This window comes from Hetaerina americana, unplaced genomic scaffold (genome assembly GCF_022747635.1).
Source record: "Hetaerina americana unplaced genomic scaffold, ioHetAmer1.1.p SCAF_86, whole genome shotgun sequence".
NCBI classification, from domain to species: domain Eukaryota; kingdom Metazoa; phylum Arthropoda; class Insecta; order Odonata; family Calopterygidae; genus Hetaerina; species Hetaerina americana.
Genome location: NW_027287494.1, coordinates 975,168 through 1,119,346, shown reverse-complemented (window position 1 = coordinate 1,119,346; position 144,179 = coordinate 975,168). Strand labels below are relative to the sequence as shown.

Here is a 144,179-nt window from a genome sequence, read left to right as displayed (position 1 = left end):
GGCGTGCATTGTCAAAAATGAAGATTTTCATAATTTGTAATTACAATATGTATGTAAACTATGAATTCAATGAATGCAGATCATGACAACTGCACCGCAATAACTAGGTTTTTTAGTACCGCCACCTCCAGGGTGTGTGCCAGGGGACTAAGTTTGTTATATTTCTCTATGTATAAGACAGGAGCAGTTATTAACAATAAAGACTATAACTAAGATAGATGAGACAATGATATGCTACTTTTAATGAAAAAAGAACAACACTATTTGTTTAACTTCATCTAGTACCGTCCAAGCCACCGCTAGGGTGTGTGGCAGCGGGTGATTACACTCCATAATACCCTTGACCCAAAACACAATTCCCTCATAGCGTGGTCGGACAAATGTTATTTTATTTTGATCCCTTACCATTTGTAAGAAAAATTAAATCTTAAATCTACCTGTTCTGCACTTGATCCCTCGAATTTTATTGCATTGATGTCTCCTACCATAGTGCCATGGGGCTAATAATACATTTTCAACATCATTGGTAAGCAGACATCCTTCCAATTTATGCAAGAGAATCCCTGGTAGGGGAATATTAATGAACAAAGTCATATTTACATTACGGTTAGGGTATTTGCTGAGTGCATTGGAAAATTCCAAGCGTCAACAGTCGAACGGCAATTAGGCATTTCATTAACTTTCTGTTAGCTCCGTGGAGAGTATCGACCATAGTAGCACTATATGTCATTTCCAATAAATGTAAAAATAATACGGTCCATAGTAGTTTTTTGCTACTCTGTAATCTCATATCAATGTGTCTGCCTACTCTCCTATACCTCGGGGTTATTCCCTAATGATGGCGCCTGATGCTATTTGCTTAGGATGCCATTATGGCATCAGCTTTGTAACATGGCATGAAAAGCTAATCCATAAAAGGCACTGATGCCATTTCTTACTCCAAACCAAACTCTTGACAATGGCGCAAGAGCTCGGGGAGATGAAGTGGCTCGTTTTAATCTATCTGCAACATGCCATTCAGCAATGTGCATTGGTAATCCAAAGGAGAGGACTAAGGGATCAATCTAATCCTTTCCAGCAGCGTGACAAAGATTTTGTCTACTTTTTCAGAATCAGTAAGGACATTGTCCAATATGCGTCAGGCATTAAAGGCGGACCTTAAATTTCAGAGGTCTGAACCCAGAAATAAGCGTTACTTTATGAAAATGTTTTAATAGCAGATGAAGTGTGGTAATCCCAAACAATTATTTCACAAATGAATGGAAATAATTGGCAATTATTATTAGATGAAATGCAACACCCATAACATTTATCAGTTCATTATTATCTTGCGGAATGACATTTGCATTCTATTATTTTATGTGATATGTGATAAACAAATGGTGACCAAAATTGAGAAAGATGTTGCTCGCCCTGAGATTTGTGGCTGAAGGAACTTACCACTGAGGTGTTGGGCAAGATTTTCTAGTTCTTGAGATCCAACGATCAGCTTCGAAGAGGAATTAGAAAGTGGCCTTGTATATTTGTGAACGCTTGCTACCATCTTGGGTGAAGTTCCCTGGAAGTCACCATGAAATGGAAGAAGGTATATTAAAAAAGTTCTTGAAATTGTTAAGATACGAAAATATTTTTAATTAAAAAGTTCTTTAGGTTGCCATCATATTCTATAGGTTTTGGCTATATGTTGGGTCTCCTGTTGTGATTGCACCCATGTTGCAATCGTAAGACCTTGGCAAGAAGGGGCAAATTTTTTCAACTATCAATGATTCCCTGAAAGTGCGAATGGCAATTTTTCAATTTGTTTTTGGAAATTGTGATAGGTGAACTGTAATCAAAGTAACGTTAGATATTATTGTTTCTCTTAGATTTGTGATGACAAAATGAAAACAATGAACGTCTGTACATATGCTGGCTCAGTCCATGACCAATTCTCATGGAATTGGTCTGATGCCAGAAGGGCATTGATGCTGGCACATGAAGAAGGCAGCAAATTTTATTTACCAGGTAAATTCAAAGCATAGTTCTTGAGGAATTTTTTGGATAATACTTATACCTACTTAACTACCAACCTAGCTTTACAAAACCTTTCTCATTGCCTCTTAAGATACCCAGGCTATGGGCTAGAGCAAAGGCTTTAAACCCCTCTGCCCCATGCACCAGAGGGAACCCATGAACATCCGTACACTCTTGCCCATTGCCGCACTAGAAGTGTAGTGGAAAGAACATTTGGGTCACTGAAGGCACAGTAAAGTTGTCTAATAAGGGACAGAGCGTTGCCTTAATCAACAAACATTTCAGGGTCTTTCTTTGTGCTTGCGCTGTCCGGCACAACATCATGTTGGATAGAGGGAAGTTGACATGAATTTTTTTTTAAGCACAAGTATTTCTTATTTGAAAATCGCATAATTAAAAATCCATTTTCTTTTATATTTCAGAATGAAACTTCCAGAAGCTGTACTTACAGACCAGCTGCATGAGCACAAACAAACTAGAGAACATCAGTTGGCATTGGCAAGGAGATATCAAAGAGAAATAATCAATATATAATTCACTTAAATCAAAATGTTTAAGTTGTGCATAGTACATACATAAATCAATATCAATTCACTTATATCGGTCATATCAATTATGCATTAATCATTTGTATAAAGTACATATCCATTATCCTTAATTATGAATTCACCTCATGAAAAAATGAAGAGAAGTTATAACTTGCTTGAAAAATTGGAATTGTCAATTCCATTTTTGATTTAAAACAAAAACTTCAATGATTACTTCTAATTTTTTTGCCAGAATAAATCAAGACTATTTCTCCACTAAGATAGAGGCAATTTGTTACTGGCAAATAGATGTTTCTGCCATCGATTTTTCCAACTTTTCACACCTGGCCGAGACTGCTTTATTGTGTGCTTCCATTCACTCTTAACATTTTTTTTCTATGAAGACCAATTCTTTTTGAGCATTGGCCGTTACTATGATGCTGTTATGAATGTCCGGCCAATGATTGGTATCTTGAAAGGTTATAAAAATTGCAACTTTATGAATAGATTCAGTCCTTTCCAAGGAGAGTATATTTTGACTACAGTAATCAGCAACATGCCTGCATTGTGGTGATGTCTCTCTCCTGTACCACTAGGGGTGAATTAATTTCATCCACTCTTTCTAGGATTCCTTCCATTTGTTTAGGACTGACTGAAAGGGAAGTTTCTTCATGAAATTGTGTGTTATTATGAATATGATATGAAATAATAATAATACAGAATACATAATAATAAGGCATGTTTGTGACGAGAATGGAGCACATCACATTGTCTGCTCATATTCTTTGTAGACGTCATACCATGGATATTACAGAGTCAGCATATACCTCAAAATAAAAATATAAGTAGTGTACAGAGTAAATCCCAAAACAGGAGTCAGGAGCAGTAACTAGAGTATTTTTGTAGAGTTATTTATGAAGAAAACCATGTACCTCGAAAGGGATATGAATTTATCCAATGTACAGCATTGATGATCACTAAGGAATTCATATACTAATAGTTTTCAGAGTGAGCATGGCTTTATTTTGCAGCACAAAGATTATGGTATGGAATATATACAAACACCGAAGAGTTAAATGTTGAATCTTTTAAAGTTTATGTTTAATCTTTAAAGGCCTACTACTGCTTGCCCTTGGAATGTTTCCTAGGATTCTTAATGCCCACTTCTGTGGTCTGAAGAGGCACATGAAATGAAATGGGTGCCCCCTCATGGCAATGCCATATTTCAGTGGTAGACTATGAATGCCTAATGACCTGAGAAAGCAGTATCAACCAGGACCACCATTTTTCTCTCTCTCCTGTGGCAACTTTAGGGCATAGTTGATCAACATGAACTTCCCACGATAGAAACTAGTGAATGTGTATCCCTAAACATTTTTTTACAATAAAACCCTAAATAGATGACCAATTTATCCTCAAAAGAGGGAGGGTGTATATTTTCTTTGGCGAGGATTAAATTGAATAAATGCTGTATTCTCATTGTGAATAAAAACTAAATTGTGTTCGAACCATGACTCAATGTTTCTCTGCACTATGGCATGGTTTAGGTTTTTGGAGGAGGTTAGCTGAGTTATATCATCTGCATTCATATACATTGACCCAAGGCAAATCCTTTTCATGTATTAGTCAACCCAATGAATAAGGATGGCAAATACATGAAAAATGATGAGGATAAGAGTACATTTATGACATTGTGATGTGCTTCAATGAGGATATAAATATAAGGATCACCCTTCATTTTGCACACCACAAAACATCAACCGTGAATAATTTAGGTAAGCAGGATACATTTCACTGTTTTCCCTTCTAGTTTTTTTATGCATACCTGCTCTACCCCACTCACTTTACATTAGTTCTTCCACTTGGTGAAAGAAAAATGTCAAAGGGATCCTGACACATATCTTGGTGATCAGTATTCCTTTTACATGGCAACTGAGAAGAATACAGAGCAAAAATACCGTATTAGAGCCAAATTAGAAATCAGGGAGTGCCAGGAATAAATACAAAATTTTACATTGCAGCGCAATGCATTTGATGCATACATGAGTTTTCTGATGTGAAATGTTGGTGCGGGCCAGTTGCCAAGCAACACAAATTGTACATGCCAATCCCACGTCAGATAATTTCCCATTTATCACAACCCATCCAGACATTTCCTGAATCACCAACTTGTACTGAAACATCAGTACTTTCTTCTAACTGCCTCACATTTCTTGCAAGCCCTGGGAAGTAAAACATTTTCCCATTCCAATACAAAAATCTTTAATTCCTAAATGTAAAGGGAAATACATTTTACTATTGCAAACCAATCACATATACCGCTTATTTGAATTGTCATTAGCCATGTCTCACTCACCTTAGTATGGTTACCTTTGAAATTTGTTTAAAAGAACTTTTACTTAGAGTATGAGGGTGATCTGAAAATTTCTTGGCCAATGATGAAATTGGTAATTTATGATTTCAAAAAAGTTTTATTTTTCAACATAATCGCCATTGATATTAACACATTTCATCCAGCAGTGTCCCAGAAGTGCTGCAGTTTTGATTCGACAAAACACGTTGACCCGCAAGGAAACTTTTGAGTTTTCAGAAGAGGTGGTAATCCAAGAGAGCCAAATCCAGGGAATAGGCATAATTTCCCAGCACTTCTTAGAGCAAAACCCTCAAGTCTCCCATTGCCTTTTGTGGGCATTGTCCTGATGAAAAAGTTTTTTTTTCTCTGCTCTGGAATCTGCTCTCACAAATTTTATGTCCAGCTCTTTTAGAAGGTTAGAATAGAAGTCCCCAGGTATTGTTTTACCAAGATCGCCTATCAACAGAATTCCTTTTGCATCCCAAAAAAACTAATGTCATGACCTCTTTGCCTTCTTTGGGGCTGAGGAACCGGCCTCTGCATGGATTGCGGTTTTGATTCTGGTGTTTGACAGTGAATCAATTGTCACATATCGATGCAGAAAATCACTCTTTGTTTTCCATAAAGTGCACCAAGCACTATTCAGAAAGTTTTCTCTAAATGCATTCTTGATCCATAATAAGCACGGTGGCACCCATCTTGTGTAAAGATTCGTCCTGTGCGATTCCTTGAGCAAAATGTAATAGGTGCACTCTTTTGATATCCCTACAGAGTATTAGCAATTTCACGCACCTTCGTACACTTGCCTTCCCAATTCACATCGCCCACACTTTTGATGATTTCCAGCACGATTGCACTTTTCGGACGTCCTTCACATGGATGATGATCTTGGAGGCTTTTATTGCCAAGTAAAAACTCGGCCGTCCATTTCTTCACTGTGCAAATTTAAGGAGAAGAGCACCCATACATATTAAGAATCCTCAAATGAATTTTGTCGGCATTAAACCTTCTGCAAAGAATTTTATCACTGCACGATACATGATTCTTTCAATTTCTAACAGCACACACACCGCACCTTATTCAAACAACTGCCCACGGTGAGCTGTTGGATGTACTGGCTTGCGGATGCCATCTATAGGCAAGGCTGACAACTTTTTCAGACCTCCCTCATAAGTACTTATCAGTGCCGGGAGTGCGGCCTGAATACTTTTAGAGAACACATTCCATGGAATCAAAATGCACAGTAAAAGTGTTTATGGCATATAATGAAATCTCATCAGAATATCTCCTTTCCGCCCAATTCCTACCGAGAGATAAATGCTTGTAAGGTACAAAAATGAATCATATTTCTACTATTTCAGGATGCATAAATATTTTTGCCTCTAATAGATACTATGACTCTATAATAGGTTGCTTATACAGACTGATCATCCTTCAGACCAAATTGAGTAACACATTGAACAGAAGTTCCCAGGAAATTCAAAAGCCTAACAAAAAATTATGGTTGTCCAAAATCCTGTCCACTTCTACACAACACTCTGCCGACTTCTTGGTCCATTATTAGCCAAAATGACTAAGCATCATGTACATACAAGTATGCAGACTTGTACGTCCGCCTTAAAATGGGTTATACATTAGTGCCATCAGTTTGAAATCCAGAGGTGACAAAAGACAGCAAGTGAAGCTGTCTTTTGCCTGAAGCTCATTAAACATTATCATGCCATTACTGCCTCACCACAGTTACTTCCGAGATATCATTTTCTCCCTGTTTATATAGGCGGAAACTTAAATCAGAGGGTTGACAAAATAAAACCTAACGTAGTATCTAAAATTTATATAAGCACCAAAAATCTGGGGTAGGGAGCCATGGCTGGCACACATTTTGGCAGATAGCTACACAAATGCCATACAATTTTGTGGAATAGGCATTGTATCCTTTCATTCAGACAAATATGCATTGCCTTGTGCATCAGTGGTTACAATGTAATATAACAACATACACACAGCTTAACTTTGATGAAATTTTTTTATTAAATTTGCAGGACTAAATATCCATTCACAACAGTAAAAGAGGGTAGTGCACAATGGTCTCCAATTACCATCAAAAGCAAAATTATTACACACATAATTAAGGGCACATCAGGAATCAGCAGCCATCGGCATGTGTTCAACACTCGGTGAGGATGAAGCTAATCACTGAAAATTTTTTAATTCCTATGACTAAGAAGTAACTTCCTCTGTTGCACCGTCAAACTGAAGTTTAACATCCTCGTGGAGGCCTTCAACATCCACTTCTGATTCAGGGGCATTGAGCATGTTCAGCGTCACTTCCGCAGCAGACTTCCCCATCATCCCTTGCTGAGCCTGAGCAGCACTGGACTGCTTAGCTTGCACAGACACCTGAGCAAGGGCAGCATGAGCCTCCTGGGCTTGCACCGCCAGCTGTGCCAAAACGTTGCCGCCTGCATCTCGACCGGCTCCACCAGACCCACTTCCTCCCATCACTCCGCCACTCGATGTGGCCTGGGTTATGTTCTTAACTGGAAGCCCGGCATCTTCAAACGCCTTCTTCTTAAGAGTCGTCCTTATTTGGGTCCTGAAACATTTAATGTAACTCTAGTAGAACGTCATTAGGTGCATTTTGCACGCATTAATATTGACTCAATATGATTCTCAGGTTTTCATTGCATGCACATCGGAAGGGACGTTAAAATGTGGACCCCTTGGCTCCTATCATTAAGAGCAGGCAAATGGCAACGCCAGGTTTCTTTCCACCCTTTCTCCATTCCCTGAAAACTCCAAACAAATGACCCACCTATCCCTAATGGTACAAATGACCTTAATTACCGGTCACTTTAATGATACAGCTAATAATCCGCACAATGAAAACCAGAGCAGTGGTAGACGTACTCAACCAATGTGGTGAAAACCTGAGAAACACAGTGCCCATCAAATCCACACCACAGAAACATCTGAACGCACATACACTAGTATCCACACCCTTCAATTTAAAATTCAAACTTTTCACTTTCTTTGCCAAAAGGTTACCAAAGAAATGAAAGAGTTTAAAAAAAATGGCCAACTAATGATTATGAAATGCACATAAATAGGTATTCAAAGGAACTAACATGGAAAGGAAGGTGAGAAAGTGCAATTTGGAAGCTTTCAATGGAGAAAAAAGGTATTGGGGAAATTAATTGACAACATTCTAAGTTAGGGCGTTCAGAATAAAACAGTAGACAGAACAAAGAAACTTAAGAAATAATAATAGTGTAATGATGATCCGTGGCTTGCTCCTTCAAAGCATAAATGAATAGCACTTAATTTTTTTAAATAAACCATTTTCATCTTTCAACATAGTCCTTTTTTGTTCATCAATTTCATTTGCTGCTACTTCAGTTTGTAGATCCCTTTCAAATAATGAGAATCTCGACAAAATAGGCATTTTTTTCCACAATTACCACTTTCTCCTCCCCAGGCATTTCTTCGCCATGAAGAACAGGCAGTAGTCTGAGGGAGCCAAAACTGGAGAATATGGGGGAAGGGGAACGAGTTGGAATCAAAAATCCCTTCAATTTTGGGGCCAACAGCTGAGAAGTGAGCGAGTATGTTGCAGGGACAAAAAAGAACTGTTTTGTGAGGCAACCGTGAACATTTCTTGGAAGCTCAGTCATAAAATGGCCTAATAATGGTGCATAGTATACATATAATAGATTGGACCCTTTTCCAAACAGTCACTGAGGATTACTTGTCAATCCCAAAAACCAGTCACCACAATTTCCCTAGCAGAAGGAACAACCTTTGCCTTCTTTGGTGCCAACGCCTCGTTGGCTGCCCCCTGCTGCTCACACAGTTCCTCGGTTTTAGACATGAACTGATGTGTCCCTGTTTTGGGATGAAGAAACAATGCCTTAAGTCCTGCAGAGTTTGCTGAAACAGCTACTAGCAGCCTTGGAATGAGCCACTTGATTTCATTGATTGGCCAACTGTGAGCAATGGCAGTACCCATTTTGTGGATAACTTTCTCATGACCAAATGTTGGCGCAAAATATTATGAATCCATTCACTCGAGAGGCCTACAGCAGCACCTTCACTCCTGCATCATCCATCACCAATGCCACAGATTTTGTCAATGATTTCTGGAGTAGTGTCCACAACATGGCAACGAGAACATACAGTGAGACTTGTGCTCACATGGCCACCTTGAAGATTTTTAATCCACCTCACCCGAGTTGTGTGATTTTTCAGGCACCCTATCTCCATGGGAAACCAGAGGCAGTGGGTAGTAGAAGTAGAACTGACCCCCTTCCCCAGAGGTGTGTAAATTGCACATTCTATTGGGCTTAGAACTAGGTGAGCTCTACCCTCACCTATCAAACTGACTTTGAGGTTGAAAACCATGTTTTTATATAAATCATTAAAATTGAAGGTTAAAATAGAGAATGCTAATAGAGTTCCCAACAGTCTCCCAAGGATATTTGCCCTTCACAAAACAATGTTTGGCCACACAATACATTCTTTTTCGTCCATCTATTAGTAAAAACTCAACTTGCTCCACTCAAACAAGTGCTAACCACAGCTCTGACTTATCAAACTACTCTAGCAATTGCAGAGGAAATAATAAGTGTGAAAAATAAAAGACTGAAACAAGGAAAAAATAGGCAAACATGGATTGCAGCAGAGATAAGGAATATTAACGAGGGGGGAGGGGGCATACAGATTTTGTACATGGGAAGAGAGAAGGATGTACCAAGATGATATGAGGAAAGGAACAAACATACAGAAAAAGAAATAGAGGGATCATACATAAAAGACACAATACCCAAGTTATTAAGGGAGCAAAACAGCTCAGGTAACATGAATAGTTCACAAGAATTGATTAAATCAGGCAGCTGATCCAAATGTGGAATCCAGAGTATTGACGGATAACTTGAGTCCAAGATTACCATATTGAGATACTAACACAATGAACACGGTAGGAAATAAATGCAAACAAAGCCATTGGAAAAATAATATCATCCTAAAATAGAAACCGTTCTTTGTAAAAGAAACTTTGGACCATATCCCAGAGCTGGTGATAAACTAGTATGGCCAGAGAACTCGATTGTATCTCTTTTTAATTTCCAAACTGAAAAATAATTAAATTTGGGGAAATGAATTAGAACAGCGCGAAACACATACGTGGATTGGATGTGCGAAATACATGCGTGGATTATAAGTCTAAAAACCTCAAATAAATAATGCGAGCGAATCGGGTGGCACAATGGAATGGTAAGGGTTTCAGATAAAAAAATGACATGGCCAGATATCCTAAGCTGGAAGAAATGGCGAGAGAGATGAAGGATGAAAGAAGGTGAACTGAGATTCAGAACTGGAGATGACAAAGCAAATGGTCGTTCAAGGGACTGCGGTCATTGTTTAACATCTCTCAGTATTAATATTATGTTCAGAAAAAATCTTTAAAAATGAAAACAATACTTTCATTAACTGCTGTCTTAACTTAACATTGAGAGGTCACATGTTGGAGCAAACGTGCGAATTTTCTGCTCCTTTATGGTAATATTCACCGAATTTCCAGCCATTCTTACAACCTGTGTAATGTTGTTTCATAATCCCTGATGCAATCTAATTTGGGACTTCAATATAAAGTTTTGGCAGCGAAAAACACTACCAAAATGTTGGCTCACTTGAATATGTCATTACGTGAGTAGCGGGCCCGCTTGCACGCTTCATACAATAATAAAATTTTAAACAAAAATTACAGTCAAAACTGATGAAGAAATTGACTATGTGACTTACACCGTTCTGTCCTTGATGCGCTCACTAATTTTGTTCATATCCTCTCCAAACGTTTTTATTGCCATGAGAAACATCTCAATTTCTTCATCAGTCCATTTACTGCAGAGAAGATAGACAAATTGGAAATTACAAAATAAAGTCGGGATGGTACTTAGTTTGTATCATAGGAAGTAGCCAATAAGTTTTGGCAAAGCAATTTACCCAGCCGGTGAATCAGCAGATGGATGAAGCTGCATTGTCAGCTCACCAAGTTTGTTGAAAGCAGCCCCAGCGGCAGTAAATATCTCTCCAACCTTGAATAACAAATCGAGCTTGCCGTTAATATGACTCCATGAGATTTAACTCAAATTAAAACACATATATCACAATTAGCATTAAATAGGATTTGAGATTGCTATCGTTACCTTGGTGGCCGAATTCATGTTTTTGAATTCCTTCTTTGACATGTAAATAAATGCGCTGCGCCTCTTAACGCTGTTCGCGTCAGTTAAAATTGTTCGTTCCTTATGTTTTGGCGCTGCGACTTGGCGCTAACTCGATGTATGATTTCCTGGATTAATTACATTCGGCAGGCCGAGTGAAATTTGATGTGGAACTGCTTTCACAAAAAGAATTCTCATATTCCCTTGAATATGCGGCTGTACATAATTTTTCTAGTTTCCAACGTGAAAACTTCTACGTCGTCATGACAACGTAAGGACCCCAAAAGTGTTTAGCTTTAAGAAAATTATTTTAGTCACCTAAGTACGTCGAAAAGATAACGTAGTGCACTTAGTCTGCAAGTTATTTCACATTTATTTAAGTTATTATAGTCCTTCAAATATGTTAGCAGATTTGGTTTGGTCTTTACTAATTGTCGCTTCTTTGCTCCTTTTGTACTGGCCTCACCTTCATTGGATGTTTGGAACTAGGCCATTGGGTGGGATGATCTGGATTAAAAATTGTGACCTTCATAGTCATAATACGAGAAGCCAAAATGCATTCCATGTAAGTCAGCACAGAGTAAATAAAACGATTAAAGGGATAGATCATCAGGGAATACTTACGTACAATAAATTGCCTGCTTTTATTAAAAATATCAAAAGTTCCTTTAAATTCAAGTGTGCCGTGAAAAAACTACTTTCATGTAAATTATTCTATAGTGTAGATGATTTTCTAATACATACCATTTGAAATGCATAATTGGAATGTGTTAATCCCAAGAAAATTGTATGTATTTTTCATATTGTTTTGATATTTTGCATAACGTCTTTTATTGATATGAAGTGTAAAACATGTATTGACAAAGCCATGCATAATTCTATGCTTATGGTGAATGAATAAATTGAATTACATCAGATGCGGATCAAAACTAAACAATACATATGATGATGAGATAAGGGTATTCTGGGCAGTTTGTTTTGAGAAGTGTATTGCGATAGGTCGGAGAATTTTGTTGTAGAGTAGATTTTCAGGGTTACCCATTTATGTTATTTAGTTAATTGTGTAGGGGGTCCGCGTATACTGGTAGGGGTGTTATTGCAGAGACAGAGCTCACCGACTGACATGAGATATTTAATGTGTGATGGGTGGCAGCTGTTAAAATAGCAACAATAAACAGGCTGTGCATAGTTGAAGGGAGTAACAGTTGTTGGTTGAATCTCATACAATCAGAAGTGTTCTCCAAGCGTGTAGTCATACAGGAATAGGGCATCCAGCAATGCATCGAGATCCCCCATCGATGGCCAATCAATACAGCTCTACAAGGGTTATTTAAAATTACATTACAATTGCTTTGCGACTGAAAATTGTTAAATGTTGAAGTCTAAACTAATGTTGACTCCACATTAGCTCTCTATTCTATATCCAAAGACCAAAGGATTGCATGTCAGTGTAACAACATTTGGACAGAAAAGAACATTGATATAAAAATAGAGAACATGAACACACAGGGACTTGCACTGGATTCCAACAAACACCTACCTAGCAAATGGGACTTCCCAGGCCATACCCTGACTTACGCACATAGTGATCATGTTGGTGGCACATATAAGGGGTGAAAGCCTGCAACCAGGGACTCACTTTTGAAATTAGAAAACGGAAGCTGCTACAGGAACCCAGGTCCAGCAGCATGCAATGATTGCCCCCATGCAATACACTCAGTTTGGTGATGTGGGAATTCGAGGCTATGCTGTGTTTAGATGTTGCATGCTCTAGTGATAATTACTGGTCACCCCCCTCCACTCAGTGACAAAAAGGGAAGTTATGTCTTCATAGTAGCTATCATTCTCTCAATGCACAGATAGTAGCTTAAAAATCCCTCGTGTATCCAGGATTTCACCCATTCAGACTATACTCAGGAAGTGCACGTTTTCTGCAAATAGATATCTTGCAAGTGTACAACCAGATTCCAATCAAACCAGAGGGCATCCTGAAAACAGTCATCACAAATACCCTTTGTATGAGTTCCCATTCATGTCCGAGGTACAGAATGCCACCTAAAAGTTTTCATGCTTTATGGAAGAGAGACCGCGGGGAATTGGAATTCTGCTTCAAGTAAGGTGACAACATTTTGGTGCCACCATCTTCTGAAGAGGAGGATGAATCACACCTCAACTGGGTGCTTCTGTGCTGTGTTATGGTCTCAGGCAACACAGGATTGTGATCACCCCATTCAAGTGCATTTCCCTGCAGCCAGAGTTAGTTTTCCTGGGATATAATGAGTCACGATGAGGTTTTGCGACATTGCCTAACAAGGGGATTGCCATAACCAATTACCCCTTACCAAAGACATTTGAAGGACTCCAACGATTTCAGGTAATGATAAATTTCTATTGGAGTTCCCTCCCGATTACTGCTACAATTCCAGCACCTTTATGTGATGTGCTAACAGGAAAAGATCAAATTCCATGGATCCGGGCCTTCTGGCAAGCTTTTGAGGTGTCCTCACAAAGCTAAGAGCAGGCAAACCTTCCTCCACATCCTAATATCACCAAACTTGAAGTGATGGCGTGATGAAGTGATTCCCATTAGCCATTGCCCTCCCAAAAAAGTACCCCAGAATGCTGGCAACCCGGGGCTGCATTTTCTCAATAGATGACTGTGCCACTAAAGAATTACATCATATTTGATCTGGAGATGGTGGCAGTGTAAACAACAAAAATAGACATTAATATTGATCTGAATTAATCACAGGTAACAAAGCGGAAGGCAAAACGGTGACCCAGGATACATTACTCTCTATATAGCCTTAACAAAATTTATTGAACAATCATCCAAACAATCAATTCTATACCAAGCAATTTCCACTCAGAATGTTTAAGAATAGATTTTAAAAAAAATCAAAACAATAGCCTAGTGAGGTTAACTAATGCATACATCCAAGTAAATACAGTGAAGAAATTAATGATTGTTTACCTCAAATCCATACAGTGAATTGAGTTAATTCCATTAATATAAATCATGATTTGAAGGGTTCCTGAAGACAGCAGGATAATTTTCCAACTGCGAGCAACATGGCATTTCAGTTTCTACAGAAGAACTAGCTGAATATTCTTTTATCAACTGATACTAAGAAGGTAGGCTTTCATTCTTTTATTTAAACAGAAAGAATATATTTACAGTAAGGTCATTCACGTATCTTCACTTGGCAAGCTTTACCAACATTTTAAATAGGGTAGCGTGAATTGGGAGGTACCTTAAATAGGCAACATTATCTCATACGCAGATATAAAATAAAAACTGCTTGCATTAAAAGTTTTCCACCAGCAAGAACACAGTTTCCACTAAATATATAAAATCAGAAAGCATCCTTACTCTGGTGTGTTTGGAGAGAGAAACAATAATCCTTCACTACTAATCAATTGGAGGTCCCCATCATACCAGGTTCATTATTTTGATAAAATAATTTCAAATATTATGAACTAAATCACTCAAAGAAGGCTAACCTTAATTATGAGGACCTATATTGGTTTTAGACAAAATGAATGAATGACCAAGTGAATTGATACTGAGATAATTAACAACCAAACAAAAAATGCCTATCCCATTATTTCGCCAAAATAGGTATTACTAAATCTACAATAGTCTATCAATTAAATTTCATCAACCATGGTAATCAATTGACAAATGTTTATCCAATAATTTTGAACAAATAAGACATTTACGCAACCTCAAGGTTGCATCTGAATAATCGAAGATCCAACATTCTCAGATTGATTTTCAATCCAATGGATAGCACTACCTGCAAAGAAAATTAATCCTACAATCCCGGCGAAAACAGACAGTGACATCATTCTTAATTTACTTATTAATCAGAATGTTCAAATCTTCAGTTGTCGATCAGTCGGCAATTCCTATCAAACAAGGCTCATCACTTGAAACATATTTATCCCAAATTTTATTAAAATATGCACCTTTGAAATCTCTCTCAAAGAATTAATTGTAATTCATGCCAACAGCAGAAACACACATTTCAAGGCTGCCCGTTGCTTTTGATTTGTGGTTGATGCACCTCTTCAATGATCTATTCCTTCGTTACCAAGTGCACCATCTGCAAAGAAAATTAATCCTACAATCCCGGCGAAAACAGACAGTGACATCATTCTTAATTTACTTATTAATCAGAATGTTCAAATCTTCAGTTGTCGATCAGTCGGCAATTCCTATCAAACAAGGCTCATCACTTGAAACATATTTATCCCAAATTTTATTAAAATATGCACCTTTGAAATCTCTCTCAAAGAATTAATTGTAATTCATGCCAACAGCAGAAACACACATTTCAAGGCTGCCCGTTGCTTTTGATTTGTGGTTGATGCACCTCTTCAATGATCTATTCCTTCGTTACCAAGTGCACCATCTGCAAAGAAAATTAATCCTACAATCCCGGCGAAAACAGACAGTGACATCATTCTTAATTTACTTATTAATCAGAATGTTCAAATCTTCAGTTGTCGATCAGTCGGCAATTCCTATCAAACAAGGCTCATCACTTGAAACATATTTATCCCAAATTTTATTAAAATATGCACCTTTGAAATCTCTCTCAAAGAATTAATTGTAATTCATGCCAACAGCAGAAACACACATTTCAAGGCTGCCCGTTGCTTTTGATTTGTGGTTGATGCACCTCTTCAATGATCTATTCCTTCGTTACCAAGTGCACCATCTGCAAAGAAAATTAATCCTACAATCCCGGCGAAAACAGACAGTGACATCATTCTTAATTTACTTATTAATCAGAATGTTCAAATCTTCAGTTGTCGATCAGTCGGCAATTCCTATCAAACAAGGCTCATCACTTGAAACATATTTATCCCAAATTTTATTAAAATATGCACCTTTGAAATCTCTCTCAAAGAATTAATTGTAATTCATGCCAACAGCAGAAACACACATTTCAAGGCTGCCCGTTGCTTTTGATTTGTGGTTGATGCACCTCTTCAATGATCTATTCCTTCGTTACCAAGTGCACCATCTGCAAAGAAAATTAATCCTACAATCCCGGCGAAAACAGACAGTGACATCATTCTTAATTTACTTATTAATCAGAATGTTCAAATCTTCAGTTGTCGATCAGTCGGCAATTCCTATCAAACAAGGCTCATCACTTGAAACATATTTATCCCAAATTTTATTAAAATATGCACCTTTGAAATCTCTCTCAAAGAATTAATTGTAATTCATGCCAACAGCAGAAACACACATTTCAAGGCTGCCCGTTGCTTTTGATTTGTGGTTGATGCACCTCTTCAATGATCTATTCCTTCGTTACCAAGTGCACCATCTGCAAAGAAAATTAATCCTACAATCCCGGCGAAAACAGACAGTGACATCATTCTTAATTTACTTATTAATCAGAATGTTCAAATCTTCAGTTGTCGATCAGTCGGCAATTCCTATCAAACAAGGCTCATCACTTGAAACATATTTATCCCAAATTTTATTAAAATATGCACCTTTGAAATCTCTCTCAAAGAATTAATTGTAATTCATGCCAAAAGCAGAAACACACATTTCAAGGCTGCCCGTTGCTTTTGATTTGTGGTTGATGCACCTCTTCAATGATCTATTCCTTCGTTACCAAGTACACCATCTGCAAAGAAAATTAATCCTACAATCCCGGCGAAAACAGACAGTGACATCATTCTTAATTTACTTATTAATCAGAATGTTCAAATCTTCAGTTGTCGATCAGTCGGCAATTCCTATCAAACAAGGCTCATCACTTGAAACATATTTATCCCAAATTTTATTAAAATATGCACCTTTGAAATCTCTCTCAAAGAATTAATTGTAATTCATGCCAACAGCAGAAACACACATTTCAAGGCTGCCCGTTGCTTTTGATTTGTGGTTGATGCACCTCTTCAATGATCTATTCCTTCGTTACCAAGTGCACCATCTGCAAAGAAAATTAATCCTACAATCCCGGCGAAAACAGACAGTGACATCATTCTTAATTTACTTATTAATCAGAATGTTCAAATCTTCAGTTGTCGATCAGTCGGCAATTCCTATCAAACAAGGCTCATCACTTGAAACATATTTATCCCAAATTTTATTAAAATATGCACCTTTGAAATCTCTCTCAAAGAATTAATTGTAATTCATGCCAACAGCAGAAACACACATTTCAAGGCTGCCCGTTGCTTTTGATTTGTGGTTGATGCACCTCTTCAATGATCTATTCCTTCGTTACCAAGTGCACCATCTGCAAAGAAAATTAATCCTACAATCCCGGCGAAAACAGACAGTGACATCATTCTTAATTTACTTATTAATCAGAATGTTCAAATCTTCAGTTGTCGATCAGTCGGCAATTCCTATCAAACAAGGCTCATCACTTGAAACATATTTATCCCAAATTTTATTAAAATATGCACCTTTGAAATCTCTCTCAAAGAATTAATTGTAATTCATGCCAACAGCAGAAACACACATTTCAAGGCTGCCCGTTGCTTTTGATTTGTGGTTGATGCACCTCTTCAATGATCTATTCCTTCGTTACCAAGTGCACCATCTGCAAAGAAAATTAATCCTACAATCCCGGCGAAAACAGACAGTGACATCATTCTTAATTTACTTATTAATCAGAATGTTCAAATCTTCAGTTGTCGATCAGTCGGCAATTCCTATCAAACAAGGCTCATCACTTGAAACATATTTATCCCAAATTTTATTAAAATATGCACCTTTGAAATCTCTCTCAAAGAATTAATTGTAATTCATGCCAACAGCAGAAACACACATTTCAAGGCTGCCCGTTGCTTTTGATTTGTGGTTGATGCACCTCTTCAATGATCTATTCCTTCGTTACCAAGTGCACCATCTGCAAAGAAAATTAATCCTACAATCCCGGCGAAAACAGACAGTGACATCATTCTTAATTTACTTATTAATCAGAATGTTCAAATCTTCAGTTGTCGATCAGTCGGCAATTCCTATCAAACAAGGCTCATCACTTGAAACATATTTATCCCAAATTTTATTAAAATATGCACCTTTGAAATCTCTCTCAAAGAATTAATTGTAATTCATGCCAACAGCAGAAACACACATTTCAAGGCTGCCCGTTGCTTTTGATTTGTGGTTGATGCACCTCTTCAATGATCTATTCCTTCGTTACCAAGTACACCATCTGCAAAGAAAATTAATCCTACAATCCCGGCGAAAACAGACAGTGACATCATTCTTAATTTACTTATTAATCAGAATGTTCAAATCTTCAGTTGTCGATCAGTCGGCAATTCCTATCAAACAAGGCTCATCACTTGAAACATATTTATCCCAAATTTTATTAAAATATGCACCTTTGAAATCTCTCTCAAAGAATTAATTGTAATTCATGCCAACAGCAGAAACACACATTTCAAGGCTGCCCGTTGCTTTTGATTTGTGGTTGATGCACCTCTTCAATGATCTATTCCTTCGTTACCAAGTGCACCATCTGCAAAGAAAATTAATCCTACAATCCCGGCGAAAACAGACAGTGACATCATTCTTAATTTACTTATTAATCAGAATGTTCAAATCTTCAGTTGTCGATCAGTCGGCAATTCCTATCAAACAAGGCTCATCACTTGAAACATATTTATCCCAAATTTTATTAAAATATGCACCTTTGAAATCTCTCTCAAAGAATTAATTGTAATTCATGCCAACAGCAGAAACACACATTTCAAGGCTGCCCGTTGCTTTTGATTTGTGGTTGATGCACCTCTTCAATGATCTATTCCTTCGTTACCAAGTGCACCATCTGCAAAGAAAATTAATCCTACAATCCCGGCGAAAACAGACAGTGACATCATTCTTAATTTACTTATTAATCAGAATGTTCAAATCTTCAGTTGTCGATCAGTCGGCAATTCCTATCAAACAAGGCTCATCACTTGAAACATATTTATCCCAAATTTTATTAAAATATGCACCTTTGAAATCTCTCTCAAAGAATTAATTGTAATTCATGCCAACAGCAGAAACACACATTTCAAGGCTGCCCGTTGCTTTTGATTTGTGGTTGATGCACCTCTTCAATGATCTATTCCTTCGTTACCAAGTACACCATCTGCAAAGAAAATTAATCCTACAATCCCGGCGAAAACAGACAGTGACATCATTCTTAATTTACTTATTAAAAATATTAATACGAAATTTTATAAATATATGCACCTTTGAAATCTCTCTCAAATAGTTATTTGTAATTCATTGCAACAGCAGAAACTCATATCTCAGGGTACCTTAATGCTTTTTAATTGTGGTTGCTTCAGTTCTCTAGTAATGAGTTCATTTCTAACCAAACACACTATCTTTATAGAACATTCCTTATCGCATTGCTGATGATAACTGACAATAAAATCACCTTTTTTGATGATCATGGACCTACTTGAGCTTTTTGGGAAATTATTGTTTTGTAGTTATCAGAGGATGTAGCCTTTATTATTTTGGTACATTAACCGAGTCATGTGACAGATTGCCCGTCATATTGCTCTGCTATAAATGCCAGGAATTACTCCATTTATTCTCTTTCTACCATATTGTTCTTAACCTTTAACTAGTTTTACAGGAAGGCTGCCTACCACCATGGTCTTATTTGATTTCTTTCATGCTTTTTCCATCTTACTGTCAAGCAGGCCAGTACCACAGCCATCTTCATTTAAGTCATTCTCTTTCTATACCTAACCTTGCTGACCGAAGTTATTTACCATGGAATCTACCGATATGGTTGAGTAACGATACTTGTTCCATAAGCCTTATGAGCCATACTTTTTCCAACACAGGTGTTGCGACATAATTTCCTTTTTTGACAGAGTTTAGTATTTGAATAAAGGAAGTTTTGTTGCCCCACTCTGTATAACTGGAACAAATGTAATTGTAAAACAAGACTGTAAAAACTGGGGAGGGGAATAATAAAGTCAAAAGAAAACTCTGAGGGAATATGACATCAGTTCTAAAATGGCCAATATGATTAAGGAAATTTAAGACTAGTCCATACACCGAGTATTTGCTGGCTCTCAAATGCAAGAACGTAATACATTGCTTGCTTACTGGAAAAGGGAAGTTTGCAATACTTCTCAAGTTCAAGCAAATGCCATCATACCAAAATCCGACCTATGTATGGCATTAAACACATAAAATATGTCTAATTTTTCATATTCACCCCTATTTTACCTTAAGCTTGATGACACAAGGAATCAAAATTTCATTCAGTTAGCTGCCCCTTGAGTCTACCCACAGTTCATCGAATCCATGGAAAAACCTATTCTAATGCTACTATGATCTTAGAGAAAATGGCATTAGCCTTAGGTCGTGAAATATTGATAATCCTACACTAATTAATATAGTTGGATCATAGACTATGCAAGGTTTTCCTGTAAACTGGGAAAAAGGTGACATGTTCTACTGATGCAATAATAATCGATGGTTCATCCAAGAGTTTAAACTTGGCCTATTCTTTGGGGTCAAAGATTTAATTATTATAGGCTATCATGTCAGAAATTGTTTCAAGGCCGTTTTAGTGTTATTTTTCCATTAGAATATTTCAAATATTTTAGTCTTAGATAAGTAATATAATGCCATTAGTTTGAAATAGTAGTAGATAATGCCATTAGTTTGAAATGACTTACAGCCTGATAATATTCATAGTAATTGTGTATAATAACAAATATATAATACTGTCTTTAGTACAAATAAGCTAATATCTTTTAATGAACATCCCTTAGGGTTCAAATTCAATATAGTGCTTCATGTTTTTACAATAGACAGAATTGTCAATTTGACAAAATACATAACTTTCAAAGTGTAAAAATCATTCGCTTTGAAAGGGATACCTTGATGTCTGGCAAAGTGCTTTAGCCAATTAAGCCACCGAGGCGGCGTCCTATGGCAAATGATTTTTACAATTTGAAAATTTGGCCTTTTAATGGCCATTAACTCAGTCTCCCGGACTCAGTCAAAAGTTACCGTTGCGGCATCTACCTTATTTCTTTGAATCAATTCAATCTTCTCTGATAGTTGAAATTTCTCAAAATATTTTGTCTACAATGTGGATCAGAAATCTGAATGACTAAAATTCTCCTAGATTTAAATTAAAGAGGACACCTCCAATTTTTCAAATTATTTCTCTTTTGTTCCCAATGTAACAAAAATCTATTTCCTAGTTTTTGCTACCTGTATACTTACCATATTGTATTCTTACCATAGGGTAATGGCAGCTTAATGAGTAGAATGTGGGGCTACAGACCGGAGGGCATGGGTTCAAACAGTTTACTTTGGGCATCCTCGACTCTACCCAAACTGTACATTTCAGGCACCAGATAGTCTTCCAGTATTTCACCTACCAGATAGTCTTCCAGGGAAACCACAGGCTGTGCAGAGAATGAGAAACTGGCCATCATATCCTGATGTGTGAAGTTCACATGCCGTGTATGACATGGAATGAGGTGAATATCACCCTCATTTTTCGAACTAGCTTTTCGGTTGACTGGGTACTTTGGTTAACATCCTATTCATTAGAAAAAGGTGCTGAGCTAATTAATGGGATAAAATGAAGAATACTATGTATCTTTCCACTGTCACAAGACAATGGAAAGATACATTGTATTCTTCATTTAATTAAAATGAATTTCCACAAAGTTGAGCTGGGAACAATTGAATCAATGGCATTCTGGACTTGGTCAAAGCAAATTAAATTAGCACATTAGATACTTTTGAAAATGTTTCCTTTGTCCAAGGTGAACTGTCCTATTTTAAGTTTTTATCCAAATGACTCTCCTCAGTTTCTATTCCAATGGAATACAACTGAATTCCTATTAAGTTTTGTTCTAAAACTTGTGAATTAAACAAAGGTGATCATTATACATACCATTAAATTGCTACATTCATAAAATGAAGAATAGTAAATTGCATTCAGAAACGAGAAACCATCATCAATCATGTCCAACAAAAACAACTAATACTTCAATAAACTGATTGAAAAGTTGTTCAATATTCTGAGGTGATTCTTTTACAGATCTGTTCTGTGACTTCAATTTAAGAAAAAAAGCAATTTATGTCGACTGCTACAACATAATTAAATTTTCAGTATAGCTTGCCATTCATGTATGTTTTATTCTGATTATATTTATTAATTTTTGTTCTGATGACCATTTAATTTTAATAGAACTTAACATGACAAAAACTAATTTTCTTACACCATCAGTTATTCATTAATGATATGCATACATGGCCATTCTTAAGAGCCTCAATTTATGTAATTAATTGTACAAATAAAAGAAATAACATGAACAACATTTTTCACACAAATTTAAGTGGAATTGGATATAAATCTAACATCAAATTTCTTTTTAAAAAGGAATATTTTAATACTAAAATACATATTGTTCTTTTTTCCATAAAAGCAACAATAATGAATAAATATCTTGCACCTGCCCATTACGACAAACATCATCTGAGCAGGGGCAGACACTGTTCTAATAATTGTTTGTCTGTGTTTGCTATGGTATGTTAACTAGTGGCAGCAACGGAGTGGCGCCAACAGGTCGAGGGTGTGCCACACCACTCACTGGGGGCTCGTTTCTTCTTCTGCATTATAAGGATAAACTTTTAGAATAAATGATAATATAGCTTCCCTGGTGCATATTACTTCATCACATTGGTTTCTTGCCATTTGGCACAAAACAAAAATACATGGACCCCTGTGGGTATACGATAAGGGTGCCCAGGAGTTAGGTGCACTCTTGGTGATGATGGCCTTGTCGTCCTTGTACGTAAACATACACATTGATACCCCGACCATGGCGAAAGTCGTCCTGGCTCTCTTGCCCAGAATGCTGTGAAGTACAGAATTCAAGGCTAGAGTAAAGAAAATTGGCAACAGGGGGTACAGGTGATGGGGGAATCAGGTAGGGGGTAGAGGTCCCCGACGAGTTCCAACATCCCTTCAGGCATGCCCAAGTCTGCAAACATCTTCAATAAGTGCAGATACGGGAATGAGGGGGGCCAGTTTTGACCAACCAACTGAATATGAAGTTCTGTATTTCAAAAGGACCAGCATGTTCTTGAAAGGGATGAGGCAACTTGCTTCAGGATATGCCATTTCATTTATCCATAATGGTCAACATCTCTGTATGTTGTTTCGTGGATCATCAAAATCACTACAGCATTCATGAATTTATCAGCCGTTACTTTTATAATGTGCTTTGTCAATGTCAAAAAAAAGGCAAATTCACAGCAGGCATTGAAAAGCTGACTCAAAAGACAGATTTTGAGAAAAAATATCCAACTGACTTGAAAAAAACTACGACATACTCTTAAAATAATTTTTTAATTGGCAAAAATTAATTCAAACATATATTACTTGATTTCAAAATGACAAATGATGCAACCACAATCAATTTTTAACAATCTACCCAATTAGTGTACTTCTTAATACATAATTTAATTTTTAAAGAATCAAATCTTGAAGTATTCAAAAATATGTAAGCCTTGATATATGCTACAAAGTTCAGAATCTTACATTTTCAGTGTAATTTTATTAAGCTTTAAAGCATCAGGGAGATTATGCACTCACATTCTGCAGACTCTGTAATCAACAGTTTCCGTGAATGATGAATCTGTACAGCTAAATAATATTCAAGCTCATACATGCATTAAGATACACACGCTTGAAAAAGGTTTTGGACCGACAGAAGAGTTTCCGGATATGTGCGGATGGTCCAACAATGATGTGCTATCATCAAAATACCTCCACAACTAAGTCGCAGATGGTTGTCGATTATTTTTAAACTGATAACTAGAATAGAGTTCTCCATGCCATAATAAACAATAATGCTTTGAGCCAAAGGGGAGTTAGGCCTCTTTTGCATTTGTATATCACAATTAAGAGATTACCCTTAACTTAATAAAGCACCACTTTCAGTATCAATCTAATGCAGAATGAGTTTGAAGGAACTTTCTGATCAGTTTCTCAAAAATAGAAAAATTACATTATTTCTCGAGTGTAAATTGCACATAAAATTATAACAGCAAAAACTCATTATTCTACAACTTTCTCTAATGAAATTTTGAACGTACTATGATAAATGATTGGGCCTGGCATAGGGGGACTCCAATTTACCTTTAAATCACTTGGTATTATAAAAAAACAAAATTTACAAACAATAGTTGCAGTCACTAGACAAGAAATATACACAGGACCCAAATCAAATACCAAGAGAAAAATTCAAGATATTTCTTTGTTCATGGATTTCAGGCACTAACATTGGATCTTCATCAGAAATTTTTAAAACTTATCCAGTGACCTCAATAACTTACTCATCAAAACTGAAGAATTGTATTTCCACTGACAGAGTGAGTTCAAGCTGTGAAACGAGTTTATTTGAAATTACTTTGAAAATGGTGTTCTGAGGTAAAATCAGTTCTTTCGTAAGAAGAGTTCCCTTTTATTTTGCTAAATCCTTTCTAACTGGCAGAAATGTACCTAAAGAGTTCCGAGTGGCCAATAATCAATCAATAATTATTGGGGGGGATTCTACAATTTTGTGCACTAAGTGAAGATAGTGGCAGGCTTGAGATGGCTGTCATGGGTTTATGTTTCTGCTTCCTCCAAAGATCTGATTTTACGTACATTGCAGAAGTGATTTTCTTCGGAAACAGGAATGCATAACAGCAAGCCAGTCTTCCATAGATTCGAGATAAAAGTACACATTATTCTTTACATGTTATTTCCATAATTCCTCCCTCAATTTGTGACTCCGGAATTCATTCCTGCAGATTGAAGAATTGGTTTAAAGATGGTGCATATTACCTTTATGAAGGAAACTATGTTTAGGAAATGACATATGGAAGCATTGACAGGAAGGACTGTCAGTAGAATTTAGAAAAAATCATGACTGAGGAAAGGGAGCTGGGTGCTATAGAAAAGAGGGAAAATATCAAAAAAGAGAATCCGAAGGCTGTAAATGAAACTAATGGAAAAGGAAAAGAAAACCAAATGGATAGCAAGGATTCATGAAATCAGAGCTGCGGATGTCCAAGCTTTAGTTTGATAGCCAGTTGAGGGGTTGTAAGCATTGCCAAGTGCATTGAAACATCAGTGCAATATGTAAGGGATAAGAATAAATTTAAAAGAAACTTTTAAGCTGTATTTGAGAAAGAGAAGCGCAAATAGAAATATTCAACAGTTTACATATCTCAGAAGGGTTCTGGACCAAAATGGTCAAGTAGTAAGAATATATGGCAAAGAATTTTGTGGAAACATTATCATTGAAACAGGATGATAGGGATACATTGGAGATAATTGAAATGTGGGTGTAGAAAAGGTTAAGCGGTGGACGGAAAGGAAAACAAATAAGGACGTGGGAGGCATGGTGGGGAAGGAGGGGGGATGGTTGGAAGACTCCAAAGGGGACAGGACAGGCGGATTCAGTGTTTTGATCAGCAGTGGGACGTTGAAGACTTGGGATTGAGGGAAGCAAGGAAGGGTTAGGAATAGGATGGTCATATCGAATGGAATAAAGGGAGGAAGGAAGTATGCAGAATTGAAGAATGGGTTACGTAGTGTCAAAATGTATTGTTATGAAGAAAAAAAATGTATCATTGCATACGCTGTATCCATCCAAACCAACCTTCACTGGTAGAATACCAATGATTACAAGCATTACAATGAATGCTATCAAAATGATTCTATCAGAAAACATATCTTAGAAGCTTAGCATGTGTTATATAAAATACAGAACTTAGTGGACATGAGGGGCAAAGATCATGATGCTCAATAGCAGCAACTTCAGAGAGAGCTCACAAATAAGCTGAAGGTGTTTTGGTTGGCCCTCAGAAACTATTGAATATCATGGTGGACTTCCTCTGGCATAAACTGCAGTTTGCCATCTATGGTTATTACACTTTCCAACAATGTTCACTCTGCCCAAAACCTATTTTCTACCTCACTCATTCTCCTTTTTTATCACAGTCCTCAATATCTTCACAATCTTACTTCTGCCTCATTTTCTTTCCTCCACATACCTTGACATTTCACTAAGCAACTCTGACCATTAGTACAATCTCGTCATTTGTCTTTCACTTGTTCCAACTTTACTTCCTCCATACCACGAATCTAAGCTGTCTCTTCAGTCAAGAACCAAAATTGGATGGTTGAATCTTACCTATCAATCGCACATTTAAATCATAATAAATATTCGGTTACTAAATTCTCTTTCAAAAATAACCATGGCAAATTTAGCATACTACCTTCCAGAATGTTATATATCCTCTTCATGACGCATTTATATGCGTTCAAAAATAGGAATAAATATTAAAAGGAGAGAAACATGCTTGAAAATGCGCATCGGACCTTGATTTCCTGTCTCCTAATCATGATGCAAGAATTGATCACATGCCTATAAGAAGTTTAATATTGGCATTAATTACCATAGGAATGTAAATAAATTTGGCAATGCCAAATAGGCACAACTAATGCAGGCTCTTTAATAAGGAAGATTAATTGGAGGTGATGTTGCTTAAAATCGTTCCATCATGGGACAGTTTATTACCTCCATTCAAGGTGTTTTATATTATTTGCGGGGAGCTATTTAAGAATTGGCTCTCTTGAAATTCATTCATCTTAAAATTTAAACGCCATTTCATTCATTCCATCGTGTCAACTGTATTCTTAATCACGGGACAAATCTAACTCCTCACTTTCATGAATAATTTCCAGCGAATGCAATAAACTTTTTCATGTTTGACTGTCCCCGATAATTTCGCCGAATTGATCAAATGACAATGGATAACTGGAAATGCCTCTAAGCAAGCTAGATCTGGCAGGCAAAAATAAGAAAGTTTCCAATCAATTAAATGAATTCCATTTTCATTATCTTCGTGGCAATAACCTCAATCCTGCTTCCATATGCAAGTATTTGTGGATGATTAGGCAGTTTAATCAGTTCACTGGCTATTTCATTATTTCAAATATTGAAACAGCCACAAATATCTATTTTAACGTGTATGTAACGTATGATCAATCACATTCATTAATCAATGTTTAAAATGGCTCCAGCCAAGGTCAGAGTGAAGGAGCAATTTAACATATTCATTTTTATATATTTTCATACCTTTCTATGGTGCTGTCAATGAAAACTTGAAGGAAAATGATTATTCACATTCAACTATCAGTTGATTTCACATAGAATGAACTTATGGCCATGAATAGCAAATATCATTTGTATCTAGTAGCCTATAATAACAAATAAACTTGTTTATACATTTTCAATAGGACGGCATGGAAGTTTTAATTTCATTTCTTTGATAGCTAGAGGAGGGGACAGAAATTAACGCGTTATAAAATGATAGGAGGGCTAACACTACCGAGTGAAAATATTGTGCCTCACATCTTAAATTGCAACTTTGAAAACCTGCTTTTCCACCAAATACCAGGAGTTATTGCATTTAACTGCACTGCTTATAGTGTAACTAAGACCAACTTACCTTTGAATTTTCCAAGACTACGTTTCAGTGCTCACGAAATTTTTCTTTCCACCAAAAACGTCGGTAGCATGAATGCTTACAGGTGATTGGAAGATTTCTTGGGTTCGCTTTCACTACTTCTACGCCACCAAGTTTCATAATTGACGGGGATATTTCCAAGGAACTCAAGGAAATTCAAATATTCGTTTAGTTAAACACGTGGTGTGATAGACATTTGAACTCGTGCCTTGGTCGCCAAATAGCTTTGGCAACATGAGCCGTGACGTCACGATTGCATTAACCAACGCGCGAACTTTTTCGGCTCCCGATGACATTCAAATTTTGTCCTGAAGTTTGACCTGTGTTTGCTGGCAATCTATTCTGTACAGACGAAACAATTCTGAAAGTTTATTACACATCGTTTAACTTGGACTATTATTAATTAGATCAGATAAAAATATACGCTTGAAGGATATTGCCCACTATGCTAACCGAGTAACGGAACAACCCTAATGATTTATAAGTTTACTGAGAAGGAATGTCCCATTCATTAGATATAATTGCGAAAACATTTAAAACCATTTTAAACGAAGTTAACTATGCAACAAATTTTGAGTGATAACCACACATTTTACGACCACTCCAAAATCGAGGGCGTCCAATATGTTAGCTCGCAATGATTCGGTAATAATTCGTTTCTTTCGCTTATCATGCCATCTTTCTTGCACTTGGTTAATTAGGATCTTTAAGCAAGCAATGGAGAAAACAGTTATTACTGACAACTGCAATTGATTAATGTTAGTCGCTTCTTATTCATAATTTCGTATAACAGAAGCATGAAGTACCTTGCATAAACAATAATATCCTTAATTCATCACAGAGGAAAAGACTTGCCAACATAGATGTCGTCAAAAGAAGAAATAATAATAATACCTCATGCTTTGGTACTATTCCATGATCGAAGTCTCTTAGCGACTTTCTTACTTTCAAAATTATCTTTCCAACTTAAAAGCAATGAAAAAAGAATATGCCTTTGCTGATCACAAAACAAAAAAATGGCAAACTAGATAATTATTTCACGTTTTTTTTTAAATAGGCATTATTTCGAAATTCTTTGGAATGCAGATTTGTTCAATCCCATGAGTTTTTTTATTGGCGAGCTTTTACTATACTTGGGTATTATCTGGTTGAATACCAAAATTAATTTGACCAAATAGATTGAGGCAACAATCAAATCATTTCACAAAGATGCTTATTCACAGAAAAACTTTCCCTATTTAAAAAATAACATATTAGCTAAACCTGGAACAGCGGAATCCATATTTTGGCATAGTATGAAAGGATGATAAATTAATGATAGGCTTTCAATTTATGTCAAAGAGATCAGAGAATTTTCCACTTCAAAATAAAATGACTTAAATATAATATATCTAACCCTGAATTCCATAAGCACATCAAAAAGAAATTACTAGACATGTATGTAGAGTATCTGCAAAACAAATATCCTATTCACCAAAAATAACAACAATTTTCACTAATTGCAAAGCTGATAACCAAATAATGATAAAATTATCCTAATAAGTACATTTGTTACTGCAATGCAGTGATGATGAAACATTAGATACAATTTGGCAATTACATACACAATTCGGCTAACAGTAATTCAAGCAAAATAAATATTACACAAAATAAAACTTTCTTCATACATGACAAGACACTATTGTAATACTTATAGTGGATCACTCTTTTTTTGGGTTATGTATTACATTGGTATAGTCAGGATTTTGTGGATGAGACTGAGAGACATGGATGCTCAAATTATCTCCAGAACTTTGAAAAAGATTTCGTGAAGTATTACAAGGAGAGGAAGGATGGTTGCTGGCTGAATCATTGATAGGAATAGAAGATTTCTGAGAAAGATATGGGCCTCCAACTGTGACGAGACTTATTACAGATCCTCCCTTTTCAACATCTACCACTTCTGGTAATAGATTGCCAGCCTGATTTTTATGATACGTATAACGATGCTTCATCAAGCTATTTCTAGAGCTATATGCACGGTTACATGGTATACACCGAAATTCAGTCCCTGTGACTACATGCTTATCTTCCATATGGCGCCTGAGGCTGGATCTTGAGCAGAGAGCCTTGTTGCATAAATGGCAAACGAGCTCCTGATGGCTTGCAGGGTGAAGATTCACGTGTGGGGGAAGAACTGCTTGGATACTGGCCGGAAGGTCAACTGCAACATGCTCCAATGTCATATCTGAAAATGATATGAACAAAGTGGAGTTAGGAAGACATCCAACTGACAATTTTTTCCCCAATAATTTTCCTTGTGTAAGAACTTTTGAAACCACAATGGTTAAAAACAATCACCAAGAACATATGTACTAATGGAGTCATTCATTAATTATATAATGCATTACACATGAGTAAAATATATGGTAGATATTTTTCCAAAGTTATTTGACTCACCCCTCAACTGGTATGTACATTAACAATATAATTATCTTGAAAGCTGAAGAGACTTTTATGCCCGTAAAACACAATGGAAATGTACATGACATGTATTTTCATCCAAGAGTTTTCCATTATGCCGTTCAGGCAGATGCTAAGTATACCCAATGCAATATTTTGTTTTTCTTCTCATCAAAGAAAAAAAATCCTGATTCACCATTTCATTACCAGAAAGCATGCCAAAGTTCTCTTTATTGACTCTGTTAACCCTTGGAGCCCTCACCATGACTGAAAATCATGCATAAGATGTAAGCACAGAGCAGTTTCTCTGTAGACCCATAAGACAGAGTGCTAGGCATTTGAGCGTGAAGGTAGATTGTTGAAGGGCACATGAACGGACATTGGGCAGAGCATTTTGCTACTGATGGGAGGGCCAGGGTTTGACTTACAGGGAGGTCTGCTCCACTCAAGCTGTGTTTTCCAAGCACCAGTTCTTCCTGGGAAACCATAGGTGACACAGTAAAAGGAACTGGCCTCCCTGCCCTCATGGGTGAATTTCACATGCCAAATAGGGCTTAGTATTAAGTGTACACTACCTTCACCAGTCAAACCAACCTTCAGGTTGATTACTGTGGTTTGGTTATTGATTTTGAATCTCATCTAACATCATGCTGGTCATCAACCCCATGCCACAAATAGTAAATTGGTGTCCAAACTCCCTTCCCCCAAGAGTATGAAATACCTATATGCTTAGTAAATTACCACTTGAATGGCAAAGTTAATTAAAATTTTTTCAGTCAAATGAAATTCTTTTCTGAACAGTAAACATTTTTTCCAAGGTCATGCTAAGATTATACTAACATGAGCTAAACTGATATTAGTGTGCTCTTTTACATTACAATGGCCATTAGAAAAGAAGCAATTCTTCATTTTCCGGAGAAATAACAAACCTAGTTACACTGGGGTGCCCACTTCCCTCAAACTGTATAATACACCCCCTCATAATATCAATCCATCCCCCTGCCAGCTACCCCTGACATTCATTGAATCTACTATTATTACACATATAGTCTTTTTACTATTATATGCAGCTACATTTTGAATGAAATATAACCTGAATGTTAAAAAATATATTTTGCAGTATTATCACTTAAGATTTGACATACTAAAAATAATCATTGAGATAATTTCCATGCCACACTGAGAGGAAAATAAGGGAAATTTTACTAGTAAAAAAATAATAATATAAGCTCTTGGTTCAGTGGGTCTATCGTCATAATAGACCATAACATTGGAGGCAAAAGACAAGTCAGGATAACACAGATATTTGAGATAACACACAGTTTGAGTGTTTGCATGTGTGTGGGGTGTAAGTGTTCTTGCATGAATGCATGCTATGTTTTTTTTGTGAATGTATGAATTTGTGATTCTTGCATGCGTTTTTTTTTCTTTTCTAAATTACGGGTGGTGTCCTAACACCCCCCGCCACACGCCCTTGTGGTGACTTGCGGGGTATTAAGTAGATGTAGGTATAGTCAAGGCATCATTTGCTTTGTTTATGCAAATGAGCACAGACACAAAAACATTGGCATGGTAGGATTAGAGCTCTGAATATAAATTTGACTCAATAAAATCATCAGGGGAGTAATAAACCCAAATTGAAATGTGGCTTTTAATGTTTAAATCTGATTTGGTTCAATACCTATGTATTTTTCTAATTGAGTAGGTGAATTGTTATTTACAGAAATTAACATATATTAATGGCTTTTATTGGCAATTTACCTGCATTGATTCATTACTCTCGTGATGTCCTTTTAGATATTGTTGAATCTATTATTGATACGCTCTCTATTTTAAACAGGAGATTCACAATAGTTTTTGCTCAATTACTCCGGGCTGACATTAAAATACATTATATCATTGTATTAACACAATTATTACTAAAATTACAAAATAATTTTAAGTAGGCAATTACCCATATGAATTAAAGCTGTTTCATATTTCAAAGCCCAAAAATGTGAGGGCCACTTTTTAAATCTATAGGAATATATAATGATAAAATTACAGCCCGACTAAGATGTCACTACCAATTAAGATCTCACATGCATAACTACACTATTAGGGGTAAAGTGACTTTGACTAACACTTATTGTAGTCTGTCATCAACTTGCAACTCATTTCATAATGAAAACATTCATTTGTGTAATGGGCCACCGACACAGTTGGAATCGGGCTGTATCCCAAATTTCAAGAAGAGGACTTTATGCTTATTAATGAAGTAATAATTATATTGATGACATTCAATATGGTTGTACCATTTACCAAAATGAATAAAGTATAATAATAATAATTATTATTATTCAAAGTAAAATGCAAAATGAGTGAAAAATAACAGATATTGTTTGATACAAAAAGTTAATTTGAAGGTTTATGAAAATGATAGGGTAAAATATATGACAAACCCTACATGTAGCATAGAGTTTGTTCATATATTAACAACATACTAACAAACCAATCACAGTTATCAGCGATAAGTTTGGTTTCATAGGTAAGAGTAGAGCCCAGCTAGTGCTTAGTCTGATTGCACAAGAAATGCACTCATTAGGATAGGGGAGCAGTTCCTTTCCTTATCATCTGAGGTTTCCAAGGAAGATCTGGTACCCAAAAAAATCTCACAGCTTGGGTGAAGCTGAGGTAAAACACCAAGGGACATCACCTTGAATCGAATCTCAGACCTCTGATCAGTACTCCAGTTCTCTACTCACTTGACTTCCATGCCAAAAGACAGCCTGAGATTAACTTAATAGTCAACTGAGAAAGTTTACCAAGTTAGGGAAGACTTTTACTAACTAGCAAGTTGATGTTGCTACAAACTTGGAATCCCAACCTGAGAAGCAAATAAAAAATGATTGGGACCCCAATAGAAGAAGACCCAGGGGCCTTTGCCACTTCATAGTTGCTTAAATATACACCATGGTGATAGAGATTACAACCCTTGATGTGAGGCCCCTCCAGAGGTTTCCACTGGTCATATTTCTACTATAAAATATTTTAAGTCTACTTAATGCCTTAGCAACATTATCAATGGCTGATCTGATAAGAAATATGAACAAAAATTAAAAGTCATTAATGGGAAGAATACTTATTAAATGGAGTTCATGAAGAACCTGATGGAAGAAACAAGCAATGTATTATTATTAATGAAATGAGCATTCGAGTACATGTCTCAACAGGAGTTAATTATTTGAGAAGGATGGAACAAAGTTTATTTGTTAGAGACATTATAGTCGGGAAAGCTCCATAGAGAAGACAAGGGACAAATATATTGACCAAACAGTGATGGAAGAGCTATCAGAGCACCAAGGAAACTCAGCAAACTTCTAAATGTTTGCTTTTGTGAACTTCAAGTCAACATTTTCGGCTCCCAGCATGAGATAACTTTTGATAATTTAAACGTTCAAACACAATTTAACTGAGAACACTTCTTAACACTTGAGGAAACTCATCAGAAAATGACCAAATCATCTATTCTCCTTCAATTTTCATTAAAACTTTCTGCACCAAATCTTTAGTAATGACTTAAGGTTGCCCACTTCTTTCCTCATCATGAGCAGTCATGCAACCATTTCCAACCCATCCCATCAACTTATAATGTTTTATCCTTAAACTTAAGTGTTCTGACAATGAATTTTAGCAGCTTTCATGCCTTTAGCACTAATAAAACGAATCACAGTGCATATTTCACAGCCAGCAGGATTCTCAATTGGTGGAGGTATTTTAAACAAACGTAAACACAGACGAATGTTTTTGCAATAGTCTCCATGGTTTCCTAACAGATGTAGATACACAACTACACTTGTACAGGCATGTACAAAACATGCACTGACATGCGTATATATTAGCTAGGGGTGGTCAGGATGTCAATAGTTATTGACCAGTCACCTACTGTTTCAATTTAGGTAACCCTTAAAAGATTCATGACATCTACTTTTTCATTTTGAACAAATTCTAACTAGGAGGATGATGCTAATATGTGCACATCCACTAGTGAATATAGTATATTACTGGAACATATATGTAGCTGCCAGGTGGTTCAATTTTAAGCAGCACCTCTTAATTTTAAAATTGGTAACATAGGAGGAGGTTGATTAATATTATTCCTTCAATTACCCTTACTTAGCTTTTGATATAAATTGTGGGGCACATCAAGGAAACTGAAAGCATTCTTGCTAATGAGTTCAAAACAAGTTTAGTTGAATGCATGAAAATATACCCATGGTGGATATATACACTGTGAACTTATTCTGGGTAGGTTACCTCTTGTGAGGCACCTCTACAAGAAATAGCATACTGATGGATTATGTGAACTGATTTCATTCTATGTCATAAACACAAGGGAGAACTTAAATTCAAATACTCATGTGGCGAAATTGCTCAGTTACATTTTTGGCAAATGGGAAAATTAATTTAAATAAGTAAAAAAGATAAAAATAATAAGGCAAACTGCATTAATAATAAAATCTTAGTTATTTCCTGCAAATTATCTGCATTCCAATTTTATGATTTCTCTTGTCCTGACAGAAAAATCTACAAGGAAATTGATGTTAGATCTGATTAACTTGAACTTGAAGGGGAAAGATGCATTCCCATCTCAAATATTGGAAGACCCCATTTCAAGGAAATTCAGCAATGCAACTAACAATTCAATTCAGCAATGCAGCATAACAATTTTTTCTAGCCCATAAGAATAACCTTTAAATAGCAAAGGAAATCTGTTTGAATGACACACTTTATATCAGGCTTCATTGAGACATTTTTATTTTAGGTATGACAGAAGAAATTTAATTATACTAGGCTTAATTCTATGCTTTGCACTAAATTGGGATTAACATGTTTACTACGTAGCCATGTGCTAGAATTTCTTGCCATATTCTTATAAACTGAAAACAATAGCCATTGTCTATGATGTAAATGCATTGGTACATTTTTTCACAATCATTTATCGCATGCATTGAAACTTTTGGATAATTCTCTAAGTATGAAATTATTTATCTATTATATAGGACTGCCAGAGTAATCAGTGAAGTAGCTGCAAGACAGCAGTTCAAACCAATCTTCAATTCTCTTTGTAGAAGGTTGTTTTCTCCAGGATGGAAAAACTTTTCTCTCATTTCCACTTTAGGTGATCAAAGGAGTCTGTGCTAGGCCCCATACTTTTTAAAATATTAACTAATCATCTACACTTAACTTTAATGGTTAGCTACAATAAATGTGCCATGTATGATGATGATGTGAGCATCATAAATTCCTGTAATTCTTTGAATAATTTACTGGATTCTGGTGAACTGGGGATAAAGGCAATGTACAACTGGTGTAACAGGAATGGCATTGTCCTTAAACACAAATGATATTGTTTTCTCCTTCTAAAAATTTTGACTTTCAAAGTAAGATGTGCAATCTCATGGTGGTAGAAAATTTTTAATTTTTAGGGATATATGTTGACCAAAATCTTAAGTGGGATGAACAAATCTCGCAGGTATGCAAGAAAAGCAATTCAGTTTACAACTAGATATCAGTTTTAAAACACACCATAAGTTTAGATGCCCTAAAAATGTTACACGAGGGTAGCTGGAAAGGTTCTCAAAATCATCATTAGATGTCATATCTAGCATAATGAGTTCCCTGCATAGTAATAGGTAAATGCTTTATGAGAAAACAAATAACACATCAGTGCTCTGATCTGCAGTGTGGATACCTCTCCATTGTTATTCCCATGTAGTGGTTTGCGAAGATGGAAAAAATTGAGCTAATTCGAACAGTGATTAAACACTTGTGAAGAAAAGTATGAAAGCAAAAGAAATTCATGCCGACTTTCAGAAGTCTGCTCCTTCATATTCAACTGTTGCCAAGTGAAAAAATGAGTTTAAGTTTGGTCAGGACAGCTTAGATCTGGGCAGTGGTTGGCCAATATGTTCCACTACCTCAGAAATTATTGCTCAAGTGCACAAAATGGTCATGGAGGATCACTAACTGAAAGTGTGAGAAATCAATGAAGCTGTCCAGATGTCATCTGAATGGACATATTACATTATAACAATGGAATTGGATATGAGAAAATTATCTGTTAGATGGGTGCCGTGACTCTTGTTGCTGGATCAAAACTGAAATTGCATCAGAATTGAAATTTCCAAACAATGTTTGACCCGTTTTAAGTACAACCAACAAGATTTTCTGCACCGGTTTGTAACCACAGATAAAATTTTGATTCACTATCAAACCCCAGAGTGAAAACAGCAGTCACAGCAGTAGAAACATGTTGATTCACCACCACCCAAGGCAATACGGTTGGCCAGGAAGGTGATGGCTTCTGTTTTCTGGGATGCGAAAAGGATTCTGCTGATAGATTATCTTCCCAATGGTCAAACAATTACTGAACAATACTACGCTAACCTCCAGGCCCAACTACAGTGAAAGATACATGAAAAAAGGCCAGGTGTGGTAAGGAAGAGAGTCATCTTTCATCAAGGTAATGAACACCCACACAAAAGTGTCATTGCCATGGCAAAATTACGTTAATATGAAACGCTGCCCCACCTACTTGATTAGGCTCCATCAAATAGTGTCTCCCCAAAACTCAAACCTTTTACTAGGTGATTGGAGATTCTCTGCAAACAAAGAACTAACAGCCAAAGTAGACGGGTATTTTAGGAGGCCTGAAGGAATCTAATTTTCGAGATGGGATCAAGATATTGGAAAATTGCTGGACCAAGTGCATCACTGCTCAGATAGACTAAATTAAATAATAAAAAAGTTTCACTCTGTAACTTATGGAATTGTAATCCAGGGAACATCATCCTCATTAAATCAAGTATTTTTAGTACATAATAAAAATATTTGTAATCAACATCATTATCATGCATATTGTTGACCTCTTTTAAAATATTTCGGAATATTAACTGTACCTTGTGTATATATCCACCATGCAGTTATTATTATTATTATTACTTTTTATTTGCCCAGAGAAGTGACTCATTCCAAGAAAAAGAAGAGTGACTTTACAATGAATAACAGTTATCACTGTCACAATACCAGAAGGTGTAAAAATATGTGTTCCTGTGAAAACATCAAACCTTGCTATGGTAGCTAAAGGACCAGCATCAAGGTGCACAATATTGTTCAACAATCTGCCTAAACATTTAAAAAAGACAAGAATTCCACTGTTCAAGAAAAATCTATTTGCATATCTGGTTGATGAGTGTTATTATAGTATAAATGAATAGCTTTGTAAAACATAAGTGTATATTGGGGTCCTCTCATAACTGTATTTTGTATTTCTATTTGGTAATAATGTGATCTATATCCCATTAATGAGTTCGATACACCTGTCATGTATTCTCAATACAGTACACTGTGTCTGCTGGACAAATAAATATATTATTATATTTCAAGCGGTATTAATACTGTGCAGAACCAATATATATAATGTGATTTTTGGACGATGAAAATACTCAGGACAAGGGCTTATGGACTGCATAATTAGGGCCCAAAAAACAGGCTCAAGCCAAATTTTGTTAGCATACCTATTCTCGCCCGAGTAAGAACCAAGCCTCAAACTCAAGTCAAAACCTCAAATTAGTTACTAAAATAGCCACCTACCTGTTTATTGGCAATTGAACTACTTTCAAATTTTGAACCAAGCTGTATAACTGGCTATCAACCAAAGCTAAGTACTCAGTGCAAGACCTTTACAATTGATTATAATGACCTGATTTTATAAATTATATAACAGTGATGAATATAAGTTTGGTAGGTACTGGAAAAGTTCACCCAATTCGGTAGGTGATGGAAGAGTTCACTGAGCTTGGCAGCGTTTGAAATTCACACATCAAGATAGGGGGTCAGCTCCTTCTCCTGTGTCGTCACCTTCCCAGGAAGATATAGTGCCCAAAATATCACTGAGCTTGGGTGAGGCTGAGGGAGGTATGCCAGGGGATTGAACCTGGGCCCTCCAGTCAGTAGTGCAATATTATTATTATTACTTTTTATTTGCCCAGAGATCACAATACAAAAATACCAGGTGGGTGGTGTATGTACATGATATAAGGCACGTCAAAGAGGAGCAAAGACACAGGCTCAGTTAAGATACATAAAAGAAATGATGCTCATAGTTACATAAATGTTTGTTACAAACCCATGAACATTGGCTGTAACATGCACATGCAATCTCAAATTCAGAAAAATCATTGATCATTAACATGAAACAGACCATGACCAGTGCTAGAAACTAAAAGTATGAACTTACTGGCTGGGAATATTGGTGAGATATTCGTCAACTGAGTCGAACATATTGCGCTGTAGATATCTTTTTAATGCATGCCTGAATGCAACAGTTCCCTTTGTATCCTTGATACTTTTGGGTAGTTTGTTATATATGACGACATCTACCATATGTGAATATGATTATAAGATGAATAAAGTATATTATTATTATTATAATCTGATGCCCATTCCATTGGGTCCTAATTTCAATGCTTTAGTTCTTATATTCCCATAATGGAAGTCATTCCTGCCTCTGGAATACTCTACCCCTGGAATACCATGTCTCCATATTCATACATAAGAACCTAATATGTTTCCCAGCTTTTGTATATTAAGCAATATGTGGTATTTGACTATTTAATGATAAAGAAAGGCTGTGATAAAGATGAATTTTTTTAATCGAGGATATGTACTATCCAATTCAATATTGAAGGTTTTAAAGGTTTATTTTTTCATCTAGTCTCATACAGGAAAATAGGATGTTTCACCATCACTAAACTTAGTTTCCATTCTCACTGTACCCCTACATTTTACTTCAAACTCTATTATCATCTCCTTATCACATCAAAGAATTAGGAACCTATCTAACTTAGCATAAATAAAATAATATCCTTTTCAACAAAGCAAAATATGTATACAGTATAAGATTTCTTAATTGATTGTGATTTCTTACTGAATATTGATAACTACTTGCAGAGGGCAAACCTGAGATATATTTTAAAGACATGACAGAATTCCCATCAACTTCTTCACAAACTGCGGGAGAATATGGATACAGAATTTCATATACCATGTAATATAGAAAATTATTTATTGATGTAATATTTTTTGGATACAATATTTGTGTTGTTTTGACTTATATATTACATGATACAGAGCTGTGTACCATTATTGTATGGTCTGTGTCTCATGCAACAATTCATACAAAGAGGCACTCAAGCAGTCTCACATGATAATAGGGTCAAATTCAAATATTCTTAGCTGGATAAAAAAAGTTGACAGCTACTATGATAAAAGATCAGCTCCAGAGCTCACAGACAACTAATAAAAACATTAATGGCGGCACATATGGGCAGCTTCCAAAAATCAAAGAACAGGGCCAGCTATAAAATTCAAGGACAGCTAAGAAAGTACACTCTACACAGCTCTTTACAATGGTATAGAATTGTGCTATTCATGCCAGAATCAGCCAAGATTCTCCATCCACTTTTTCAAATGGGAAGTTTTACATTGTGGACGTATGACTATTCAAAAGTTAATTAGTCATTGCATTGTTTTGCACACCTACAGAGGACAAGAATTAAGCAACCCTCACATTATAAACACACTCCACTTAATATGAAGTCTGCCCATGCGCAGGTTGGTACTTAGGAGCAAAATGTCCTCAATAATTAATTGCTAATCACTAATAAGCTGCTTTTAAACCCAAAATAGGTTTATTAATTAATAAACCTATTTAAATTAATAAACCTATTAATTAATTAATAGGTTTAATAAACCTATTTAATTCCAACCATCCCCTTTTAAAAAATATCTTCTATTGGTATCGCTATGTTGATGACATCATCTGCTGTTGGACAGGGAGTGAGAGACAACTAGATTTATTCCTAAACATACTAAACTCTCAACATCCCAAAATTTCTTTCACCATGGATATAGAGTCCGAAATAGGTCTAAACTTTCTGGATCTCATGATAACCATTAAAAATAACAAACACAACTTTTCAGTATTCAGGAAACCATGCTCTAGCAACATTATCATTCCATCTGATTCTTGCCACCCTACTGCTCATAAACTAGCCGCATTCCATGCGATGTTACATAGACTAGTAAATTTACCCCTCACAAAAACCAACTTCAATAATAAACTCAACATTATAAAATCCATAGCATCATCAAATGGCTATGATCCAAATCTAATAATGAAAATGCTAAAGAAAAAACTCCAGAGAATTGCCATTTCCAAAATTTGCCCTCTTAGGCCCGCTAAGGACAATACAAAAAAGTGGTGTCAATTATTATTTGTTGGTCCCCTCATGGACAAATTAGCCAGACGTTTCCCCAAAGATACATACAACATTTCTCTTTACTATCCCTCCACACTAGGGAGGATATTATGCAGAAACAAAGACAAGTTGGACCCCCTCCTTCAATCCGGTGTATACAAAGTGAAATGTGATTCCTGTGAAAAGTGCTCCATAGGCCAGGCTGGGAGAGGTTTCATCACGAGAGTGAAAGAACATAAGAGATGCTGGACATCGGGTGATGAAACGCCTCTCCTAGCCAAACATCTAATAAGGACATCGCATGATTGCAAGTTCGTTCCGGAAATCCTCCACCTAGAGAATAAGGGGATGAAACTTGACACACTGGAACAATTAGAAATACTGCAGGAGGACCACTATGTTCTCCTAAATGAACAAAATTTTGTGAACCATTCACCCCTCCTCAAGATCCCTTTCCCAATGAATAAAATCAAGAATCAAAATCCTACTGCCCCTCCTCTTCCATGACTTCACCCTCCTACCTTCTCCTCTCTTCCCCCCCCCCCCCTGTCAGGGTCTCCCACTGCCCACTACCACCGGTCATCATATTTTCCAAGAATTAACTAGTGTACTCCCCCCCCCCCCTTCCAGCACGTGGCTCATCCCTTCCACTAAAACCAGCAGTGGGCTCCGCTTCCTAGAAAGTTACCTGTTTAACCCATCTTCCCCTCCCCCCCCCCCACTATCTCCTACTGTTAATTCCTTCCCTATGTCCTTAAGCCTTTAACCCCCTGCTATACAAAAACCTGCTCTCGACACTCCAGCCCCTCGTCCCCCACTTTGTGGTTTTTCCTGTCATTACCCCCCATTCTTCGCTCTTAATAACCTCTCCGCCTCTCCTCCCCCCCTCCTCCTCCTCTCCCCTACTCGACTCTCCCTTCCCATCCACATCTGCTGTCCATATAAATAAGGACTCCTCACCATTTAGTTTGTCTTGTACCTGATGATGACTCTGTGAGTTGAAACGCATTGTATGTTAAATAAACTGTGGAAAAGTGCAAACTGCCCTTATTTCATTATGATGAACTTCCACGACCTCAAGCCTGAATCTGTTGAACTTATTCAAATGACACCATATTATCTATAATTAACTATTAGAAAATTGCATAATTTTGTTCTGGCATAACATTTTTATATGTGCTACAAACACACTGCAACTATGCTACATGGCGATTTAATGTACCTGAATTGTATACCTGTTTGTTATACTTTTTTACGTTACCATTTTTGCTGAGCTAAAACACTTTAAGGAGAAATACCTCCAAACACCCTAATTAAAAAGGTCAATTATCAAAAAATCGATTTCTGGAATTGTGGCCACATATCAGAATTATTTTATTTAACCTATTAGCAATTTAATGACTGTAATGAGAGATGCTATTCATTATAGGAAAACAGCAACCTGCTTCAAAAACTTCAATTCACAGTTGCAATGTCACCCAGACCATGATTGATAACAATGCAAACCAATGGACATATTGGTTGTATGTGTTGACTGTTGGCACTATTGCATTCATATCATTGTGCCAGTAGTATACTTATTGCAACCTGGAACAATTGTCATAAATCTTTTATGTTCAAACATGATTATAAAGATTTTTTTTCGGAGAATATCCATTTGCATAATCTAGTTTTCATCCACTTCCTTACATATCCAGAGAATATAAAAAACTTTGGAAATAGCTGTTATACTGTACTTAAAATAACATCTCTAAATTTAAACTTCTTCCATTCCAAAAGTGGATAAAAAAATGGATAACCTGAACAGCTTGAAAGAAACATTTGCATGGATTTTTAACAACAATCAGGGTGTCTTAAAATAGAATTACAGAAATTCCAAAGTATAATTACTTCCATCATGCAGTTGCTCGTTATTTCAGTGAATCTTATAATTCTTCAGTGGAATTACCATGCATCACGTCAGTAATTGTTAGACTAGTATGGTTACATCCAAACCATTTCCCTCAGAGATGGCTAGCATCAGTTTAGTTCATTTTACAGCTACATGGTGGCAATAGCTTTGAATTGATATCAATGAACAACATTTGCTTGTTGTTTACCCATAAATTAAAACTCATTAATGATCTCTACCACAGGTTTTCAAACTTCCCCAAATTTAAGTTGACAAGTTTCATATAGTGGGGGGTTTGCTTACACACATGATTTTACAGGTCTTAGGCAAGCATAACTTGGGCTTAAATACTCATTTATCAACCAGGGATTTGTCCTCCATTTTTTCCAACACCATGCACAGCTAAAACAATGCACCAGCAAGGAGCAAAAACAACTCAATTGCTCTCAATATTATTTCATTCTCAGACAGAATTATTGGCAAGACTACAGGGTTGAGATAAAAAAAAGAATTTATTTTATTTTGGCCATTAACTGGGAAAGAAGAAAAGGGTGTAAACCCCAAGGGTGAAGATCAATAGTACAGGTTGATTCAAAGGTAACACGTAGTGAGTGAAGCCTTCATTCTTCCTTCAAGAGTTTGGATTATGTAGGTTTTTTGAGCTAAGTAGCACAGCCCTGGAGGTTAAGTGACTTCAATTTGACGTGAAGATGCCACGGGCAGAACTGTTGTTTTGCCCAAACAACCTATTCAATTGGCACGCCTGAAAGAAGAATGAGGTCTTCGCCAATAGTAAAGGCATTTGAACAAGATTACACATTGCTATAGATTGGATTATGGAAAATGTATGGGGTGGAATTGGTTAGCTGTTAGTGAAAGAGTTGGGAATCTCTAAGACTTCAAAAATAGCAACTGATAGCAGAGGATGAGTATGGTCACCTGGAAAGGGTGAAGATAGAGGAAGAAGAATGAAGGAATCTGGAAAACCACGATGCTGTTGTGATCAAATGGGAACAGAATGCTTAGTACACTGCATTTGGAAATTGGATATTTGAATGAAAAAAAAATAAAAATTTTATGATTGCAAAGTGATAGTTATAAAGTTACCTACCTACCATATTTACAAATTTTAGTTTTTCCATTAAAATTGATTCGAAAATCAAGACTTAATGAAGATGGTGGCTTTTCGACCTTCCATTGAGATATCATTCACACCCCAACCAATTAATTTCAAGTGGAATATTTCCAATAATGGAATGCCTACATTATATACTAGCATGCTAAATTTTACCCTTGGTCAATTAAAAAACAAAATGGAGGTTAACAAAAAATGTTGGCCTCATAATTGGAAACACGAGCACAACAACGCATCTTGTGAGCCCACCTGATGGCCCTCGGCAAGACACTCTCCCTATCTTGCTGCACCTCCTCAAGGAATTTTAGCGATAGATTATCTTCAAACATAGGAATTTTCGACACCACTCACCAACATTAAGCATAGCTACTTAGGGTGAAAAAGCAAGTTTCCAGTGTCACATATTTTGTATGGAAAAAGACAAGCAATACTTCCAAAGATTCGAGAAAAATAAATTAAATAAATCCTTACCTCACCATCCTATATTTTGAGCATGTTTATAATATAAAACATTACCACTAGAATATATGGGACAGGAAATGAACTTAAAAGCAACAACAGTTAATGCCAGGAAACTGTTTAGCAACTAAATACAGATTACAGACTTGAAAACTTACCTTAATTTGACAAGACATTTAAAAATGAAAGGAAATGGGAAAGGGAGCCCGTGCACTAAGCCACTGTGTCTCGAAGAAGAATACCACCCATCCTTTGTTTGAGATGAACAGTTTTATTTCACGAACTATTAAGCCATTACACTGATTTGAAAAAGGAGCAGTTAGGGCCACATTGCCCTGAATACCACCTGAACGATAACAACGTCTACTTCCACCGGACCTGCTCAAAAGGAAGGCAAACTCCACACCAATTTCTTGCAAAGACACAAACTTCTATTCAGTAGTTAAAATCCACTTTTCAACAATAAGATTGAGATTGTATGTAAAAATCATTGAGACAGATTTTCTTTAAATTGAAGGGGTAAGGGGGTGGGCAGTGGAGAGGGGTAAGAGAAACTGGAACATAACAAATTAGTTGAGGGCTCTGAGGTAGGTGTGTAAGTTGTTCTCTAGCAGACACTTGTATGGAAATCTCAAAATACCTCAAAGTTGATAAGGATATGAATACATTTTGTTTTCATTAAGACTGCAATCTATGACATACCAAAATAATACAACTTTTGCCAAAGTGTTACCAAAAAAGGAATACAAAATTTCCTTAAGAAAAACATAGGCATTTTTGTATGTACAAAGCTCATACTACAAAAATAAAATATTGTCATAAAATTGGTTTTGTTTCATTCTTTCACAAGTTTTGATAATTTTTCTGTGGTTAAAAATGATGGATTAAAAATGTTTTTTCTTTTAAATGCCGACTTTTCATTTAGTACCATACTGACAAAATGTTTTTTTTTAAATACCAAAAGTATCAGATATGCAGGAGAATCCACAAAGGAATAATGAGGGGCTTATTCTCTAATGCATAAACAACAGAACTGTACAGACAACAGTGCATATATTAGAACTCAGTTATAGCACATGCGATGGATGCTCCATTACTCAACACTCTGTTTACAATCAGACTGACCACCAGCCCATGTCAGTACTTGTATGAAAAATCAAGAAACCATGAAGACTCTACAAAATAATGGATGAAAACCAACAAGAACATGTCATTAAAAAAGACCAGATCAGAGATCTTTTTACAAAGTGAATCCAAAGAGTAACCCTGAGTCAAGAGCCTCCAATGTTACTTTAGGAACAAAAGTTATAAGTTGGATACATTACAAACAAAACACCCACTACAATAACACGATGTACAAGTACCAAGAAATGAGTGCCAAGGAAGGCTCCCCCCTTGCCTCGTACTTGCATCAGGAGGTATTTCTTCAATTACATTCTATTGAACAAGCAGTACAGTAAACATACATATCCGACTGATTTGATTTCAAAGGAGAGATGTACACATGTTAAAATATTGTTTATCATAGTTATGCTATTGCACCCTTATGTGGAACAAGCAATACAAGAAACAACCTGATATATTCCTGATAAAATTAAATTGCACGAACAATGCATGAATAGTTGGCTACAATTGTACCAAGATACAAGACAATTTTCCTTAAACGTGCAAAAAGAACATTGCACTCATCCTGAGATTAATAAAATACGCAGTTTTTCATTTGGTTAAAATAATATGTTTGTCCCCTGATGGAATGTATTAACATATGGCATTAAATTCTTCTCCTGACTTCACAGAGGTATTATCATTGTTTTAAAAATTGGTTGATCAGTCTGAGTTTAGCAATTAAACAGATTCACATGACACTTGTACTTATCAAATATAACTGTGTTCTTATAGCACTCAGAGAAGCTGTATTGGTTCCACTCAATCCTGTAAAAGACTACCTCCAACTTGTTCCCTTAACAGAAACATGAGAGACAGCTTTAGCTTCAAAATTCTACAAGCAAAAACATAAAGCCCAATCAGCTACAGATCTTATTTTCAAGACATTTTCACTACCCTCTGCACAACATGAAATTATTGAGAATGACTTATCTTCTTCGCTCCTCCCAGCCAACAGACTCCAAATTACATGTACATTGATATGTTAAACCCTCTGAGGAAACAACCATCATTAAAACTCCATTGTTCCATGACAAAGCTCATTAAATTTGAAGAATTACACAATATTTGTACATGATGCATGAGTGGCCATCCTATGACTTTTTTAAAAAACACACCAACTGTAAAATTATCCCTCTTTTTTTATTTTGACAAAAATTGGAAAAGCAGTACCTGCTCTGTTGTATAAGATGTACTCCTGAAGATGAAAATATTTACCCATGGTGTTGAAAATTTTAACAATTCTCACTAACAATTGCACCTGGAAATTTATCGAAAATGTGAGCAATACATGCAGTTTACAACTGCCAACTGCTCACCTACTTAAATTGAAAGCCAGGCTTTCCAATAATAATAAATATACTTTCTTTTTAAACCACAACATCTTTTCTCATACTTAAATATGGAATTAGTAGCTGAAATAGTAAACAAATACTTTCCAACACATAAAAAACCAATTCCATACAAATTTACTTTATAAAAACCAAGATCCATCTACAAACAGTAAATGAAACTTCTTTGGTGCAAAATCACAACAACAAAAACAATATAAACCAAATTCATAAGGCATTTGCATCAGTTTCCTCGAATTATATGAATATATATTTTATAAAAATCAACCTTGGCATTGGACAATTTATCAGTTCTCAATGCAATATTTGTAGCTCATTTACAAATTCACGGGGTCACACTCACTCACACTCGTTTGTTGTTGCATGATGGTTGTTGTAACAGACAATGTAAAATTGAATATGTATTATTATTAAGATGTGTATATATATATATATATATTTATATTATTTAAACTGATGTGCTGACAAACCTGAAGTGTTCAACCATTATGTGGCATACATATCTACTACAGTTAACTGCTATAATAATATATGGTCAACCTGGTAATCTAGACTGCTTTATGATACCTGAATACTTAATGTGGGTACATAAGTTTCTGCAAAGTTATTTATTATTTGGATAATGGGAGGTCAGTTCGTCAAACACCCGCAAAGTTCCTGTTAAAATATATGTTAAAAAACAGATGCATCGTGTGATAGAAGAAGACGGTATTGTGAAGTTCCTTGGCACTGAAATAAGGGTATGCATCCAGGACACACACTCACAATAATTAACAACTGCAAAGTTTAAAAAAAACACCTAAACAACTTTGGAGAACATTACATTTTAGACATTTATATAATCACTATCAAGGTATAAAATTCCTTGATTAATAAAAAATTGCAGCTACCACAAAGTACGAGTAATAAAAAATCACTTCATATTGATTGGAATGAAAACTTGTAAAAAAGATGTGATGTATTCTAGGGACCAATATTTCTGTACATAAAATACATATGAAAAACTCTCTGATGATATAAGTGATGTGTAATATTACGTCACAAAAACATGTACTATATTAATTTTTTATTTTACACAATAAGTCCGAGAGCATTATTCAGCTTATTAGATCATCTATACTACGATTATATTTGTACTTGTGTAATGTCATCTGAGTTCTCAAACCTGAATGTGTAGCAAAAACTGAGGTCCTATATATTAAGTAAGATATCTCCATGAGTTTTTTTTGTGCTTAAAAGTTGTCCAAGAACCATAAAACCCGTGAAAACAGAGTTATGCCCGTGTACTGTTTCTTTCTGTATTTCTAATGTAAGTGAAATCCATTGTCCTATTCACCATGATTTGTACATGGACAATACTGAACATAACTGTCATTGTATATTGATTCGCTGGACAAAAAAGTTTGGACAATCCTCAAAGGCAATCACCTCTGTGACCAAAACTTGTAAGCAAATGAGGTTGGAGAAAAAGAACAAGGGGAACCCAAATGCATATATGAGTCTACACATACCCCAAAACCCTTTTGTTGGTTCCACCTGGTTCACAATTCTTCTGATGAACATATGGTGTTAAAATGTATTTCTTAAGAATACACTATGTTAAAAATACTTTAGTGGGAATCATTACTGGGGTGGGGCGTGGAGGAAAATCCCTCAGCTTCATTATTGCCATGAAGCACTTACGGTATTTCTTTTGAGAAGCTGGTCAATTTTTAGTACCTTAAGTCTTTTAAAGGCATCTTCTCATTACAAAGTAATCTTTTAAAAATAAATATATGAAATTTAGAAAAAAAATTTTTAGGCACATTGACATTGGATGGCTGGATGGTTGCTTTGATCTGCCCAGCCGAGTATGGTCCATAGGCAGCTCTTTCTTTCTTTTTGTATTTCCCACCCCACATTTTAAGTCTTGACCAACAAAAAACATTCCCATGTTCCCACTAAGCTTAGATATCCAAGCCAGTACTCTGCACGAAACAAGTGACTACTGAGTTAGCAGCATCAACTGTGTTGACTCTAGGGATGTATTTGTTTTTCTTTTTTTATGTCCATCGATGACTTTAAAAAATGACATAAGGATCTCTATACTTTTCTTTCGAGGTCCCAAAATGTGATGTATTAAGTGAAATATTGACTTAAACCAAAAAGCCTCACCTCTTGAACTCACTCTTCTCAAAATGGTGGCCTGACAAGTAAGGCACAACTTTCATGGCTTCATGACAACACTATTAACTCACAAAATGTCTATTTAGAGCATGTATACTGACAAAATATTATGTTACTTTCAGACAAGGTTATGAGGCCTGAGAGTAATTTTCAAAGGCTTTTTGGCCATATTCAAATGGAAATGACTGATTATCTTTATGAAAACACCATCCCTAGATGGACACAAGATGCATTTCTTTTCCTTCAGTTGTAGAAAGGTCTGATAACCAATATTTGCTCATTAATAGCATGATGTACCAATTTTACGGAAAAAATTACTTAAATATTCCATAGACATGCGTAATAGTAAATGCTTCAAGACTACACTGTCAAGTTTCCTATAAGGGTGAAAATTAAGAGAAACTAAACATGCAACTACATTTAAAAAACTCGTCAATATTTTAAAAGTGTTCAATAAAGGATAACATACTGAGAAAGCAATAGGCAAAATATACGTGAGGTTCCCACCATAGCAGCAGCAAAGAAGCAAGGCATGCAGCAAGAAAAATTAACTAAGAGAGGTCCACTGAGTCATCAACTCAAATAAGTTGAACAAAATGGATAAAGAAAAGGTTGTTGCATGCAATCCAGATGGATTAAATAAAAACAAAAGCTTATGTAACAAGCCCCCTACCCACTTTGAGCCCTGCAGAAGGAAACTGAAGTAAAGCCTTTTAAATACAGCTCAGCCTTTCATACAATGACACAATACACACACATTCAAAATTTAGAGCATGACTGAATGCATAAGCAAATAAATGCACCATGAAAACATGCTCCACATCTCTCAATAACACTCTCACGCTCACAGTCAACGTAACATACCTATTCGTGCACACAAATTGGGATAACCACAACATTAATCTTCATCAAAGCAGGCAACCAGCTTTAAATACTTCTAACACCCAGAAAGTCTTATAGCCATATTACATCTAAGGTTTTGCATAGAAAAACCAACATTAACATCTTTCCAACTCAACCAAATCATCCACTTCCATCAATGCCAAACATCTTGGTATAACCACATCATATGTTCAGAAGCAACTTGGCACGACATGAGCCAAAGAAACCAGCTTTGTTCATCATCTATCAGTAAATCTTGATACATTTACACAATTTAAATATTAACGTATAACGCTTAGGCTGGGCTACTGGCTTCATATTCCAGGCTCCCTGGGGTTATCTACAAGATGTTTCGGCAGCACGGGTGCTATCCCCTCTAAGAGTTTACTCCTCCTTCGCAGAACGTGCATGCCTCGATGCTGCAGACTTTTGTGCGTTGTTAGGGAGTTCTTGGTGCGGTACGACCGATGGCAGAACTCACAACGGTGAAGGGTGTCGGAGGGCTGGTGCCGGTCTTTGAAATGCCTCTTGAGTGAGTAATAGCAGCTGAAGTTTCGATGGCAATATGGACACTCTTGGGGTTCGTTCATGCCATTAGTTGGGGGGGGCATCGTGCAGTCCTTGAGTTCCCTCTCGCTTGCCCTCGGACTCGCTATCCCTTCCAGAGAAGTTCTGCCATTGGTACTCAACATCTGGTGGTTGGTGGCCATAGCGGGTGTGATTGAACTCTGGGAATTGGAAGGGGCCACATCAGTTAACTGATGTTGTGAGCGCTGATCGCGACGGAGGAAATGAGCTTGATGATGATGCTGTTGTGGTATCCCGTGCATGCCTGCAAGAATGACAGATAGAAAGGAATGGACGATATGGAAGTGTGAGCCAATCTCATGCTTTTTATCTCTATTTTGCCAGTAATGTTAAGGATAAGATATTTCTTTTGGAATATATACAATGTGATATGTCTGTGATGTGATAAAGCGGTACCAATAAGATATTATCTTATGGGTCAGAAGCAAAGGGAAATCTTTATCCCCTCAAGGGATTTGTGAAAAAATTTGACATTTGTCAATTTAAAAAAAGACTGGAGAACCTCAGGTAAGCTGCTGTGTAGTAGATAATGTATCAGAGATTTTTGGCCAGGGGTAACATTGACTAATGATGTGAATAATAAAAAATTGATCACATTATTTTTTTACAAGGAAACCAATAAATTTACAATTACTAATGGGCAACAGAATCCGTAAAAGACACAGAGACATGAAGGGTAATTCAAGAAGATTCATATTCCAAAGGACCACCTCATACGGAACAAAATTTTCTCACAGCATGATGTGAAAAACAAAATAATGCTATGTGAACATGAGGGAAAAAAATTTGCTGCGGGTATCCGAGATTTCACTCACAGTTAAGGGAAGGTCTGAAATGATAAAATTATGCCACTTTTCCAATAAGCCATTAATGATGACAAGAGCTACATTAGAATAAACGGTAAGAATGGCCAAAAAGAGAAAAAAATTAGTTGGAACTTTTAGATGCAACAGAGAGGAACAACAATTACAGAAGAAGTAATACCAACAACGTGAAGTATAAATCCACAGACATATAGTGAATGAAAAACAGAGAACTCCAATAGCTACTGAGGTATTACTAAGTTACGTCTTTCATAGATAACAACCAACGAGATAACACACTCCTTCAGTATATCCATCCACTCCAAATTAGGAAATTGCTCCATTGTCATTTTATTTAAATTACAAACATCAAACAGTACGAACGCATGAACAAATCACAGAATTAACCAAAGAACACTTTAATACCACAAACAGCATTTTCATCATACTTTTTGTTAGCCATCAACCCTCAACCTACAGCACATGAGTGTAAAATGAGAACTTGAGAAAATGTTACCAAACACTTGAGACTGTGCATGCCACACTGCCCTATGATGCAATGCCATTTAAAAAATTTTTCGGGTACAACTAGCTCAAGTCTGTACTCTAACATGTGGATCAAAACATATAAATAAGGAAGTATGGAGAATGCAAAAGAGAGAGAGAGAGAGAGAGAAATATTACCCTTGAAAAACGTTATGTGAAATGCATTGTGATGGAAAATGGCAATGGTTTTTTTGGATGACTCAAAAGTGCCAGAGAGCATTCCTTACAAAGAAGCAAACAAAATAAGAAAAGGAAAAAAAATATATATATATATATATAGCAGCTGTCCGAGCATGGTTAGAGGGGAAGAGGAAGGCAGAACATACATAACTAGTCATTTATAACGAAAGTAATAATAGAAATAATGAAAGGGGGAACATGATATGAGGGAAGAGAATGTGGTGTTGGTGTGGGGGGTAGAGGGGGGGAGAGAGGGGGGGGGGGTGAGAGAGAGAGGGAGAGAGGGAGAGAGAGAGAGGGAGAGAGAGAGAGAGAGAGAGAGAGACTAAGAGAGAGCACACAACAAACCACTGACCAATGAAGGCACACATGTGCAGCCACCACGCTCTCTCGATCCCTGAGCCACTAGTTCATGGGGGCAGTTCCCCCGTCCAAATCCACGCTCCCCCCCACCCCACCCATGGGCCCACCCCCTCCTCCCGCCCCTGCTCCTCCGCCCCCACTCGGCCGGCTCTTATGGTAGGTGTAGATGTGGGTCATGAGGGAATTTCGCGAGCAGTAAGTGCGTTCACAGACAGCACATCGAAACTCCTCCATCTTCTCCTCGTGCTTATCAGCGACGTGACGCTTGAGGCTCGCCTTTGAGCACAGCATCTTGCCACACAGTAGGCAGAAAAACTGTCGTTTTGGAGTGGTACTATTGTTGTTGGCGGTGGCGGCAGAGGCCATGGCTGCCGCCGCCGCCACTGCAGCTGCAGTAGCCGATGAGGGGCCTGCAAACGAGCAGAGAGGACGAAAAAATGCGTGCAATAGCGGAAGGTTGGTTTTTTTTCAAAGGTTACCTGCAGGAAAAATAGCAAGGTGTGGAACTCATTTTCTTTCTTAAGTTGAGCCAGCAATAGCCAACATGATTTGTCTACAAGTTGAAAAATACTTCCTCTTCTTATATTTAATACTTTTTCCATGTTGCTTTTCAGTTTCTCTTCACTATTTTCTTTAACAATAACAACTCTTTGGTGGGGGATGAAGAGCAGAAAAGGAAAATCAATTGCTGGAGATTTTGGCGGAAAAATACAAAGGAAGGTGAAAATAAAGCAGGTAAGAATTCAAGGGGCTTTATGAATAATTTTACAGAACTTGTATAGAAGTAAACTTGAAGAAAAAACCGAGGAATAAAAAATTGCAGAGGATAGTAATTTCTTTTATGAAGTAGATTATATTTTTTGCTTACGAAATAAATATTTGGAATTAGGAAAAGAATGTACGGCGAAATTGAAAAAATACAATTATGACAACTGAATAGTCATGAAAACTTAGAAAATTAATACATGGAACAACATAAATATGCATTTGATTGAAATTATATTGTATCAAATGATTATTTTTTATAAAAAAGCATAACGTTAACTTTGCTTCTATCTTTTCAGCATAGGTAATTGAGACTGAAGTTTCAATGACAGATTAAGTCTTAATTAACATCATCAGTTTTATTTACACACATTTGGCAGGTAACCATTAACTAGTGGCTTCTTGCAGCACATATAAAGCATATTTAATGCAAGAAAATGTGAAAAAGTATATAAACTAAACGCATAATAATCAGAATTTATACTATTCTAAATTATGAGAAAGCCCCATATACACTACAGAAAGAGCATGCTGCAAAATTATATTTATCATACCACTTTAGTAAATAAAACGAAAACTTCATCAACCATAGTAAGGAAAGGGAAAAAAGGTTTTTCATGCTTCTGATAAACTTAAAAAGGCAAAACAATTTAGACTAATCATGTAAACCAACTGTGTTCATGATTTGATGGCAATGATAGATGATCTAATTAAGCTGCAGTGAGTTCTTTGATGAATAAAGTTTGAACAAGAGTATGGAGAGAAGTGTCACACAACGATGCACTACATTACAAAACCCTTTACAGATCCAAAGCCTCATAACAATGCAGAAATCAAAATCTAATAGTCTCTCAATACAAGGCAACCATTACCATTTTTAAATCAGCATGGGTAAGGTATCTTATGCGCATTTAGTATAAATCATTTAAAACATAAACCAAATAGACAGCAAGATAAAACAATTTTATTTGCTAATACTGTTTACTGTGTGATTGGATACATTTTCCAGTTGTTTATTTAGTACATAAAGTGATTACAATGTTGAGGAAAACCGAGATGAGCAGTGATTCATTATAAAGTAAAACCCTCATGACCAGCAATGCACAGAAATACAGGTGTATACAAATTTGACTCATGATATCCACTAGTATTAGCCAAAAAGTAACAGCTGGTAGGCACTTAGCATTTCACCCCTATCAAAATGTCTTGTATGAAAGAATGTTGTAATTAACCCTTCACATTTAACCCATAATTTACAAGCCTCCAAAGAGACACAAATTAAGGCCACAAGCTCTCAGATAAAGAGTGGTTCCAAAATTTTGATTGCTGCAAAAGCATTCATTTTTGTCAAAGCAACAACAATATATCTGTAATCAAACATTAGTATGGCTACTCTTGTGATGACAAATTTTATTTGACAATTTTTCCAGTTTTTGTACGTGTCATAAATATATATATGTAGTACATATATTTTGACACAGGTTCCTACAAAGCACTGAGTCACCTTGGAATGAATAAAATTACCATGAAAAAATAAGTTCTTCGATGCACAGAGAGTAAGACCTTCTCTGAATGGCAGTTTTGAAAGCTTAAGTGTCAATTGGAAGGGTGATTGGGGAATGATGAGCAAAAGTTTGGACTAAAGGAAGTTTTTTTTAAAAAGAGTTCTATCACTTTCTTAGTTTTGTACACAATCAGAAGTAACAAACGAGCGTTTCTGAAAAGTTAGGCAGTCACATCACATAGAGGTTTTACGCCTGGAAAGTTTGCAAGAAAATTACAAAATGAACTGGTTAAGGCTGTATATGATACATCTGTAACATTTACCATCAGAAGCAAAAATGCAGTAACTTTACAATCAAGAAAATAACTGAAACACATTACACAAAAAAGCATACATATCTTCTAGCAACCAAAACAACAATGGAATTGCCAACAGTTGTGTTCTGAAGCAATCAAATATTCACATTATACTAAGTCGCAAGACCTACAAAATGAACACCAATGTAGTATAAAACCAAGCAGCAATTGTACAGGTGTATATTTGCGAAACTGTTGACTTGACAATTCATATGCATATGATTAAAAACAACCAACATCTGTTTTTCATCTAGACAGTTCCCACAAGTACTGGCAATTTTCTATTACAGGCTTCATGAATATCTTAGCAGAGTGTCTTTGTGAATCATTGCATAGCACAGGCAGTGTTCAAAATGTTCTCAGCAAGAGCAACCAAATTCTTTGAAAATTCATCACGAAAAGTGAATTTCTTCTCGGATTATATGCCAAGCAAGCTTTCACTCCATTTCTACAAGAAAAGGAAATCAGTCAATAAAACCCTAAATATACATGAAGTGCACCCAATGGCAGGTCAGCAATCAGTATCAGCCTTTCGTCAACAATACTGAATTAGGTTTGCACCATGTCACACTCTGCCATCCTCAGAGAGATACAGCAGTTACCATAGTTGGAACAACAACAATGACTGATGCCCCCTCACCAACACGCATACATTATATATCACAAGTTTTCTATACTGATCACAATACACAGCCAAATGTGCACCTCAGCCATTCCCTTGTACTTTCCCAATGAAGAGAGCATTTAACGACTTTTTTCTCCATACATATCCTTTCCTCCTCCCCTCTCAAACTCTTTTTCTCCGCATCTCCTTATCATCATCCTCATTTTCCTTACATCCTCCTCTTTTCCTCCCTTCTGCAGGGCCCCCCCTCCCCCCATTAAAAGGAGGCTCTCTCACACACGAGTTGGACGGGGCCTGCTCTGACGGTGGTAAACACTGCGGTGGTTGTGCAGGCTGTTTATGGTTCGGAACACTTTGTGACAGACGGGGCAGACCGCGGCGTGGAGGGGCTGCTCGTGTTGCTGCTCTTTGTGGCGGCGGAGGGTCGCTGCCGAGGCCAGCACCTTGCCGCAGACATTGCACACCAGCCCTTCCCCCCCACCTCCTCCTCCTCCACCCCTAGGGCCCTCACCACGCCCTCCCGCCACTGATGGCGTCCGTCTCCTCCCGGACCATGCTTCCATTACGTGGAGCGACTGCACTTCCAGGCCGGGCCACTGGCCGGCAGGGGCCTTGGGTGGGGAGGTGGCGGCGTTAAAGGGGGTGCCGGGTGCGTTGCCGGGTGCGGCGGTGGTTGTGGTGGTGGTGTTGTTGGTCGCTGGGTTGTTGTTGGCGGGGATGGGGTTCGGGGCGCCGCCCTTGAGCGGGCTCGGCATCCCTGGACCGACAAAGAGGCAAGGGAAGGGGCAGGCAATGGGGGGGGGGGAGACGAAGGGTGCGGTTGGAGGAGTCCAGGGAGAGAGATGAGAAGAGAGAGCGTGTGTGAGAGAGAGAGAGTGGGCAGAGGTGGAGAGGGATGGGAGGGATTGAGAGAGAGAGAGAAAAGAGAGAGGAGGAGATGGGAGACAAGAAGGGGCATGCATTAATAGGTGGCCAAACAAGGGAGGATTGATTTTGTTTGATGGTCCCAAATTAAATATGGGCCACACAAAACAATGTGAATTTTGAACTATTTTTTTCAATTTTTCCATTTAACAATCTTAATTTTTTTGTCCAAAACCCTCCTACCCCATAAACAACCCCTCTCCAACACTCAAGGAAGGACCAACTGAACACTTCCATTCTCTTTATTCTCTCTCCAACCCCTTTCTTATATTTCAGCCCTTAATTTCCCTTGCTACTACCATTACCTGTGGCAACATTCGAAGCACCACCAAAAAATCTCTAATAATTCAAACAGCACACCAATCATTCTTTTCCCTCTCTCCTCCACAGCTACCAAGACCTTAATAATGTGCCGAGCTTTGATGAGTACTTCAGAATAACAATGTATAACAATACAAAAAGGAATACCCGGAAGCAGTAGTCTAATCTGACCATTCATAGAGTACACCCTCCTGGCATAACTATGTAACTTCATAAACAATTGCTAATGAATTAGGTCCACTTTTAAATTTAAACAACATTTTAAATAGCTAATATTCATTGTAGTAACCCAGAGATATGTCCTATGGTAACAGGATTTAGTGTTTGCATTAGAAAACATAAATGTTTACAAATTATATTCCAAATTTATTTTATTTGCTTTATCACAAGCAACTACTCATCATACAGCTTTCATATCAGAGGTACAGTTTGGGAGATTAATCCATTGTTTAATATATTCTTATGTTATATTAGTGTATTAAACATCTCATACCAATGCATCCCAAAATGAATTGGAATGAAATTGGAATGCTTAGTTACAAGCAGACACCATTTAATTAAACACCATTCTATATAACTCTGGAAGAAACTACAATATGTATATCTGACTATGAGATGGTAAAAAGCAGGTTTTCAAGTCTCGTTTCATTCTCATTTTGAAAAGAAAATATAATTTTAATTTCTAGTCACATTTCCACTTACACAAAATCCATTATTTGCAATCCCCACACCATTTATCTACACAACTCTCCCTCAGAGTTTGAAGAGTTGCCACTACTGTGGCCACCTTTCATTCCACTTAGGAACAGCTATGAGTCAAACCCCTTGCAAGCACCAAGCACTTAAAAAAAAGGCTCCTCTCGCCAACTTAGGAGGAAGAGTGCTCTCGTCTTAAAGGCACTTGATGGCCCACCTCAACTCCCTACCTGCAACATTTTTTTTGCACTTGTCAAATAAGCAATGAGTGTTTCACTTCCCACCCCATTTCCTTTTGGCACCCGCTTCCCCCTTAACCGCTCCATAAAAATAAGTCTACAGAATGTCTCCTGACATGAGAGCAACAGAGCTCACTAAGACCACTCTGATCAAACTGTCCCTCTGCTCACTTGGTCAATGAACAATACAGAAACCACCCAACTCTTGACTTTCAGAAGCACTTTGCTCGTTGCACAGTACATACATTTGGCAAAAATCCCAATTAAAATAAGAAGAAATTTCTAATGGGACCAGCACAAGGCTGACTTAAGGAACTTCAATTTAGCTCGAAAGAGTCAATATTTTGGTTTCTAATAAAAAAAAACTGCCTTACAAATTACCACTAGAAATCAAGACTCAAACAGTTAACACAAAAAAATCGACAGGATCACAAAAAATTGGTTATAAACTGGTTATCACCACAAGCAGAAAGAGAGAGAGAGGGAGAAAGCTATGCAAATACCATAAGGATAGCTTTCATAATTTACAGCATGGTTTTTTTAGCACTATAAAACAATAGTAATTCGTTGTTCAGTACAATTAAAAGAAAGGTTCAGAAGCTTGCAATTCTCCTAGTCTTGAAAGAACCAGCAATCAACACAAAACCATTTCCTTATCACAAATTTCAAAACCAAAAGTGGCTTTCAGAGGTGATTAAAAAAGCGATGGAGAAATCCATCAATAGTTCCACTATTGGCAAACTGCTCAGTAAACTGGCTTGTCTTCGTCTACGCCCCCCGCTCCACCTCCTCCTCCCCCACCTTCCACGCCTGGCCCCCCACCACCCATGCCTACCACCCCGCCCCCCCCTCGACCCGCCCCCCTCCCCCGTGCCGCACGGTGATAGATGCTCTTGTGGTTCCTCAGGCTATTCAGTGTGCTGTACACCTTGTTACAAATGTTGCAAACCGGGGCTCGAGTCGGGTTGGCGTGAACGTTCTGAATGTGCCGTCGAAGTCTCTGAGGAGAGGTCAGATTTTTCCCACATGGCTCGCAACGGAAATGTGGGGAGCCCCCGTAGCCCCCCGACACTCCTGAAGCGGCGGGTGGCGATGGCGCCACCTGTTGGTGTTGGGAGGGGACGAGGAGGAGACCACCTGACGGAGAAGAGAGAGATAGACGGGGGTGGTTTGGGGGAAGAAGGGTGGGATTTTAGCAGTTGGTGCGTGCGTGGATAGGCCAGGAGGGTGGTGGATTCGAGACCAGGTGGGGGGGGGGGTTGAGGAGGGAAGGGGGGTGAGGTAGGACCACGGGTGAGAAGAGGGATGGCAGAGAGAAGGGGGTGTAGTGGATGGTTTTGGGATCACGGATTGTGGGGGGATGGAGAAGAGTAAAAAGTGCAGGAGGGGAGGAGGGAGGGGTGTAGAGAGAGAAAGAGAGAGAGAGAGGGAGGGGGGGGAGAGAAGACGAAGCTACGGTTACCGATTTCCATCCATGTCATTCATCAATTTTCATCCCTAAACTCACATTTAAGTTTACAAAGCAAACAAATGGTAATCTATTTTCTTCAGGGGCCAGATGCATTTTCTGCTTCATCTATTTCTCTATTTTCATACAATAGAATTAAATGCATGACCAATCAAGCACAGATTTATACCAATTACTCCACCACCTGCAAAACATTATGGCTTAAATTTGAATATCTGTTTATTCAAACAGTATTTGTTGTGCAGCACTCAAAACATTTCTCTATGAGGTAGTCTACAATTTTTACACATGCCAGGTATTGAGAGACGAGTATTTATTTTACATTTTAGGGTGGAATGATACCCTATCTATTACATATATTACAATAATTACATTCATAGAATTTCAAATAAACTATATATGAAACTGCGTGTCTCAGAAAATATAATATTTGCCAATATAATCTTGTCTTCATCTTCCTTCTTCACACACTCATATTATCAACAGAATATCACATATATAATACATCAGCACAAGGTACGTTTCTTTAACAGAAATTTTACATAAGCCTTTGTGTTATATTGACAAGCATCTCATCCAGCATCAATGAATGGCTTGGCCATTTAGTAATCAATGAAAGCCTATGGAAATAATCTAAAACATACTCTCCATCCAAGGTAACCTGACAGGAAAGTTACAATGGCAGTGACATTTAAGGGGGACTTAATAATCCTGTCCTTTTCAAAAATGAACCAATAGGCCACATGGATACAACTCCTACTTAGAGAGGTGATAGCAGCAAATTTATTTTGCCATGATTATGAATTTCAACCATTGACTTAACTCCAAAATATTGTATTCACTAAAAAATAATAAGAAGAAGGAAAGAATATAAAGAAATGCATGCGTTGTTAAAAAAATGGTGTGATATGACTAACAGGGAATAATATATATACAAAACTTGTGTGTACAATAGTGAGGCGAATGTAGAAAAGAGGCTACCAAAGAACTGATAAATACCTTGGAGTAAAACTCTTTCACATTATATAGCAGTTATATTCTATGACTTCCATTACAATTATTAATTCCCTGACAGTAAAAATCAACATAAGAATCGCAAAAATATTATTGAAACAGAAAAGCATGCAAAAATCTTAGGTTCTCGGGATTGAAATGCTCAATGAGAATTAATTCTCAGAGCAAAAGGTCAATACACAACTGTAAGTGGTTAAAAAAGGTTCAATATGCAACCAACAACCTAAATAACTACTTTTTAATGACTAGAAATAATGAGCTCTTCAGTCATACTGACATAATAATGAGAAATAATTCCAATAAGGCAGTGCATGGAAAAGAAATCCAAATTAAATGGCTAGTAACTGTTTGTGTAAGCAATAGTATGTACTGAAAGCCTATCATCCCTCACATTCTCCAACTTCTCCCTTCCTCACATTGGCATTTAATTGAGAATATAACCAAAAAAGTCCCTCTGGAGTTGGGACATTGTAGATATTCATCAAATCCCAACTTTCAAAAGAATTCATTATTTATAGATATTTTTAAATGAAGTTCGACAATATCCAATACAATGTGTTGCAGCATGTGCAACCTACCGCTCCATGAGAAATAGGAAATCCAGGGAAAATTCTACAAAGTCCTAATGTTCAGCTGATGCTTGAATTGTCAAATATTTGAGAGAGCTTTGGGTGAGGGACCTTGCAGGATTGTAAAGACTCAGAAGTCTAACTTCCTCACTAAGAATGGGTAAGATATGGTGATATCAAGGTGCATTTACATTGCCAACTCAACTTACAGTTCCACTATATAGATAATATTAGGAAAAAATTAAAACTCAATACATAATGTAAAATACATAAATATTTCATCCACTAAAATACTCGTTGTTTAAGAAATAGCTTCTCAGCCTTGTACTCTTCCATTCAAATTCAAGTGATTTTAAGTTTTAATATAACCATAGCAGTCTTTCTCAGTTTCAAATTCTGAGAAAATCTGCAGTTCAAGTAAATAATCATAACAAATTCGATGTTTTTTTAGTAATCTGGAGTAACACTTAACCCAATAATACTGATTTTATATTAAACATCATTGCACTGCATACACCACATACTACTTACAATATTGTTGTAAATTAATAAAGTACAAATTCCATCAGCTTTAACTCTTCAATTCCCACTGCCTGCCGTCATACTTATAATTCTACAGGTGGATGAAACTACAGTGCAATTCAAGCATTTAATGTAATTAACAGATAGTCACTGCATATCACCCATTCTCAAAATTAAAACATCATGTAGAGAAACAATGATTAAATAAAAGATTAAATAAAGTGTCAGAAAAGATTTACATTTACTTAGATGATATCAAAATTTAAGGACTATTGAATAGCAGTTGAAGCATTATTTACATCACATTGTTTTACTAGGTCAATTATTGAAAACTGAAAAAGCATCTATCATTTTTACTGTTCTTTGAATGGCTAATGAGAATTTTATATTCCCAATTCTTATCTCTATATCTTGTGCCAAATATTTCATTGTCAGACCAGGGGATTTTATTTGAGATGACAACTCCCTAAAGTAAAGGACTTTTTTGAACATATTTTTGAGGGTGCCAGGGCTCACTAACAAGTAACAAAGAGTAGGAGTTAGAAAAGCATCAGTGCATATTTACTGTGACTCAACTGCACCCCAGTTATCGGCTTCCAAATTTTAATTCTCATAAGGTATTTTTCAAGTCACAACATGCAGTCAGGTAATAGGCTACATAATACATGAATACATTGTCAAATAATTTGATTAGCAAAAACGATATAATAAATAAAAAGCTAGCACTATACTTTATATTTCCTTTGTGATGTCCAAGGACATATTCTCTAAATGTTTCCAAAACATATTAGTTGCTCACAAGCCAAATTAAGTTTGATAAACAATTACTCATCAAAAGTAATCTTTCTGAGTAATACTTTTCTAATTTACGTCACTTGTTGATGGGCCCTCAAGCATTTTCCTGAAGTCATTCAATATCCACTGTGTTATTGACTTTCAACTTTTGGCCACCATTCACCTTCTCAAAGTAGATGTTTTACCATCAGCATGCTTGTTTTTTTCATCTAAGAACATTTCTGTCCTAAATCATTTACAGGAGGATTGATAACATTTCTGCCAGAATGGACATCGTTCAAAAGTGAAGAAGACTTAAATATTGTAACAGGGATCAAAATAGGATGGCCGCTGAAGATCAAACGCCAGGGGGGACATAGACACAATAATTAATATCAAAAAAGTGGAGAGCTATTGCAAAACTGTCCATGAAGTAGCCTCCACTGCACAGAGACAGGGTCGAAGTCGACAAAAAACAACACCAGCCAACCTGACGACCAAAGAGGAACTTTTTTATACAAATGATTCCTGATGTGCAAGCAAAACAGGAAAACTAAAGGTGAAACCAAACTTCAACCAAAAAAAGAAATCAATGAGATGATTGCGAGCAGGGTGAAATCCCAAAAATAGTAGATGGAAACTAAGACCCAAGCACTTGAAAGGAAAGAATGTGTTCCGATGGCAGAAAAGGTGTTGGCCGAGGCCTAGGCTCAGGGCCATTCTCAGCCTTTTGGTGAAACAAAATTATCTGGTATAAATATTGACTGGCCCATCTTTCTGGGCGATTAAAAAGTAAAACAGAGAAATGAATTGTTTCCACTTTCCAAACCAGAGGTACAAAAGAGTAAAATATCAGAAGAGTTTCCACTGCGAAAGATTAAGCCAGTGCTATATATACAGCAACAGAATGCCTCAAATATATTGACCACGTTATCAAAGAACTATTAACTAACACAACAAATAAGTTTTGAGACCGAAATGGTAGAGAACCAGAAATTTCAACTTTAGGCAGACGAGAAAACATCAATTGGCATGGGAAGTTAAAGCATTTTCAAGGATACCAATACCTGAATACTAATTCCACTAGTAATATTATATTTGGATTGTTCATGAAAGAGCTAATGCCTTGAAATCTCCTATGGTATGCAATCGAACAAGGGGACCATACTAGGACAAAAAAGAAAATTAGGGTGAGAAAATCTATGCTATCATCTTTACTTCTCGTCTTATGAAGTTGTATGCTGAGATTCAGTGCAAGGCTTCCACTTGACAAGCACATCATATAGTTCATGTGCAAGCAGTAGTTTATGATATAATGCTTGATTTTGGGTATTATGCAATTGAATATTTGAGAATATAATTTCACTGTTTTTATTGGAAACAGTAAACAGAACAAGAAAACAGACACAGGAAACATCAGAATAGCAACTATGGTTTTCACTGTGGGATTTTCTAAGCCACAAGCCTCTTTTAGTCCACAAAAATCACAGAACAACAGCATTTGTAAATATATTTACATATAAAATACATGTACCTTAAGTAACTGAAAGTATCACACACGCACACACACACACACTCAAAAAAGTTCAGAGATGTATCTGAGAAAACTAAAGGCAGTGTTCTAAAAAACTAATCAAGCAATGCTGGATTGCTGGTCTAACAAATTGAAATCCCAAAACTATATTGGAAACGAAAAAACCCTGTTTTCACTCTGGCCAATAAGGAAGTAAGAAATCAAGCAGATTAACAAAATTTTTGTGCACTATGAGAATCAACCTTCTTTGAAACACAATGCAATAAAAATTTTTATGTGAGTTTCATGTGAGAAAAACAACTTTTCAAAAGAGTAACATGATTAACCTATACAGTGGAATAATGAAAACATAGCCACTTTAAACGATGGAAACTTTCCATCAGAATTATAGACAGACAAGTACACATGGTCACCACAGTTTCTGAACAACATAATATAAACTGGCCTATATGTTGAAAACGTTAATCAGTTGTGCATAGACTGCTCTAATCCCAGAGTTAGCTTGTGTTATAGCATCATCACTTTAGGTGCAAGAGGCAACCACTAAAAGGCTAAGCAGAGCTATGTTACGAAAATGCCAAGGCTTAATAATAATGCATCTTTCCAGTTTAGCTAAAATGTTGAATGACAATATTTAAGGAGGATGCTTTGAAAAGTATATTGTCTAGTCAGGGACAGCACTTGTTCGCACACATAGTTTGATGAAGAGGTCATTAAGTCCTATAACATTCCACAAGTTGTCCCTACTGTACAAATTACAGTTTCCAAATGATCAGCATACAACCAAGTAATCAATCACATACGATTGTATTAATTAATGAAAAAATAAATAGACACAATCTCAAATAGTAGTTCAATGAAAACAATGAAATTTCAATAAATGCACTTTTAAAAATAGGACACCTCAAAAATTGACAAAATGCCTCAAGGGAAGAGAGAGAAAAAGCACCATTAATTGTTAAAGATTGTCCATGGTTGATAAAACCCCAAGGGGACCTTCAGTTTCCTGATGGTGGACGGATGAAAGCAACATCTGAATTCGGTGGGTCAAAATATTTATCCTCAAGAGTGACATTTCATTCCAAGCATTTTGGTAAGCTGCACTTCTGATGGGCTCCAGTCGGTCAGGGCCTGCCCTGATTCCCGTGATACTGAGAGCGATGAGAAATGAGGGAGCTTCGCGTCCCATAATGTCGGAAGCACAGGTTGCACACAAATGCTCTGCCTTCGCGCTTCCCATGCACATCTTCGACGTGACGTTGCAGAGACCATAAACGTGAGAAGGACTTGTGACACAATTTGCAGGTGGGGAGAGCTCCATGGTCAAGTGATTCTCCGACTGTGTGCCAATGCCTCTTCGGTTCGGGATCGACCGCATCTTCTCCAAAATGTAAAACCCTTAAACCCACCCCATCGGCACCTTCCTCCACTTCCTCCTTCACCCCGCTCTCCTCTGCTGCAAGAAATACAACAGAGCGAGATGCTAGCCTTCACCCAGTAAGAGACATGCTGACCTGAAGTTATGAAGCCATGGCATCCTGTTTCAAGTGCCAATGGCCCCAAACAATTTCGAGGACAGCATGTCTTTGCCAAACAATGTTTTGCACACCAATAGGGACTTTAAAAATTAATCCCAGTCTTACATTAGGAGTTGGGAGGAAGACAAGAAGGAAGTCGCCAGTGGAGAGAGCTAACCAAGTCACTTAAGGAAATGTCTACGTCATGATACTCAGACATAGGAGTTGAAGAGAGATAAAAGAAATGCACTCTGACCAATCAGCCCTTAAAACTTTAGCCTTACAACTTTGGCCAAGTGATTCATTGGAAACTGGAAGTGCATTTGCAATCATTCCCTAGCCTAAGTTATATCAAATGAAAGCTGAGAAACATGTTCCATGATTATTATTCAGGTTTGAAACTGCCATATGCCAATGTTAACCTAACAGCATTTCTTTATCAATTAATTCATCCATTCAAGCACATTTTTTGTTAATCCTAGAGTAATAGAGAACATAACTTAAGCCCTAACATGATCAGACTAAATTATAATTAATTGACACAAATATTGAATCTCTAAATAGCATTCACAACTGTCTTTCCCTGAGCTCGTCCTATAGGTGGCCTGATTAGGAACAACAGCGTTTCCCAGCTTCACATGTAATTTCAAAGTACATATGTCATTTTCAATCAAAGAAAACTTCTTCAGTGATAATGCAGGTACTATGCAGGAAGGCTTCTTACTATTACTTTCCTTTTTTCAATCCTAGGACAAGATGTGGCCGCCATATCCTCAACTTTTTTGAGCAGTTCTTGAAGAGGAGAAAAGATTGTCCCAGCTCCAACCCCTCCCACCATACCCATCACTTCTTCTCTCATTGGCTGCTGTTTTCCCCCTCCTCCACCTTCCACTATTGGTTCGCTCTCACCCTTCCTCACATATTGACACCGATGCCTTTCCTGCTCCGCTTGTGTGGTATTGAGAACGGTGGCTGACGAGACTGTTCTTGGACCTGTACACTCGGTGGCACACCTCGCATTCAAAGCTCCTCACCACATTACAGTGTGTGTCGGCCATGTGACGGTTGAGGGACCAGATGCGAGTAAAGCTCTTGTTGCACAGGTAACAATAGGGTTGAGCCTGGCCCTGAGGATGACGGTGGATTGGAGTGAATTCTTGCTGTTGGAGTGCTTGACGTAGTTGAAGCGGGTGTAGTATTTGCTCTTCCTGTCGCATTGGCCCCTCCTCTGCAACGAGGGGACAGAAAATAAGGGGCTCAGGATGCTTCTCAGGAGGAGGGCAGCCCCTTTTTCCAAACACTGCTCTGCGATCCAAAACTTTGCAAATGCGTAGTAGTGATCTCATAACTCACACTTCCCATACTTTCAAGATGAGGCTAATTTGCAAAGGCACATAATGGCGACCAAAAGTTCATACAAGTGATTACAGAATTTTACAGTTATTGGTTCAAATCTAACAGGAACACAATACATGCAGTGAAAAAATGACAAAACAAAGGGCAAGAGTACTTGGTCATGATGCCCTCCAATGCTAATCAATTATTTCAACAAATTTACAATAAAAAATTTGTACCAAACCTCACTACTCAAAATCATGTCACATCTTTATATCGAACAGTATAGATTAGTCAACGGGAAGGCAAAAACATAATATACACCATCGCTTGTGTCAGCAATTATTATGGCCAATTAAACATTTTCATGGGAGTTGTGTCAAAAGACTTAATGCTGGACAGAAATAGAACCATAATTATGTCCTAAAAGCAGTGTCAAAAGGAGGTAGTCTACATGGGAATCATGGCAAACATTTTGGGGAGTGAACAGGCCTAGAAGCTCAGATATTGGGACTTAAAAAGTTCCAGAGATAAAAAAAGAGGCAAAGTCACTTCCTCTCCTCTCTTCCTCCCACTTACCCCCTAATGCAGTAAGAACCTACCCTAATGCAAAAGAAGCCCTCGGAACCCAACAGCCTCACAATTAAATGCTCTGATTCATTGAATTGATACCATTTCTAAGTGACTACCTTAACATTTGGAAATAGAAACTGACAGTCCTAACTACCTGCAGTCTTCAGCTGCTTCTTTTCCACATTACCTCAAAGTGAGTCTCACAGCAATCCATAAAAATAAATAAAAAAATAGCATTCCATGGCTTCCTTTCCCCTTTCCATTCATATTGTATATATATATATATATATATAGAAATATATGTATGTATAAAAATATATTTTTGGCACTTAACTGCAACACTATGACTCTCAAAAAACAACTACATTTATCTATTTTAACTTGAGTATTGCTACTGACAACTAAGGTCAAGTCCAAGTATGCCACAGAAAATATAGCATCATAACTCAATTGACCTCCAGTAAATCCTTTATCAGGTTCCTTAATTTCCCACAGGCATACCTAAACTTGCCTAAGATTACATTCATGGATGATAAAATCTGATTTAGTTTATAATACCAGGGAAACATAGCAATTCCTTCAAGTTCTGAATAGGAAATCAGGAAAATAAATGTGAAATGGGACTCCAAAGTAAAAAGAATAACAAGGTCAATATTTCCTTCAATTATGATAAGTGGTTAGCATGACTAAACAGGCTAGTTTTCAACTCATTCAATAAATTTCATTTGCACTTTGAGCACCTGCATTTTTCATTGGATTTTGAACAACTGCAGTTTCTGAGAAGTAAAAATCACTCAAGGCCCATGAAATTTTGGGAGCAACTACGCACAACCAGAAGCTGCGCTGCATGAAAATTCAAATGAATGACAGGCATCATCAGGAACACATGAAAATTGTTGAAATTCCAATGAAATCCCCAAATATTCATAAAACATTATGGCAGGAATATTTCAGATCACCAAATATATTAAAACGAGAAAAAGATGAACACACTGAAATCAGATTCTTTCATCCACCTCAAGAAAAAAAGTGCTTCTTACCTTGGGTTGAAGTTCCAGCCGATCCATCCACGGCCATTCCCTTCATGTTCTGGCTGCCTATCCCTGTGGCCAAAGAATACAGGATGCATATATGTTAGAAAATAACCAGCAGAGCGGCATTAAATTAGTCCCATCAAATTAACAACTAAAAACCACTTCTTATAATATATTTCAGCACAAAAGGTAAAGGTTTCACTTATATTCAAACAAATTTTGTTCAGAAAACAAAATGAAACTAGTGTCTGACCGATAAATATAATTTTTTAGAGGAATACTGTGAAAATTTAAATGAAAACTTATCAATGGGCCTTGAAATTTTTACTTCATCCCACTGAAAACAGCGATTTTTAATCGAAAATAAAGACGAACAGAATACAAATTTTCTCAATTCCAAAACAGCTTAAAAAAATAAAAACTGATTAGAAAGAATGCACCTGAAATACTATCCACAAATCTCTTAATTCTTAATAATGAGAAAAAATGAGCACAGACACCAGCTCTAAGGGCTTGCTTACTTTAAAAATACTTCTGCAATTTAATCATAGTTTACAATTTCATATCAACTTCCCAGAACACTTAAATAATTAAAAGTTGGCAATATTTTCCACAAAATAAAATATATTATTGCAACCAGTTTCAATGCAACTACATCATCTTCAGGTGATGTAGTTGCATTGAAACTGGTCACATTAATATATTTTATTTTGTGGAAAATATTGCCAATTTGAATTAATTATGATATTCCACCATATCACGCCTGAAACATCTCTTTTTATTCCCAGAACACATTTCAATACATAACTTAGTGAAGTAGACAGTTCCACACAGGGCAATGCCACATTATTTATTTGCTGCCAATAAGACTCATAATTAGATTACATAACCAACTATAAAAACAAAAGAGAATAAATAGGTAAACTATTTTCAGAACAAATGCACTTTGTAATCCATTTCATTCAGCCATGGCATCAATTGCTTACATATTTTCCCAAACAGTTGTGCCAACTACTTGAAGGCAATTTTGACAGTCAAATGCATAACAATCGCTCAGACAATTTCCATTGATTTACCACTTCTTATCCTCTATCACACAAAAGAAAAATGAGAATTAAAAAAATAATTATTTCTAGGTTAGTATAATTTGTTTCACATGTCCTAGGGCATATTTTGGCACATACCACTGAACCTATTGATCTAGGCAGAGTCCTTTGGTGAAAGAGGAAAGAAATTACATTGCACCTGGCAATTAATTAACCTGTGCACTCAAAGAAAGTATTTCCTCAATGGTAATCTTCCAGGACATTGAGAATGGCAGGAAAGGCCACCATCCTCGTACAATTTTATAGGAGTAACAAAGCAAAAATAAGGTTTAATTAAAATAATCTGACAGATAGGCTTGGATAAGTTCTTAATTCAGGCAATAATCCTTCAATTCCACTTTTGTTTCTTCTAAAATTGTAATGCACCATTTTCCAGCTATTTTGAACATGTAAAGGATTGTCTACGTAAGATGAATTCAATAGTACAAATGCAATTATCAAATTTTATTTAAATAAAGTATCACATTTGAGCATATATGATCCTTAACCTCCCCTATTCCAAATTTAAGCATGTGTCACTCAAATGCAATTTCAATATTAAATCCCAAATTTGGACAGTATAAGGACCTTGCATGCTCCCCGTTTTGAAAGCCCTTTGGGAAAATAATGAGTTATCATGAAAGAATAGTCACGAGCATGCATTGTGAACAGCATTGTTTCCTTGGATGGTTACCTTACCCTCGCAACTTCCGCCACACTGGTAATGTCGAACATAACGCAGAGTTGCAAAGAAAGATCACTCAAGAGAGTGAAAATGGGGCAATAAATGTGGCTGCAAGGTGTAAATGCAAGCGTGTTTTGATTATCACATTTATGATCCCTGGTATGGAACAAACCTGGTATGTTTCCTGGATCTGACATACATGGAGTCATGTCGAAACGAAAAGGAGCCGAAGACTGTGACTGCTGTGATGGTGGTGGAGGGTACAAGGGACCCTTGCTATCAGGTACCATTGAGAGATGGTAGTACGGATTGGGCACCAAACTGCCCCCTCCTGGCACACCATCGTGGTCTTCTGACGAGGACAACTGGTTCCCCGAGGGAACCATCGAATTGTCAAGGGGGGGACCCTCGCCTGAGTTGATGCTATTGTCATCATCCTCATCTTCATCCTCCTCACCCCCAACTTCTCCGTCCCCACCGCCCACGGCACCTGATCCGGCCACACCCGAGCCTTCCGCTGGCTCTGTCTTTATGCTGTCCTCCCCGACGGGAGAATTTCGATTTATCTTGATTCCCGTACCAATCTCCCCATCCACGCTGCTCCCCACAGCTACACAGTCTTCTGGTTTCAACCGCTTGGCGGGAACGCCAGAGTGGTCATACTTGTCGAAGTCGCCGGCTGCCGTGTGATCTGTGTCGCGACGCTGATTTGCCGTTCTCCTCTGTGTATGGCCGTGCGGTGGGTGGGGGTGGAGGGGTGATGGTGGGGAAAAGAGTGAGTCGTCAAGCTTGTCTGGCAGGAAGCCCTGATGATTTCTAGTGGACCCCTGATTGAGGGTGAGAGAGAGAGAGAAAAAAAAGGAAATGGAAAAAATTAATAATTGCAAACCAAACATTCTTTATCAATCAATTACATGAAATGCAGTGAACATCACTGATATGCATGCTGTTAAGTATTTTCTTCAAGGGGCAGACGAAAATTTGTGTGTTTTACAAGAGCTTCACTCCCAGAAGTCAAGACATAAGGACCTGCATTTTAAAACTGATTCACAATGCAGAACATTTTACTGAGGCATTCTCAAGGGCAGAATCTTTAAAATTGTTCAAATATTAATAGTGTGTGCATCTGATAATTTAAAATTAATGCTGACTTTAAGTTTCATATCAGGGAAGAAATCGTCATTCCCTACTTTGTAGTTACATTGCTTCCAACACCTCTCTCTCCAGCCTCAAGTGTGACTCTGAATGGAAAAATTAACTGAAGTTTAATGTTCCATCAAACAATATTAAAGCAGTAGCAAGTTTCTATCACAGCAAAAAATGCCGACAATCAATAATTCAACAATGAAAGAAAATTTGAACTTTGTTACCTAATTGATGCTGCTTTTGTATCTATTCAGATTCAATTAGTATTAATTAATGAATTTCATATGATCGTAAAATATGATGAAAATAATTAATACAGTTTTTTAAAAAGGAAAGAAAATTTAAAGTTTTTTTACTAATGTTGGTAAAGCATTAAATCAATGATGAAAATGGGCTACATAAATGCATTTAGTTGGTAGAAAAACGAACGGAAGTTTTTGTCAGATTTTAGAAAATAATAAAAACAATGAATACATAAAAGAACGCCCAAGGCAGATAATAATTATGAACTAATAATGACTATACTTTCAGCGCTCAAAAAATCAGTTATGTATTTCTCATTAAGCACAATTACTTCTTATGATCTTCAAAGACAAAACTTATTGGAATGAAACTTTAACAATCACCTTAAATGTTAAGGTAAAAGAAAAAGAAATTTTGTGCAAATGACATTAGTTTACAAGCGTGCAAGGTCATAAGGATCAGAAAATTAATTACCTCATCTCTATAATCAGCTTGCTGAGTAAGTCCACTGACTCTGAGAACTTCAGCAGTCTTTAGGAAGGAGGTGAGACTCCTTTGGTGCACATTAACTTCTCCATGGTATATAAACTCAACAAGAGCGTGCAAGTCAGCAAATGCCACATCTTGGAGGACTATCACAGGATGCTTGCAGGGTGTGCTCTGTGAGAATCAATGAAAGTTGACACTTAAGCATCAAAGAAAGGATTGGCCACTGAGACAGGAGGAGGCCACTTGAATTAACTCAATTACAACACACACACCAAAAGGGTTCCTAAAATATAAAAATTTTGAGGAAAAAATTCTAAAATACGTAAGGAACACAGTTTGATACATAGGCTGAGAGAAAATGTCTATATCCAAACAACTGATTTGAATATGTAAGCAGCAATTAATTTCGGTTGAAACTTGGCAAAGAAATTTTTGAGAAAAAAATTACTTTATAAATTAGATACTGACATGCTTAGAGGAAGGATGGAAACAAAAATTGGGCAAATTCATAATGATAAATCCACTTTTGTTTCAATAGCATCAATAATAAAACAAAACCAATAGTATTAAACAAAAATGATTTCCTTGACAGAGCATTCATTCCTTGGATATCCAATAAAAGCATGAGAGCCTTTTCATGAAAATAATGTAGAAAACAATCTTTTGAAAATAATAATATACCAGTTGTCATTTGGAATATGACATTGAGAACATTCCCCTAAAGAGCAAACATTTTTAGCCAAATAAATCTTAGTATTGTAATGATGTAAGAAAGAGGTGACATCTATTTTAGATCAACAGAGAAGTTAAAGAGCTGATTAAGATTGTTTGCTGCTTTCCTGGTCATCATAATATTGCTCATAATACTCATACATATTTAACAACATGAATTTACAATTATATATAGTCTAATTAACAAAATAACAACTAAGCAGGGAACCTTTTCCTTATCATCGGATATCTCATGCATATGCTTATTAAAACAATCAAAATTAACAAAACAACATAATGCGGAAATAACTGATGCTAACTAAAGACCATCACATAAGATTAATACTCTTGGAGAGGCATTGATATCTGATCAAATCAATGACCGCTTAACATAATTTTTTTACATGAATTACTTTCAAAACTTCACAAAAAACAATAGAGGCAGTGAATCCATGCAACATTATTAATAAAAAAATCTATCCAAGAGAACCGCTGCATAGCAAGATTTCTAATAAATTACTAAACCTAATTAAACAGATTGAATTTTCCACTTGCTTATAATTCAACAATTTTTTATACTATAGTACACTGTCTAGTAAAATAATTAAACATTTACAAATAATACTTGTTGTAGCTTGATAAAGCATGTGAACAATGCATGAAATCAACTAAACATTACTAAATTTTTGGAAAAGATCGAGACTTTTGAATAAAGTGAATTAACTTGAAATCAATTTAAAATGTTTACCCAGTTCAAGGATAACAACATTATAATGCATATCTGTTGCTCTTGAGTCAACAAATGAAATTAAACCCAGTGAAAGTACCTACACATTAAAAATAATCTAGAATACAGAAAGCAGCAAGTAATCAGACCACCTGCATGGGTTGCATGAAAGTAACTAATTTCTGCCTCCAAAATTGAATTTTAAATATATCTAATTCAATGGATAAAATATCATTAACTACTATAGAATGACCTCTAAACGGCAACTATAATTTTGATAACATTTAGCTTCCTCTCTATTAATCATTTTAAACTAAGCACGGGAACTAATTGCATAAAAAGATTACTATTACATACAAATAAATAGAGATTGTGCCTATCAGACCAAACAAAACCATACGCAACACTCAAATGGGGAAAAAATGAAAAAAAATCAAGAAAGGCAAAGTGGACTTAATTGAATACTTTGCCAAAATCTGCACTTTAAATGATGCTTATTTCCTGTAATGAACGATTACCATCTTTTTTGGGGGTTGAAAGATTCTGATATTAAATGCACGACACACTATTGTGAAATCCCTAGCTTGGATTCATACACCTTGTTTCATCACACATACAACTGCCTTGGCTGTTAGGCCCGGTATAAATAATTTTATTGCATCACAAATGTTCAGAAATAGATTCTGCATTCATTTTATTGTTTTAATATGGTAATTGTCAACAAAATGGAAACAGCCAAATCAATGAATGCCCTTGTTCAATGCCATGGTCCACGGTAACTAAGAAAATTTTTCAAACTACCTTAAAGTAGCATTCCGTAATTCATAGGAGTTTGCGATCTTTTAAGGAACCTAGCACTTCTAAGCACTGTGTAATATAAATAGAATATTTTCATTCAACTAAATTATTCTCAAGATGCCATCGCTGTGCAATAAACCAGATGAAAAGACTACACAGAATAATAACCTCTTCTGTTTTCATTCCTGGTTTTAGGTAACTGTGTGGCAATAGGAACATTTACTACTTGGATCCTGAGACCTATTTCATACTGTCATAAGATACTAACATTATTTAATTAGGGTCTCCCAAGTACAATGCAGCTATTCCCTTCCTTAATCAAATAGTAAACTGAAGAGCCATGATTGTTGGAATTTTTACAGGAAAAACCATTAGATAAAACATGCTGAAATGCAGACAATAAGGCTATTTTGGCTGTGGATGATTACTTGAGTGCAGACATGTTAAACTATAAAGTCATGTAATGACTGAGCTGTACAATTGGATCACTGATAAAAAGGTAGAGCATTTGTTACATTACACTTAGAAATAAAACTGATTAGAATGACAATATTTTGAGTTACAATGATGTGGAATGAGTCTGTAGTGAACGGCTTGATGGTTTGTGTTTTGAAAGAATGAGGAATGGAAAACTACGAGAAAAATGTGCCTTCCTGGGCTGGTTATGCTGAGGGAATGGATGAGCTGGGCCACTAAACAAATTTGAAGGAAGAGTAAATGGCTTTAGAGGAAGAGTTACACTTAAGTTTTACGTAAAGTGATAGAGATTCGAGGAATGAAATATTAAGAGTCTCAGATACAGAAAACAAAGTAACCAAGTGAAACAGGAAAAAGGAGTTTGTGAGAACAGCATAGCATAGAAAAAATGAGCAAAGGGATCTAGTTCCTCTGAAAATGAGGTTCCCTTTACTAATCCTACCATAAATGAGAACAGAGTGTGCATTATTTGACCAAAAGACTTGGAATGAACAATGGCATGCCTAGGATAGGGCATTTTTAGCCCATAACAAAATGTAGCTATTGTTCCCTCTATCACTAAGAGAACAGACTGATCTCCCTTAAACTAAAGGTAACGTACATCACATTGAACTAATAACGATATATCAGCACAGAGCCGATTTCACTGATTGAAGGGACTGCTGTGGCATCATCACAGGAGAAGGCAGTAAATACATACAAGAAACTAACAAAATGCAATTCCAACATATTTAGATATTGTGTAAAAAACACAATGAAAGGGATCGGTTATTAGTAAAGAAACTATCAAAGAAGAAACTCCACTATCACTGCAAAGGCAAAAGAAACCTGTGCCAAACTAAACTAATATTGCTGATGGTATCTTGAATATGGTACGGAGTCAAGATATTCACTTATAGTCCTACATACACCAATGCTCTACATATTTACCTAGGGGCAAAAGAAAAGATAATGTACATCAAATGAGAACTGAAATTCAAAGAAAATCCTTTGGTTTGTACGAAAATTGAATCAAGTGCGATATCTTACGGAGAATCTCACACACATCAATATTCATCTGACATAAACAAGGTTTTTCCCAGTTTCATGATGATTGAAATTAAGGCCACTTAGCCATTTGATCCCAAGGAAATCTCTTCCCAGAATTTTAAATTTAAAGTTCCACTGATTAAAGTAGAAAGATTAATATTTTTTTAAATTTCCTGGTGTTAACTGGACTAATAGTGGCTGTTATTGGTCATGATTTACATGTGAATAAAGAAACTTGTTGAAACTTGACAAACTATATTAACAACAAATCACTAACAATAATAGACATAAAATAAATTATAGTTGAAAAGTATAGTTCAACATAATTAATGCTATTTAAAATGTCCAATGCTACACCTGACATGATTAAAAATTATCTACTCATTCTAAACTATCAAAGGTGTCAAAAACTATTTCCCATCACTTGTACACACAGCCTGATGAGAATAAAGTATGCGAGATGCTACAAATAGTAATGGCAGAACTATCTGTTAGCAAGTATTCAGAATCACACCTTTCCTCAATTGTATTACACCTACCTACAATGGGACATTTTTTTCAGACACTTGGAGGAAGAACAACATCAGCAACAAAATCAAAGAACTAATGTAACCACTCACTTAAAAACAACATTAATGGTGAATATAACAAATATTTGGCAGGAATAAGAACTCTTTTGCATTTTATTTCAAGCACAATTTGTGATCCTTATAATACCATTAACTTTAAGGGGATCCATTGCAACAACAAGGGGCATCAAAATTTTCGAACTTCATTTGCAAAGTTTTACAACTGAATGGACAGAATTTCACAAAATATTCAGAAACATCAGCATCATCAGTAACCGCAGTATTTTTTTCTTACATGTCGGAGAATGGTCAATAAGAGAAGAATTTCTGGGAAGCGCTAGTGAGGAAGAACAAGGATGTTAAAATAACAAAAACTTAATATGCGACAATTAAGAATCTGATGCAGAGCAGAATATCATTGCTGGATATCTTCCATGAGCTGACTGACAGCACCCAACAACATTGAATACATTATTTACACGCTCTTTCAATGGCTTAGTCCAGTGGTACCAAGTAAGGGAAAATATTACTTAATCCAGTAACGTAACTTAAGTTTAAGGCACTGAAAATTATGAGGAGAGCAATGAATGAAGCACACGGTTTCCAGCTTTTTGATCAGCTAAAAATTTGGCACCTACTCAAGGAGCCGAACTTTCACTAAGGCAGTTCCTGGGAAGCGATTCTTGGGTTATGCCGTAGCTGTTGATCTTGTACCAGTCACAGCAGTGAAAATGCTAAACCCTCTCATTTTGCAAAAACTTGCAGCAAAAAACCACAACAAACAGAGTTAACCTAAGAAGACGCAAAGAATTAGGAAGAGCACAAAAACCTATTCTCACAATAACCAAACCGAAGCAATTGCGACTGATGTGTTATGGAAAATTGCTATGTAGACATCTTAAAACGCAATAATGAACCTCATTCCTCTCTCCTATTTAATGTGGATGAGTACAGACACTTAAACGATACTCGCTTCGTAAAAGACTCAGTTGATAACAACGTCACAAACTTTGGATCAAATTCTATAAGCACTTCAGAAAAACTATTTCAAAGAAATGTGACGTTAGAATTAATGAAGAATATCACTCAGAAGAACTCCTTTCAGGCGAATCCTCATTCATTTACCTACGGGGCAAACATAATATTAGTAATATATGATTAACGACTCACCTTCAAAAGTTCCCGAAAATATGGACTGCAAGCCGACAGCACAACCCTATGGGCTTTAAGACTTTTCCCTTCACATGCAAGGGTCACGTCAACGAAGTCTTCGTCATCCCTTAAATTTTCAAATGCTGACGTTATACTACTCTGGTAGTTATTCCACCGCAAACAAAAGTGTTGGGTGTCTACCATCTTCCAATATCCACCTTGAGCGACTGAAATAAAGAAAATGTTGAGTACTTTCCACGTTTATATCAAAATACAATGATACACCGGCATTAAAGTTTGAAAATCAACATGTGCACTCAATGACAGTCTATATCCAACAAACCATTGAATAGGAAAAAACAAGAACTGAGGCCATTCATTATTAAACAACCGGCACAGCAAAACTTTTACTTTCAACGACTATTCAATAAAAAAATAAATTTGCGAACTTAGGCAATGTTCTTCTCCCTCCCCTGATGGTCACACGTAGCAAAAAATATTACACTACCCCTTTCCCAAGTATCATATTCACTGACAAGAATGAATACATTAACCTGTACTTAATACTGAGGAGTACAAAAATTATTAAATCTTAATACAGCACGCAAAGATGGCGGAAAATTGCATTCTTAAAAGATCGCCATGAATGCCGACACAGGTAAAAAAAATCACGAATTCGGGGAGTTGGGCACCGTGAAAATTTTCCGCATTGCATTTCAGTAAGATAATAACGCGGAATCCTACCAGCCAGTGAGACCTAATTCCGACGAAAAATTATTATTTTATTTCTAAAAATCCCTGGAAAATGACAGTGACATTCCCTAATGTCATTTAACACCGAAATTAGACATCGCACGACAGACACACCGAATTACACATTCTATGTCCACGAATTGCACCTTCAAAATTCGCTTTTTTTTAAATACACGGCACATTTCACACGCTAAAACGCCAGTTCGGAGAGACGATCACTTCAGCGGCCACATACGCGCAGCTTTGCCGCGTCGAGACGGAAGGCTGAGAGCGGTATCCCAACCAAGTAAATTTACCTCTAAAACACGACAGAAATTTCTGCGAGCGATCACACTTCGCCAGATAACACAACTTTGATTTCAAATTTCAACATGCCAAGTTACCTTCTGTCTAGCTGAGAGAAGTGGTTCACAACACTGAACAAAAAAGACTACACATGAGGAAAGCAAACGTTTGTGAAAAAAGACGCAGAACGAATAACGCTTTATCAACACCGATGAGACATCTGACGGAGTAATTTCGTACCAACCTTAGCGTATCCGGCAAGCGTAGAGCGTGTGCGCACTAGCCTGTTCCGATCAAGAATGTCATATCGGGGAGAAAACTTTCATTAGCTACTCTACTCTTTACCACATTAATAAGAGAAATATGTAATATTCACGCGATCTTGTTAAGGTAACAAAATCTCTTACTTTCGTTATACACTTTCAGCAGGAGCTGTTTTCCGGTACGAGACAATCTGAAAACTAAAAAAAAATCATTACATTCGTTCTCCCCATTTCCCCCTGAGTGCCTGAGTGGGGGCCTCCGACTGCGCATGAACCATTTAGTTTTCATTTGGTAAGCTGGAGGTCAATAGTTACTATTTTATGAATCAGCGCTGTTTTTGTATTTTTTATCGGTCGATATGGATATATCTGAATAAGGCAATTTCAAACCTTTCTTTTGCCGTGCACATCCTCATCAACGCCTTTAAAAGCACGAAACTGCCAATTAATTGGAGCAAATCCCCTCACGTGGACCGCCGCTATTATATAAACATATTTGATTAGCACAATACGTTTACCAATAAGAACATAAATAAATGCACACCAATCACGGAATAATAATTGCTGTTAGGTCAGTAAAGACATTTGACCCTCGATTTAATTGTCCTTTAGTTGCACTTGGGAGTTTAAGGAGGATAAATAATTGATTAGTTAAGTTAACATTAGATGAATTTCACATTCCTCACTCGTTGCTACCACACTTTGCCTTCTGCCAAATTAGTCGTTTTTTCATTATTTGAAAAATTATTACAAGTTATCTATTTCGTAATCAACCCAACGAAAAAATTAAGTGTCATTATCAATCTGTCAAACATGATCAATTCTGCATGAATTATCCATTCTGGACGCAAGGTGCACATTATCATCCATAATGACATTTGGAAACGAAGCAATGATTACTCACATAGAAAAATTATGCACACTAATATCAGAAGTCGAGAGAAGTTTAAATTGAAATTCCATGTAATCTATATCATAGCTGCAGTGTTAATGAAAAATACATCTCAAGCGCAAACAGATCCTTGCAAAAGAGCGAATGCCACTGCCTTCCGAACGAAAAATTCTACCCGAAACAGTTCCTTTGGCCAAGTACTCTCTTTCGACCCCCTATTTCCACCCCTCTCTACACCCCCACACCCTTCGCACTCAACTCAAAGCTGCTCTCCATTACAAATAGTCCCCGAAAAATCAATACCGCAGCAGCCCCCTTGTTGAATTCTCTGGGCGATACAACCCCCTGCATAAACCAGAGCGGCATGCTACACGGGACGCGAGGAAGAAGAAGAAGAAGAGCAGAAGCTACCTTCACTTTCGGTCATCTTGCGTTCGCACAAAAGCCGGTCCACGTTGTCACTCACACACAAAAACATACAGACACAAGGTCTTTCTCTCTCTCACACACACTCATGCACAAACTCCACACAAACACACACACACACACACACACACTCACACTTTTTCCCTCGCTCTCTTCTTGACCAACGCGTCATTTTGGAAAAGTTTCCCGGCGTCGTCATTCTTCGCCAGCCGAGTCCCGCGAAAAAATTTGTCCGCCGTTAGCGTCCGTCTCGTCCATTAGAATTCGCACATGGCTGTTAACACTCGGGCCAAAAGATAATGAGGTTTTTAGCGCCGCCGGAGACGAAAAAATAACTTCGATGATGCCCCGGTTTAAGGTTATATACTCTGTGTGTGTGCGGGAGGAATGGAAGAGAAGGAAGACGTCAAGTGTGACCCGGGGATTTTTCGGGAAGACTGGACACACCAACTCGGCGCGGGGTTTTGTTTTGTGTGTGCGTGTGTGTTCCACCAGGGGGGGGGGAGGAGGGCGGGGGTCCGCGAAAAACGGATGAACTTTCACGTCGACATAAAATGGCTCAGGGAAAGTGAGGGGACCGACGACTCACCTTGTCCGAGGGAAGAAATTGCCCGACACCGGGTGCGGAGGCAGCGTCTTTCACCTCCAGCTCTTCCTAATGATAATACGAACGCATCTCGCAACAAACCATCCAACTCCGCGGCCGCCCGCGAAAAAATAAAACTCTCCTCTCTTCTCTCTCTCTTCCCCCACCCTCCCTCCTCCCTTTTTCCCTCTCTCTCTCTCTCTCCCTCTCTCCCTCTCCCTCCCCGCTCTCTTCGCCCCACTGCTATGCCTAGCCCCTTTGTTCTGTGGCAGCAAGCACAGACACAGAACAAGTTATATTTTTTTTATCGAACGTCGCAAGTCAAACGTACCCAGCCTGCCCCCCCTCTCCGTTCCTCCCTCCCGGCCCCCCTCCCCTTTTCCTGCCTCTCACCCCCTCCCCTCCCCCTCTCGCCCCACCTCTCCCCTCCTCTCCCCCAATCGCGAACAACCCTTCCCTTCGCCCCCCTTCGTACGCCAAAACCCTTCCCTCCATCCCCGCCCCCTCCACCCCCACCCCTGCACATACACCCCACCCACGGCCGCGCTCCCCTCCCTCCACCCCGTCCTCCTCCTTCACCCCACCCCACCCCTCACTCCACGGACACTTCACACAGGCCCCTGACGAATCTTCGTGTCTCGACTTTTGTCTTAATTTGCATACGGATCCTCTCCCGCCTCCTAGGGAAAATAGGTGCGCGCTGCATGCCCACAACCGCCTCCCTCATCCCCCGCCCACACTACCCCTTCCAAACCCCTCGAAAGGAAAAAAAATTATCTGCCCCGCCACCTAAAATAATAATAATGAAATACACAGGAGAGAGGGAGAGAGAGAGAGAGAGAGAGAGAGAGAGAGAGAGAGAGAGAGAGAGGAGAGAGAGAGAGAGAGAGAGAGAGAGAGAGAGAGAGAGAGAGAGAGAGAGAGAGAGAGAGAGAAAGAGAGAGAGAGAGAGTTAGGGAGAGAGACCCTTCTCGTCCTTACCCCTGCTCTGCACCCCCGTTCCTCCCCCCGCCGACGAAAACCTCTCCCATAGTCCCCCTCTTCTCCCCACACCTTCCCCCCCCCTCGTCCGCCACCCCGCTCCTCTCGCCTCGCCTCCTCCTTATTACATTCGCGCTTTTTTCCGCCGCGGCCCCCCAGTTCACCCGCCACACTCACACCCCCTTCTCTCTCTACGGGAGGGAAGGGGGCGGGGGGGGGACGCTCTCTTCTCCCGCCCACACTCCTCCATCCGTACACGCGCCCCCCTTCCCCTCCTCCCGTTGTACGGGGCCTCCTAAAACTCTCCCTCCCCACGCTCCTTCCCCCTCCCTCTCACGCAGGGGCGGAGGGGAAGGGGGGGGAGAGGGTGGATGGTGGGCCCTCTCTAGTGCTCCCCCTCCCCCACCTCTCACATTGCTCACTCTCACCCCTCCCTGCGAAACCCTCCCTTCGACTCACCTGACCTGTTGGGGCAGTTTTAAAAAGCCCGTTTCTTTTTTAAAGTTGTTTTTTTTCGGCGAATGGGAGTTTGGTTCGCCCGGGCTCTCTCTCCCTCGCTCTCTTCCCCTGCCTTCATAGGACCTCTCTTCGGCCGTGGAGGGTTGCTTTTTTATATTATTATTCCTGCCCCCCCCTTTCCTTCCTTCCTTCCTCCGCGACCCCCCCTCACTTACCCCTTCTCCCCAGCCGCCGTCACCCCTTCCTTCGAGGGGAGGGGGACGAAGTGGGGCGTAGGGGAAGGTTTATCAACTATCAATGTCTGAGCGACTTTCTAAATAAAAAAAGCGCAGTCATTTTTTTATTCCCCCACCGGTCGCCGAAAACTAGAACTTCCCACCCAGTTCTATCCGGAGAGGAGGGTGGCGAGTAGTCGTGGTCGGTCCCCTGGGGGTCGGTGGGGGTCCGAGAATAAAGACGGTGGTAGAACAGGAAAAAAAAAACGGTCCACGGGGATCAACGGCGACTCTAGTCCGAGAGCCCCCTCGCCTATTCGCCGCCGCCGATGCTCTCTCGCACCCGATGGGAAAAAAGCGCGCTTCTGTCGGCGGCCAAAGCTTTCGTCCCCCCCTTTTCCACACCCCGGCCGGGATGTTTTTTGCATATATTTTTTTTCCCTGCCTGCCGCGGGCATTGGTCGTATGCATGCATAAACTCCTTCCGTGAGAGACCTGGGTTCGCCGGCGGGGAGGGCCGCGGGTGAGGCGTGCGCGCCCGGGGAGATGACCCGAAAAGAATCGGAGGGCCGGGAGCGGTTTGAGGACCGCTTGCGTCTTCTTCTTTTTCGAACGGAGACTATCGGCGGTTTCCTTCGCAAACGGGTCCTTGCGTGTGGGGTGGCATAAGGGAAATAAAATTAAATAAAACTATTTGAAAAGAAACGAATTGGAGGGGGGGATCTGCCGTGTTCTCCGACACGGATGGAACTCTTTGATTTCGTGAATTTTCGTAAATTGTGCGATAAAATGACCATTTCCTTCGGATTTTTCTGCTCCGTCCGCATCGTCCGAGTCGCGGAAGTGAAATCCCAAAGAGCCGAAGGAGAGGTCGGTGCGGAGGGATGGTGTTTGCGCGCGAATGATCAAAAATCTACTTGATCACATTTTATTGCCTTGTGTAAAAAACATTGGATGTCTTGGATGGTTCGCAATGCAATATGGAAATAAGTACTCTTTGAAATGTGGAATCCCGATCTAAGTCAAAGATAATCACCACGCCGCTACCAACATTTGTATATTGCCCATGAAATTGGCGATATCAACAAAACCCTTGTCTTTAACAACATTTTCGTTTCGAGAAAAAATTATAAAGGAATTTAAGCAAAAGGTTAACAGTCAAATAAATTATTTCTCAGAAAAATTACTTCGGAAATGAGTATTTTTTTCACTTATACAATACATTGACAAAAGTAAACATTCTTTTACGAATTTTAATTTCCAAGAGATATGGGGTGATAATGAAGAATTTTCTCGCGTCGATGGAAGATATAATAATATCGTATTAGGCTCCACATTTATGAGCTCGTAAGGTTGTCGTTTTCAATTTTTCGTATCTTTGACCTTTGTGGAAATTGCTACCATGGATTCACCACCTCTGCTGGGTGACCACCCCCTTGCCTATTGCCGACGCGCGGACCGCTATTCAATTTAGCGCTCCGGATCCGTCCGTTGCTTGCCGAGGCCGGATATACTCGTAAGTGATGGACCACGGTGAGGTGTTAATGAGAGACTGCCCGCGCCCAAGCATCTCCTTTGACATCATTTCGTATTGCGTCTCGTTCCCCTAGTTCCTTAGGTGGGCCCCCTTCTGCGTGGTGTTAATACAACCTCTTTCATATTTCCTTTCATTTGTATGGCCACGTATTTCATAATATTAAAATCTTCCAAATATGCATAATTTTCGATGAAACTGCACATGATTCGTCAGGAAGATAATCCCTCCGTTCAACGCCGCTCTCGTTCTCTCGTTTATCTTCCCAGGACAATTCTTGCCGATAATCAATCCTCCCACCGAGAAATATATATATATATATATATATATATATATATATATATATATATATAGTGTGCATGAATCATGATTCGTTGGAGAACAAAATATTAAGCCATGAGCTGCTAGAAATGGGTTAGAATATATTTTCGGGAATTTAAATCTAGGTCCCACCACGCTTTGAGCGACGCCTTCCGTTTCCGAGTATAAAATACCAACCCCCTTCCCAAACGAAGAAGCACGCAAATGCAGTCGAAGGTGTATGTTTTTTAAAAGAAACGAATGGCTCCTTCGCACGAATACTTACCTCAGCGCAATGGACGCACGAAATAATTGCGATTTCTCCTGCCGATCAGCCCGTCGCACGATTCGTCCCGGCACGCTGTCCGAAATATGCTCGCGCACACACAAAACCATCTCCCATTAAGCTCAAAGTGCTCCAACTAAGAGGGGGACCCCATGCCCCCCCTTCCCCCCCCCAAACGAACACACAGCACTCGGGCGGGCTATTTCGCGCGGAACGGGCACCTCTTTATTTATTTCCCGCAGAGGAGAGAAGATGGAGGAGGAAGGGAGGGGTGGGGTGCGGAGGGAAGGGATACCGGCCGAGAATCGGCCTGTATTCGCGAAATTCGCGGGTGAGGATGACGGGATCGTGTGGTAGGTAGGAGTTTGGGAGTCAAGAGGAGGACAATGGAAGGGGGAGGAGAGAGTTGGTGTCATTTCGGGAGAAGGTGGAGGGTGGGACTGCGGGAGCCACCCCCGAGGCGATGGGCGGAGGGCGGCAATGCGTCAATCGCCTTACGTCCTCTCACGCAATCCTTCCCACCGGGGAGAACGTGGGGATGGGGCCGAGGAGGGCCCGAAACACCCCCCTCCTCCCTCCGCCACGTTTCAAAGCCACACTAGCATATGAAGTCACATGCGCCAAATGCGCTTTACGTGCCGCACTGCTCCCTTCCTTCCCCTTTCGCTCGGCCCACGGAGCGAAGAAAGCCGAGGAGGCGGCAGGGAGGAGGTGGGGCGAGGGGGGTGCCCCCCCCCCCTCGGGTGGTGTTCCACCGGAGAGAGTTGGAGACGGAGGGACGCGGGTGGAAGCGCGAGCCTTAGCGAACTCCGCCAATTCCCTCTCACGCACTCCTAATGCCCAAAGCGGGGGAGGTGGGAGAGGCGAAGAGGCGTTTGCTCTCTCGCCAAACGCCAAACGCAGCGACCTTGAAGATAATTGCCGAAAAAGAAATAGGCAAACAATGCAAGAGGAATAAATAAGAGGCGGCGTCTGGCTCGGCGAGTGGGACCTTGGCAATTCACGAGAGGAGGCCCTTCACTACGCTCCCCCCCCTCCCCCCCCCCCGCCTTCGCAAGCGTGAACCCCGTGCGTGAGCTGCCTCTCGTTTTGGCGAAGCCCTCGACACACGCACACTCCTACGCACCGCTGTCCATCTCCGCAACGGTCGCCCGCGTTTTGCGATCGCGCGTGTTTGCGTGCGTCGCTCGCTTAATTTCAACCCCCCCCCGCCCCCTCTGCCGCCCAGCATGCACACACGACGCCCCTGCGGACCGACAGGACCCCCACACGATTTGGGGAGGGCAGTGGGGGCAGGAGCCGTGGGGCGGCTGGGAGAGGGGGTCAATGGGACCGATTAGGGTTCGGGTCGTGTGCGTTGGTGCGTGCGAGGGTGTGGGGTGTGGTGGAGGGGGGCGCGTGGTCTGAGGCCTTCGCAAGAGGAAAGCGAGAGCGCATTGGGGAGAAAGGATTTGGTGGCGGGGGTGTGGGGACGAGAGTGAGAGTGAAAGGGGGGTCGCCGTACGCCGGCCGCGCTCCCACCCTGGGGTGCGGCGGAGGCGGGGGCTGCACGGCGCCCGCGAGAGGTCCCTCCCCTCGACGTCATCCCCACACCCGCCCCGTTGCTGCATCGAGTGGATGAGCTTCAAATGCGAGCCGCTACGGGGCAGGATGGTGCACGACGGGCGTGGGTGGGGAGAGGGGAGGAGCAGGGTGTGGGGAGAGAGGGGGGGGGCGACGACGAAAGGGAAAGGGACGCGTCGAAAGTGAAAGTGAAGATGGTGGAGAGTGAGAGTATAACTCCCCTTCGGCAGAGCACGCTACGGCTCTCTCTCCCCCCCCCCACCTCCACGCCACGCCCCCCGGACTCACTACGCCCACGCGCAGCCTCCCTCACGGCCTCCCCGCCCCACACCTCCCCCATCAACCTTCCCCACACTCCCTCTCCTGAAACACAGCTTCGTGCACACAGTAGTGTTGGGAGCGTACCCCTTTCTCTTCCCCCCCTTATTCCCGCGCTCCTACCCCCACCTGCCCCCCACCAGTCCCTTTTTCACCAAGAGTACACCCTATCCGCGGAGAACGCCACCATTCTTTTTTGTTATTATTATTTATTTTTCCAGCTGTTTTTTTCGACGACCCCCTCCCCCCCCTTCCTCCTCCACCCCCTCGCAGTCCTGCCGCCTCTCTCCCCCCGCTACCCATCCCATTCATCTGTTCCCACACGGTGTGCATATACGTTCGCAAAAATGCATGGACTGAGACATCAATACATATACTTCGATACATGCATCTGTCGTGCATGGACACACGCATACATCCATGTACTTATATGTATATTCATTCCCACTATATTCGCTGGCACATGTACTCACCGCCTCCCCTCGGCCCCTTCCCGAAGAAGTACCCCCCCTCCCCTTCCCCCCTGCCAGCCCGCCCGCTCCCCTCGTGAACACACGCATACACATAAACCGCCGCTATCGATCAGGAGCCGCGGGAGTGAGAGGGGCGGGGTGGGGTGGGGGGCGAGGCGGTGGTGGAGGGGGAGTTTGGTGGAAGAGAGCGAGCACGGAGAGCCACCCCAACGCCAGCCACGACCGACCCACGGAGCTCGCGATGGTGTGCACGAAGGGCGCGTGCGGGAGGAAGATGGATGGAGAGTGTGTGAGGGAGGCGGGGAGAACGAGAGGGAATCCTTACGGGAGACGTGGGGTGGGGGGGGGGAGCTTCCTCCCATCATCCCCTCGCTCCTCCTCTCATTCCGAAAACGATGACGTCCGCGGAGTGAGCGTTATGTGGCGCCGGGTGGGTTGAAAGGGCGATGCTTGGAAGGAGAATGAAAATTTAATTATGTGCATTATATATATATATATATATATATATATATATATATATATATATATATATATATGCATGTATGTATACATACACACAAATATATAAATATAAATATATATATATATATATATATATATATATATATATATATATATATATATATATATATATATATATATATATATATATATATTCAGGACTCTAACCACCTTAGGTTCGGGGACTGAGGCGTCGGGGACGTTTGTAATATCTTACCTCTATCTCTATCTCATCCAATGCCGTTATTATTGCTACTATTGTCCACTATTTTCATTACTATTCTCCTAATATTTTATCTCTTCATTAATTTTTTCTCCTTCCACCCTCTCTGCCCAGCGTTCCTTTCCTCCGAGGAGGGAAGGGTCCGCGGAAGGGATTTTTCCTCTGGAAAAACGGGAAGCCAGCAGGAGCGGAGGGATCAATGGGGAAGCGGGGCGAGAGGACAGGGAGGGAGACGCTGGGAGTGCGTGTGTTTGCGGGTGGCGGGAGAGGCGGAAAGGGTTAGTCCGTAATGGTGCCGTCCTCATTGACGGGCCCGAAAGGGGGAGAGAAGGAGGGAACGGAGGTTGAGGGGGGGTCACTCTCTCCCTCCACAGAAAGGGAAAGCCGAGGGAGGGGTGGCCCGAAGTTTCAGAGTGCAACGACGAGATCGCGTGGCAGACGGCCGGAAGCCCGTGGAGGTTCGGGGGATGTGTGGGGGCGCGGAGGGCGGGGGACGGGGGGTTTGCCGTGGTGGGGGTGACGGATGAGGGTGGGTTTGGAGAGTCAGGAGTGTGAGGGGGGATTGTGTGGACGTTGTGCCGCTCGTCGTGGACGGCCCCGAAAAAAGGGGGCCCTTGATTTGTATCCTGCCGTCGCGCGCGCTTGATGGCGCCTCCGGGTTAGCGGGCGGCGAGGGCCGAGAGGGAGAGTGGGGGAGGGCCTGATGGGGAGGCATCGCGGCTCTTGGGCTGAGGTGCAACCGGGAGGTCGGGATGGGATTAATCCTCGACGGACGAGGACGATTTCTAGGTTACAATGCGACCGAAAGCATCCCGCGTCAACGAGATGATTCCTCTTCGAAATGGCGGAACACGAGGACCATAAAATTCGGATAAGCAGCACTGCCATCTCGTCGAGGAGTTTGTTATTTTTTCATAAAGCCAGTCCTCTCTTTTTTATAGTTTTCATTTTTTCTCTCTCTCCATACATCTCGCCCCTCTCTCACCCCCTCCAAACCCTTTGCCTCCCTCCCCCGCCACGCCCCCCCGCGTTATCGATTCCACCGGAACCGAGGCCAGAGAGTCTCAATGTCGACTTGGTTGTACTTAACTCGGGTGGTGAGTGCGTCTGGATCGATGGACTGTGCGTTTGCAGCTAGAGAGAGGGACGCGGAAGAATTAGGCGATTCGTTCATCGCTCGGAATCACTTCGGTGCATTGACTTGCCGGGCCTCGCGGCACGACAAAGCGGGGCTTTCACGGGCGTATCCCTTGGTGGGAGGGCACGCGACACCAACGACGTCGCACGGCAGACAATGATATGAAAACCTCACCCCGGGACTCTGGATACTTCGGGTCAAAACATTTTCCGCGGAGCAAAAGAGGAACTGTTTCGAAAGAATAAAATTCCGGTAATAGGGGAACGGATGATATTTTCACGACAGCCATAATAGCACCCATACCAAATGAAATTTAATTGCGAGAGCAATCTTCGATCCGCTTGATGTTGACCGTATTGAAAATGGACTCGGGCATTAATCTGAGTGTTAGCACGACTTGAAGCAGAGGTAAGGCCACGCAGTTTGTGTGGGCGACGATTTTCTCCTCGGCAAGACCGATGATTTATTCCTCTCGAAGAATTATGAGTTTAGAGTGGAAACTGGATTTTACATCAGGAAAATGCGATTTCATCATCTGCGCTTCGAGGTGCCTCGAAAACCCCGTTGCATCTAGCAAATTCGAAGCCAGGAAAGATGCGAAAGAAGGGTTTATTTAAAATGAGGAAATTCTGGCGTGACACCACGAGCTTTAATATTCAATTAAAAAAAGCTCGCTGCTCCGACTAATTATTTTCACTTGATTTCAAAGAATAAACAATTTACGCCTCAAAGAAAGAAATGATGGTCGCAACTGAGGTTCGCTTCCCTCTCCAAGAGCGCAAGTGCACACGCGTCCGTGGATTTGATGCGCCTTTTTAATTTTTGCCGACTTTTTGGAAACCATAATGGATTCATGTTATTGTTTTGGATTAAGTCACGCACACTCCGCAGAAGTGGCCGTAAAACGAAAGTGAGGACGTGGTAGGGAGTGGAGAGTAGGGGGAGGGATGAGGAGGAGGGGAAAAATAAACAAACAGAACGCCGAGTGTTTATTTTCTTTTCCACCCCCGTCCACTCGGCCCCGCGAGCAATATCCCTTCCCGTCTTCGTGCGATAAAACGAGAGGGGTGCCGTGACGTCACGGGTGCAGGCGAGGAAGATCCGGGAATGCAGGGGAGGCGGGAAGGAAGGACCTTATCCTCCTTCCCCCGCAAACTCCCCTCCATGCTCCCTTCATCCCCGTCTCCGGCCAACGTTCGACCTCGAATAATCGAAGGAGCCTTTCGCCACCCTCCGCCACTCACCTTTCCCCGAATTCGACGCGCGCCGCTCCACGTGGACGTCAACACGTCCTGGCGCCTTATTTACTGGTCTTCCCACTGTGACACGAATGTTACATTACTTTCGCGCGTTTCACTGCAGGTAGTGGCTTGCGCACGAAATGAGGCACGGGAGAATATTTCCTTCGTGCTTTCTACTTGGGATGCGAAGGCTTCCTTAGCTTGTCCACTTTATCAGTGGTTGAAGAATCTTTTAAGATTTCCTTTAAGTCTATCGGAATGAATTATTTAAGTTTTTAGCTTATGAAAACTCTGCTAAAATCTCTGGACTAAGGAAAACAATACTACGGAAATAATTTAAGACGCAGTGATAAACGTTTGGCACGGTGAGAAACGGATATTTGACCTTCATTTTATAACCCATCTTCACTGGAAAATGTTGTCTCCATTAACAGTTAAATGTTAAAAATAATGCACCACAAATAATTTGAACCGGAGTGAGGAGAGAATATACATCATTTGGCATCAGTATTGGTTGAACAATTGCGTGTTTCAAGGCGCTCCCACCACCTCAGTCAATTCCACCGCACGGAAGTGCGAGTCCAAAGGGAGAATCAAATTCGTGATATTCGATTTAGCACGAAAGCGGGTCACCCACTGAAATATCCGCCTCGGTTATTATCTCGCTGTGCAATCAGCAACATTTGGATCAACTATGGTTTGAGTCATTTTGGAACCATGGGCATTTGAAAAATTGCATCAGGAGGAAATATTTTATCATTTGGACAAACTACCATGACGAAGCACTTTGCATCATGAGAAAAGATCACTCGAGGATCCAGTACCCTGGGACTTTTTAGTCATTCACTCGTAAGTTTGACTCGAATGGAGAGGATTGAAAACACTACGAATCAAAGGAAAATCATAATTTGAGAGATTGGGGAATAGAATTTCGAACGGATATTTTTTAAACCTGTTTTGTTTGTTGGATTAGCCCTCAAGGGATCTTTTGGGACTTACCATCACCCATTATAGCAACGAACCGATTGATTAAAAGTGTCCAGTCGTTATTACATCAGCGAGAAATGCATTTACGATTCAGGCCAGGGCCGAACGCAAAGGAAGAGAGGAGAGGGAGGGAGGCAAGGATGGATGCACACCACGTGATGGCGAACTCCCTAGACGGCATATTGGGAGGCCTCACTGTCGTAATTTCGCCCGTATCAAGTTGGATCCATCCGTCTACCGCCCGTCTGGAGTCCCTTTGGCCGGGACTTCCCTCTCTCGTCCTTCCCCGGACCCCAGGGTCGGAGCACATGGAACCCTCCTGGCTGATCCGTCTGCTCGCTTTGTTCAACACAGCAGAGCGATATGCTCACCTTAAAATAGAGCGAGGACTAAAAACAGAAACTATTAGGACTAGAAACATTTACTCAAGCGGCAGGTGAATGTTTTCAATGACGATTTCAATCTTTTGGAAAAATGGTATGTAATTCTTTATCCAAAAATGTTTGTACATAGAAATCGAACAATAATATAGACAACATTGGGCAAACCTACCTATGAATACATTTCGCACAGACACGACTTATTTCATCACTTGATCTCAGCATATTATTTCATTTCCATCTTTAGGTGAACATTTTACATTGAAACCGGATGGCGAAGCAACAAATATTTGGTAAAAATGATACAAAAGCCTTGCCCAATACTCGGACGGAAAAAAAGCGACAGACAGTATCTTAGTGGAATGACATCTCGTACCAAGCCTCCCACTGGTTGCACGGCTTGTAGGTTTGTAAAATCGTCCCGGAATCCGCAGTACTGAACTCACCCTAGTGACTAACCTCTCCCCGAGTTCCCTCGCTTATTCCATAGGGACAGATGCCAAGGGCATGTGCTAATTTTCATCCATACGCTCGACCCTGAATCCGGAAAACATAAGACGAAAGGAAACTTAAAAAATCATATATGAAGCCACGCCTACAACGCGTTTTTATAATTTGTGCAATGACATCACGGGGAAAAATAATGAGCAATTATTCTTCACATATTAATGTGCATACGGGTTGCCGGATTAAATCTATGAAGACGTCTTGACAGACGAAATCTTGGGGACCTCTGATATACAGGCAATGCATCCACTTATAGAGTTATTAATGGGCACGTTGCATTTCTTTTTCCAATCGTTCGGAAAAAAATTAAGATAGCTTGATTATCATTGCCTAACAAGTTTAAAAAAATCAATATTGTTTCAATCTGTTGTCAGGTGAACCGAATAGACGCATTGTCCGTTGGCTTGTACAACGGAGTGCCTCACCGATCCCCGGAACCGCCGACTGGGAAGCCCCCCCCCCCCGGAAACACTTCGCGCGGCCTGGGAATGAGACGGCGGACGGACTCCCCCCCTCCCCCTCCGTTGCAATGCATCTATTCCCCGGCCCGCTCGCTCCTTAATCCGCGCCACCCTCCAAACTTTCCCCTCCCAAACTCCACTCGTCTCCTCCCTCCCCTTCGCCCCCCGCCCCCCCGCCCGCGCTCAGCCGGCGCGAAAATAAATAAAAAAATGCAGAGCGGGCGAATATCCTAAGTGGTCTGCAGCGCGCACTACTCGCTCGGTGTGCAGGGATGCGGTGTCGCCAGGGTCACGGCGTGAAACGAAAGGCGGCAGGGGTGTGGGGGAGGCCCTGGAGGCTTGGAGGGGGGGCGGCGTCGGGTAGGGGAGGGACGGGCGGTGGGCCATAGTAACGGTGTAGCCGACTCCCCATTCTGCCCCGCCCGCCAAACCTCCCCCGCCCCCCCCGCCCCGGGCCCACTCGCCGCCGCTGCCTTGGGTAAGGTGGATTCCTTTGCCCTCCCCGGCTCTGCCTCCTCCGCCGCCCACGAGGGCGCCAGCGTGCGGCCCACGGTCCCCCCCCCCTTTCGGCCTTCCTCGATCCCCCCCCACGCCCCGCCGAGGGGTCCTTCCTCCTCTTTCTCGTCGGGGCACTCGAGAGTTCCACATCACCGCCTGCTCCGTTTCACGTGTGCGTGGAGATGTAGTTCCTCGTCACATCCCACCCCACCCCTCTCTCTTTCCCCCCCCCTGGTGGGGGTGCGATGGTTCGGCTCCTCTCCTCGAGGGGACGCGCCTCCTCCCCACGGCATCGCCGATGAACATTCTTTGCCGCCGGGGTGGTGAAACTTTACGCAGGACAAGCAACTAGTTACGCCTGCTCGATAGAAATGGTGGGCTCCCCGGAAAATGATTCACGGTCTGTTTTTTAATGGACGCGAAGACAGGCTTTTTACTTTAAATTTGCATTACGGTTGTTCGAGGGGAAGTTGGTGATGCCGATCGTATATTAGTGCGCTTTTTTGAGAATGAACAAAAGTAACGGAGGATGGTGTTGTATTCCTGCGAATTTTCAGAATTTTTTCCTTCGCAAAAAGTGCTTGCGAAACTTGTCTTCCCGGCAATAGCTCAGTTATTATGCGGTGTACTCTCTCACCCTAGTTTGACCTCATGCATTTCTGCATTGAATGCTGCGGAAATTAATTGTGCGAAACATTCTGTTGTTTTGATGGCCAGATGTACATACAGGTATATCTGTATAGCCTGTGTATCACATTATCACCGGATATACGTTTGTCTTTGGAAGCCAAAGGGAAGTGGGCCATTCAAAACTTTTGCGGAAGCTATTATTGGCTGAAATTTCAATTCCGGTAGTAACGATTCGTTTCTGCGCCCAACCTTAGAGTCACCAAAAAGAGAAAAAATGTGAAAAAAAGAGATCTTTAGTATTCTATTTACTAGAGTTGGTGGAATAAAGTACAAAATATTTGTTGAAAGTAATGCTATATCGATTTACTTAACTCCAAATAACTCCTTAATATGTTATAATATCACTACATTATCAAAGAGTTTGATTAATATATTTGAAACTGCATAATCAAAATTAACCGAAAATATTGAACCCAGCTCTGGACATCGGTTAAGACTAGCATATGTATAATTCGGAAATTCAAACTCGTGGTCAGTGAATTAAGTCATTGTTACGAAAGACGACACCATCAGCATCATGGACACACCAATGAATGAATTCAATGGCCGATGCCCTTTAAAATAAAATGGCTTCTCCATAAAGTGTTTACCATGTGTAGGGACTCCATTCGACTCAAATTACGTCAACTGCATCGCTAGGAATTTTCCCGTTTGGAGTTAACTGTACTGGATTCATTCCAAGTTGCCACTCGCTTGTAATTCTTTATAACCCGCAGAATGATTTCATTTTGCAAAGCATTGCAATTATACTTCCATTCTAAAGTTGTTCCGCGAATAACACATCATCGGTGCAAAGTAGCAACATGAAGTAGCAAAATATCAAAATTATCACTAATTAGTATAAGGAATTTTTTCACTTAATAAAAAGGTATCAGTATTCATCTTTTTTTAACGTCTACCAATTATTTACAAATTTCATCAACCGGAAAACGTGGAAAAACGATCTGAAAAGTTTGTTTTAGCTATTGTTTGGTAAATAATTATCTATACATACTTGGAATATATATAGATACCCTATATGAATACAACTATATATTTTAAACATATCGATATCCTTGGAATACTGACTACTACAGACCAAAAATCGCATTTATGGTATAAAATACGAAGTATTAGTGAAAATGAGAGCTTTAATACGCTCAAATTCCCAGAATAATACAAATATTTACATGACGAAACAAATTATTTAAGCAAGGGCGGTAGACAGGTGAGTGGAAAATACCGTCTACTATTAACCTGAAGTCCTGATCGTATCTGGTACCAGTAACTAAACCCGACTTGCGTGCTTCTCTGGGCGCCAGGATATTTAGGGTAAGACTAAGGGAACGGGGTAAGGAACTCCCTAGAATATGTGAATTTCACACCATGTAAGGCTTAGAGGGTTTCCCCTCTAAGGAGACCCCCCAACGGTTGAAGATTGGGCACTGTTGGTGGTAGATATAAAGCATGCGTTGGAATATGAAAAAACTGACTGTATGTGAAACAACAAACAAGGTTTAGCTCTAACGTTAACAAATATAAGTCAATTAATCATCAATGGAGACGTGCTATTATTTTTTCATGTGTTTATTAACATATTTTGCTACTTCTGTAATAATCTCCAAAGAATCCAGGACGATAGAACAAGCGAAAGCCACGACATGCGCGCTTTGACATTTATTTAATTATCTTCTATAATTTTGGTATCCGTACATAAATGGTTTTCGATTAAATGATATCTTAATTTCGTTAGAATTTTGCCTTCTAAATATTGGGCGTCCGGAAGTTTGTGTTCCAGTTCCATAGCAATTGGAATGCGTAATCACCGTTTAAGGGTGCGGTTCCGCAAATGACCGATAATTTACAACCACTTCATTGTGAATCATCGAGTCCTTATTTATCTGCTCTTGAGAGTCATTTAATAATGTAACCAAAATTCGCTTTTCGAGGTTATTTGAGCGTTTCATTGGTCGAAACGAAGTACAGTTGGTTTTCACGGGAGAGAAGTAATAAATGGATAAGAAATTAAAAATAACGAGTAGCTATTGCTGAGAGCGTGCCTAAGTCGAAAATTCTTTGCATTTACTTCAAAGCGAGTTCGTTACTTCTGATTTGCCGTTTGCATGCAATGATCCCCGTTTTCCACCTTTTCATAATTGCGAACACCAAAGCTACTCTGATTGTGCGACATACATATATATTGTCCAGGTTTGCGAAACTCATCCAAATTACGAGCCGCAAAAAAGCATTGTTTGGAAGCCGCAGACACTCCCCAAGCTGTTGACCCGAACTTGACCAGCGTAAACATGCAGAAACTGGGCCAATATTGGTCCAAAATAAACGAGGGATTTCTTTCCGCGGACCTCCATTCGGCCTCGTGACCCGCTCTTTGGCCTCGGGCGACCCGCACATGCGGAACACGCGTGGACTGCAATTGATGAACTAGCGACGCTTGTGCCGGATGTGCCTTATTTCGCCAAACTGAACCGATTGATACACACACGAGTACTGATTATTTGATTGAGTTATTCTGCGTTTCATCGACTAAATGTGAGCAAACTCGTATAAAAAATTACATCTATTTCCAGTATTTTATCCCTAAGTTATCGTGTACATACATTTTGGGAACACAAACTTGATGACCAAATAATAGAATAATGGATGAATCAAGAACATTTTACGCTACCTTTATCCACATATTCAAAGTTTTAAATGAGACATTTTTAAATTTGACGATTTTGCAGCAGAGGCTGTAAGGTTTAAAAAACAAGGGAGAAAATAGGCTAGTTAAAATAATTGTATTATAGTGCAAATATAAATGTGTTTTATAGCCTTAAACTTAGCCTTAAACTTGATGTTGGACTCAAAGAGTCCCTTCGACAATTATAACATATTGAAGACGGAAACCGTTATCTTTGTTTTGCTCACTTTGATTTAATCTAATAATTTAGGAATTTGACATTTTAATCATATAAATTCCGTATTAAACAATTAGTAATGTTTGTGGATATTAGTTTCGTAAAAAACACAATTATTCTATGGAGCGAATCTATAAATGAAGACTTGGTGCGATTGAAGATTTGGTATGAAGAATGTATGCGTATTTATGTATTTAAACGTCGAAATGTGTCGCTGTTAAATTACCATTCATGTATGATCTATCATGCCACCAAGAAATCATATCACTATCCGTGTCACAAATGACATAATATTCCACTCCTCTTTTCCACGATCCAATTCATCTAGTTCTAAAATCAACATTCCCTCTTTAGCATTACATGATGTCGCTCTTCGATATTTTATAGGTTTTAAAGATTTCTTTCCTTCAAAAGAAATTATTTTCCTTCTTCGCCTTTCCTCATTCTTAGAATAACCTTCGCTTGTTAGCATATTGAAATTGACTTTTAAAGAAAGGTGTAATTCGTTCATAAATTTATCAATCTCCCAAGTGTAGCTCTTAGGTTTTGTGTCCCGCTTATATATTAGCCATGGAAAATATTAGCCACGAATCATGAGACCAACTCAAGACCAACGTTACTATCATTTCCTGAGGTTAGAGAACTCACCTCAAGGCTAGAACTATTGCTATTGCAACGACTTAATGACATCAGATGAATGAAAACAAAAGATGATATTTTTCTATTAAATTCTGATACACAGGGAAGCATTAACTTGATTCATTATTTCCTCTTTGCCTTTGTTCACAGAAGCAGACTTTCTCTAAATACAAGGATTGTGCCAGAAGTACCCGACCCAACAAAGAAAACACAAACATTTTGGAAAAAAATGTACTAATTTTTCAACAATCTCCTTTCAGCTCTATTCAACACTTTTCCAAGCGACGCTCAATAAGTTCGATACCCTTTTTATGACAAGAACTGTCTTGCTCCTCAAAATAGCCATTAACTGCCGACGTCACTTCTTCACGGTGGGAAAATCTTTGACCACCGAGCGATTTTTTCAAGCTTCCGCATAGGAAATAATCCGAGGGGGCTAAATCTGGCGAATAGGGTACATGACGTAGCAATTCAAACTTTAAATCATGAATTCATGAATTTTGGCCATTGCAATAATGGATTTGTGAGATGGTGCATTGTCTTGACGAAACAACACTTTCTTCTTTGCCATATGCGACTGCTTTTGCTTGATTTCTTCGCTCAAACGTTGCAATAAGTTGGCATAATACTCGCCGTTGATAGTCTTTCCTTTTTCAAGATAGTCAATGCAAAGTATCCCATGCGCATCCCAAAAAACCGACCTCTAGACCTTGCCTGCGGATGAAACGGTCTTCGCCTTTTTTGGACATGGTTCTCCCTTTCGAAGCCATTGTTTTGATTGGTCTTTTGTCTCGGGTGTGAAGTAATAGACGCATGTTTCATCCATAGTTATAAAACGGCGCAAAAATTCTGCTTTGTTGTGTGAAACTTTGCTAAAGACTCAATGGAAACATCTTCACGACACTGGTTTTGCTCGAGTGTGAGCACCCATCTTGCACACCTCTTTCTCATCTCCAAATGTTCAGTTAATACGCAATGTACCACACTTTTTGAAATGCCTACTATGTCTGCTGGTTCGCGCACTTTCAGTCAACGATCATCCAGTATCACAGTGTGGATTTTCTTCACCGTCTGGAGTCGTCACCTCATTTGGTCGATCAATGCGATGCTCGTCCTAACAACTTGCACGGCCTCGTTTGAACTCCTCGTTGCTACCCAATATGTTACTGTTGTCAATGAGGGAGCAGACTCACCCAGAGTAGAACCCAGTTCAGCTTTTATATTGGTTGGGCTGAGGCCTTTCAAATAAAAGTATTGTGTCACATAGCGATGACCAATTTTTTTCATTTTCACAAATTCACTGAAAACCTTCACTATTGATTGCTGCCAAACAAATACTAAACAACATGGCATGTTCAAACTTGAAATATGTGCTTTGTAGATTGCATACTTTCTAAAACAGTGATATTTTTCCAGTAACTACCGCCTTCTCTAGGTCAGGCTTGGCATTTATGGGGCCACCCTCGTATAGATGATAAACATTAGTTTATAAATTATAAAAAAGGAGAAATATATTTAAAAAACTACTCATCATAAGACAGAAGGAGTTAGTTCAGAGTGTTAGGATTTAGTTTTGTAATAAGTAAAATTTTTTGATGAACCGAACACGAAGTCTTCTGTGCAGTTCTTTGGGCATTAGGGATAATAAAAATTCCTCCTAATATATATCCTTGGATTACAAAGTATTTTAAACTACTTTATTTTACATGCTATGTTTTTATGAACCTACATGTCTAGTTTGATTCTTCCGTAATTCCTAATTTCAAATATATAAATTCACTGACACATGGACATGAACCACGTCCGTGAGGTAATTAATGATGCCTAATTTTGTGTAAAAACAAATGTAATCCACACTTTGGATGCGCAGGGACCATACTGCTCAGCAATGAATTACTACGGACGTTTTTGCAAAATAGCTAAATTAATTAAATGAAAATACTGAAATAAAACCATTCAAATGGGTAAATTGTATTTAAATGAAAGTTAATGTACCATGGCTTTTCACAGGATAAAAATCTGTTCAAAAATGAAGCAATTTTGGCGCAAACTTGTTTGCCCGACAAGTTACTTCATTTTTGAACTTTCCATTCTTCTTCTCCATCTCTAATCGGAAAGTCAAAGTAATTCAACTATTACTTTTACTATTTTTCCCTTATTTTGGTTAAATTTGCGAATTTGTAATTCTATTGGTTCAAAAATATTTAGGTGATACGATCCTTTGTATTTTGTTTTGCACATTATTCCATAAAACTCAAGAATTTGATACTTTCGATATTATATCATGAATTATCCGACCGAGTGATGTTTCTGTTAAACATCTCCGTAGTTAATAAAATTCTTCTACGAAAGATTTTCTCTGGTAAATTTTCATAAAGCATGTGAAAAAAAAGGTATTTCATTTCGTTTCTATCTCAATTAATTTTTTTACCGTTCTTTTGCTGCTAGTAAAAATGAGAGTTTAATTATCAATCTCAACAAAACAAAAAATAGTATATAGGAATAAATTTCCTAAATTGGAATTATGCCAGATATAGTTTAATTTTTCACATTGCATGATTTCTAACCCAAGGTCCTTTCCTCTTGTGTTGTCTATTTCTCCTTTGGTGGGTGAAACAGCTCCCTGACGCCGTCTCTTAGCCAAAGAATCGGGGCACTTGGCCATATATTAGACCCACGGATCTCCGTGTAATTTACGTTTCCTCGATAGCTCAAGCGGTAAGAGCATCTAACCGACAAGTGGAAGGATCTAGTGTTCGAGTCCCGTCGAAGCAGATAATTTTACTCTTGTGATCCGTTCGATTCCGCCGTCCCCACTTCTACTGTGTTCGTCCTCTATATGTGTTCCTATCCGTTTTTCCTTATATTTATTTCCATGTGAATGAATATTTGTTCGCCTTTTGGCGGGATTTCGTGTTTAAATATATGTGTATCGGCGAGGAGGGAGGAGCAAATTTTTATCTATTTCTTTCCCCGGCATCGCGCCAGTCTCTCTCCTTTAAAAAACCATGTACACACATTCATATGCATAAACAAGAACGTGAATATATATATATATATATATATATATATATATATATATATATATATATATAAAATCGGCGCGGAGAGAGAACTTACGGTTTAAGGCAATCGACGGGAGGGCGAGGCGGGAGGGAGAGGAAAGCGAGAGGGTGGCCGAAGGGGAGGTTGGGCAGTGAGGGAGGAGGTTGGTGGTGCGACAGCAGTTCGCGAAAGCGGAAGGAAACGATCCCGACAAAAGAGCGAATGCAAAAAGAAGAGGAGAAGGGAGAGATAAACCTCGTTTAGCGTTGTCCGTCCGCAGCCAGGGGCGTGCAGTAACTTTCATCTACTCTCCACCCGGCCAGCCGCCCCACGCGCGTGTTGCTGGATGTGTCAGTACAACACCTGCTGCAATGGCAGAAAACAGATCTCGTGACACACAGTTTCTTTAATTCGTCGAAGACATGAGAAAAAATCGTGGTCAGATTTTCCGTGTAAAAGATTTATATTGTGAAACAAACTGTGTATCAGTAGTTACCATGTTTTTGCGTGGATTAAAACAAATTAAAGTGTTTGCACTGGAAACAGCTATGGTGCTGTAAGAGAAATGATGATTCTTACGCTTGAGAGTAATAAGAAAAGGGTAGCTTTAGTCATATTAACAACATCAACATGCATACACTGTACAAATATATTAATATTAAGTCATAGTCTAAATATTATTTGTAATTTTTATACTTAAATTCCAATTTTACGTATTTAATGCAATTGCACACACACGTGCTCAAAGCTGAAAACTGCAAGCCGATAATCAATGGTTTTATCTACGGAGAATATGATTATGCTTAGTGGAAAAGATGGTTTAACATACCAAGGATTATGAGTGGGTATAATTAGGTGAAGGAAAACCTTGGAACGCTGCAAACCGGGGAATCATAAATAAGATGACAGTTCGCTTCTTCCTTCTGCCGTGTCCATTTTTTTGGTGAAAGCTATTTGAAAGATTAATATCATCTGCATTATGAGAAACCAATTACTAGCCGTCTATCTTATCTCTCTGATGTTCACTATTCAAATGATGTACAATTTATTCCACCTCTATATTCGATGTGGGGAACACAACATTAATATTTGCATTTGCAATAGTATTTCAATAATTTGCGTAGCCTTCAACTCGTTTTCCCTTTCCATTAACAATAAATCAACTCAGTGAAAGGAATATATATAGAACACAAATAAAACAGTAACACTTATAAGGACACATAGTAAATTGTTTAAGCTTTCGGCCTTCTCCGAGGCCTTCTTCAAGTAAGACTGAAAATTTTCTAGAGCGGTTAGGGGTCTGGGCGGTGGAGGGGAGGTGCAGGGAATGCTGGGAGGGAAATTAAAGATGGCGGTTAAGGGTGGGAATTTTAAAAGATCGGAAAGGTAATATTCACACGGATTCTCGAGTTCTCACCTCTATATTGGTGGTTGAATCGGGTAGTGGTTATGGGATGCTAAGAGAAAAACACTGGTCGAATGAAAGGTTGTTGGAAGTTGCGTGAGAAGGATTATTTATCTTTTGTCACGCAATCAATGCACTTCCTTTTACATAGGCGAATGCATTACCCCCTTATCCATTCGAATGAATAATCACCGGCACTCCTGCAATTCTGCCTCACTCTCTTCTCCTCCTATCCCTTCACACGACGCTCGTGTGAGTGTTTCTATATCATCATATATATATATATATATATATATATATATATATATATATATATATCTAAGAAAGGCAAAGGCAAGACGAAATCAAAGATATTTTGGAGGTTGGAATTTTTCACATTAAACTATTAATGATGTATATTCCTGTTGATCGCAAGGTATCAACTACAAAGCTACAAAGGCCACCACAAGTTTGGATTAATTGAAAAGTAAACGATATATACCTAGGTTTAGTAATTAATTCTTCATTAGCTAATAAGCATAATCGCACAGATGCAAAAATGGAGCTCCCTTCTTTAGATGCGATTGAAAAAATTGAGTGCATCCCTCTTTGCGATATGATGTTATGTGCAGAAGTCTAAAAAACATCTTAAACCTGTAGCAAATAATGAGCTTCAGCAGGAGGTTCCTAAGATTAAAATCGCTATTTAACTTGTATTTTAGTTAACTCATCAATAAAAATTATTGATGTCCATCAGATATTTTTTGCTTAATGACTGATGCTACAGACGGACTTACAGACCTAGTTTTAAGGGTTCTGAATATTTCTTAAAGATAAAATACCCTTGTATAAACAAACCTTGAGGATGGTACGAAAATAGAAGTTTTATTATTTTAAGTTTGACCAAAGAAATTATTCCTAAAATGCCTGGGGATGTTATTGAATCTGTCTAAACCCTTAACCTACTCTAATAAAGCGCAGCATATAAGTCGTAAAGTTGCACAGTTATTGCAGATGAATCACAAATAAACTATATTCGTAATTTTACTTGGAAGATATTTGTTTAAATAATCCAGAAGGTCGGTTATAAAATGTGTCAGCTGAAACTAAATTGGACCAGTTGGATGATTCAACACTTTTCCGGTAACGTGTACTTGCTGTTTCAAAATAAACGTGAAAAATATCTTCAGCATTTTTTGTAAAACCCCACTTAGAAATAAGTGATGGAAATATGTTTTTACCAGGGTGGAATAATCGCCAAAATTCGAATCAAAATTATTGAAATCTATTTTTCTGCGAGCGTAGTCTTCTAGTATCTCTCTGCTACTGCGTCGCTCGTGTACCGCGAATGGGATACGCGGGAGAGAGGATTGTTTGATGGATTGGAGTACTCCCAGTGTTTAGACATTTAATTTAGACCGAATTAAATTAAAAGTTGCACCACTTCAATGAATATTTTCTCTTAGCATGAAAATAAGAGATTTGTGGTGATTTAACTAAGTGGTCACGCGTTGGTTTCTGAATGAAAGTTGAAAGGCAAGAAATCCCAAAATAAACGAAATTCCAAACGGCATTAAAAAATTCAAACGCGTAGTACTCTTTAAATTTCAGAAGTTGGAAACTTTGATAAAATTAGGGAGGATCTATCCTTGAGTTAGGAGAGATTTTACGGAGGAGTCGGGCATAAAATACGGAACAAAACCGTAGAGCCAACTGAGCAAATTCTTCTCAGGATTTCTCACTAGACATCAATTAATGATTTCATGCGGAGGGAACGAGTCAGACGTTCGAATGCAACTAATAAATTCGGCAAAGGTGCCTTAGTGTTGCTCCGACTTTAAAGAAAGAGTCGCTCGTAATTTAAGGAAGCAGGAGTCCCAGAGCTTAAAGGCGTCCTACTACGAGCGGAATCGTGCAAGAGAGTAGTGATGAATTATAAAAAAAAGACGAGCGGAGAAAAAAAGTGAGAAATGGAAAGGAATAAAAGATAGCTAAGGAAAAAAATTAACGAAGCTAAAAGAAGGGTGCGGTCGCGCGAAAGAAATGGAGATGGATTCTGACTAGAGAGCAACGCGTCGCTGAATGGGAGCTCACTTGGATGTCAAGGCTCCCTTTTTTCAATATTTTTATTTTAAAGAATACTCGAGAATTTCTTCTTTGGATTTAAAAAAATGTGTATATAGAGATATTCTACTCTTATATAGTACGCATTTATTCCATTCAGCTGACGTCCCGGCGATTTGGAGAAAAAGTTTTGAATAAAGTTCCTTGTTTTGAATAGGCTGGAAACTCTTCATCGTTTCACTTGACCAGGCAAAGAGAGCAATGGCCTAAAGATTTTTCATATCCAAAAGATATAAATTACATTAATCGCACTAGGAAGTGAATGCTGTGTACAATTATGCACTTGTTAATGATGCGCTCCGAAATGGTGTACGCAATAGGGTCATCGACGTTCAACCCCAGATTTGAAATAAGAGTGAACAAGAGAGGAAAACAATATGTTGTTAAGCAAACGTGATGCGGTGATTTCTGTGATTAATATGACTCAATTAGAGCGCATCACATTCGAATATTTTGCAATTGCTGTTTATTGGGTCAAATATTGATAATGTATTAGTTCATGATAGTTTTTACAGATTTTGACTATTTTCAAGATATATGTTGTATAAATACATCATGAATGCTTGTGCCAGGGTTTAATGATAAATATTTTAATATTCTGTAGCTGGTTCCCATACGTTCATACCATCCATCGCATTAACCGAAGTCGTAATCGTAGACCTCACTTCTTGCGACAAAGAGAGGCTTTTTTTACTTCGCGATGTTGTGTAGAGGTCAGAAAATTGATGATGGAGTTAAAATTGGTAGTGTCCTCAATACTTAAACTCCGAATGCTTACCTTTTCCACCTTCAATTTCCTCCGTTACATTATTTGAGTAGAACATGGGCATTTATCGATACAAATATTTATGGAGACCGAAGTTCCATTTTTCTTGAGCTGGGAAAAGATTCAATGACATAGCAGACGCGGTTTCCTGTAGGACCATTCAGAATGAAAAACCTTGACTTACTGCTCAATTGTTCGGAATAGTTTGGAGGGCAAAGTACTCGCCTATTAACTCCTAGACTTCAGGTTTGACAGTTTCACAGTTTGACATCCAACCTGGGGTTATTATGAGAGCTTTACGAAGTACATTGCTGGAAATTAAAAAAGAACGTTCATGATTTATCAGTAAAAATAAATAGATTTTTATTACTACTATAAAAATTCTACCATCCCCTTTTTAATGCAATAGTGACGATGTTTTAGTTTTAAGCTAAAGAATTCCTCAAAGAAATGATATATTTTTCATCTTTCTAGACTATTTTTCATTAAACCTGGGGCAATATTGGATTTCACCCGAAGAAACTAAGGCACTTGAGAGGCGTTCTTCATTCCTCGGCCCATAAGTTTAAGGTTAGTTTTTTATCCTCCCGGTAGCCGGTTCATTTCTCTCGCTCTCCTCTCAAAGGCATCTTTTCCCGGGCTGGGCGATCGTGCCCGCATTATTACATTGTGGCCTTCGTAAGGTCATTGAAGCCGAATGACCCTTTGCTCGATTAGGCAGAATATGCAATGAGCTCACCACCCCGATGCCTTTCCTTTTTACGCCTGCCACACATTCAACGCCTCGCCGTGACTCTGCAGCGTTACTAGAAGACTGGGCAAATACTCGTAGTAGTTGCACCTTTTCACGTTCTAATGCTGGAAAAAAAATCGAGGCACCGTTGAATTTGCCTAGGCATCAGTTTCTATTGCATGAGCCTTCATCTTCCACCCCTCAAGGCGAAAACATAAAAATGAAATGTTTCCCCACAGAAAAATGTGACTAATTGAGTGCCCTGCGGTTTACAGTTCTCACCGCGATGATGGTCTATGATTTCTGTGATTCGGAAAGCCGTGAAGCAAAGGGAAAACCTAAGTCGGATATTCACCCCAAGCGTTTGACGAGAAGTTTGGAATAATCCATATTACTCAATGTAGAAAACACGAGAAAACCCTATTTTGGGCTAGTTCTCGGCCATGAAACGGGAAGTGGTGCCTAGCAAATTGATGAAAATGAATGATCCTTCCGCACTGCAAAACTTGCATTTGAATGACCGATGAGCAGGTAAGAAAACTGTCGTTCCCTGCCGAGAAAAGCTATGATAGGAAGTTATATATCTCCCTCAATATGACCGATCAATCTCATGGATCGCGGTTATTTTGTCGGAACAATAAAGCGCAATCAAATTTAAATCTTATGGCCGAGTTATTGTATTTGGGAGTTCGCCCAATGACTCCTTTATCGCTCTTGGATTTGAACACATTCTAGGGCGCACACGTTCGTAGTATTCCATAATTCCGTTTACCTTGCATGAATAATGTTGTCAAGCGTCACGGGCTGCATTTTTCGAGAAAGCTATCAACTGAGTCATCATGTGGACTGCGATTGCAAAGTCTTAGGGTCTCCGTTGTCTTATAAGCAACGAACAGTGACATTCGAGTCTTATTGCGTGCAGTTCCGGTGGTAACGATTAGACATGAAATCTGATGCCGACGTTGTAAGTGAATTGGGCGTACTGGCACGTAATTGTGTTCAAATCCGTCATGCACGTTTAAAATTCACCTAACACCTATCTTAAACAGAATTTCTTGAGGAGAGGATGAGCTAATAAATTCCTCATTTCTTTCTTAATTTCACATGTAAATTTAAGCATGCTTTACTCCAGCTGGAGAACGATTCATTCGTGCAAAATGACCGCGCAGTGACTAAACACCGATGACTACCACGCGTTTATGTCCTCGTTGGCCATTTGGTGAGATTTCGCTAGTCTGTGCCTCTCTTGTCTCTGGTCAGTAATCTTGCTTCGCTTTCGCGCGTTTCTTTCGTCTCGGATTGGCAAAGCGAGCATTCAAATTCCGCAGACGGGCTTGAGAGTCGGCCCACCGGGCGGCGGCCGAAATTTTTGCGCGAAGCAACTGTGGGTAGGCAGGGGGGGGTGGGCGGATGGAGATGTGGGAGGGGGGAAGGGGAACTGGGGGGGGCAAGGGAGGGAGAGGGGGAGGGAAGTGAGGGTTGTGCTAAAAAGTGACAGTGTTTCGTGTGCGAATAGGCGTCCCCGTTCTTTTTCGCCCCCCCACATGTCGTCGTCCCCTTCCAAAAACCCCGCCAATATCCTCTCCCTGGTCAGCGGCCAACTTTCACACAAAGGCCTCGCGTTACCTAACCACTCATGGCTCCCGAAGAAGAAGCCGGAGGAGAAGGCGGCCATAGAGTTGAACGCTCGAATATAAATGTTCCCCTCGACCGCTTTCGCCGAATTGTAGCAGCTATTTGCTACCGGGAGTAAGAGGAGAGTTTTGGGTCGGGGAAAGGTTTTGATTAGCTCGCTCGGGGGAGTCCCGCGAGCCGGTGCCTACTCGTAAAACGAGAGTCCTGATGGGATTTTTTGTTTTCATTTTAGTTTGCAAATTCGGTCGGAGTGCGTGCGTGTGGTCGGGGGGAGAGATGCATGCATTCGCCACAATCACCACGCGGCTAAAGTTGGCGCTGTTCCAACGCATATTGTTCGCGCATGCAAACTGCGCTCGCCACGGAAAGGTTCAGCGCCTCCTCGGAAAGGTTCAGCTGATGGGAACCATCGTGACCCGAGCTTTATCGTGCATCCTCATGCATCTTACGCTCGTGTTATCCGTGGTGCGTGATTTCAGGAATGGATCACTTCCCGAATTTCGCCTGCCGCGATGGAAACACGACGGGGGGAGTGAATTAATTGGGGGAGGGGAGACTAGATCCCTGGCCAATCCGCTTCCACTAAGGCTTTGGATCGTCCAAAGGCGCGTCTCGTCGCTAGCGTCGAAAATAATCGCAATGGCTGATTGGCTGGGCCTGCGCCCTCCCAACCACTTGCTCACCGTACAAAAATCACACAATCCTTTTCGTCCCTAGGATATCAATATTTGATTCTTTTCGTTGGCAACAGTAAGCGTTCAGCCGTGAGAAATCAGACCGATGCGTGCGTATTCATCGTATGAAGTTGTCATTTCATTTCCGAAAAACATTTGCGATTGCGACTTCACTAACCAACTGCGGTCCTTATCCGGTTTTCCACAGTGATCAAATAAATTATTTACTCTTCTATAGTTTCTGCCTCGCATTAGTAGCGAAAGTCACACCCAAAATATCCGATTTGATAACGAGCTCGGGTGGTCAAAATATTAACTGCATGCCGAGCATATAATCAGGAAGAACTAGTTTCAAGCGTTATTGTACAACCGAAAAACGAAATCTGTGGTTACATTTCTTTTTTAAGAATTTCAATGTGGGTTTAAATCAGCGAGAAAAGCATTGCTATGCAAATTAATATTGAAATAACGAAATGGTTTTTCCACCACAGCCGGGGTATTAAAAAGTTTCACCGGAATCACATTGCATATTCGAATTTCAGATAACAGTCACCGCGGAAAAAGTTGGGGACATATTTTTTAAATTAACCAAATACTATTACCAAAGCCAGTATTCTAGGCTTTCTTTTTGCGAAATGAAATACATAATAAACCATTTCTCAGAAAAATTCGGATTTGTGACATCACTGAATCCCTATCTCAAATCTCTCTGAATTGAGAGAAAGGAGAAAGCGTATTTTGTTCTTACTGTATTCACTAGGACTCCGTAATGAACATTTCGTTCGCACAACCTACTTTTTGGAATTCCTTTACGAGTAATATGCATAAGCGCAAATGGTATTAAATTATTCGTCACATCCTTGAGTATCATGATCAATCTACAATACCGAAAAATATTCATTTTATAAATAGAATACTCTTACACAAATACCGATTGGCAAAATTGAGGAAGTATTTGTATTCAGCACCGTAGTAAAAGAACTTAGAGGAAATGTCATTTAAATGAACGTGACTATGTTTTTTTTTAGCTATATCATCTCTTTTAGTTAAAACTCAGTCTCTAACTTGAAAGTTTGGAATGTTGGTTGACTGAACGGGAAATCCTATCGCAGTACGTAATAAAGCACAATTATTAGTATTTGAAAAAAGCAAATTTGAGGTTTTAACTCAAGCTACTTAATTTTTTTTAAATAAATCGAGAAGAAAAATGTTCTACTTACAAATGTGAGAGCACACCCAGAGCAAGGCGATTGACTAAATAATTTGATGGCCGCTGTCTGGTGCATCAAAGGTAAGTTCGTCGAACCGAATTCGGGTTTTCATTCCCACTAAATATTTACACGCTAATGAGGTCACATACATGTATTTGATGATCTTTATGTCCACTTATTCTAATTTATTTTAGAGAAGCATTAGAAATCAATAATATTTGAAGAACTAGTTTCATAGAGCTGGTTTAAATTTTCAAAAAGTCATGAACTTGTGTGCTAAATTAAAAAGGTGTTGAATAATAGCTGTTATAATGCCTCCCAAGCATTAAAAAGCAACGGAAATGGAATTATAAAGCAGTCCAACAAATGGAACAAGTATATTCATCATGTATTTAAGAATGAAGGTGGTCCTAACATTGGAAATTCACTTTCTGATTATAGCACATGCACTTTGTTGCCTTAAAACTGGTTTCATTAAGCTAAACCAGCGAACTCACAACTGTAGCCGTATTCACTAAGATGCATCAAGACTGAAAGTTATTCTTCGGAAAATACTTCGTCATCATTTTCAAAGGTTAATTGCCCAGAGGTATCTATGAAAGTTGGTTCATTTGGCTGAATGTCACCCCGTGGCAAACATAAATTTGAGTTGTAGACGCTGGTGGAATATGGCACGACGAATTGAAGAAATCACATCGAAATTTTAGATTTTATCAATGATACTCATCGAAGAATATGTTTTAAAGAAGAGAAGAGGCACGGAAGGAAAATAATCGAGACCTAACTTCAAGAAGCATAGGGTGAAAATGACACAGATCGAAAAATATCCTCGTGAACCACTCCTTAGTAAAACATGTGTTGCTGGGAACGAAAATTACATGAATTTTATTGATGTCGATAAAAACATACAGAATTGCATTTTTATTACGAATACCGTTCCCGACGCCTGCGTCTTAATTACTAGTAGTTATGCATTAAAACATTGGCGGGGTGACGAAATGCTCCGCGTGAGGAAATAGCTTAGGCACAGTTGCCGATTCTGTGCGCATTAAAAAAAGCAATGACGCCAAATAACATTGGAATTTTTCGTTCCGTAAGAGGCTTCGCAAACTCCTCGCCAGGCATGACCTTGAGCTCCGCGGCTGCAACGGACGTACTCCGCCTCAAAAGCCGTCCTTAGGTCTAGCACCGAAATATACGAGGAGCATTTGGCAACGCGTTCCTATGGGGAGACTCCAGGAGGACGCCGACGAAAAGATTCGACGCATACGCGCGGAATCTTTTTCAAAATGTACAGCGATTGCATTAATTATGCGGATTGCTTAATCCTGATCGCCCTTGGGTACGCAAGCATCAATTATGCTCTTCGAACTGCGGCACACGAGAACTGAAATGGAATTGAAATGTCATGATACGAGTCCATGGTTGGGATATGTATTTGGGATTTTACCCGAATGGTCTCTTTCGGAAAACAACTTTCCTCAGTTGAGTGCCACTTATAGTTAACGCTTTTTTATTTTAGCAGTGCCCACGTAAAGAATTTTGTCCAAAGGCGTAATTTACGATTTTTAAACGATTACTTTGGTTACAATTAAAGTTTAACATGAACAATGCGCTAATAATACTTTGGTCAAAAGCACATTATTAAAATGAATGGCCAAAAAGATTATTCAAGGACAAATCTTGTTTACATATGTATACGCAGGACGATTATTTAATATTTGGAGTTAGTGTTAGACAGCCTGTCGGCCAATACGCTCCGGTGATCCACTCGAACTCACGGGGAACCCCAAAACCAAAGGTCATTATGCAGAGAGATTAGAATCAAAATCAGTCCACAATAATCAATGTTTAAAATAAATAACCAACGCTTCCGCGCGCCTGCATTGGTGGAAATCCTGAGTTTGGCGGCAGGCCTTTTGAGTGGACTGCTCGTGATTTTAAAACGATGGCTCTCCGAAAAGAATTCATTGTCCCGAAAAAGCAACTATCCGTTTGCAAACAAAGGGATCGACTTCAAAAATCGATCCCCCGCTCCAATGAGATGCCGCCCCCCTCCCCCAATCGCTCCACGAGCACGTACCAATGCCGCTTTCGCACGCCACGACCTGCAACGTCCGCGCGGAGTCAGGGCCCATGATCATATGTAATGAGCTTCATTAGCTCCACTCGGACTGCTTTGTTCACGCGAAACTGTTGCCCCGGCATCGGACTAATGAAGTGCAGCCGTTAAAAACGTTAGAACCTTTCGCGTTTCGCGATAATTACATATGACCGGGGGGGGGGGGGAGGGAGGGCTGGGGAAGAGGGGGGGTGGGGGGATGAACCAAACCGTCGGATGCACGATTATCCGCGGTCGACGAAAACTCGTCCGGAATCGCATGCGAATTAAGAAATCGTCGGAGAGACGATGGAGGGAGTGCCCAGCCGAGATTATTATTTTTTTGCGAGCTCCCCACGTTCGGAAATGAAGCAAGCAGACCCACGGGATAAATGCACCCAAGATCTCAGGTGGCGGGCGGGCGGGGGGGGTGTGGAAGGGGGGAGGGAGGGAGGGGCTGGGTTTCGCGAAAACGGGGGAGGTGCCACCGAGTCGAAAGTGCCATCGCAAAAATATGGCGCTTAATCCGTAGGCGGAGGCGAAATTAAAAAGCGTGTATAGGCAGACATGATGGTTTCACGGGGGAGGAGGGTGGGGAGATTTCTGAATAAGGCAGCGGGGGGGAGGGGGGGGGGCGAGGGGGTAAAAAAAAGAAATATGCGCCGGGCTGGAGAGTGAATGCGGGAAGGGAAGGGTTATATTCCATAGGTGGGGTGAGCGGAGGGGAACGAGGGGTGAGGGGAGAGGGGGTGGAGGGGGTACTTGATTCGCCCGCTCCCTGGAACCCTTGCTTCCCCACTCGCAACCCCTTTCCCTCATTTCTGGCGAAGGGTAAAAGAGGGAAGAGAGGAGGAGAGTAGGAAGCATCACCGATAAAGCATCGATCCCCTCTGGTCGCGGGGGAGAGAGTGGGTGGGAGGGTGTGAGGGAGATGGGGAGAGAAGAATGGGGGTTGGAACACGGGCATTTCGAGTGAGGATAGGGTTAGGGGAGGGGTGGGGAGGAGAGGGCGAATTTTTAGGGCGAGCGAGAGAGGGTTGGAGTGGATGTGGGGGCGGGTGAGAGGACGGGGGGTGGCGTGGGGAGCGGAGCTAACGCGGAGATTTTCTAGGGAGGATAGGGTTTTGCGGGGATGGGTGGGGAGGGGGGCGAAGAGAAAGTGAATTTGGGAGGAGCGGGCGAATGTGGCGGTGCGGAGGGGAGGGGGGGGTGGAGTGGAGTGACGCGCGTTCACGGGAGAAAGGGGATGAAGCGAGGGTGTGGAGGGGAGGAGGGTGAGGTAAAGGGGGGTTCAAATTGAGAAAGGGGCGGGGGTGGCGAGGGTTGGGGAGAGAAAGTGAAAGGAGCAAATGACAGACGGACGGACGCTGAAATGACTTGCGCGGACGAATCCGACGGACACACGCACCATCCAGGGTCGCCTCCCCCAGGGTCGCCTCCCCCAGGGTCGCCTCCCCCAGGGTCGCCTCCCGGGTCTTCAATCTTTAGTTTCGCTACGGATAAATATAAACTGCAGTTTTCGGCGGCGAAGAAAAATTCGTTCGCCCGGGAACGGATTTCTTTACGGTAACTTAATGCTTGCAAGAATCTCGAAAATGTTCGTCACCACCGACCTAAAACTTATCGTTCAATTCCCATTCGGACGAATTTTGCGAATACCGATGCGATATTTGTCTCCGCCATATTCTAAAAAACAGAGGATGTGAAGCTAACACCCTATCAACATTATAGCCAAACGTTTGTGTTTGTGAAGTATTTAAAGTGATTTATGAAAAACATTAAATTTTCAAGCTAGAATTTACCCCATAAATGATAGTGTAAGGAATTAATCTCCAGTTTATCACATAAGTTAGAATGGTCGCTCAAATAGTTTTAAATTTAGGTGCAATCATTCATATCATAGAGGAGTGATACAGTGTCCAACGAAAACTCAAAGACTGAGACTTGAACTGATCGTTTTCCTATTGGAAGTACTAAATCCACGTACACTCACATGATCATGCCGGAAAATTTCGACTTTACCTGGACTCTTTCTAGAAGTATTCAATTCACAGGCAACTGCGGGAACTAAAGCAGATGGCACCACCACCAGCAAAGATTCGAAGCACAGGAATACATTTCATATCTATAAAACAATCGAACAACTTTTTGTCAGGTGTATTTCATTTATCCCCTCCGCCTCGTATTCCGACAGATTTACGTAGAACTTTCATGAGCGCTTCTAGAAGTGGATTTAAAGTAGAGTTACGGCCACCATTTTCGTTTCTCTGGAGTTATAATTCATTCAATGAATTCCAAGTGAAGGCTCATCGTTGTCAAGACCGCGAACGAAGGAAAAATCCCGATGGAAGATTTTGGTGCGCTGCTAATATTATCAAGACTCACTAATTTTCAGATGGCTAATGAACGAATTCGAACAACGCCTTGCGAAAGATGGAAATTTCATCTTCATCGCACCTTGACGAGCAATCGTAACTCCCCTCCTATTCTCGCTCCCCGGAAAAAACGTCACATCATATTGGAAAAAAATTCGTGCTTAGAGACCTCTTTTTCCCTAATTTCGGTTTTAAGTGCACTAATAATTGTTAGAATGAAGGACTAGATTAGTCCCGAGTAGGATTTTACAACAAAATGTTACATTGTAATGAGGATATAAACGAGGTAAGAGTAAATCATCAAGAAAAAACTCTGTAGAACCAAGTAGTACCATACGCTGGAGCCCAAGGGTAGATGGTTTGAAAGGAGACCGTAGAGATGAGAGGTAATCGCGTGGAGGTAGAGTTGTGACGAGCGTAATAATAAGTGGTGACAAATCAAACAAGAATGTAGCGAAATAGAGCTCCGTGACGGGGATTTTTACACTCATACCTTTCAAATTCTAAATGATGAACTTTCAATTGACATCAAATTACATTCTTTGAACTTTGATTAAGTCCATGACCTGAAATTAAATGAAATGGTTATGAGTGCTACGAGAGGGTCTAGTGCCATTAATTTGCTACTTCCATTCATGGAATCAATGGGGACAGCATTCATCATTTCGTTGAATTTTTGGCGAGAAGTTTCATTGTTTTTTTAGTAGTACCTATAAACTATATTTACTCATGGATCAAGCATTTTATAAAACACATTCGTATGATTTTGCTAATTGAATGAATTTTGTGAGGAATGATTGGGGGGACTTTTTGCCGAGCAGCAATATCGATTGCCCTCGACGACGCTTTGAAACACCGCACCTTTCACACCGCCTCGCCCTGCCCACAACTTCCGAGAATTTAAAAATCCTAAAAAAGATATCACTGCAGCCGCAGGGCCCAACCAATGCCGGTGAAATTTCATCTCTCGGCTTTTATCCCTTTCGGTACACCTGCGATTGGCCGTGGGGCCGAAAACGGACGGGACGGACGGACGGATTGACTGATAAAACGAAACGAATTGATATTTTGTTTTAGGTCCAAAGAAAAAGGTCTGGAAGCAAAAATAAAAATTCACGGAAGCGTCATCCGCCATCGTCTTTGGGATCGGTAGAGCATGAGCCCCGCGGGAAGTAATTTTCGGAAAGCAAGGGGCTACGGAATCCGGATGCTGATATTAATGCCAAATTAAATATTAGCATGAAATGACGTCGTAATTCGGCGAGGGATTCACGCGTGGAGCCTCCCGGTTGACTTTTGCCGTCCTCCCTGAAAAGACTAGAACGAATTGGGGTGAAATACCATTTGTAATGGAAGCCGCGATAATCAAACGGGGCGCAAAATTAAATTGCTACCCTTCGGTGACTTCCGTCGCCAAGCCCGGCGGTGGAAATCACTCAGAGCGAGAGATGAGCGACCATCAGCCGGTCATCCAGTCGGGAGTCGATCACCGCTCGCGATTAGGAAAATGAGAGGCTTTTCGAAGTGAGCGGCGGCAAGAAAAACATATCTAGGAGTGAAATCGAAACTCGATGCGCAGGGAAGAAATGCACTCGAAAGCTTAACATCACAAGTGCGATATCTGAGCATGGATTTGGAGCGTCAATATACATTACATACACGGCGCAGATTAGATTTCTAAGACAAATTAAAATTATATACTAGGTATGATTTCAGGCCAGATAGACACTTCTAATATTCCAAACACCAGGTGCATTCATGAACCGACTACGGGGAAAGTGAAGTTAAATGGACTGTAACAATACAATTGAGAAAACACCCAGTGCATAACATCTTCATTTTAATGTTTTGCGCCGAGGGTTTCACGTGACTGGTTTGTTTGAATAGATATTCTTATTCCTTTTAAATTTAATCCCACACTTCAAATTCGCAACTATACTAGTGTGTATAAGGATAATACCAGAGAGGCAAACTCCCGCTGTGAACCTTTTCCTTCGAACCCCACGAAACCTACTCATCCCCTTAGCGCACGCCTACAGGAGCAAGCCTACCCTACAGATTTGGGCGAGAACTACAGAAGGCGATGTGATGACGATTCATCGATAGCATGTCGATATTTTTTTCGGCCACCATGATGATGTGACTAATTTTAAGTTCTCAATATATCGAGGATCGATATCTACCGTCGATATGACGAAAATATCCATATTATGATTTGGATGGTTATATCACATAGATGCTGTGGAAAATCTAGTTGATATGGCACTGTGGACGACATTAAAAAGTGGGCTCGATACACACAGCAGTCGGTGGACGAGACTTTTGATACGACTCGATATACCCGTAAATTGTCACCATGCATATCATCGTAGCCGATGCGACATCGGAAAACGGAGAAATCGCGGCCCCAACTCCACGGCGCGCCGACAAGGCAGGGAGAATCGCGCACTTCCCGGGGTCCGGACTCCCCCCGACGGACGGCGACATTTCGGCAGGAGCCTCGGCACGTCTTTTTCCCGACGCCCTCGGCTGGTTTCCGGGGTTGTGGGGAGGCTCCGGCCCGGACGGGTGTGCGTTCGTGTGTGTGCGTGCTCGATGAAAGCCGATTCAGCGCTGAGGGTGGTGTGTTGGGAGAGGACATGGGGTTGAGCAAGGTGAAGGTTCAGGGTGGAGACACGTAGGGGCGGAGGGAGGGGGTGAGAGATGGAGGGGGTGGGAACGGGACGCCTGGGGTGGGAGAGGCGACGCGGGAAGGAGATTGCTGGATGAGGGCGAGAGAAAAATACGTGTACATTAAACATATGAGCAGGGGCAGGCGTGAGACTGATTCTAAGCCAGTCTCCTAAGTCTCGTGTATCGAAAGAAACGGAATTTCCTCGGCGCAAATCATTTTGGACGATGATTCAAGCAGAACGCCCTTTTCGATGTTCACTCTTCAAAACGGAGCGAACGCTTTTAGATCAATCACTAATGTAATTATGTCACAGCATTTTGTTGAAACTCGAGAGTCCGGAAAACGATTGCCAGGGAAATATCCTCCGATTACCCAACGAATCGAATGCATGAATAGAAAAACCATCAACGTTTAAAACTGAGATCTTAGTTCCGAAAATTCAAAATAACCTGTGTTTTACCGTTAAAAAAAATAATATCAGCAACTCTATCTTTGATAATGACGAAACCGATGAATTCAGGTATCTTTATATCCTTTATTTTTCAGTCATAAGAATTTTATGGCATTCATTTATTAAATATTGCGGAATGAAAACAAAATTGTTCAAGAGGTTTTTATTCTGCATTAACCTCGGGATCAATGCCCATCCAATGACGCTGGAAGATTGAAATGTATCATACGATGGGATCATAGTGTATGTTTTAAGCATATCCACCGTTTTTAAAAGCTTGCGCTTTTAATTCTTGCACAACTCAGCTGAAGCATATTACCTCCATTAGTAAATATTATGTTTCGAAAGCATCGTCCATTAAGCTCCTGCGAAAAAGCACATTCAAATGGTAAAATACTTTGCGCACGATAAAGTAATTAAAAGTATACGCATTACCAGATTCGAGGTTGCTTTTCAAAATTTCTATGGCAGCAGTTCCTATTTTGTCATCGGAATAACAGTTGGTGCGAGTATTTATCTCCGAGAGATGTGTAAAACTGCTGCCCTTAGAATGGAGCATTTGGGCGAAATGTCTCGTGGGGAATGGACTCATATTATTCCCGTGCACTGATGAAATAAGAAAAAAAATCATTTGTACCTCCACTCTAGGTTTTAAGCTCAATTTTCATCAATGATTCAGTTTCATTCATACCCCCTGATTAATTTTGCATGAAAAAAATATTGGATCATAGTTCAGGGAACACGTTAAATTATTTTCGAGAGGCGTCGTCGCACATCACAAGCAATATCCCTAAGTCATAATCATGGACAGAAAATGAATTATGGGATCGTTGTTTTGGCATCTAATCACCAGCAGTATTTATCCAATAATCTTTTCACTTATTTTGGGCCTCCAACACTTTGTTTCGTGTCTCATTATGTTACGTCGAATTGACACTCTACTCATATATATTACTTCTACATATGAGAAGTGGGAAAGAGGTCGATGCTGTGCTGAAGAACTAACAACTCCGAGATCGGTTTTCTAAGCAAGGGTAGTCGAGGAAAGAGAAAGTAGTCCCTAAAGTCACTAGGAAAACATAGGGACTTATACATTTTTAAACTCGCCATTTCTTGAGTACAAAAGATTCTCAGCCATTTTATTTGCATATGAACTCTCCATGCTGTGCGATAGACGTATTGCAGCACTTTAAAATGAATATTTACTACTTTATTATTATTATATTTTTTAGCAGCTACCTACTAAGGCCAGTGGTGTCGATACTTGGTGTGCGTGGCCTGGCCAATGGGAGTCTCTTGCTGGAGAAGTAATGCTGTTTAGGCACTGCCTTGTCCACATGTTCACCTGTTGGAGTGGCAGAGGTATGAATCGCCAACTTGCATTCTTTGATATCTACGTTTCCCCTCTTTAACTACTCAACACACAAATGGGAGAGAATACTGATCCTCTGCGGTGCATGTGGTATATGCACTTGCCGTGTTTAAAGCTATTTTTGAAACCTATTGTGCCTTTTGGCATCGTGAGACCAACTATGGGACACTCGTCAATACCATGGCTATCACAATAACAACTAACAGGACGGTGGGACACCATTTTGATGTTTTAGTTCGCTCTCAAGGATTTCACTTGCTTCACCCTCGCATAGTAAAGTTTTGACTTTCGGCCTCCCCTGCAAAACTTGTTTACCCGTGATCAAAGGTTATGGGTGAAAATAAAGTCTCGAAATACCTTCCCTGATTTTACGTCCCCTCCGGTAATTTTTAACCCTTTCTTATTATATTTGCACATGATTTTTAAACTAAATTTCCTCCGAAAGTTACAAAAATTACTTTTTAATTCACTTGGGAAAGGCCATCTGCTTACACAATCTTACAAAATATTTTCCATGCAGAAGGCCCTTAATCAACTCTGTTAATTAACGTGGGGCTGATTTGTAAAAAGACTTCGGGATATTATAAGTACATGTGATTCATTTATGCATCCATTATCATTCAATTTCGCCCAAATAATTAGACTTGTTAAGTATTAATATTCAATTAATAATCAAATTGAGAATGGCCATTATAGATTTTATAAAAAACATAGGCTGTCATTCTTGGATGAGAGTGGTCGGAGAGTTGAGTGAATTGGTCGATGAAATGTTCCAAAAAGTTGACACTATGATTGAACATGTATTTTTGGCCGTATCGGCCATTTTATCGGGGAGCGTTTAAAGAAATCCCACCGCCGAAAAACGCGTTGATGAATAGGGATCACCTTGGGTTGTTTTCCTTCACCCCTAGAATTTATGGAACGAAATCCTTCTGAAGCCTCTAGTCACAACTAAAGCTTTCAAATAATGAACTATAGTCTTGAGTAAAAGTCAACCAGTAAGTAATGAGAAAAATAAAACTATCATTGTCGGGAACTTCATCAAATGGAAACTATTATGGATTGAGTTGAAATTGAACAGACTTCAAGATATGATATAAGTCTTTTAGCCACAATTTTCAGCTAAGTTTTACTAAAAAAAGATGAAAAACAGAATGAGACGACAAAAAACTGAAAAACAAAAGTTTTAAGGCACAACTCCTAAAAAGGTCTAATATTGGAGTTGTAAATTTGAGAATGAATCAATTGATCTTGAATTGATAGTAAAATTTAATAAAATGTGAAAGCAAAGGTAGTCTGACAGCGCTTCGCTACTTCGGTCTAATACACAGGAAATATTCCTGTTCCAGTGCTTTACATGATTCTCTCTATCCATTTCCTAATTTCAACTCTTTACTTGGCGCTAGAGCAGTAAACGGGGGAATAGGTAAATAAAAATAAAATTTTCCAATCGATTGAAGATGACAGAATTTTCATTAGTCGCAGAAATGTATCCTTTTACACTGATCCAAAGAAGTGAATATTCAGCGGTAAAACATACCTAATTCGCTTGATTCCTCAAATTTAGCGACAAAGGCCTTTACAGCGTCATAAAATTAGGCATGCGCAGGAAGGTCGCGGGGAAGGAAGGAAGGAAGGAAGAGGAAAAATTGATGGGAAACATTTAATTCATCAAAGGCTAATTGACATATTTTTGATTCGTGATTCCAAATCGTCGCATTTTGTTGTTCAAATAGTTCTGTCAAAATGTTATCCAGGGACCGATAAATATTTTGATTCCCATATTCCTACCAGATTGCGTTCTTTATTAAAGAGAAATCTCGAAAAAAACATTTTGAATAAATGCGAGATCAGGCTTTTGGCTCCACAAATCGTCGAGACTCGAGAGGCCGATTAAAAGATTACTCAGAGTGAAAATGAAACGACACCGCGTATTCATTTCATTTAACGAGATCATAGTAGGGCGAAATGTTTGAACTTTGTATGTTCAAAGGAAGAGCCGATGATTAAGACTGTGAGCAAATTTTTACAAAACCTCATATTAAAAATTAGAGTACGAGCCGAGTTTAAATGCTTAATGGTCATCAAGAGATCCGATGACCTACTGTTGATGCTCATGCATTACCGACAAAACTTAACGCATTTTAATATAATCCGCATTTTTGTGAAATGCTGATGACAAAAATATTTATTTTTGGCATAAAATAAAATTTATCGGTAGACAGCTTTATGATCCAAGGACAATCGGCTCTATGAGACATCACGAGGAAGGTGTTTGTAAGGAGAATATGCTCAGAAGAGGTCAATTATTCCAATTTTACCTCAATATTCACTCCAAAGAAATTATATTTACATATATATATATATATTTATTCATACTAATATCTGTATGTGTTTATATACATGTACATGTATTAGTATATTTTGACAGAGAAACTTACACACACGCACAGAAACACACACGCAATATGTACTCAATCATTCTCATGGCAATATACAGTATAAGGAAAAAGGGATAAAATCATTCACAAAAGACGAGCACAAAAGAGCATTTGTGTTTGTTTCTTTTGTGTTCCCATCCTTTTTCCTTATATGTAATTCCATGTGAATGAGTACATGTTCAACATATGGATGGTGTTCGTGTTTGAAATGTATATATATATATATATATATATATATATATATATATATATATATATATAGTGCTAAGTGTTATACATTATATATATATATATATATATATATATATATATTATATATATATATATATATATATATATATATAATGTATAACACTTAGCACTAGTGGACACAGACAAAAACACAGAAACACACAAAAAGGAGACTCACTATTTTTCGAATTTTCGGTGGTCGTGACTGTCCACAAGGAAGAGAGGGACAGAACTGTCCACTTCAGCTCTGTCCCTCTCTTCCTTGATAAAGGTGGTCACGACCACCGAAAATTCGAAAAATAGTGAGTCTCCTTTTTGTGGGTTTCTATTTTTTTGTCTGTGTCCACTAGTGCTAAGTGTTATACATTATTATTCACGTCCGTGAGACTTTCAAAGAGTGTTATATATGTACCACGATTGTACGGAAAAACTCACACGAGCGGCACAATAATGGGCTGACACAATATAACACAAATAGAATAGAATAGCAACATTTAATAGGGCACTCACACGGTAAATTGTTCGAGCTTTCGGCCCTCTCAGAGGCCTTCTTCAAGAGAGACTGAAAATATGCTGTTGCTCTTTAGAGGGGAAAGAGGTATTGGCGAGGAGGGGAGGTATGGAGGGAATGCTGGGAGGGAAATTAAAGGTGGCGGTTAAGGGTGGGAATTTTGAAAGAACGGAAAGCTAATATATAGGCGGATTCACGAGTTCCAATTTTACATGACAATGACGCGACCTCATCCTTACTACCCCAATGCCCATCTATCGCATACAGACGACCCGCCAATCTCAAAAACCTTCTGAAATCCACCAATCCTTCGGCGCCCCCCCCCCCGTGACAAATTTCCCAATATTTCCCCTACTTGCAACCTCCCCCGATGTAAAACCTGTCCTCTTATTATGCCTACTCCCCTCTCCCTACATCCCCTCATTGTCCCCTCACCTCGTTCCCACGCTAATTGCCTCTCAAAAAATATTATTTATCTTTTATCATGCAAACATTGTACTTCCTTTTACATAGGCGAATGCATTACCCCCTTATCCATCCGAATGAATAATCACCGGTAATCCTGCAACTCTGCCTCACTCCCTTCTCTTCCTATCCTTTCACACGCCAGATTTAGTTGTTATGAATTGTAGCTAAATGAGAATGGGGAAGAAAACTCCAATGGCCGTAATAATTAGTTGCCAATCTCTCGTCAGACCAATTGTTGTGTTGGTTTAACGGGAATCACGTCCGGGACCAACCACAACCTCTCGACCAGAATACCCTCTGTGGTGGTTTACGGGAAATTAATCCGCGTCAGGGACCAACACACAGCCACACGCACACTATCCTGACTGAAATCCTTCACGAGGCTGTGAGACCCTGTTGAAGAATTTCAGTTTGAGATTGAATCCATCACGAGGCTGTAGAGTAGACCCCGTTAAAGATTCCAGGATATTCTCAAGCACACACTTATTTGACTGGCACAGACCAATCGCAGACACAAGCACTCAAGAAACACACACTCAAAAGGGCCCAACTTCTGGGAGAATCTGAACACAGGTAAAGAGCAACCAGGCTTTCAACCTTGTGTTGGAGGTGTTTTCCCTTCGGTTCCTTAAGAGGGCAACTTTGTGGCCGAAACACCCGTGTTCGACGCATTTCCTGGTCGGAAATGGCCATTGGAGTTTTCTTTCCCCATTCTTATTTAATTGAGAGGCCGTAGAGCTCAATATTTCTTGTTATGAAATGTAGCGTCCGTTTCAAAAAGATAAGGAAGGGGCAGCGGGTTAGAAAATGGAATGTAGAAGCATTGGATGAATTGAAAAGGAAGGAATACAAACAGGCGGTGGAGGATATCATTAAGGATGGTAAAGAGCTAATTACTATAGAACAAAAATGGGAAAGTATCAAGAAAGGACTGTCTAAAGTAAAAAAGACACTATTGGAACCGTTAACGCTAAAAGGACTAGGAAACCATGGATCACGGATGAGATGATTACAAAGATTAATGAGCGGAGAAAATGGAAGAATATAGATACAGAATTAGGCAAAATGAAGTACAAATAATTGAACAATAAATTGAGGCGGGCAACAAATAAAGCAGAAGAAGCATGGTGGAAGACGCAGTGCGAGGATATGGAAAGTGTGCAGAGGACGGGTGAAATCGGTGCGCTGTAGAGCAAAGTTAAATCTTTATCGGGAAGTAAGAAAGGGAGATCTATGCTAACAGTTAGAGATAAGGCGGGTAAGGTAATAGTTGACGCAGGAAAGATCCAAGAGAGATGGAAGAAGTATATACGAGTAGAAGAACTGTATAGTAAAGAACTTAGACCATCAAAGTTAGACATAGAAAAGGAATATGACGTAGAGGAAGATAGCCTAGGCTCAGGCATACTAGACGATAAGATAGAAAGGGCATTAAGGGAGATGAAACTAAATAAGGCCGTGGGGATGGATAACCCGCGGAACTATTGAAATGTTTAGGAAAATGTGGGAGGAAGAGACTATATGGGCTATTTCGTAGTATTTATGAGGAAGAAATCTGGTCGGAAAACTTTGTGAGATCACTTTTAGTTCCTATTCCGAAAAAGGTAAAGGTTACATCATGCGAGGACTACAGGACAATAATTTTGATATCCCACGCAGCTAAAGTTGTTCTCAGGATTATATATATATATATATATATATATATATTTATATATATATATATATATATATATATATATATATATATATATATATATATATATATTATATGGCCGGCCTCGGTGGCGGCGGGGTAACGTCCTCGTCTGGCAATCCATGGGTCGCGGGTTCGATTCCCGCCTGGATGGGTTTTCTTCCACCTAGGGCTTGGGTGTTTGTAATTGTCTCCATTGTTATTCTTTGTTAATAGTCCGATGTAAAGGCCAGAGTGCTGTTTTCGGACTAATGACTAAATAAATAAAAAATAAATAAAATAAATAAATAAACAAAATGATAGAGAGTAGAGCAAATGATTACTTAGGGGATGATCAGTTTGGGTTTAGGAAGGGGAGAGGTACGCGTGATGCCATTGCAGTAATGAGACTATTAATCGAGAGGAATATAAAACACAACCAGTAGGTATTTGCCTGTTTCGTAGATTTTGAAAAAGAATTTGATAAAGTGAATTGTGAAAAACTAATGGGTATATTGTACAAGTTGCGGAGGCCAATCCGCAAACTGTACATGTCTCAGACTGCTCAGGTGCGAGTTGGGAACGTAGAGTCCGGATGGGCAATGTTAGGAAGAGGTATAAGGCAGGGTTGCCCATTATCAACGTTGGTGTTCAACCTGTATGCAGAGGAAATGATTAAAGAGGCATGGGAAGAACTGGAGGTAGGAATGAAAGTGGGCGGGGAATTCGTAAAAACAGTTAGGTTTGCTGATGACCAAGTTTTAGTTTGTCAGTCAGCCAAGGGGTTGCAAGCATTGCTGAGTGAATTGGAAATTCAATGCGACAGGAATGGGATGAGAATCAATATTAATAAAATAAAGGTTATGCGATTCTCTAGAAAGAAAAAGGCTAAGCTTAACATTAAAATAGAAGGGCAAAAACTAGAGCAGGAGAACAGTTTACGTATCGCGGTAGTGTTTTGGACCAACACGGTCAAAGTAGTAGGGACGTAAGGAGAAGAATTGCGCTAGGCAAAGAGGCTTTCACATGGAGGAGGGAGTTGATAACAGGGACGTTGAGTAAGGATGTTAAGAAAAGACTCGTAAAAACTTTTATATGGAGCGTAGCTACAGGTATGTGCGGCGCGGAAACGTGGTCATTGAAGCAGGAGAATAGACGTAGACTGGAAGCTTTTGCAATGTGGGTGTGTAGAAGAATGGAGAGGGTGAAATGGGCAGGGATGAAAACAAACGAGGAAGTACTTGGTATGGTGGGCGAAGAGAGAGGTTTGTTGGGAGAAATACTATGGAGGCAGGAAAAGTGGATGAAGGGGGTGTTGACCGGCAGCGGGATGTTGAAGACTGTAATTGAGGGGATAAAGTTTGGCAAACGAGGAAAGGGAAGGAACAGGATAGGGATGTTGGACGGGATGAAGGGAGGAAGAAAGTATCCAGAGCTGAAGAGGGACCTGATGTAGAGTAGGATGTAGTGTTTTGCTAGGGTTCACAAATTATTTAATTATTAATTATGTCCATCCAAAAACCTACCTTAACCGGTAGATTACTTAATAATAATAAATTATATATATATATATATATATATATATATATATGTATTTATATATGCACACACAAATATAAGCCAATTACATCTATTTCCTATTTATTTCGGTCAAAGTAGCAGGCTTGAAGCCGCTTTGAGGGACACTTAATATCATGCGACTCGACCTTCCTGCGAGTGTGTGATCTGAAGTATGGCAGGTTCTGAAAATGTACGTGATCCATGGGATACGGGGCGGTTTTGATGGGGGGGATGAAGGGGGAATGCGAGAAAGACGGAGAAGAGGAGCCCAGCGGAAGAGGGAGGAGGAAGGGGAGGCGTGATTTAGGGGCGGGGAGGAGCGTGAAGAGGGAGGAGAGGGTTTGGTGCGAGTGGAGGAAGGAAGGGCCCAAGGTGGTGCGAAGGCAGTTCCCAGCGGCGAAGAGGATCGGGAGCGCCGTTAGTCATCTGGCCGGGAGTAAGAGGATGCCTGCCGAGTCGAGGGCTCCAACGGGGAGGGAGAGGGGGAGGGGGGCCCCGGTTTTTGGAAGTTGTTGGGATATTAATTTAGAAGTACGACGAAAATTTGCTCGTGAGTATCGAATCCTGACGCAAGGCGAGGAGAAACATATAATAATGAACGGCGCTTATGCTATCGTATCTTATGCGAATGTAGTCAATGCGATCTTTACAGCACAGCTATTCTACGACGGGAATCAAACTTTGTAAGGTGAACGAATTCCGGAATGCTTAACTTTAACTACTTCAGAATCGAACAATTTGACAATTGTTGGCGCTGAAAATTTGGATAGTTTTTCCACGAAGCATAAGCTGTTTACCAAAATATCATTTTAGCAACCCTTTTTGGTTACCCTTTTTGTTAAAAGTCGATAGGCAGAATATGATGCTGAAATTAGTGTCCATAAATATCCTTGATTGTCCTAATTCTAATACTGGTTGGGAAACATAGCCAGAACTATAAAAACCCAATAAATAATTGCGTGGGGGATCGAGATGGTGCGGGGGCTATTGTACTGGCTTCCCACCCTGAGGGCGCGGGTTCAAATCCCGGCGGTGTTGAATATTTTTCAGAGGTATCTCGATCCCTACTTGAGGTGCTTTGTGGAGGGCACTTAGAGTGAGTACGCCGTCCGTCGGATGGGACGTTAAGCTGCGGACCCCTTGGCGCCTTTCGTAAAGAGTAGGCTAATGCCGACGCCGGGTTTCTCTCCTCCCTTCACCCTTTCCTGTCCATCCCCTATGGCGCAAATGACCTTAGCTGTCGGTCGCCTCCCCTAAAAACTACTATAAATGCGCATGCAATTTTATTGACACTATGCTTTTAAAAAATAATGCATTTAAAAAGTTCCAGATAAAATTAGCCCTTGGTTAAAGATGCGTGAATTCAAAATCATGCTGTTAACTTCCGTTGTAAAATTACGAAATTTGTGCTAATATTGGTCCATTTTGAAATTTTTAGTTTCCATTATGATACCCTCAACCAACTCTGGTGACATTCAAGCATAAATTCATGTGTTCCCTCTTTATTCTTCTGTAAACATTAGAGTCGCTATTTGCACACATGCTTTCAGCAATGTACTTCTAAATTGCTCGAAATATTTCCTGTCAAAATTATCTCTAGTTTTGTGCTAAAAACCTAGCAATACTCATTTAAATGATACGCGTATTAAGGAAGCATATTCTTCGAAAAGTGTGCCACAAAATTAATTGGAAGCAAATCCCTAGTCTCTAAACCTACGACTGGTTCACTAAAACAAATCTAGAGTAGCTTTTTCCACTTCCTGGAGTATGACGTTTGGTGCTTCAACGTGTACAGGGTAATTTCAGGTAGTGTATCTGATAAATATGTCCTTTGCAATCAGTTTTATATGAAACCTGTATTGTTCATGAGACCGCGTCGGAATATGGGTCAATACCTCATTATACAGGTATTTTGCATTTTGAACTGTCATATGAGGACATAAAATAACCATATAATTATAACCGCAAAAAATTGAAAACATTTTAAATGTATAACAAGTTGAATACATATTACTCTAATAACATCAAAATTGACTGAAAACTTCATTTCTCTTCTGAAATCTCTGAAATTCATTAAGAACGTGTATTTTAGAAACTGCATGTAATATTCGGGACGACACTGAATCACAATACATTTTGATAAAAAGCATTAAAAAATCGTCAGAAATACTTTTACCACAGTCCGTAATTAACGTTATATTTGAGCTCCATTCACGATGAGATTCGTTACCCATTGATATAATGCTCATGTATATGGACCATGATGCCCAGCATCACAAATATCTGAACCAATTCCTTCAATCAAAACCACGAAATATACTTAATTCTTTCTACGGAATAACACGAAAGTCTTCATCCAACCCGCATAATCTTACGAGAACTGGAACAACAGCTGTGTCTGGGATAACGAGTGAGATGGACGACGAAATAAATATACCCGCCCAAGAGGGCAAGGAGTTCAACAAATCCGCTCACCTTTGCGGTAACAACTGTAAAAACACACGGGGTGTGTGACATGACGAGTGATTATTTTGCCGAATACGAAATCAGATCATGGACGTCAGAATTCCACGTCGAATCCAGCGTCGAATTCACACTAAATCGTGCACGGCACTGGGCATTTTAGCATGAGACCAATATAAATGCTGTAACCCTACGATAAAATATATACGATACATATATATATATATATGGTACTCAGCGGCCTTATTAACATTATAATTATTTGTTGTGTTGAAATCTAAATCAATGTCTCATTAAAAACTCCAAATTAATCTGGAGTCAGGTCACGGAAATTGCTTTTAGCGCGTTGTGTGTTTGGAAACAAAGATTTATATTCACTTTATCTTCTTCTACTTAGAGAATTAATGCAAGTTTTCTGAAAGGAATTAAAATTAAATGAATTCGCCTTGCTCACGGAATAACTTGCGGCGATAAAGAACTGAATTCTTCAAAGAATGTGCAGGTTTAGACCATTCCTGTTGAAATGATGCTGCAGAGAAGCGACGGACAATCGAGACTCGGGGAAATAAATTTTACTTTGTGCGCTACGATAAGAATTCCCAGTCAAGGGTAATGCTTGAATTTTGATCTTCACAAAATTTGAGCAAATGGGGAGAAGAAGATTTATATTTCTAACCCAGAAGGAAAAATAGTCCATACTTTTAATCCAGCCATTTCGCACCGCTCATTAAAGTTTGCTCTTTAACTCAGGATTCTCAGAAAGCAAAGAAAATCTTGTTTTTTTAAATTAATACAAGTGATTCCACTCAGTAAATAACCATCTCACGGGAAAGGTGGGGAATGTGTATCCCTCAAACTAAGCTTCAGCCTCTAAGTTGTTTGCATTGCTTCATTCAATGCTATTAAAATCTGCCAAATATTCCGGGTAACCATCTAGTTACCTATTCCTTGATATAAACCGCTAAATAACATTGTGTAGATATATGCTGATTGAGAGGGGATCATATTGACTGACGTTTCTCATTACCCTCGGAACAACATACGTGTTGCTTTCGCAGCGTTACATACTTAACAGATTTATGGTGATTGCAATAGCGCGCAATCTTACAGATTCGATATGGGCCATAAAAATTCTGTTTCCTCCTTAGTTCAGTCCGCGCAGCTTTCAGCCTTTTAATGGAAAATGATTTCAGAGATCTATAGTTGCTCAGAATGTTTTTGACGAGTCAGAATCCAAATGAAGGATAACAACGATCCGTTTTATGGAAGTGAAAGTTAGTGGTAACCATTTCATGTAATTTGGCCTTTGAGTTTAAAACATTCTCTGCATAAGTCATTGCTGATAAACCCATAAAATCCAGAATAGTGTATTTACATTACCATAGCTTGATAGATATGCACAATTGGGAGTATGATGAAGAAAGAGAACCTCGTGGCAAAATTAAATGTTGTACCTACGAGATAGAGTTTCACCACAGTCAACTTTCGCAGGATTTGGTCCATAACTTGACTCGGAGAAATCATTGAAATCTCATCTTGGATATGTTAGCTTGACGAGATAAATCTGTCGCGAGAAGTGGATGCGCTTCATTTGGTACAAAACAAATAATGAGTAATTAGATCCCCCTTTTAAAAACTTGTTGACTAGATCAATGCAATTCTAAAGTTTTGATTTCAAGTGCTAAAATGTCATTTCAAACGTATTTCAGGACGGATGTCACCAGCGGCGATGCCTCGTGTGCGTGGTCGCCAAAATCACGCCGCGACGCATTTGACGGGAGGTCCCGAAACGCATCCTCGAGAGGGATCAGTTTGAATGCGCTGATCATCCGGATTCAGTCCGGAAACTATAGCAATATTGCGTGATGCACGGGCGCTGAAGTGATCGGGTAAAAACATCCTCCCACTCAACCAATCACGAGACTCTTCTCTCACTCATTGCCCTCTCAGGCCCACGCGCCGTTCCACTTGACTATCATCTAAATATACTTAACACTTGGCCAATTCTTTGACGGAAACGTGAACATTTGTATTCGACTGCAACCGGCGCATGGTGTGATTAGTGATCGACTTTCATGCACCCATAACACCTTTCAATGAAAGAGGCTTCCAGAGAATTTTAATTTCTGATTTTCACTGAATTTTGGAAAGTCTAGGCAAGGCTTAGAATGGAACCCTATTGCTCACGCCCGTGGTGAGGCAACTCCAAGCGGTGAGCCAGTCTCGCAAGTATGTGAGAGATTGCCGTACAACAGTTTGGTGGGTTAATTAGCGAATGGAACAGCTGTTACCGATCTTTCTGTGCAGTTGCATCGCCACCGGGAGTCAAAATTATTATCTGCGTTCTCCTTTCCACCTTTGGCTGATGTTTACGTACCTGCCGAACCTCAGTCCACGACTCATTCCGCGAATTTTCTGCCTGTGAATCGCTTAGCCATCAAAATTACAAACTTAACTGATGTATGGAAATACCAGTTCCTATCCCGGTTTTGCCATCAATGGATCCGAGTAATGGAGTACCACGTCCTAAAAATGCGATTTAATGAGAGAACCCGTGGAGTTTAAGGAACCAGAGAATTATTATTAAATTAAATATGCGGATGTCTGCGCCTGAACATGAATACAGGCTTTCAAATTCGACTTGTTTTATCTCAAATCCAAGTGAGTGAACTTCTGTTGTTTTATTTGCAACGTCCTGCCGAGTAGGATCGCCTTAAAGTAAAAACTGACGCTCGGTGTGATAACAACTTGCTCTCCTTGCACACAAGATTGCTTGCTTGGATAGTCTGCAAAGTATTTAAAACCCGAATTCCGGAATAATTTCAAAAAGGGAGTTGACCCGAGGGGATCGCTGATTGGTGCGCAGAACATGCCAACAACTGCGCGTACCTGCTGCTCGCCGGAAAAGATCGAAAACAATGTGTAATTACGATATTTCCACGCATGCGCTCCGAATTTGTTACTATATTCAATGAACACATTGAAATGAGGGTGTTTCTCGATTAAATCTCGTCCAAAATATATGCGTCAACTCCATCCGCCGCCGCTACGAAACGGCAGAATTAATGTTACGCCCTAGGCGGCCATTTTCTTCAGCCCAGGGCGACCGTTGGCATTAATACGAAATGGACGCTTGCCCATCCTCTGGGCGTGAGTTCTTTGATACAAGTGTACTGATATAATACCTTGTATTCTTTGACAGCACAGTACTGAATCCAATGGATGGTTGAGCCAAATCCGAATTCAACGCACGTGAGATTCACACACACGAGAACGAAGGGAGGGCAGGGCAGCCCATCAGTCAGTTTCCCTCCGAGTTCAACGCGTTAGTATGACCCTAGCTGGAGATATTAGATGAGCTTGCCAAAAGACTTCATCCGGAATTTGAACTTGGGACCCTTCGGCCTCAACAACCGAACGCTGTACAAACTGGAATACTACGCCGTGTGTTTTGTTAAAAATGTCAAATTTCGTGATGTTACCGAAAGAAAGTCAAATCTGCCAAAGAATTGGAGGGCTATAGATTAGATTAATTTCTGCCTTTGCGTCGTTCCCTTGACCAGGGGTCCAACACCGCGCCAACGGGTGAATGCGAGCGCGCCCACCTATTTCCCCAAAACATGAGCTTATTCATCATACGCAAATATGTTTTGGCGATGCACCGAAAAGTATAACTAATACAGAAGATAATCCACTTTTATATTAGAATAGGACCATTTGTTGTCCTAGATATCAGAATTCCGGGCCCACATCTGATCTGCACAGATACAGTTAAAACGAAACCATCTTCGAGAAAAATATAGATGCTGGTACCATAGTCGAAATTCAGTCCTGGATTGGAAACGACCTTATGTACAAGTATGCTTGTGTTGACAAAAACGTGATCGGTGGTTTAACGAAAGTTTTCCGAGAGTAGAGTATTACTGGTAAAAATTGACAGTGAAAATATAGAGGAAAATAGCAAACATCCAAAGGTAGGCATTTACAGAGATACTTGAATTCCATTAGCATATATTTCTAACACATTCAGCGACTCTGGGTACTTAACATACGATGCGAAATGCGCTTCCGTGAGTTGAGGCGCGGACGAGAGTGATGGCGTCGCCAAAAACAGGAGAATTGGGATAATAAGGCATTTTCTTTTTAAAGGATTCGCCAGACTAATGCATAACCTTTGTTTCACTAATGGCCCAATGATGAATATCGTTTTTGGATTTTGGCAGTGGATGATAATTGTGCATAAAGCGATTCCAACATCTTTCGGGGTCGAATGGAGAATCGTGGTGAAGAGAGGCTACTACGCAGTAGCGCGCCCGGAAGACGTTGGCGGCTGGGAAAACTCGGCCGTAAGCCATGCTCCGATCCATGATCTGTTAATTAAGCGACCTGAGAAAAAGTTGACTATCGAAATAGCGCAAGTGGAAAAATCGCTAGATTCGATTATCGAATTGTCCAACACAATACCATCACAGGAAATCGTCTACCAATGGAGTGGAAGGGGGTCAAATTATTGGATCCAGACGTGAACAACTTATGGTTTTACTTTCCGCGTCCATGACGCCGTAGTTGAGCATTAGATGGCCCGAAAGTAGACAAATACGGTGTGACACGTCGCAAAATTGCGCAAAACAATGCAGTGAGCATTGGGTTTGGGGGGAGGGCAGGGAGAATGGAAAAGCGCCAGATGTGACGTAGTGGCGTGCGCAGATGAATGGAAGAAAAGTATCCACACTCCAGAAAGTAAGCATTGTCGCAGAAATATACATACATATATAGTTTACGAAATATCCCCCTCCCTCCAACCAACGATTCCTCTTCAACGAATAAACGTGGATTTTCCCGGGTGCAAAACGAGAGAGATATCCTGCGCGCGATGGGAACAGTTTGCGAAACACGGCAATGCAAAAATTGTGTGTGTTTCGTGAAAGCGGTCGAATGCGGGTCGGAAATATTCGGGATAGTCGACCCTCCTCCCCCGAAAACATTTTTAGCGATGGCGGCCGAGGGAAAATGTAAGCAAGGTTTTTCCTATGCTCACTTGAGATAAGACTTTTTTCTCTATACATTACGAGTTGCCTAACCGGACGAGGACTGGATGGCGACCAGTCATCTGCAACGCGCGGCGGAGGAAGGTGGCCTCAAGGGAGAGGCCAGAGAGAGGGGGGGATATAGCATTACATAACCCGTTTGGCCCAAAAGGATAGAATTTATTTATTTTTTTAATGCAAACGACTCACCCTTTTCGCCAATAATCTCCCGAAAAAACTTTTGCCTTTTTGGCACTTTTTGCCAATTCGTTTCAACAAGAGCGCTAAGCGGTGCAAGGTTTAGAGAAGCGAAGCGGCGTTTTCACAATTCGTCCATCCAAACCGGCAATTAGTTACCTGCCCCCCCCCCCCCCCTCACCCCATGCTTTCATTCGGAGTAAAAATGGGTATTTTGAGAGATGCTCCTGTGCCGTGGTCACTTCGCGCTCGAGATTCAACGCCACCTCATCATCAACTCGCCATTGTAGTAAAACCAATCCGGAGATTGGTTTGCTCCAGCTTTCCATTCCGTTATTCCTTCAGCTAACCCCATCACTCCTTTCTAACTTCCCGTATTCGCATCTGTCTTCATCTGTTTGACATTTCCCACTCTTGATATTCCTTTGTGGCTCTTCTCAACCGCTCTTTCTTCTGCTGGTGCATTTGGGAACATTCTATGTCCTAGGATCGCGTCCAATGAGAGCATTTATTCCTTGTGTTCTCCAAGACTTGCTAGATATCTTATAATTATTTATTTCTTTCCTTCTCCTTCGTATCATATCATCCAAATAAATATTCATTCTCTCTGTAACGCCGCGTTACCACATCTGAAAAGCTTAGCTCTTATCGTTTTCTTTTCGTTACTATTGATTCTCCAATGGGGTTGGAAATTCGTACTCCTCTATTGCCACATACTACATCTTTATGACTCCCATTTCCATGGCGATAATCTCCATTCTATTACAGGCGCGACTATCTAATATGGTTCTCTTTCGAATCGGCGAAGGCCATAAAAGTTTATTGTTTTCCTTTTGAATACCCCTATCTCTGAAAACTTTCAGTCCAAAAATGGCTCCTTCCTGTCTCTCTCTCTCTCTTTGTTTATTCCAAAACCTAGACGTTATTCCATGTGAATGATTCTATCCATCAATCCAATTCTAATAAGAATATGTGATTCTGGCCAGGCTTATTGCACAATGTTCGTATTTGTCCCCCTCTTCTTATTAGGCTCATGGGAAATCAAGTCCTTTGGAGGAAATTATAAAATTTCATTTGAATATATTTCAAAACTGCGAGAGTTGAATAGAGCACACCAAGGTTATTTGAATTAATTACTATCTCTCTTATTATTAGAGTGTGTAATAGCTCTAATTGGCCTCTTTCATTTCTTTTAGCCTTGACCACCCGTCAATTATTTATTTCGCATTTTCTTTTGATCTTAATGTGGAGGGATCTTTTTCATATTTGCCAGGCGAATCCACCTGGAACCAAATTCTAACGTACACACCAGACCTAACGGTAGCGTCAATTCTATTAAGATTATTAACTCCACTCATCCCGAAAAGATTTTGGCTGGTTAAATTTGCTCTGCCATTGATATCTAAGACTAATTGAAATCAAATAGCTGAACTCTACTGCAATACCAATTGAACCCTGACACCTTGACGAAAACAAAGGCATAACGCAAATTATCTTTATCTACGGACTCATTCATAGCTATGAAAATTAAGCGAAAGACTTTTTAGCTGAGTTGCACCGCAGAACTAAAAAAAATGGTCTTATAATTATTATTAGGCAAGTGCCACCATAAAACTTGGTCAGAAAAGAGTAATAGGTTTCAGGGAAATACCAATCTCGGCAGTGGATACGCATGTACTTACGTACTCTACACTAAAAATTTATTACGAAATCATTTCAAGGTGTGAATCTAATTAAAGCTTTTTACAGGGGCAATAAAAACAGGACGACCTCCAAACTAATTAGCTTTCGAAATGGCTTCACGTGCGTAGCAAACAAAGTAGAATAAGCCGACACTTTTACCTTAAGACCGAAGTTCTCAAAAATCGACGCTCAAGGCCAAGACCTTGCTTTCACACTGCCTTCCTTCTCGAAACATCGAAAATTTCAAATTGAAAACGCAGAGGCTCTTTAGGATTTGACAGAAAAACGGTTTCATTGAGCGAAACTAAATGGCATAAAGTTGGGAGTCACTATTAAGTGGCCTCGCCCTGCCAATGGTGACTCTGCTCTCAGATGTATCTGGAGGCAGGATGCCTATTGGTGGAACCTGCGGGCGCCCTGACTGAGGCCACGGTGTCATGCGATAAGTGCACCTCTCAATCTATTCAATGCGCTCAAGGCTAAGGTGGAGAGCGTCCCCTAGTGATTGAAAACATCCATTTTAGGCGTTTATATGCTAAAGAGTGTCGCATTATTTTCATCTGCTAAAAAACTCGTCTTTAATTTAAAATGCACAGATATACTATTGAAGGATTATACTTTTACAATTGCAGGAAAGTCATTATTACTACCTTCTTGAAGGTGAAAAAATATTGTAATATGGATTCTAAATACTTCCAAGAAGTGAAGCCTAAAACCGTAGAGTAATATTATATATTATTCTGATTCACATATAAGAAATTTTGATTCCCTTTTTTCGATTTTTTAGGATTTTATTTGCGCATTAATAATTTGCAATACTTGTGAAGAAGTATTCCAGCGTCATGTCAAGGCGTTAAAGATATTTATATGTATTGACGAGGGTGGCCTGAAAAGTTTCCGATCTCAGAAATCAACAGAAATTTCAGAAAAAATGTCTTCTATCTTTGTTAAGTCGGAAACTTTTTTTTCGGAAAGTTTAAGTCGGAAAGACGGAAAAAGCAGGACGATAGACGTAGATTGGAGGCTTTTGAAATGTGGGCGTGGGGAAGAATGGAGGTGAAAGGGACCGAGAAGAAAACAAACCAGGAAGTACTAGGTATGGTGGGCGAGGAAAGGGATTGTTGGGAGAAATCTTAAGGAGGCAGGAAAAATCGACGGCACAATAGAACACAAAAAAATAGATAACACTTCAAAGGTCTTACTTGAAGAAGGCCTCGGAGAAGGCCGAAAGCTGAAAAAATCCACAATGTGAGTGTCCTTTTAAGTGTTATCTAATTTATTTGTGTTCTATTGTTCCGTTCAAATGTTATATAGCTCTTGTTAGTGTTTCTTTATCATCGATATGAACCATTAACACAACAATCAACCCGAAGGTCGGTTTGGTAGGTGATGGTTCACCCAGTACTAAGCCCCGTACGGCGTGTGAAATTCACACATCAGGGTAGGGGGGCCAGTTCCTTTCCCTGTGCCGGTTATGGTTTCCCAGGAAGATCTGGTACCCGAAAAATAACATAGCTTGGGTGGAGCTGTAGGTGCCCAGAGAGGCTTGCCCGGGAATCGTATCCGGGACCCTGCGGTCAGTAGTCTACGCTCTACCCCCTGGACTACCGCGACCCATTATCAATACTGTATATATATCGATATATATATATATATATATATATATATATATATATATATATATATATATATATGTATATATATATATACACATATGCATATATAAATATATGTACAAATATATATATAAATATATGTATATATATATATATATATATATATATATATACATATATATATATATATATCCCTTCCCCGGACTTAAACTTGACGTGGTGGAAGGGCTTGTGCGTTCCGATGACCTCTAGAGCTGTGCTGGCAGGAGTAATAATAATTGCTCCTGGTAGGGTAACACATGCCAGATAGGTCGAAGGTTAGAGGCCAGACGAAAGGTAGTCCTCGCAGCGTCTGTTCCTCAGTGAGGCGGCTGCAATGGCGTCTGACCCCAGTGGGGCGGCCAGTAAGTGATGGTGTCACATTAAAAACACTATTGAGGAAGGCAACGGGAAACCACCTCAATTATCATTCCCAAGAAAAATATAATGGACAATAGAGAGATTTTGATTCCTGGCAACTACGGGGCTCGGCCCAATCGGCCGTGTGTCGTGCCCGGCAGCGGGGGAGGCAAGGGGTCCGCGGTCGTCATCCAACGAAACCCTTGCAAGGGAAAACCGACCGCAGCAGGACAGAAGACGCAGGAGAAGAACACCAAATTAGTTAGAATAGGAAGGTGGAATGTTAGGACAATGATGAGGACAAGTAAACTCGAGAGTATCAAGCAAGAAATGGAAAGGGAAAATATAGCTATTTTAGGTCTATGCGAGGTGAGATGGAAGGACAGCGGGGATTACTGGAGTGATAATCATAGAATAGAGCGGCGGGGACGAGAGCCAACGACGGGTTGCCATAGCATTAAATGAAAAGGTAAGAAGAAGCGTAGTCAACACAGAGCAGGTAACGGATAGACTACTACTAGTAGAGATAAAAGCAGAACCGACGAACTTGGTTATTATTCAGGAATACCTGCCACCGAGCAACCATAAGGAAGAAGAGGTCGATAGGAAATACGATCAGTTAGAGGACATAATCGCGTGTGTTCCTGCAGGGAGATTTTTGACAGTGATGGGAGATTGGAATGCTACGGTAGGCGAAGGAAGAGATGGTGACGAGGTCGGGGACTACGGTTTAGGCACGAGGAATTACCGCGGGGAGAAAGCAGTTGAGTTCTGCAGGAGACAGGGGCTAGTCATCACCAACACTTGGCTCAGATACCGCAAAAGACGCAGGTATACATGGAAAATGCCAGGTGACTCCGAAAGGTATCAGATAGATTATATCCTGGTTAAACACAGGTTTAGGAACAGTGTGATAAATTCGCACAGATTCCCGGGAGCGGATGCGGACTCTGACCACAATTTAGTTGTTATGAAATGTAGCGTCCGTTTCAAAAAGATAAGCCAGGGGCAGCGAGTTAGAAAATGGAATGCAGAATCATTAAATGGTTTGAAAATGAAGGATTACCAACAGGCGGTAGAGGAAATCATGGAGGATGATAAAGAGCTAAGTAATATCGAAGAAAAATGGGAAAGTTTCAAGAGAGGGTTTCCTAAAGCCGCAAAATACACTATTGGAACCGTTAACGCTAAAAGGACTAGGAAACTATGAATCACGGATGAAATGATTACAAAGATGGATGAGCGGTGAAAATGGAAGACTGTAAATACAGAATTAGGCAAAATGAAGTACAAAGAATTAAACAATAAATTGAGGCGGGCAACAAATAAAGCAGAAGAAGCATGGTGGAAGACGCAGTGCGAGGATATGGAAAGTCTGCAGAGGAAGGGTGAATTTGTTGCGCTGCACAGCAAAGTTAAATCTTTATCGGGAAGTAAGAAAGGGAGATCAACGATCGCAGTTAGAGATAAGGCGGGTTGACGCAGGAAAGATCCAAGAGAGATGGAAGGAATACTATATATAGAAGAACTGTTTAGTAAAGGGCTTAGACCAACAAAGTTAGACATTGAAAAGGAATATGACGTAGAGGAAGATGGACTAGATCCAGGCGTACTAGACAATGAGATAGAAAGGGCATTAAGGGAGATGAAACTAAATAAGGCCTTGAGGATGGATAACATTCCCGCGGAACTTTTAAAATGCATAGGAAAATGTGGGAGGAAGAGACTATATGGGCTGACCCGTAATATTTACGAGGAAGGAATCTGGCCGGAAAGCTTTGTGAGATCAGTTTTAGTTCCTGTTCCGAAAAGGGTAAAGGTTACATCATGCGGGGACTACAGGACAATAAGTTTGATATCCCACGCAGCTTAAGTTGTTCTCACGATCATAAACAAAAGGATAGAGAGTAGGGCAAATGATTACTTAGGGGATGATCAGTTTGGGTTTAGGAAGGGGAGAGGTACGCATGATGCCATTGCAGTAATGAGATTATTAATCGAGAGGAATATAGAACACAACCAGGAGGTATTTGCCTGTTTCGTAGATTTCGAAAAAGCGTTTGATAGAGTGAATTGGGAAAAACTAATGAGTATATTGCAGAAAATAGGAATAGATTGGAGGGAAAGGAGGGTAATCCGCAACCTGTACATGTCTCAGACTGCTCAGGTACGAGTGGGGAACGGGGAGTCCGGTTGGGCAGTGTTAGGAAGAGGTGTAAGGCAGTGTTGACCATTATCACCGCTGCTGTTCAACCTGTATGGAGAGGAAATGATTAAAGAGACATGGGACGAACTCGAGGTAGGAATGAAAGTGGGCGGGGAATTCGTAAAATCAGTTAGGTTTGCCGATGACCAAGTTTTAGTTTGTCAGTCAGCCAAGGGGCTGCAAGCATTGCTGAGTGCATTGGAAATTCAGTGCGAATGGTATGGGATGAGAATCAATATTAAAAAAACAAAGGTTATGCGATTCTCTAGAAAGAAAAGGCTGAGCTTAACATTAGAATAGGAGGGCGAAAACTAGAGCAGGTAGAGCAGTTTCCATATCTCGGTAATGTTTTGGACCAACACGGTCAAAGTAGTAGGGACGTAAGGAGAAGAATTGCGCTAGGCAAAGAGGCTTTCACAAGGAGGAGTGAGTTTATGACTGGGACGTTGAGTAAGGATGTTAAGAAAAGACTCGTAAAAACTTTGATATGGAGCGTAGCTGTGTCCGGCGCGGAAACGTGGTCATTGAAGCAGGAGGATAGACGTAGACTGGAGGCTTTTGAAATGTGGGTGTGAAGAAGAATGGAGAAGGTGAAATGGACAAAGAAGATAACAAATGAGGAAGTACTTGGTATGGTGGGCGAAGAGACGGGTTTCTTGGGAGAAATCCTATGGAGGCATTAAAAGGGGCTGAAGGGGGTATTTACTGGCAGCGGGATGTTGAAGAATGTTTTAGAGGGGAGAATGTTTGGCAAACGAGGAAAGGGAAGGAACAGGATATGGGTGTTGGACTGGATGAAGGGAGGAAGAAAGTACTCAGAGATGAAGAGGGACCAGTTGTAGAGTGGGATGCTGTATTTTGTTAGGAATCACCAAATATTTATTTAGTAGGTATGCCCATCCAAAAACCTACCTTAGCTGGCTAATTACCCAATAATGATAATAATAATTATATATATATATATATATATATATATATATATATATATATATATATATATATATATAGAACATTTAAATTTGTTTTGACGACTTTTCCTAGCCTATTTTTTAACGAGAAAAAGCGAATATTTTTCGAGTACATTTTTGTTTTATCACCTCACATCTTCGAGACAAATGCGTCCTGGTTCCTCTCTCAATAATCTTTCATCAAAAGGGAAAAGGAAACGAATGAAAGTTGGGAATGAAAGGCTTAACCAAATCTTAGAATGAAGGGAATATGAGAAGATTGGATGCATTCAGAGGGTTTTTTCAAACGATCGCAGCCAATACTATATAACCGTACCCGACGATAGTGATAGAGTGGACGAACCTTACTAGAGGCCACGCCGAAGCAATTTTTACTAGTTACAGAGATGAAGTCACATAGATCTAATAGGTGGGAAATACCGTTGAGAATTTGATCAATCGTCGATAATAAAATTATTACTTAAAACTTCCCCGGCGAAGCTTCCTTTGATTGGTCAAAGAAAACTTTAGGTTAAGTGGCCGTCAAACGACTAGCTGAGGGAATCTGAGTGAAATGAGAGTCAATGAGCCATGCCAGAGAATAAACTACTTGTTTATCCCACCCCTAGTCTCACAAAAAAATTCTCCCGTCACGTATTTAGAAAGAATCCTCCTTTGTATGACGTACAAAAACAATCTATTTAGCATGAAATAATTTCGTTCCAGCTCAGGCCAGTCTGAAAAATAAATATGGGCGTTTTCAACGCGAATTCATCGTTCGTTTTCCCAGAGCCAATCGTTCTGTTCAGCCGTAAAGTGATACAACGGCGAAGCTCACATTGCCGAAATTTCTATGGAATGGTGTGGGCGAAACGCGCGAAAACTCGTGGAGACCATTCTATGAACGGTCACCTCATACACTCCGGGGTATCACCAAACATAGAGGGAGACTGCATTAATTTCAGCATCGGGGATTTCATTCGACGTGGAACATTAAAGTGCACATGCACAATTTTTCAACATTGGTACCTCGAAATTTCATTTTTTTAACTGGAATGCCGGGTATTGAAAAATATTTTCATGACAGCTCCACGGAATGCGTTATAGACGCTAACTGAATTATAAGATTGCTTGGGATATTACGAGCAAATATGTGGTTTGATGAAAATAAAATTTAGCACCTTTCGAAATATGGATCTTAGGGTCGCTAACCTTGGATGTAGAAGACTTACTTATTTATTTATTTATTTATTCAGTATTAGTCCGAAAACAGCCCATTTTGGCCTTTACATCGAACTATTAACAACGATAACAATGGTCCCATTTACAAACACCCAAGCCCTAGATGGAGGGAAACTCACCCAGGCGGGAATCGAACCCGCGACCCTTGGAATGGCAGACGAGGACGTTACCCCGCCGCCACCGGGGTCGGCAAACATGAACATTTTGTGGAGAATTTGATTACGATGGGATGGTATCATTAAAATTATCAAATTACATTTCCCTCGCGCCATGTCTCTCTCTTATTTTCGGCGAGCACACACAATTATTTCTCAAATTCGCGAGACGGCGTGCTATCGTCCTCCGTTCCACCGGTTTCAATAACATCCGATCCACCCTTTTTTTCATATCTCTAATAAGTTGACACCGCAAGAATAAATTTTGGCATATTCTTTAATCCATCTGGGTGAATTAAACTCGCTTATCAAAAAAAAAACCTTCAGCAAAATTGAAATCCAAACGAGCGCGATTTCGTCAGAAGGAAGGGAGGTAACGACATGCGATTACTACCGCACGGTTTCCTTCGCTCCGTGTAGGTGGCCCCCGCCACCATGCAGACGCACTCTTGACTTCCGGAGCCACGTCATAAAGCGACGAGGTGACTGAGGAATCGAAGTTTGAAAGAGTGAACAAATGAACGGCGGCCTTACTCGTTTCATGAGGGAACAGGAATTGCAAATGCGCGCAGGCACCCAACCGAGAACTCGCTCGCACACCCGATCCCGGACATTCTGGGATTTACCGGGACGCTCTGCTAAATTTTGAGACTTTAATGCCTCTTTACCATAATTCCAGTCTGATACAGCGCAAGGATTCCATTATTTATACAGTGAGTAAAGAAGCGGGGATAATGAAATCATAATTTCACGGCCCGATTCCCCCCCGCGGGAGTGTGGGTGTCCGAGTCGTACCCTTTCCCTCGGCACTAGCCCGCTCATTGTTTCGGGTGCAAACACGGAACTTATTTTCTTTCCTTGAAAAAATGAGGAGCGCTACCGAAATCACCACCTTAATTTTCGAGAGCGCCCATTTAGTATGAGAAAAAGCGTATCATGCGCTTGTTCCGATAATTATCTCGAGGCAATCACTCGCTCCCAAATTCTACGCACTAGTCAACGTGGAAGTCCAATGTGGGAAGATATTTTGTTTTACTATTATTTTTACTTTTCCCTCGAAAGAGCACATACTGTTTTCACGAGGAAATCCTAATTCGGGAATTCAACGGAAATATGTATTTTGCAGTCCTCGACGACATCATTGTACATATTTTGAGGTCCTCATGACACGTTTCGATCGCTTTCCGAATGATGAGTTTCTCCGCGTGAGCGTACCTGCGTACTCCAGATAGGATTTCCGTCGGCAGAGTAACTCAAAACCTATTAAAGGGCGCAGCGCGAAATCTTATATGCAACATCTTTATTAGAATCGACTGAAGTCATTAGATTTTGTCTAATATCCGCCATGCGTATGCGACCGTTATAGCCTATTTTTTAGGGTATCATTTCCCTGGTTCGCAAATCATTTCAAAGGAAGGGATGTCCTAAAAATATTCTCGTAGCATAGCAGGGTCATAAAAAATGCATCAGGGTGGGAGATCTGAGCACTATTTTAAGTTGAAATGCTACATTCTCATCAACGCAATGCCCAGCAAGCCACCGAAAAAGTACGTGGTGGGGGGAGGTAGGGCGCGACCTAATTTTGCAAAAATATGCACTCACGCATAAATACGAATATCCGTGTATGTATATTTGCACATGGGCCTACGCAAACCATCGTACACACGTGCGAGCCTATCTTTGCACATTATGATATAATGAGTGAGTTGGAATATTTTTTTGTTAATAATTATTTTGTACCTTCTAAAAGGTACTTGGTCCTTCCTACTCTCTTCCTGACTCAAATCAAGATATTAAAATTGACACGAAATTTCTAGAAGCACCATTTTACTTTTCTCATTAAAATATGAGATAATTGAGAATGCAAGTTTTTACGAGCTTGCAAGAAACTTGAATCAATACACTGAAAAAGAATGATATATTTCCGTTCATTATTTGCCATTAGATCCACAAAATATTTGTAAAGCGAGGTTGAAATGTGGATTTTTTATGTTATGCCAGATATGAGTGTCGTCGTCACCAAAGGTGCAACATTTTCCGCGCCCGATCACTCTCCTCACTCACTGCACAAGAAAAGCCATTTCTAAAATGCCACTTATTTGAGAATACGCAATAAGAGGACGTGATTTGGAACACATTTCTTCATTTAGTCCTTCACTGGCATTGAGAAAAGCTTTAAGACCTGAATGATAAGCGTCGCTGCCAATTTACAATAATCTATGTTCAAATGAATAATATCTTCAAATTTCTACTATGCTTGAAATTGAAACATATATATATATATAAATATATATATATATATATATAATTATTATTATTGTGGGTCGCGGGAGTCCAGTGGGCAGAGCGTTGGGCTGCTGACCAGAGGGTCCCGGGTTCGATTCCCGGGCAAGCCTCTCTGGGCACCTGCAGCTCCACCCAAGCTAAAGTGATTTTTCGGGTACCAGGTCTTCCTGGGGAACCATAACCGGCACAGGGAAAGGAACTGGCCCCCATACCCTGATGTGTGAATTTCACACGCCGTATAGGGCTTAGTACTGGGTGATCTCTACAATCACCTACTAGACCGACCTTCGGGTTGATTACTGTGTTTATGGTTTTTTTATATTATTATTAGGTAATCTACCGGTTAAGGTAGGTTTTTGGATGGACAAAATCATTAATTAAACAATTTGTGGCCCCTAGCAAAACACAACATTCATACTCTGCATCAGGTCCCTCTTCATCCCTGAGTGCTTTCTTCCTCCGTTCATCCCGTCTAACATCCCTATCCTGTTCCTTCCCTTTCCTCGTTTGCCTAACATTCTCCCCTCAATTACTGTCATCAACATCCAGCTACCGGTCAATACCCCCTTCATCCACTTTTCCTGCCTCCATAGGATTGCTCCCAACAAACCCCTCTCTTCGCCCACCATACCAAGTACTTCCTCATTTGTTTTCTTCTCTGTCCATTTCACCTTCTCCATTCTTCTCCACACCCACATTTCAAAAGCCTCCAGTCTACGTCTGTCCTCCTGCTTCAATGACCATGTTTCCGCGCCGCACATAGCTACGCTCCATATCAAAGTTTTTACGAGGCTTTTCTTAAGACTCCTTTTCTTAAGGTCCTTACTCGACGTCCCCGTCATCAACTCCCTCCTCCTTGTGAAAGCCTCTTTTCCTAGCGCAATTCTTCTCCTTACGTCCCTACTACTTTGACCGTGTTGGTCCAAAACACTACCGCGATACGTAAACTGCTCTACCTGCTCTAGTTTTCGCCCTCCTATTCTAATGTTAAGCTCAGCCTTTTTCCTTCTAGAAAATAGCATGACCTTTATTTTATTAATTTTGATTCCCATCCCATACCATTCGCACTGAATTTCCAATGCACTCAGCAATGCTTGTAGCCCCTTGGCTGACTGACAAACTAAAACTTGGTCATCGGCAAACCTAACTGATTTTACGAATTCCCCGACCACTTTCATTCCCACCTCCAGTTCTTCCCATGCCTCTTTGATCGTTTCCTCTGCATACAGGTTGAACAGCAACGGTGATAATGGGCAACCCTGCCTTACACCTCTTCCTAACACTGCTCATCCGGACTCCCCGTACCCCACCGTCAAATGAGCAGTCTGAGACATGTGCAGGTTGCGGAATAGCCTCCTTTCCCTCCAATCTATTCCTATTTTCTGCAATATACTCATTAGTTTTTCCCAATTCACTCTTGATAGAATTTCCCAATTCACGCTTTTTCGAAATTTACGAAACAGGCAAATACCTCCTGGTTGTGTTCTATATTCCTCTCGATTAATAATCTCATTACTGCAATGGCATCATACGTACCTCTTCCCTTCCTAAACCCAAACTGATCCTCCCCTGAGTAATCATTTGCCCTACTCTCTATCCTTTTGTTTATGATCGTGAGAACAACTTTAGCTGTGTGGGATATCAAACTAAATGTCCTGTAGTCCTCACATGATGTAGCCTTTACCTTTTTCGGAATAGGAACTAAAACTGATCTCTCAAAGTCTTCCGGCCAGATTCCTTCCTCAAAGATACTACGGATCAGGCCATATAGCCTCTTCCTCCCACATTTTCCTAAACATTTCAATAGTTCCGCGGGAACGTTATCCACCCCCACGGCCCTATTTAGTTTCATCTCCCTTAATGCCCTTTCTATCTCATCGTCTAGTATGCCTGGACCTAAGCTATCTTCCTCTACGTCTTGTTCCTTTTCTATGTCTAACTTTGTTGGTCTAAGCTCTTTGCCATACAGTTCTTCTATATATTCCTAGTAGTAGTAGTTTTTAGGGGAGGCGACCGACAGCTAAGGTCATTTGCGCCATAGGGGATGGACAGGAAAGGATGAAGGGTGGAGAGAAACCCGGCGTCGGCATTAGCCTACTCTTTACGAAAGGCGCCAAGGGGTCCGCAGTTTAACGTCCCATCCGACGGACGGCGTACTCCCTCAAAGTGCCCTCCACAAAGCACCTCAAGTAGGAATCGAGATAC

General features: G+C 39.7%; 2 protein-coding genes and 1 long non-coding RNA gene across 10 annotated transcripts; all 3 read right to left on the bottom strand.

Annotated features, from left to right (window-relative positions):
- Positions 1-6,900: 6,900 nt before the first annotated feature.
- LOC139698455 (BPTF-associated chromatin complex component 1) lies at positions 6,901-11,216 on the bottom strand. Of its 2 annotated transcripts, XM_071597336.1 has the most exons (4): positions 11,097-11,215; positions 10,894-10,985; positions 10,693-10,791; positions 6,901-7,489 (listed from the first exon to the last, which is right to left on the bottom strand). In XM_071597336.1, the coding sequence occupies exons 1-4, from the start codon at positions 11,136-11,138 to the stop codon at positions 7,114-7,116; spliced, it is 609 nt and encodes a 202-aa protein (XP_071453437.1). In that variant the 5' UTR covers positions 11,139-11,215; the 3' UTR covers positions 6,901-7,113. The 2 variants fall into 2 exon arrangements, with proteins under 2 accessions (XP_071453437.1, XP_071453439.1); XM_071597338.1 differs by lacking the exon at positions 10,693-10,791 and having other exon boundaries at positions 11,097-11,216.
- A 3,034-nt stretch (positions 11,217-14,250) lies between these two features.
- LOC139698456 (uncharacterized) lies at positions 14,251-19,236 on the bottom strand. Its single transcript, XR_011702943.1, has 13 exons — positions 19,104-19,236; positions 18,795-18,931; positions 18,486-18,622; positions 18,177-18,313; positions 17,868-18,004; positions 17,559-17,695; positions 17,250-17,386; positions 16,941-17,077; positions 16,323-16,459; positions 16,014-16,150; positions 15,705-15,841; positions 15,396-15,532; positions 14,251-15,223 (listed from the first exon to the last, which is right to left on the bottom strand). It is a non-coding gene; the product is annotated as an uncharacterized lncRNA (long non-coding RNA).
- Positions 19,237-29,342: 10,106 nt separating this feature from the next.
- LOC139698453 (broad-complex core protein isoforms 1/2/3/4/5-like) lies at positions 29,343-80,143 on the bottom strand. 7 transcript variants are annotated; one of them, XM_071597330.1, is made up of 6 exons: positions 80,037-80,143; positions 76,847-77,055; positions 71,351-71,536; positions 69,660-70,314; positions 67,724-67,786; positions 29,343-29,899 (listed from the first exon to the last, which is right to left on the bottom strand). In XM_071597330.1, the coding sequence occupies exons 2-6, from the start codon at positions 77,030-77,032 to the stop codon at positions 29,373-29,375; spliced, it is 1,617 nt and encodes a 538-aa protein (XP_071453431.1). In that variant the 5' UTR covers positions 77,033-77,055; positions 80,037-80,143; the 3' UTR covers positions 29,343-29,372. The 7 variants fall into 7 exon arrangements, with proteins under 7 accessions (XP_071453431.1, XP_071453432.1, XP_071453434.1 ...); XM_071597331.1 differs by lacking the exon at positions 80,037-80,143 and adding an exon at positions 79,034-79,112; XM_071597333.1 differs by lacking the exon at positions 80,037-80,143 and adding an exon at positions 78,274-78,320.
- Between the last annotated feature and the right edge of the window lie 64,036 nt (positions 80,144-144,179).

What these genes read in the sequence shown, in the direction of transcription:
- LOC139698455 (XM_071597336.1), bottom strand. Translation starts at nt 11,138, where the DNA reads ATGTCAAAGAAGGAATTCAAAAACATGAATTCGGCCACCAAG. An exon ending in TCTGCTGATTCACCGGCTGG is followed by an intron (nt 10,792 to 10,893) that starts GTAAATTGCTTT and finishes TCTTCTCTGCAG; the next exon opens with TAAATGGACTGATGAAGAAA. An exon ending in CGCATCAAGGACAGAACGGT is followed by an intron (nt 7,490 to 10,692) that starts GTAAGTCACATA and finishes TAAATGTTTCAG; the next exon opens with GACCCAAATAAGGACGACTC.
- LOC139698453 (XM_071597330.1), bottom strand. Translation starts at nt 77,032, where the DNA reads ATGGTAGACACCCAACACTTTTGTTTGCGGTGGAATAACTACCAGAGT. An exon ending in AGATCCAGGAAACATACCAG is followed by an intron (nt 67,787 to 69,659) that starts GTTTGTTCCATA and finishes CTTTGGCCACAG; the next exon opens with GGATAGGCAGCCAGAACATG. An exon ending in GGCTGGAACTTCAACCCAAG is followed by an intron (nt 29,900 to 67,723) that starts GTAAGAAGCACT and finishes TATCATTTTCAG; the next exon opens with ATATGACATTGGAGCATGTT.